The following is a 142,447-nucleotide window of genomic DNA, read 5'->3' on the forward strand; positions in this document are numbered from 1 at the left end:
AGGGAACTACAGAAGGCGTCTTTGCCGAGGAGCGTCTGCGGTCATTTGTCTGTCTCCTCCCTTGCGCTGCTCAGTATAGCAGGGAACTACATTTCCCAGGTGACTTTGCAAGTGGCCTCTAGAGTCAGCCAATGGGAGATACCAGAGGGTGATAGCGGGCAGAAAGAGGGAGAAACCAGTGTATTTCTCCCCACTCTCTTTGCCTTAGGCGGCACCCCCAGCATCAGTTGCTTCTCCCTCATCCTGTGGTTCCAACTCCTGTTAGCTGACTCCAGCTCCCAGGTTCCTATAACACTTTCTCTGCCTTTGTCCCTCCAGCCTGAGGGATGCCAGCAGCTTCCTGCCATTGCTAATCTCTGGGTTGCTAACCTCTGCGTTACCTCACTGTGCCCTGTTTGGCTTTTTGGCTCCTCCAGAACCTATGAAGTCAGTTTCCTCGATTAAATTCGTTATGTTTCAATACCTAGAGAGGTTTCTGTTTTCTTGGCTGGACCCTCACTAATACAGGGTAATTGGATCCAATTTGGCTTCAGAAGGCTTATGTTGGCTGCAGAGGGCCTGATTCGCAGTTTTTGCAGCCTCCCAGGGGAAAGGTGAGGAAGGGGGAGGGAGGCCTGAAGCAGGGCAGCGGCATGAGAATAGACAAAGGGAGACATTCAAAGAGCCCCAGAAGAGATGACACAGCAGGACCTCAGAGGCCTGGGACGTGAGTACCAAAGATGGTGCTGAACTTAGCTCGAGCCCCCGGGGGAATGGCTGGGCCACCAACAGAGACGGGAAGAGCAGGGCAGAGGCTGAACTGCAAAGGAGCTGATGAGCTGGACTCTTCTTTCTGCTTTTTTTCTCTTCTTTATTGCTCTTTTTTTCTTTAATCCCTGCACTTGGCTCTTGGGCTTTCCCTCATTGATTTTGGATTGAAGAGATTGATGGAGGAGAACTCTGCAGGGAGCGAGCACCCGGAGACAGGAGCAGGAGGCAGAGAACACCTTCAGGCCCTAGGACGGGGCACAAAGGGAAGTGGGGCGGGGACACACGGGAGCACAGAGAAGAGCCACAAGGCAGGGAGGGCGGGGGGGGGGGAGGCCTGAGCACCAGGCAGGAGCCAATGGGACGAGGTGGGAGAGCAGGACAGGGCACGCGGGCTACTGGGGCCCGGAGGAAGCAGCATTACGAGCGTGATGATGGTCACAGCGTCGGGGCAGCGAGCACAGAGGGCTGGTGACACACAGCCCAGCAGAGAGAGAGAGGAGGGAAGGCAGGGGGAGGCTTGCTCTGGGACAAGGTAGATCTGTGCCTGTGGGCAAGGGTCCAAAGAAGAGCAAATGCCCCAAGTGCCAGGGTGTGTGCTTTCATTCATTCATTCATTCACTCAACGAGTATTTACCACACACCTCTATGTGCTAAGCACTGTTCTGAGCACCAGGGATGGAACTGTGAATGAAAGCAGTGAAGAGTCCCCACCTGCTTAGGGATCCTATCTGAACAAAGGGAGATAGACAATAAAAAAAAGCCACACTGGATATGTCACACTGCACATGATCGTAATGGCTCTGGCAGTTGGCATGTGTGGGGGACACAACTGTGGGGAGAGGTCGTTGTGACTTTAGTAGGCTGTTTGGGGAAGGCCTGGCTGAAAAGGAGACCTAGAGAGGGGAGGAAGCCAGCTGAGAGGCTATATGGTGGGAGTGCACGCCAGGCAGAGGGAATAGTCAGTGCAAAGGCCCTGAGGTAGATCTGTGCCCAGTGTGTTCCAGAAATGACAGTGAGCCCAGTGTGGCTGGAGTGGGGTCTGGGAGAGGCATGGGTAGCAGGACCTGAGGTCAGGGAGGTAGGGAGGAGGGGCCAGAGCAGGGAGGCCTTGTCAGTCAAAGTACGAACTTGAGCTTCTGTCTGAGGGAAATGAGGAGCCACAGGAGGGCTTTGAGCTAGAGCATGATGTGATCTGACTCAGGGTAGTGACTGGGGAAAGGAGGTGAGAAGGCTGAAGACTGGGAAGCTATTGTGGGGAGCTACCTCCCTGAGGCCCAAATGTACCAGGAGAGGGGTGATAGCCCTGAGAGCCAGTAGTGGGGACAGGGCTAAGGAGAACCTCAGGCCTTTGCCATGACTCAGGCCAGGGTACCTGAGTGCACCGGGATTGGCCGGCACACAGTAGGACCCTCCCACCCTACGGATCACAATTCCACAGGACAAAGTATTTATGAACTTCCTGAAGACCTCTGCCTTCCCCAGAAGCCTTGAGCAGGGATCTTTACTGTTCATCCTTGGTGTCCACGTGCAGGGGTAGGAACCACGAGCCTCTGGTCCTCTGGATTCCTCCGCTCCCAGAACCCCCTCCCCTGAGGCCTGCCCTCACACCCACCCTTTGGGTCCCCAGGCTCCCCAGTGGCCTGTCAGAAGGGCAGCTTGCACACTGGGACAACTTCAATGCACCACCCGCGGCCTGGCCCTGCCCCCGGAGCCATCCTCTTTTCTCCTGCACCCACCCATCAGCATCTGTGGGACTCAGTGGCAAGACCTGTCCCCCCTCACTCCTAAGACGGCCTGCCTCTGGGAAGGCCCTGGTTGTGGCTTCTTCAGACTTCCCATCAGCAATGGAACACACAGAGCCAGGGCAGTCAACCTTGTGATTTGGCTGGCTGTGTTTCATTCTAGAACTTCAGCCTAACCGCTTCACCTCAGTCTTTTTGGGCACCCACAGGAGTATATATCTCTGTGCCCACGAATACAGACCTACTGGACCACTCCATCAGAAGAGCGGCTTCTCACAGCGTGAGATAGCAATTTCCCCTCAGAAATCCGAGAACAACAGCAGTCCCTGGTGGGCAGTCAACAGCACTAGTTGGCAGCCATGTTGGAACTGGTGGCCATGTTGGAATTGGTGGCCATGTTGGAACTGGTGGCCATGTTGGAATTGGTGGCCATGTTGGAACTGGTGGCCATGTTGGAATTGGTGGCCATGTTGGAACTGGTGGCCATGTTGGAATTGGTGGCCATGTTGGAACTGGTGGCCATGTTGGAATTGGTGGCCAAGTTGGCCCGAACTAGTGGCCATGTTGGAACTGGTGGCCATGCTGGGAAGGGTACATCCAAAAACAGGCACTGAGATCTCTTCGCTGCAGACTGCGCTCTTTGTAGAAATGGGGCTGCCATTCTCTGTCCTCACAACCCCAAACTGTCAGTCTGGGGGAGCCCAGGTGTACTCAGCTGGGTATGAAAAGCACCACTTTTAGCTTTAGAGTCTGTTCCTAAATCCTCTGAAACAGCAAAGTTTAGTCTCCCTGCTTGCCTTATGAAAGTTGACACTTTTGTACTCTACATAAAGTTGAACATTAAAAATAATAGCTTTTGTGTTGGAGTCTACATTTTCAATATTCATTTTCCACGCTTCAGGATAAAATATATGACCATTAAGTCACTACAACAAGTTGAAAAACAAGATTACTGCTTTCACATCCCGTGTGAGTTGCTAATAATCTTACCGTTATCCTGACATCGTGGTCAAGAGATATTGCTTTTAAAGTTATTGGGGTGGAAGGTCCTCAACACGATGGGTTTTTTGAAAGGGAAGAGGGAGGAGGGGAGACTGATTTTATGGGGGTGGGTGTGATGTCTTTTTATACCTTTTATTATGGAGAATTTCAAACCTACGCAAAAGCCAAGGAAATCTTACAAGGAACTGCTGGGACCCACGGCCAGCCTCCACAGCCTGTCACCCAAGGTCCGTCATGTCCTGCTTATCCTGACCCCAAGATGCTCTGAAGTGAGCCCCAGAGAGCACACACTTCATTCGCACGATACTGGGTCTTGTTAATAATGAAGAGGATTATTGTCAAGGGGTAGGACCTCTGTCGGCAGCCTTCCCTCTCTACTTGGGTAAAGCTGAGAGATGAACTTCAGCCCAGTCCATCCCCAGGAGGCATGGGACACAAGTCAGTCTCCAGACCTGGGCCGTTTGGACCTTTGCTGCCGCAGGAACAGAAGGTGCGTCTTCAGCTTAATGAGGGGAGTGGGGATGGAGGGCTACATGCAAGGCCTTTCTCAGTTGCTCCCTGGACCCCTGCCCCCGCTGTGGGAAGAATACCCCATCTGTAAGAAATGACTTTTGGAGAAAAGCTCATCTGGGCCCATCATTTTATGTCAGCTTAATTATGCATGGGGTTTTCCACTGCCCTCAAGAGTGAGGCCAGACTGGCCTTGTGTGCTCCAGCTCTGATGGTCTGACCCCCCACACCTCCCCTCTGCCTTCACTTCCTCCCAGCGCCCCACCCCGAGCCCATCACACTGAGCAGGAGGTGCCCTGGCTGGGTCCCGCATGCCAGGTCCCGGCACCTTCACACACCCACACCCACTGATCTCTCCTTCCGGAATATACCAGTCCCTTCCCACCAGCTACACACCTCCTGGTCCTTCAAAGCTCAGCTTTTGTCACCTCCTCCAGGAAGCCTTTACTGTACTCCTCCAAAAAAAGCCAACCTCTGTGCTCACCAAGCACCTTACATGCTTGTCACTGAATCAGTTTTTTGGACAACTATTTACTGAGCTCCTAGTGTACTACGTTTCAGGTACTGTTCTCTCCACTAGTGATAAAAGTGTAAAGAAAAAAATATAAATAAGTGTGTGCTCTCCCGGAACTTCTATTCCAATGGGAGAAGACAGAAAATAGGCTTGTACTAATAAATTAAGATAACTTCAGGTTCTGATAAGTGCTACGAAGAAGATAAAATAGAAAAACATGGTAAAGATGGAACAGGGGGCTACTGATTTAGGTAGCGTGGCCAGGGAAGGAGATTTAACTTGGGTCACAATTTTTTTAAATGGCCACACAAATCTTTAGCATTCTTCCCACAGAGAGGTGAGGTTTGTGTCCTCTCCCCTTGAATCCAGGCACGTTTGTGACTCCTTCCACCAAGAGGGTACCTGAGAAGTGACACCAAGAGAATTCCAAAGCTAGGTGACAAGCGGCCACGGAGCTCCTGCTTGGTTCCCAAGAACACTCACACTGAAGCTCTGAGCCGCCACAAGAGAAGTGTGACTGGCCTGAGGCTGCCATCCTGTGAGGGAGCACAAACAATAAGAGATGCCACATGTCAGAGCTCTGATCAGCTGTCCCAGAGAGACTGAGGGCTAAAGTTTCCCAGCACAGGTGCCAGGAGCCTCCAGGTAAGTCCAGTACCAGCTGCAGGTCACCGTCAGTCTTCATGTCTTCTCACTCATGCTGGGGCAGAAACAAGCCATCTGCTATGTCCTGTCTGAACTCCCGACTCCCAGAACCCACAAACATAATATAATCCCTTTTTTATGCCCTTAAGTTTTACAGTGGTTTGATAAGCAGCAACAGTAACCAAAACACACTGAGTCTTGAATGATGAGAAAAGGCAGACCTGCAAAGAGCTGGGGGTGAAGAGCACAGCAAGTGCAAATGTCCTGAGGCAAGATCAAGCTCGGTCTCTTGAGAAAGTGGTAGGGCCTTATTATAGACCATGTTAAAGAGTGAGGATTTTATTCTAAGTGTTACAGGAAACCATTGGAGGGTTTTGAGCAAGGCAGTGACATGACCTGATTCATGCTTTAAAAAGATCCTTCAACATATCAAGTGTTGACAGTACGTGGAGGAACTGGAACTTTCATCGGCTGCTGATGAGGACACACATTCTCTAAGAAAGGAATGCTATCCCGGGTCAGGTTCAACAGTCCAGTGTCATTCCTCTCACAACGTCCCCAGAGGACACTGGCTTCATCAGCCTCCTGGGGCAGGCTGCCATCCACAGCTCCTTCCTCGTGTCCAAAATTTGTGATCGCCAGCCAAGAGCTGGGGACATTCGAAGGTGCTGGGCTGTGACAGAAGTGGCCCCGGCCGCAGAGGACCAGTTGGCATCTCTGAACACCCTCCCTCCCAGAGCAGAGCTGTTGGCCATACAAGAGGATCACTTTTGAAAAGGTCCAGAAGGTTCTCCTTTTGCTGCCCTTTTAGTGTCACAAAAACATCACATAGTGATGGAAAGCAACTAGGAATTCTGTAAGGCTTGGTAATACGGTGTTTTCCTCATCACACCAGCACTGCAGACATTTGGAAAACAGTCGTATTACCACATGCAAGACAGAATATTTATTCAAGGCTACATATGCAGACTACCCAGCCCAGATATGGATTGGAGGACGCCTTGCTCTAACCAGACAGCCTAGGTATGAGTAACAGAAGTCAGACGCCACAGAATTCCAGGAGCTGAGGGAGAGACAAGGCTCACAGGGTAACAGCTGAGAAAGACAGAGTAGCCATCAGACAGAAGCCAACACTGTGTCAGGAGGCTGCAGCCAGGGCCCAGGGTCCGCGAAAATTTCCTCCAAAAGCCTTCTCAGAAGAGGTGTGAGATCGCACTTAAATCTATCCCAAAAGGTCCAAAACCAAACAATGAGACGGTGGTCTGAGGCATTTTGTAGTCACTTGATTAATGAGCCTCCTCTTCTTAAAGGTGTTCTGTCCTCACCCCACCCTACACACACCCCCACCACACACACACCCCCGCCCCAGACCCTTCACCTTTCAGATCGGTGGAGTGACCGGGGCAAGTCAACTCTTCCAAATTGTGCGATATGAGGCGAAGACTCTGGGAAGGACGGCGTGTCTGCTGCCGCCCCCTTGTCTCTTGGTGCTTTGCAAGCCGGGCTGTCTTTGCTTCCCTTCTCCCTAGATTTGGTCATTCTCAGGGCCCACGGCTCCGACAAGCTTCCATGCTGCAGGGCGCTTCTTCCCCTCTGCTCAGATCAGCTATGGCCAGCCACTGAGCCAGTAAGAGAGAACCAGCTAACCCCGCAGACAGCAAGAAACGGCCGAGCACACAGCCACCAGCCGCCCAGAAGCCCCTTTGCATGTTGCAATGCAGCTGGGTCTCCAGACTCAGCTTCCCTCTGCCTCCCCTCCTCACCCTGGTCCAGGCCTCAGGAGCCTCCTAACAGGTCTCCCAGCTTTCTGTCTTCCTTTTCCAAACTGTCTCCCTGAAGCTATTTTTCACACGTACAATTCATCACCTTACCTCCCTGCTTAAAAACTTTTGGGTGGCATCCCACTGATAAAGCCCTAAACTGCAAAGGGCCCTGAGACCCTGACAGGATAGGATGCGCACTCCAGGGCCCTCCAGCCTGCCTCAGGGCCTTTGCACCACACCTCCATCCTGGAAAGCCCTTCCCATAGTGCTCATTGAGTTAACCCCTTCTTACTCTTTCATTTTCAATTCAAATGTGGGCTTCTGCAGGACAGACTTCTTGGACGCCTCAGACCAAGTCAGGGCCCTTATACCCTCTCAGACACCCCAATGTCATGGCCACGTGGCAGTTGTCAAGTTTATACACTCGTAGGTCACCTGGTAACTGTGTCTCCCTTAGATCTTTCAGTTCCAGGAACCCAGGGATGGGGTCTATTTGCTTCATCTGCTTAGGTCCAGTGGCAATCACAACCCCCTGCCTGGTAGGTGCCCAATACATATTTGTTGAGAGAATAGGTAGAAATAGGTATGTGTTCATTTTCAATTATTCTTTCTTAATTTTAAAAAGTAATACATTCTTTTAGAAAATGTTTGGGAAAATTAAATCAACCATATTTCTAGAGATGAGCACTGATAACAGTCTTCCATCTTTCCTTTCCACCATTTATACTTTCTGTTTTACTAAACGGAGATTCTATTGAATATACAGTACAAAGCGTCATAGAATAATTACTTCTCAAAAAACGTGAATATACCACTCCCTCTATTCTCTTTTCTGTCGCTTTTTGTTCTGATTTAACAATAACTCGTAGTCACCGGAAAAAATTTGGAAATTACCAAAAACATACAAAAACAGAAATGTAAATTACCTGTAATTGCAAGCTAAGGATATTCCGCTGGTAACACAGCCCTGTATTTTCTTTCCATATTTTTCCTATGCATAAATTTCGCTGCATTTATCTCTGAGAAAGAGTCACAACATCACCACATTTCCAGGTGCTCTCCAGCCAGAGAGGGAAAATGTTTCTGGTGAGGTTTTACCAGGGCCCCAGCCCTTCCAATCTGCTTGCAGTTCAGGGTGTCCTCCGGGTGGGCGGGCCCTGTAGGGACTACGGGAGGTGACTGCTTCTGCCTCAGCCCCTCCCCCGCCCTCCCCCAGGCCCCCCACCCAGGGCCTTTTGTGTGCCCCAGGCCTCCTGTGAAGCCAAGGAGTCCTGGTGTGCTTTTGTAACCTGATCACCTTCATCCTTGCGTCCCTGCGGGTTTCCTTAACGAGGCCAAATTTATGTGCCCCCAAGGGAATCCAAGCAGCCGGCCTCCCCTGCCCGGATCCCACCCCCACCACTACCACCCCCAAAAGCCACGGGGCATTTACAAGGAGGTCGGGTGAGCTTTGATAAAACTGAAGCAGTCCCTGGTGTCAGGTCAGAAACTCCACCTCGGAGTTGTGGGGACACCAGACAGGGAGTCATAAACAGGAAGCATTTCCCCCGCGCCTAGGGGGAGGCAGGCGGGACTGCTGGATGGATGCAAGTCTGAGAAAGAAAAGAGGGGCGCTCAAGGCCACCTCAACCAGGGCGCTGTCTCCCCGCAGGGTTCCGGTGGTCGTTGCTATGAGGACTTGGCATCTGGGCGAAGTCGGGGTGCTTATGACGCTCAGTTCAGCTGGAGGTTAGAAGAGGAGGCAGGCAGGTGGGCCCCAGGCCCTGGAACCCGGCCCCTCCATCCCCCGAGCCCCGCCGGCCCAGGGACGTAAGTGGGCAGCACAGACCTCCAGACATGCTGGGAAGGACAGAGGCCCCAGCCTCCAAAGCCCTGACTGAGTCTTTAATGGCAGGAACCTGGCCTCCAGCGTAGAGCTGTGGGGACAGGCCCCATGTCCATGCAGGAGGCCCGTCCCTCACTTGAGCCTCTGGACGATGCCTTCCTGGAGTAACAGAACACAGGAAAAATGAATTTCCCAGCCCGACCATACGGTTCCTAAGAACTATGCCCCTCAGGAAGTAATGCTTCCAGGAGGGTTCTGCTCACCCCCAGCAAAGGTCGGACAGAAGGCCGGTGGGGAGAGGCAGTGAAGGCGAAGAAGAGGGGCATCCTGGGAACAGCTGGTAGGGTCCCCTCCAACTGCGACATCCCCCATGGAGTGTGGTTCCCAAGTACCCCCCTCTAGTCACGCCTTCTGCCACCTTTGGTCAAATCCCACCCACTGGGCTAGATTCAGATTTGCTCTCAGCTCCTTCCTGAAGCCACTCAGAGGGCAGAATCAGGGCATCAGAACAGCAAAAGATTTTAAGCATGGCCACTCAAGTGTTTCCCAAAGTGTGTGCTGTGAAAGCCAGTGGGACCTACAAAGGAGCTCCTCGGTCAGGTGACTTTGGGAAACACCGTGCAGCAGAGTGCCTCCGTGATCCCAATTCTTGACCCCTCCTGAAATCCACGCCCTTGGCCATGGATTCACAGTGGCCTCCCATGGCAGGCAGGTCGCCTGCCCAACCCTTGGCCGGTGGGCCAACAGGATGCTAGCAGAACTGAGGGAAGCAGAGGCCTGCAGTGAGCTGGGGTTTTGCCCTGTTGAGCCTCTGCCATCTCCACGGGAACATGCCCAGGAAGGCTGCTGGAGGACGAGGGACGGGGTGGGGAGGGTACAGAACAGACCTGCCGTTGTCATCCCAACCAGGACCAGCTTAGCTGGCCCTCCAGCCAGCCACCGCCGGACACGTGAGAGTACCCAGCCAACCCCTGGGCCTTCTAGACACTTGAGCAATAAATCTGTATCACTGTGGGCTGCGGCGGTTTTGTAGCACTGTTGATGCAAAAGACAGCGGATGCAACACTGCGTGTTAGTATGTCCCAGAGAGTCCCAACGGGCTCCAGCCGACTAAAGGCCCTGGAAGGTCTGCAGCAGAGGAACCTGCTCAACTTTGCTGAACCCAGCATTGCCCCGACTCACTGGCTCAGGGAGCCCTTGTCTCCCAAGTAACACCTTAAGGAAGTGATGTTTAGAGGAAGGCACAGCAGGGAAGTTTCACCCCTCATTTTATAGAGGAGGAAACCAGACCCAGAAAGGAGGCTCACCTGGCTTCTGGGTCACAATTTCTTCCCTTCGGTGACACTCCCACTTCCTGAGGCGATGGTGGCCTCTCCCTTTTCTGAACTGAGGTCTGAATCACACAATTTCACATTTGACTCTTTGCTGTATGCTGTTTTCTTTCCTTTTTCTTTTTCTTTTTGAAGTACAGTTGATTTACAATGTTGCGTTAGTTTCTGGTGTACAACAGAATATATGTATATTCAGTTATACGTATATATACATATTATTTTTCAGATTCTTTTCCACTATAGGTTATTACAAGATATTGAATATACTTCCCTGTGCTCTACAGTAAATCCTTGGTGCTTATCTTTTCTTCCCTCCCTTAATGCGGGCGCTGGGGATTGAACCCAGGACCTTGTGCGCGCCAAGCACTCGTTCTACCACTGAACTCTACCCCCAACCCTGTTTATCTTATATATAGTAGTGTGCATCTGTTAATCCCAAACTCCTAATTTATCCTTCCTACTTCCCTTTCCCCTTTGGTAACTATAAGTTTGTTTTCTATGTCTCTGAGTCTCTTTTTGTTTTGTAAATAAGTTCATTTGTATCATTTTTTTTCAGATTCCACATATAAGTGGTATCATCTGATATTTGTCTTTCTCTGTCTGACTTACTTCACTTAGTATCATAATTTCCAGTACCTTGTTTTCTAATTCAACAACAACAAAATTTTCTTGAGAACCTACTATGTGCAAAGACCAGTGCTAGGCACCAGGAACCTCAAGAAAAGACAGTCCTTAGCTTCAAGCAGCTCACAGTCCAGTGGAGGAAGAAGGCGAAGAAAAAGAGCCTATGAAGGGGATCATTAGGTGCTCTGGGGGCAGGAAGGATGTAGAAGTGACACACATATCAGGACAAGCTTCATGGAGGAGGTGACATCTGAACTCAGTCTTGAAGAATGAGTAGGAGTTACCTGCATAAGAAATATGAGACGGGGTAGGATGGGATAAGATGGGATGGGATGTGGTGGGGAGGAACTGGAGGCAGTGGCAGTGGACCTGTGAGTGAGTCAGGGGTCAATTAACAGAGAATAGGACCCCCTCCAGCTAATTGCAACAGAATTATTAAGTATTAAGAGCCTGACAGTATTATTGCGAGGGCTAAAAAGACCCACTCAGTGCTGAGCTTCCCAGAGAGTCCCCCAAAGCCACACCACAGACCTGAGCTGGGGTGATCAGGAAGCTATTAAACAATCAGAAGCCACCCCTGCCAGCTTGAGAACCATGTGGCCTCAGTTGCTAACCACATCAGCAAAAAGCGTGTCTCTCTCTCCTTCTTTCACTGAGATCCAAAGTCAAGTTTCCCGCAGGAAGGTCTGATTGGCTGAACCTCACCGTGCCCGGAACCCTAGCTGCAAGGGAGTCTGAGAAATGTGCTGTTTAGCTCTCTAACAGGGGTTGAAAAGGATTCAGTACGTCAATTCACCGTATCTTTCTCCAAAGAGCACTTAAGGAAAGCCAGTTCAGCGTGTATTTAGGGCTTATCTTCCCAGAAAATACTCTCAGCTCACACAGCTTCTTTTTTTCTGTCTCCCTCCTGGCGCCTCCCCCCACTTCTGGGCATGCCATAGGCACTCATTAAAGACCTCCAAAAAGCCTAAGCTGATTAACCGGCCTCCTCACTGCTTGATCTCTGGGGTGGGCAGGTATCAAGATGAATAAAGGCAACCTTTTTTTTTCCCTCCAGTCTTGCCTGGAATAAATTGCTACTTTCTTAAACGCACAGAAGGATGTATTATTATGAAGGTGTTCTGTATTATTACTGAGAACAATTATTCAGAAGCCAGAAGCCTAGAGCTGACGAGGTTATATTCTCTGAGGAGGAATTCCAGAAACCATTAGTCATTAACTTTTTTGCTTGGGAAAAGAATCTCTTCTTTCTCCTGCTTGGGAATGCCGAACAAGTGTGTTTCCAGTGACTTCCATCTGCACAGCCTTCCCTGGCAGGGACAGGTCAGGCAGAACTGTTCTTTTGTCACCATCCGACCAAACCTGAAGATGGGGAAGCCGGGGCCTCTGGAATCCAACATCTGCCCAAACCCCGCAGGAGGCGCGGGCGGCCTCATTAATTCCTGCCTGTGGAACACCTGTGCAGCCTCAGTGAGAGGTGTGGGGCGACCACGAGCCCAATTCACTACCACCATTGATGGAAGCTTCTGGCCCCACCCCTGCTTTCATTTCAGCTGCCTGGCCCTGTCTCGGGGTAAAGGCAGGCCAGTGCTGGTGGGGTTTCTGGGGGGTGGGGGGGGCAACAAACAGGCGACCCAGAGACCCCGGCCGGGGCCTTGGCTCCCCACGCCAGGGCAACAGCAACTCTCACTGGAAGTTTCCTGGATCTCACCATTTTCCTCAGAGAAAATGGCTCGATTCCTCAGAGCGTCTGAGCCTCTTTCTCAGATTATATGCCTTTTGCCTCAGAGCGAGGTACTAGTGCCAAGCTGAGACACTTCCCTCAAGCTCTGGCCTCGGCTTTAAAGCGGACTTGGGTCCCCCAAGAATGTCTTGCAAAGCCCAGCCACTCCAAGGGCCATATTTAAACTCACCACAATCCAATGCAGGGCAGGGAGGGAAAGGACAGATTCTACAGACAAGAGGACAGGGTTCTGTGAAAGCGAAGTGAACACACAATCCTCCACAAATGGAGTGAGGCGGGTGGGGGCTATTTCACATTTGATTCCTCGTTCACTTCGTGGCATAAGAGATCACCAGCTGTTCAATTTTCCAGCTCTAAGGATGGGCTCCCTGGACGTTAAGTTCAAGGCTGCCTTGCCGTTCCTCTGTTCACAGGCCACCAGAGCTAAGCGACCCTGGAGGCTAGCACGGCTGAGACACTGGAGCTGGCGGGGAAGCTGGGGTCTCCACACAGGGTTATGTGACCTGAGTCTGCAAGACTGGGGTCTGCGCGGCCTGGGTTTGCATAGCTCAGGTCTACACGGCCGGGTTCTTTCTGGCCCAGATCTGCATCATCGGAGCCTGTGGGGTCCGGGTCTGCGTGGCACTGACGTTGCCACCCCTTTAACCAGTCTGAGGCCTCCTGACGCAGAAGAGGGAGTCGCTGCTCCGCTTATAACAAAGCTCTCAGGCAGCGGGGGTGGGGGCCACGCTGGGGAGGTGTGGGGCTGTGTCTGAGCGCTCCCCTGGGTGACAGGTCCATCTGGGACGTCTGAGCAGGGAGGCAGTTTCGTCCTCCCTGGGCCCCCGCAGTCCGTTCCACCGGCGGCATCCACCTCCTGCTTTTCCTCTCACCACCAGCTGCTTTCCTGTCGCCAGGGAGGACGAGGAGCCTGGAGCTGTGCACAGCGGCCCAGGCAGGCAATCCTGCCTCCCTGGGTGACAACAGAGGGTTGTTTACCTTACCTCTCTTGACCTCAGAGAGCAGGGGGCTCCAGCCACATTGCTCTGGCAGGGGAAGGGCCTGGGCCTGCTGGCCTTGCAGGCTGGGGAGAGACGTGCTCAGAAACACCACGGCGAGAACTGTCAGCCTTCATTATTAATACCCGGTGTTAATGTTTAATGTCAGAAAACTGCAGCTCCCTTCTCGGCACCGTCACCAAACCTGCTCGGGTCACGCCAACCAGAACTCTTCCATCTCAGTGCCCCTTGAGCTGCGTATCAAGACCAGCAGAGACATTTAGGTTTGCTCAAAAGACTAGGTACCAAATGAATTCTATAAATAAGAAGATTAAAATTAAATAGGACTAAAAAAGGATTGCATTGCTTTTGCAATCAGTCCTGTTCCTTAAGCGTCTCTAATACTCTGTGTTCGTTCAGATGCCAGAAAGTCTAGAAATAGGGTAAAGCAGAAGCATCACCTTTAAGACAGGGAAGTCTGGGGCTCTGCAGAGTATTTTGTGTGTTGTTGATATTCCGGATGTATTTCTTAATCAGCAGTACGGATGCAACCAACAAAATCTGAAGGATCCGATGGACACCCCAAGATGAGTGCAAGGTATTGAATGAACAGGAATATCTAGCACTTAGGTAATCTACTAATTCTTACCTGTCAAAACCAACTCGTTTCTCAACCTGGGACACTCTGTTAGCTCTAGGGGCGGGACAGTCCTTCGTTGCACATGGCTGTCCCACACACTGTCCCTGCCTTTCACCCCATGTGACCATCAAAAACATGTGGACTCATTTCCAACGCCCCATGCCGGGTGGTGGGCAGTGCAGCCCGGGGCTGGGAACCCCTGATCCAGGTGCACTGGAACACCGATGTGGTGTTCGGCCGGCGCACAGCTGTAAATGCAAACTCAGAAATGACCCAGGCACCAGGCCAAGCCAGCAGAGCCGGGCCATGCTCACGCTGAGGCTTTCGGGAAGGCGACAGGGTTAGGGACTGGCCTTCACAAAGGGAGCCCAAGGGAGAAGCTGCCCCCACGCCCACCCCACCCCCACCCCAGGGCAGCGCCTCCGCCCTTCTCCAACCCCCCCCTCCCCCGCCCCCCACTGAGAGGCTGAGAGCGGGCTGCCACCTCCATCTGCGGGCGGGGGAGTGGCCACAGCTTGTAAAGCTTTCATCTTTTCGACTTCAAAGAACAGCCTCACAAAAAAAGCCCAGGGCACAGTTTTCCAGGATCCAGGAAACCAGGTGACTCACCTGTGCTGGCACCAGCCCGGGGTCCCGGCTTGCCTCTCTTGACCTGAACCACACCTACCAGGCCCGAAACCTCACCTCACTGCCAACAGCTAGCAGACATTCTTAAAGGACCAGAGCTGAATCCCTGAATTGGTTGGAAAAGCCACTTTAGAGGGATATAAATAGAAGACGATTTAATTTCCAGAGAATCTTCTTCCTATAAACTTTTTTTATAGTATTTTATTGAGAAATAATTTACATCCAGTAAAACACAGAAATCTTAAGTGTACAACTGGATGAATTTTTACATATGTATGCACTCGTGTGCCTTATAAAGTTTTAAGGAGCATAGAAAAAAATTTAATGAAAACACACACACTAGCTGGAATAGCTAAAATTAAAAAGAATACTAATACCAAATGTTGGCAAGGAGGGAGAGCAAGGAGGAACTCCCGTACGTCTCTGACAGGAGTGGAAAATGGTACAACCACTTTGGAAAATGATTTGGCGGTTTCTTATAAACAGATCCCCGCCACATGACCTAGCCTGGGTATTTGCCCAAGAGCAATGAACATTCAAAGCAGCTTTATTTGTAATAACCCCGAACTGGAAACAACCCAAATATCCACCAGGTGAATGGAAAAACAAAGTGTGCTGTATCCACACGGTGGAATACGAATCATTGATAAAAAGAACAAACCCCTGACACATGCAGCATGGATGAACTTCAAAATAATCATGCTGAGAGAAGCCAGAGAGTACGAACTGCATGATTCCATTTATGTTAAACTGTAGAAAATGCAAACCATTCTACAGTGACGGGAAACAGATCAGTGGTTGCCTGGGGATGGAGGCCGGGGAGAGGCAGGCGGGAGGAATGACAGGGAGTGGGGGGTGGCATGAGGCAACCTTGGGGAGCAATGGATATATTCAGGATCGTGATTATGGTGACGGTTTCACGGGTGGATGCATATGTCAAAACGGATCAGATTGTATAATTTCAATAAGTGCAGTTTATTGTATGTCAATTAGACCTCGATAAAGCTGTAGTTTTTTTTTAAAAGATGTGTGTTTCACCACATGAAAATCAGACTATAATGTTTTTTTAAACACTGGAATTCTCCACCACTCCCTCCTCCCCCCAAAAAAGAAGGAAAAAAAACCCCACGTACAACAAATATGGGCTCTGGAATTCCACATATCTTCTCGTCTTTGGGATCAAGCTAGAGAAATTCTACTTTAAGCCTAAGGCCATGTGACAGAAACGCGGCCACCACACCGCAGCAGAGGCAGGAAGGCAAGTCGACGTGTCTGAGCCGAGGCCTGCCTTCCCGAGACGTGGCTCTGGCTCCTGCTCATATTGTAAACTGAAGGGCACGTTCTAACCAGACGATTATTCCCGGGGTTAGCCACGAATGAGGCATACATTTCCACCTTGTCCCCTCTTTGCTTCTCCCTTCTCGGGTGACTGTTCACGGCTGGGGCACGGCAGGAACTCCACACGAGCACCCAAAATCCTGCACCATGACAACTTCATCTCTTAATTACAGTAAACATTTACATACTGCTCGGGCCCAGCCAGTGCAGAAAGATTCGTTAATGCAGAAACATGCCCTTTAACCATCCCGTTTTATTACACAAAACCCCCGGGGACCTGAGCAGCCCAAGATTTGCAAAAGATGATGGAGAAATTGGCTAAGATATTAAGCCCCTTTCCAGGTGCAATTAAAAGTGGGCTGGAGAAGCTCCCGCTTTCACAGATATGGATTTTTTTTTTCATTCTGAATTCACACTGTAAGGATTCTAGGTACCTAGCTGCCATTAGAATTCTAACATTTGCTGGAGATGGGGTTTTGTTTTCATTCCCATTTTCCCCTCTCCGTTTCTGAATTGACAACCCTGCAGGTTTTGCTGGGAGGTCTAATATTTCCATGGCCGCCCAAGCACAAGGCCAGTTGGAAATAAACCCAGCAGCAAAGACCGCCATGAACATTATGAACATTCCTCTCGCTTCAAGCCTTTGATTCTTTAAAACAGACCCTCTCTGGAGAGACCAACTTTAATCACATTTTCTCTAGCAAAATCCAGCTGGCCTGGGGAGGGACAGCCCACGCCAGGCTCGGAGCCGGTAAGGAAGTGCCAGAGTGCCACGGCAGGCTCCCTACTTTCAGGACAAGGAAAGGTCACTAGAGGAGGAGGAGGAAAGGCTTTGGGAAAAGTCAAACCGGAGCTTCCTCCAACTTCCTGTGCCTCCTCTCCGCTCCTGGCCTCTTCTCGGTTGTATGATCTTAGAAAAGTGACTCCTCTCTGTGCCTCGGTTCCATCATCTTTAAAGCAGGGGTAACGATCCTTCCTCTGCAGGAGTGTCGAGTAAGGGCTTTGGTGAGGTAGCTCTGTGCAGAGTCTCCAGCCAGGGCTAGCAGGTTAGTGCCACCCACGCCATGCTCAATGGCTCATTTTCTTATTGTCACCAGTATTATTGCCATCCTTGTCAAACCTTAGGCAGCCAAAAGGATCCCTTGTGCCACCTTCCCATTAATGAAATTGTGCTCGAGCGCTCTTGCAGCCCCTTTCTCCCCTCGTGACTGAAAAGAAGAGTTCTACACCAAATCAGCTTGCGAAAGCCACCTCCGGGGTTCCCACCCAGATTGGCAGGAAAGGCACTTGGGCTGAGGCTGAGGGTGGAAGGGGCAGTTCTGAGCAGTGAGCAGTCAGGGGGGTGGGCATGACTACCTGGTGGGAGAGCGGCCATATGGAAGCGGGTGGGGTAGGCAGGCTGAGGAGGAGGCCAGCCAGGAATCTAGGGGGAAGCTCAAGGTCCATGAAGAGCAAGATCTAAGGCTAATCCTGGGGAGAGGCAGGCGTCCTCGGCCTCGTGCGTAGACACATGCAATAGCACATACCCTACCTGACGACAACTTTCAGTTATTTAATTTATTTCACAGACATTCATAAAGCATTTGAGTTGTGTTGGGCACTGTTCCAGCACATTACAATCATCACTTCATTTAATCCTCATAACCACCCTATGAGACAGAAACTGAAATGATCCCCATTTTCCAGGGGACGCAACTGAGGCTCAGAGAGGTTCGTTAACTCACTTAAGGTCACAGAGCTAGGAGGTGGCAGAATTGGAATTTAAATCCAGGGAGAGGGGCTGCACAGCCTACACTGTTACCCACTGCAGGTAATACTTGCCCAGGGATTCACAGAAGGAAGGGATTCAGTCGGGCCCAAGCTTGGATTTAAAGGATCAGATCAGGCAGGTGAGGGGAGAGAGGAGAGAGGCAAAGGGCTTTACAAGTAGGGGCAAGAATGTGAATGAAGGCTTAGGGCATGGGGGTGCGAATAGCTCAGTGGTAGAACACATGCTTAGCACGCACAAGGTCCTGGGTTCAATCCCCAACACCTCCATTTAAAAAACAAAAAAAAGACTTAGGGCAGACACGAGTGCCACAGGGCTGGCTGGGAAGAACAGAGAGAAAAGAGTTTGTGTCATCGAGTGGGAGATGGAAAAAGAGGGCATCATGGATACTTCTGACATCAAGTTACAGAAAATCTCAACTCAAACTGGCTTCGACCAGTGGCCTTAGAACACTTTGACCACAATCCACAGTAACAAATATCCTTGCCACGTTGGCTCTGTACACATACATCCATGTCACCAAAGTTTCACAAAGCGCTATGCACGTGATGTACTATATTTTCAATCTGTTCTTCCCTATTCTAACTCATTTTTTACATTGTTGGTTGTGACCGACTTGATTGATTCCATGGCCCACAAATGAGTTCTGATCCACAGTTGGACAAATACTGGCTTAAACACTAAAGGAACTGATGATGGCAGTAACAGGGGTATGCAGAGGCGGAGCTGGCTCCAGGTAGGGGACACTCAGAGAGGACGTGTCAGCCTCATGCTAAGACTAGTTTCTCTGGAGGTCATAAGGAGCTCCTGGCCATCCCAGACGACACATCTAGGCAGATGCAAGTCCAGGGGAAGAAAAAGGCAGGCTACGCTCTGAGTACCTTTCTTAGGAACAAGTCAATATTCCCCAGAAGCCCCCAGCAGACCTCCCTTCATGCCTCATTGGTTAGGACAGAGCCACAAGTCCATTTCTGACCCAATCCCTAGCCAGAGAAATAGACTGACCACCCAGTGGGGTGACAGATACCGGGGTTCGGCCACTGTACCCTCTGCAAGCCCACAGGGGTAGGCCCTCATTATAGATGCCAGCCAAGAGACACAAAATTGATCTCATGGGGTTTGCAGCAGAGGTGACAGGGTTAAATGTGACAAAGGACAGGGATCCAGATTGGCCACCCTGGGGAGGGGGAGCGTGGAATGCTGGGCTGTGGGGGTGGGAGGCATGATGAGAAGGGCTGTAAACCAGGAAGGGCAGGGACCAATGTCCCCCAGGGGCACCCTGATTGGTACACGGAGGTTGGCTCTCAAGAGCAGCCTGAAGGGCGAAGGCTGGTGTACATGTTGGGGGAGGGGGCAGGGGTGCCAGGTTCCAGTCCCACCTCTAGGAAAAGCCACCTCTAGGATACAGGAGACATCTAGTATCAGGCTGTGGAGCCAGGTGTCAGGATGCGGGCAGCTGAGAGCAGGAGCACCGTCCAGAGGGGCGAGGCCTGAACAAGCGAGTGGTAAGAACCAGATGGAGTCTGAAGTGGGGCTCAGTCAGCCAGGGGAAGATAGAAGATGGTTTGGGTGGTTTCCCCGTAGGGGACCTTTAAGACAAGGATCCCGGGACCAGAAGTTCATGTGTGTTTCAGTTATCTATTGCCGGGCAACGAACTACTCCCATACTTGGTGGCTTCAAATAAATAACAATCACTTATTTGCTCACAATTTTGCAATCTGAGCATCAGCTGAATCAGTTCAACGGGTGCTGGAAGACCCCTTACCTAAAGAGACAGCAGGTTGATGCAGGCTACTGCCTGCCGGCTCTGAAATTCCTCATCTCACAGGTCTGCAGGCCAGAAGTCCAAAATCAAGGTGTCAGCGGGGTCGGTCCCTCCTTGGGGGCTCCAAGGGAAAATCTGTTCCAGGCCTCTCTCCTGCCTTCTGGGGCTGGCCGGCCAGCCTTGGTGTTCCTTGTGGTCTGCCAAGGCCCCCTAATTGCCACCTCTGCTGTGACATGGAGTGTCTGTGTCTCTGTGTCTTCGCTCCCTCTTCTTAAAAGGAAACTTGTCATTGGATTTGCGGCCCACCCTCATCTTAACTTCATGACATCTGCAACCACCCTGCTTCTGAACAAGGTCACATTCTCATAGGGACTGGGGGTTGGGATTTCAACAGATCTTCTCGGGGGACACAATTCAATCTGTAACAACACCCTATCTCTTGGTAGGGGGACTGACAAGGGCTTCACAGCCAACTTTAACCCTGCACAATCTGAGTGATGACAACAAGAAGAAAAAATGATGAAGCGAGCCGGAAGGGAAAGAAGTCATGGGGTTGATGTTATCATGGCAGTGGTTACTGTGAGAACAGGTAGGACTTCTTCCCACTGGGGACCTCGGGGAACAGTGTGGAATGAGCCTCAAAGTTTCTCCAGCCGAGGGATGGGATGGCAGAGCATTTACCCACTGATCCCCCCTTGTCGGTGCCCTGAGTGTGCTGCCAGAAAAGGTCCCTAGGGCAGAGTCGGAGGTGTTGGCAGTAAGCAGTCTTCTGAGCTTAGAGGCGAGGGCTACAGGCAGGTGCGTGAGGCACCGAAAGTGTCTGCCATCAAGGGCAGGCCAAGGCAAGCCAGCAGGGGCAGCCGAGCTGGCCGGTGGCAAAATTCCAACCCCACAGGTTTAGCCACTACGAAAGGGCTGAGAGGCACGTGGACTACATAGATGTAACCCAGGGGCCACCCCCTCACCACTCAAAACAGACCAAAGGGATCCAGCCAGGACCTAACATGGGCTCCCTGTGGATGGGCCGCTGGAGGCCAGACTGGGGACACATCTAACCCTGCCACTGGGCAGAAGAGGAGCCTAGGCTGTGGCCTCGGCCAGGAACTGGGGCAGGCTGACAGCTCCAGGCTGAGCCTGGAGGGAGCAGGTTCCGGGCTGGGAAGCCCAGGGGGCAGCGGGGAGAGGGGTCACCACAACCTTGAAGGGCAGTGAGAGTCCCATCTAAGCGTGGCTGGGCCCCAGCCGTCACCCAAGCAGCTTCTCCTGCCCCGGATGGCTGCTCTTCGGACACAGGCCTCAGGAAAAACTGTGAGGGGAGAGGCGAGGCGCAAGCAGCCAGAATGCTTTTCCCTCTCTTGCTTTGCACCTTCCCTACCGGGCGCTCGGGGCCGGCGAAGCCGCCTGCAGAAAGCACGTGGCCGTGAGTTTCTCATGAATGATTTTAAATGATTCTCGTTCTGTCCATGGGGGGAAATCACAGACTGAAAATCCAGCAAAAGCGTAGCCAGCTGAGGGCTGCTCCGGATGGCTGCTAAAAAGCAGACAGCCTGGCCACTGGCATTCAAACAGCAAGGGGTCCTGGGAAAGAAACAGGCTCCCCAGGCCGAGGCCACCAGGAGCCCCGGGCGATGCCCGGTGCAAATCAGGCCACTGTGCACCCACTCTGGGCCTCACACTCATGGCCCCACTTAATCCTCCCGACCTGTCATTCGCTCACTCATTCGTTCATTATGCAACGAATAATCACTAAGCGATTGCTATATGTCACTCGCTATTCTAGGCCCTGGGAAACTGTTGTGAACAAAACAGATTTTTTTTCAAATCCCCGTAGTCATGGAGCTTACACTCTTGTCAGGGAGAAAGGCAGAAAACAAAAAATTAGCAAAACATGCGGTGTGTTTTATGGTGGGAAGTAGGAAGGAGAAAAGTTGGGCAGGGAGGAGAATGGGGAACCCAGGGACCGGGGGTACAGGGAAGGTGGCAGGTTTCAAAAGAGTACGCACGTGCTAAGTGGACACTTCAACAAAGACCTTGAGGAGGCGCCAGAGGGAGCACTGGGGACAATGGAGAAAGAGCAGGCCTGAGAACAGCCAGTGCAAAGGTCCTGAGGTGGGAGCGGTTCGGTGTGTTCCAGGAGCCGCAAAGAGGCCAGAGTGGCTGAAGCGAGAAGGGGGAGCAACAGGCTGGGAGCTCAGAGAAGTAAGGGGGGCGGGTACCAGATCAGACAAGGCCTTCTTAACACCCGCAGCATTCACTCGGGTGCCATAGGAAGGCTCTGGAGGATTCTGTGCCAAAAGGGACAAGATCAGACTGGGGTTTTAGGGGACCCCTCTGGCTGTTGTTTTCAGAGAATTGGAAAAATCTGATACAGATTTCCCATATTTCTCAAAATTCCCTAACTCCCTCTTTCTGCTGCTCCCTCCTTCCATTGGGTAAAACAAAAAATGGATGCAAAGCTCTGTTTCGTCCACCAGTCTTTGGGTTGATGATGTCTGAGCCTTTCTGGGACTTCTCATGCTTCTGGTCTTTTCCTTGGGAGGCAAAGTGGCGTGAGTCTGGGTGGAGGAGCAGGATGGGCTGGGCCGAGCCTGGGCTCTCACATCCCCCCATGGGCAGGGCAGTTCCCAGAAGCACAAATCCGGGCTTTACCTCCTCCTGGGGTAGGTTCCTTACCCCTCCATGGCCCAGACAGTAGCCAGGTCTTGGCATCCTCAGCCTTCAAGCTTTTGTGGGCAGGGCCACAGTGGAGTTGCCAGGCACCCAGGGGCCAGTCCCCCTCCCAGGCTTTTGTCTTCAACTGAAGCCAAAGCTGTGGAAGGATTATATGGGATCAGGCGTTCCCAGAGCCTGTTTTGTATACCGCTGGAGGTACACAGACCCGTATTTTTAAATAATTATGGTTATGTATTTTGATGTGCTAGGAAAAAGAAAACCCACACAGCCGACCCATGACTGCATGAATATTATTGCTCAGGAGAAAGCTAAAACATTTAGGGTGTTTTTTTTTTCTTTTAAGAAAAAAAGATGATTTAAATTAAAAACATTATGTTAATAATGACATAAGTGGTACAAAATACTGCAGATGTCACGGAGGAAGTATAGAATAATGCTGCAGCAGGTTGTTTCGGATGGGGAGGAATGAGGGAAGGGGCTTCCCCCCCATCCCAGTGATCTGAAAGGGTTTTTGTTAAATATCCTCTTATATAACCGAAGAACCAGCAGGCTGTAGAACAGTAGAAAACACGACCACCAGAAACGTTAAATAAAACTCTCACGCTCTCACCTGCTCGACAGCACCGCCATTAACACCCAAGTCCACATCTGTCTTGCTCTACCGCTACGTAGCGAATTACCGCAAATTTAGCAGCTTAAAACACCACCCACTTATTACCCACCACGTCTGCAGCTCAGAAGTCCGAGGGGACTTGGTTCTCTGTTCTGGGTCTCACAAGGCCAAAGTTAAGGTGTCAGCCCAGCTGGGCTTTTATCCGGAGGGTCTCAGGGAGAATTCACTCCCAAGCTCGCTCAGGTTATTAGGAGAATCCAGGTCCTTGCGGCTGTAGGACTGAGGTCCCCGTTCCCTTGCGGGCTGTTCTCTGTTTCTTGTACGTCTTCAAGCCAGGAATAGCACATCTAACCTTTCTCGCGCTTTAAATCTCTCTGACTTCTGCCCATCTCTTGTGCTACAAGTCAGAGAAAACGCTCTGCTTTTAAAGAGCTCGTGTGACTTGTTTAGGCCCGCCCTACTGGATTTCTCACTGCTTGATGGTCACCTGTGCCAGGTAACTTGACACAATCACGTGAGCAAAATCTCATCACATTCACAGTTTCCAAGATTAAGATATGAAACATGTGTTTAGAATCCTGCCCACCACCACACCTTCCTGGATCTTTCTTTGCACAAATATTTATAAAGCCATTTTCGTACTGTAGATACAATAAGCAACCTGCTTTTTTCCTGTCAAAGATCACCACACCTTTCCATTTCAGTAAATATTCATCTCAACCAACACCCAGAACGTATTCGGATTTCCTTAATGGGCCCCGAAATGTCTTTACAAACCAGTATTCAGTCCAGGCCCAATATAGCATCTGGTTCTGTCGCTTACCTAGCCAGATCCTTTTTTCATCGATCCTGCTGTATTCAAGAGGACAGGCGAATCATTCTGCAAAATGTCCCACCTTCTAGATGTATCAGGTGGCTTCCTCGTGACGTCATTAGCTTGTTCCTCCTCCCCCTGCATTCCATCCCAGGCGAAAGTTATACACTGGTGAGGTAGCAGATGTTTAATGCCTGGCTCTCTGGGGGAAAAGCCCAGATCTGGGGTGTTAGTGAATCTCCATGGTGTGACTACTTCCACTCTGGCTGATTTCAAGCCACCACCGAGGGGAGGTAGAGGAGGCTATAAGAAGAAAGACTTGAAGAGCCTCCCCATTCTCATCCCTAAAACGCTATGGAGGAGACAGGATGATACGTGCTCCAGGAGCAGAAGGGCCTGGCACTGTTCCGCCTCCAAGAGGACTGTCTGGGGGTGAAATGACCTGCACAAGCTGTGATCTCAGAAGCCACGGCAAAGTTCCCTGTGGTGCAGCCCAGCCGGGAAGCCAGCATGGTAGTGAAATCCCACAGCAGCCTGGCTCCTTGGGCGGGTCACTCTCCGCTGACCCACCACCCCGGGCAGGCCTGAGCCCCAGCTGCCACAGGAATCACTGGCTTGATGATCATCCCTTTGTTGGTTTCCTTCCCTGCCCTTCCCTGGCTCATCTCTGCACCCCTCTACTGGGGCTTCCTGGGACCACCTCCCAAATAAAGCACCAGCCCCCAATTCCTTGTGTCAGGACCTGCTTCCAGGACCCAAGCGGAGACAGAAGGCAGCAGCGGACAGGGAGCGGCGTGAAGTTGTTTCAGGTTTTATATTGTTTACAAAGGGATGTATTCATGTATTAGTAATGCAATTAATAATCCATTTTATAACACAACATTGCAAATCAACTATACATCAGTAAACATTTTTTAAAAATCCATTTGAAATAAGCCAATTTTCAAATGGAAAAACAACGGCTAGAAACTCCAGAAGATTCACCAAAAGACACCACAGATAAATGCTCCCACTCCCCTCTCTTCTCGCCCTGACCGAGAAGCCACTGTCCCACTGATGCCCACACCTCTCCCCACACCCCAGGACACGACACCAGCAGGTGATCATTTTAAGAGGAGTTGACATTTGTTGAGCAGATACTATGCAGAACGCTTTGTGTAGATTCTCTGTTTTACATACTTCGAGCACATGTACTTATCTCCGCTTCCTCCCAAGCTCCCCCTCATAGGATGGTGAAGGAACAAAAAAGGTACAAACCCACAATAAGGAAGGGGGGCGGGGTGTCAGCAGATGAGGGATTTCAACACATTTCTGGGAGACAGAGCAGAAGGAAGGGTGGTGACAGGTGACGCAGAGCAGAGGGAACCGCAGCTGGAATCCTCCCAGGCGAGCAGGCGCGAGGAAAAGGCTCCAGGCTGAGACCGTGGGGGTCCCTGAGAGCAGGGGTGGGAAATGCGGCCAGAAACGGGGGTTGACTGAGGGTCTGCAGCCAGATAACCACCCCCCTCACCACAAACCCCACCTTTGGGGGTAGAAGAGCCAAGAGCACACTTCTTGGCTTCCTAGAGTTGACACTGGGGTTCGTGCCTGCATTTCTCAACAACTACAACAATGGAAGTGGGGGAAGATTGTTTTCTGAAGAAAGGGAACTCATTTTTCGAGAACTGGAGCAGCTCGTGCGGATATTAGCGCCTTGGAAGAAAGCCCCCCACTCACTGCTGCCGCCGTGATTCATCACTTGGGAGACCTCAGCTCCCCACCTGCTCCCCTAAAATAGAGCTCGCCACCCACCCATCCCCATCACGCACGTGACGCTTATGGTCCACGTCCTTCCACTGCACAGGAAGACACGCCCTCCCTGGTGGTTCGTCTAAAGACAGCCTGCACCATCAGAGAGAAAGACAGAGAAGAGCAACAGAAAAATGGATCCTGGGGAAAAGAGAGATCATTTAGTCAACAGAGGAGAAGAAGAAAGAGGGGGAAGAGAGGGAGGAGGAGGAAGAGGAAAAGGAAGCTTTAGAAGATGCAAGAATCTATTGCAACCATAAAACAAGAAGGTGGCACTAACAAATTACAGAAAGTAAGAGCACTTGCAAATTAAAAATATGGGGACAGACTGAAAGAAATCAATTAAAGGCCTGAAAGAAAAAAGAAATTCGAGACTCTTCCAGGACATCGAGCATGATGAGAGAGACAGAAACATAAGAGAAAAGAGAAGAAACATAGAGAATCAGTCTGGGAGGTCCAACATGTGAGGAATAACAGGATTTTCAGAAAGAAAGACTGGAGAATGCAGAGGGAAAGAACCTGGAAACCACCCCAGCCCCTGTGGCTTTGGACCGCGCTGGGAGGGGGCAGACTCCGTGTGGCTGGGTGGGCCCCCACACTTTGTGAGCCAGGCTGCCATGTTTTGTGTATCCTCTGTCAATTTCCCTTTCGTCCTCCCTTCGAGAAGTCCCAGCTGAGCCAAGAGGAGCCAAGTGGAGGAAGAGTGTATCCATGCAGGACACTCGGGGGTAAAATGGAGAGGGGGCAACACTGGGGACTAGTGTGATGGAATCAGTGGGCCTCAAATTGAGGGTCCCCTGAGGGAAGGGGACTCCGGGAGGGCACAAGGTCAGAGCTGCTCACTTCTCATCCCACTGAGAGATTCTTTTCAGATCTAGATCCTAGTGGCCCTGGGTTTTGTTTGGAAAAGGAGTGGGGTTTTCCCTTACAGCTCATCTTGCGGATATGCGGAAGTCAGCTTCTCCAGGATGTCTTCTAGCCAAAGGACAGGAGATGGGAGCTGATGGGGACGGAAGCTGTAAAAGATTTCTCAGCAGATGTTTTTGATACTGGAATGGGATGCCTGGCAGCGAAGTGAGTCCTCTGTCACTGGAGGTATTTAAGCAGAACCCAGATAAACATCCATCGGGAAAACTGTGAAAGGAATTGAAACCCTAGAACTGGTACATTCACAGAGATAGAAAGTAGAATAAAGGTTACTAGGGGTTGGGGGTGGGGTGATGAGGAGTGGTGCTTAATGGGTACAGAGTTTCTATTTGGGATGATGGAACAGTTCCGAAAACAGATAGAGGTGATGTTTACACAACATTGTCAATGTACTTAATGCCACTTAAAATGGTAGAATTTTATGTTATGTATATTTTACCACAATTTGTAAAGTCAAAACAAAAGAATTTTATGTTATGTATATTTTACCACAATTTGTAAAGTCAAAACAAAAGGGAATTGGAACTCACATACACTGGGGGTGGGGACATACAAAAGTGTGACCACTGTGGAAAACAGTCTGGTAGTCTTTCAACAAAGTTGAACATAGAACTACCATATGACCCAGCAATTCCATTCCTTAGGTATCTACCCAAGAGAAATGAAAAACACCTGGCCACGAATATTCATGGCGGCATAATTCATCATAGCCAAAAGGTGGAAATAGCTCAAATGTCCATCAATAGATGAATGGATAAACGAAATGTCTATCCATACACTGGAATATTATTTGGCAACAAAAAGGAATGGAGTACTGACACCTGCTACACCACGAATGAACCTTGAAAACATTATGTTGAGTGAAGAAGCCAGTCACACAAGACCACAGACTGCATGGCTCCAATTACAGGAAATATCCACAACTGGCAAATCTATAGAAACAGAAAGTAGATCCATGGTCGCCTAGGCTGGGGTGGGGGGCGCTTGGAGGGAAATGGGGGAGTGACGGCTAATGGGTACTGCGTTTCTTTGGGAGATGATAAAAAGTGGTGATGGTTGCATTTCTCTGTGAATGTACTAAAAACCATTGAATTGTACACTTGAAATGGGTGAATTGGATGGTATGTGAATTATATCTCAATAAAGCTGTGGGTTGTTTTCTTTTTTATTTTTTAATAAAAAAGGAACAGAAGCTTCCCACCGAGATGGGAACTGGGGCCAGATGACCTCTTTCCATTCCAAGGTTGGGCGATTTCCATTCCAAAGCTCAGGGATCTTCTGACGCCTCCTCCCATTCAAGTTTTGGGCCCCAGGAGGGCTTTCTCAGCAGCTCCTGGACACACTCCCCAGCCGGTCGGTCGTGGTGCCTGCTAGTGGCTGAGTCAGAAGCTTTGGGCAGCGCCGAGAAGGCACCCCCTGCATCACACTGTCAGCCTGGCCCCCTGGGTTGGTTTGTTTTTCCAGGGCATAAACGTATTTTATGGAGAAATAAAATGCACAATAATAAAAAGGGGGAGGGGAGTGTTTCCACAGGCTCACATTTTATCCAAAGGGGCCGTGATTTGGCATCCCTGGCTCGAATATGAAATTATTACACAAGAATTGACTCTCGGTGTCTCCGATGCTCCCTGGGATGATTGCTTCTATAACTTATGGAGACAGCTGAGCGTTTGCATTCAAGTGATCACATAAATTAATATCCATATGTGGAAATGGTGTGCTGGGAGCCAGCCTGGTTTAAGAATGCATTCCTTGTAATGCCCCTTGCACCTGAAGAAAAATGCCCATCCCCGGCTCCGAGTGCAGGTCTGGGACGTTCTAGTCATGGTTCATAAGGGTTTGAAGTAAAATATGGCAGGCAAAATGCTCCCCCTTTACAGCGTTAAAGAGCTGTGTGCTGTGTTCAGCCGTGATGTCATCAGCGGGAATGAAGGGAGCTGCTTTTTGGAGGAAAATTTTTTTTAAATAAATCAATCAAAAAGCATGTGCCTTAAAATGAAATGTTTTGCTCCTCAGGGATGGGTTTAGCCCAAAGTTCTAATTATACGTGTGGCAGTAAAGGCCTCCCAGGCTTCGTGCTTGCCAAAAGCTTTTATTTTGCTACGTGACAGGAGACAAAATTATCCCTTTCTCCTTCAGAGATTGCCAACACCGTGCCAAAGGGGCGACGGGGGCGGCGGCAGCAGCAGCAGGAATTAATGATGGGCTTTGTGTGGGCCAGGCAGGGGATGGGGAGCTAGAAAACCCAGACCCTGCCCTCAGATCGTGGATCAAGTGGCTGAAGCCACAAGCCACAACCGGGCAATGCTGAGTCTTGGGGACACAGCGCCCTGCATGAGTTGGGTTCTCAAAACATATCTGCTGAATGAAAATACAGAAGGAAAGGAGCAAAGACAAAAAACCAAAAAACAAAAAAAAAACCTATTCCCACTTTCAATCACTCATTCATTCATTCATTCACTCATTCATTCAGTAAATGTTTCATCAGCTCTCAAAGCCCTCTACATCCGAGGCGAGACGCCGGGGAGCCTGCCAGCCGAGCCCTCTCACGTGGCGCACGTTTAATTCCGTTCAATTCATTCCGGGGCTTTTCAACACTGGGTAGATTTATAACCTTTCCAGGTGATGGATGACAGGCGTGCGCTCTAGAAAAAAGGCTAGATATGGGCGGCCCCGGCAGATTCGGCCACTTCCTCCCATCCTTCCCACCACGGGCCCTCCTCTGTCCAGGTGGCGGCCCATCAGCTTCACGCAGGACTGGCTGAATTTAAAAATAAAATGTTTGAAGGTTTCTGTTCTATATTAAGAGCTGAACAAACATGGGAGAGTACAACTCCTTCATTTCTACACCCCCCCACCCCCCACACACACACACATCCCGATTCCACTGTATCCACCCCCACCCACCAATCTCACAAACTTTCCTTTTGCCTTTACAAGGACAGACTTCTGAGAAATCTTGAGAAAGACCCTTCTAAGGTTCAGTGGCCTGGACTTTTCCTCATCAGGAGCGATATGCTGGTAAATGTTTAACAACTGGCTCTCCAGGAAAAAAAAAAAAAAAAACTGTTTGCAGTGTTTGCCGATTTCTGTAGTGTAAATACTTTCACCCTGCCTGATTTCAAGCTACCAACATGACATCACTGACTGCAGAGTTGGGAAGAGATGTGTAGAATCTGTCCTCTCCGGCTGGGGAGCACCAGCTCCTGCATGACCTGCAGAAGCGAGGCTGCAACACATGCACTGCGCTAAGTGAAGGGGAGTGTGGGAGCGTGTCCATCAGCCGTCAGGGGGCAAGTCGGTGGGAACACACGGGGTCACCTTGCTGCCCCTCCTAGAATCTGTTCCTGTGAGAAGCAGTGAGAACCTGGAAACATTCCAGCAAAACCTCAGCTCTTCCCCCTCATCCAGAGAAGATTCCTGGCTTCTCTCTCTTCTGGCTTTGGAAGGACTCAAACGGCAGACACCTGAGACAAAAGATGCCCCGTTCCAGAAGCTTAATTGTGATTTCTCTGAAAAGGTTGTGCCTTCCCATGTTCCAATATTTCATCATAAGAAAATGGGAATCCAAATTCTTCCCCACTAAGGTTGATCGGTGGAATGGGAGATGGAGAAATCACTGAGGGGAAGAAATTGATTTGCAATGTCCACAGCAGATTCAGTGTCCTTACGTGCACCTGGATGAGTCCTCCCCTCTTGCCAGACTGGATTTTTTCAGAGGGGGATGCAGTTTGACTGCGAGCACTTTACATGCGAGCTGTAAAGGACAGGTCCTGGTACCAGACTCCAGCGCCCCATCACTGAGGACCTGGTGACCGCCCCTACCTAGTACCACTTCCTTCTGGATCTCCTTGTGTGGTTCCAAGCGGCTCAGTTCCACCCCTCCAGCTTTCGGCCTTTGCTCATGAACCATGCACACTGCAAGACTGTAGCATTGCTCAGCAAACGTTCACACCCCCTCCCCACTCCAACTGCTCCACGCACCCCTTCCAGGACAGGCATGTACTTCCGGGCCCCACCGATGTCGGTTCGGCCACGTGACTCTCAGTTCAGCCACGTGACTCACTGTGGTCAATGGCATATAAGTAAATGTGATACAATCAGAGGTTTTAAATATGCTGGCTTGGTTTGGCCTGAAAGCCCGGAATGAAAGATGCATGGAACTGACCTAAATCCAACCCTTAGCCTGGAGCAGAGAAGCCACAACCATCCATGGGTGAAAAATAAGTGTTTGTGGTAAGCCACTGGGATTTGGGGGCCGTTTGTTATGCAGCTGGGTTGTAGTGATAGTTACAACATTCACTGCAGGTTATGTTTAAATAGAGAGCCCTTCTCACCTTGTTTCTGCAGAAGACTTGGTGTCCCACCAATATGGTGTCACGGACCTCCCTGCAAATCAACTTCCAAGTATTCCAGTACTTAAAGGATGCAGGCGTACTTCTGGCCACCTGTGACTCCATACACCGATGCCTTCCTGAATTAGCAGTGGAGTTTGGCTTGCTCCTTCTCTCTGACAACACAAGGAATCATCTGCTAAGTACCTATCTGTATACCAGCCACTGTGTGTCAGGTCTCTGGAACCCAGAATCAAGAAGGCTACAGTTACATCGGGGAAGGTGAAGACATAAAAAGATAATGAATGACACAGATAATAAGCGCTGGGAACTCAAGAGGGAAAGAACAATCGCCTCTAGGACTGGAGGGAGGAGCAGGGGGAACTCAGAAGGTTTTCACAGAAAAGGAAGAAACGGAGGTACATCTGCAAGGAAGAGTTGGTCTCAGATGCAAGCTAGGGCCAAACATTCCAGGCAGGCAACGATGAGTTCAAGTGCGCTCGGATGTGTAAGGGACAGTGCACAGAACAGACCCATTAGAGGGAACGGTACACTGAGTCAACCCATAGAGGTTTTCAAGGTCAAAAGGCTCAAGCTCTCACTCCACCTGATATGAAGGCTTTTACTATGCAGCTACCAGCATCAGGACGGTGCGGACTGATGGGGGACCAGACGCAGACATCAAAGGGAAAAATATAGAACCCAAAATAGACCCACACTTTTATGGTGCCAAAGTTTTCTTTATTCTTACATTGAAACATAGCATCTTGTCCTTGTCATTTTTTATGAAGTCTACTTTACCCCCCTGTAGATGTTATAAATATGCTTTTATTTTCTTCCAGGGTTTTTTGTTGTTGTTATGTTGTTTACATCTTTGTTTTGTTTTTCTATTTAATTCTAACCCATCCTGAAATTTTGGGGGTAAGGAGTAGGGTCTGGTGGGAGATACAAATCCAAGTTGGTTCTTCTCTATACCAATTACTCATGCTAATGGCATTTCTTAAATAATTGTTAAATATTAAATAACATAATTTGGTTGCTTTGTTGGTCATGGATTAAATAAGTTCGCATGATGTTTTAAATCTCCTAGAATCTTTCCTGTTCAGTTGATCAGTTCTCTGTTTCAGAGCCAATTACATAGGAGCTTAGTTATCATAGCAGTATATTCACCTCTTGACATTTGTATGGAATTAAAAAAAAAACCCTCAAGATTCTATTTTGTGGCTAAGAAGAACCATTAGCAATTTTCTAGCATAACAAAGCAGTTTTCCTACATTTTGGGTTAATCAGGAGGTAGTGTGTGAAATGTAGAAAGTGAAGCAACAGGCAAACAGCAAGGATTCACTGTCTAGCACAGGGAACTATATTCAATATCTTGTAACAAACTATAATGGAAAAGAATTGAAAGAAAAGAATATAGATATAAACTTATATATATATATGTATGTATAATCAAATCACTTTGCTGTACACCTGAAACTAACACAATATTGTAAATCAACTGTACTTCAATAAAAAAGAAAAAGAAAGTGAAGCAGACCTGGAAGTCAGGAGACGGGGTGGCAGTCTGAGATAAGGCCTAAACACAGGCAGAGACGAAAGAAAAAGACACAAAGCTACATTCATCAAACCAGAACAGGTCAGTTATAAAAAAAAAAAAATCTAAAGCATATGCCCACAAATATTCATTCCACAAATGAGAAAACAGAGGCCCAGAGAGGTGAAGTCACTTTCCCAAGACCACACAGTGCATTAGAGCAGAGCTGGGAACAGAGCCCGGGTATATCAAGTAAGAATGCTGTAAGTAACAGAAATCCTGACAGTGGCTTGAGTAAGGGGTTTAATCTTTCTCTTGTAAGAGAAGTCTAGAGGAACGTACAGAATCTGCTCAGGTTATCAGGTTTCAACCTCATGGCCCCAAGATGGCTGCTGCACCTTCCAGTACTGGATCCCAGTTCCAGACAGGAAGACAGAAGTGTTAAAACCCTTCCCAGCAATTTCGGCTTACCTCTCCTTGACCAGAACTGAGTCACATGGCCACCACCAGCTCTAAAGCAGCCTGGCGATTCGAGAAGTTCACTATCTAGCCTCTATGGTAGAGAATGAGAAAGCGGAAGAGAGTTCGAATGGCTGTGAGTGCAACTAACTAGAGTATGTGCCTGACACCAGGTCTCTTCTTATCTCTTGGTATTTTACACTGTGACAGGGTGGGGATAGGGAGGAAAGGGGGCCACACATGTTTATCCAGGCTGGAGCCAGGGAAGATGGCCACCTCTTTCTCAGATATTGATAAGGTTTCCTGAAAGACTTGGGGCCCTAGGAACTGCTCAAAAGAAAGGAGACAAAGTATCAATGTCTGGTGGAGGAGGGAAAAAGAAGCCGTGTAATTCACGCCACTAACAATTACCAGGCACTGACTACTACGTGCTAAGCACTGTTTCCAGACCCAGGCCTGGGAAGTGTCTTTAAATTAGAGTATAGAAGATCAGATGAAGGGAATGGATGCGAGTCAAGAAAATGTCCTTGGAATGAGGGCAAGAAAACAAAACAGAAAACCAAAAGAAAGGAAGTTAATCTTGGGAGGACAGCTCAGGAGAGGGTTTGAGAGCAAAGCGTGAAATCCTGGATAGGCTCCGTCAGAAATAAAAGCAAACATTCTCCCCTGGCACCAACCATGACAAAGATGCCCCATCACACTAGGTTCACTTCTGGGTGGCTCCTTTGGAAAGATGTAAAGGGGCCAGAAAGAAGAAAATTACCATGATGATAAAGCTCCTTGGGCCAAGCACTGTGGTGGAAAAGAGAGATCTGAGTTCCCATGCTGGTTCCATACCACCTGGATATCACTTTTCTGAATCTGTCTGACTTATATGCTTCTCCAGGGTAACAGATATATTAAGACTTTCTCAGCTGCAAGTGACAGACAACCCAGATCAAAGTGGTTCAAGCAAAGACAGGGAATTTCTCGGCACACATAACTGAAATATCCTGGGGCAATGCTGGCTTCAGGTTCAACGGTATCCAGGGGCTCAAACAATGAAGACTGTCACCTGGCTCTGCTCTGCCTTTGTTGGCTCCTTTCTCAGGCTGCTTATAGCCTATCTTTCTGGTAACCCCAGTAGAAAGCGTGGTTCTCTTTTCCACTAGAAACAGCAAGTTCTGAAACTGTCTCTCTGGGACCCACTCAGGTCACATACCCACCTCTGAACCAATCACCATGGCCGAAGTGAGGTGAGTTCAAATGCTCCATTCATCCCATGTCTGCAGCCAGGAGACGGAGTCAATCCCCTCCCACAAAGCACTCAGACTGAGTCAGAGCGTGGTGGTTCCCCCAGATAAAGTGTGGGTTCTGAATCTAGAAAGGGGAGCAAATGTCGAGCAGGCAAAGCCAAAGCTACTACCACATCTGAGGCGCTGCCAATAAGGCCACAAACACCAAAACCTCCCAATCGATCGAAAACTGCCTTTTCCCTGTATCCTGTCTTGAGGATGTGAACCCTAGCTCCCAGCTTTGTCAAAGACATTGCCAGAATGTCTGAGCTGAAAAGGCCCTTTGAAATCATCTCCCCCACCACCACCACCACCACCAGGGCGCAAAAGGAGCAAAACCTGCCTAAGCATGTAAGGCTAGATCAGCTGCAGAACAGACTAGAAAAGACCTACAAAAATTCAGCCAAGCATCCTCTCACTTCCTCCTGCAGCCTCTCTAGGAATGGTGTATAAAGGCTGAAACAAAACCCAGGAAAATGTCACCAGAAATGGGAACAGGTCTGGCTGGCGTGCAGTGATAGCTCAATGCAGATTTTCTTGTGGGGGTGGGGAATCCCCACGGACTGAAGGCAGCGAGGCCATATAAAGGGCCAGGATGTCTGCAGCCCTCTGGCCTGGATCAGGGACAGCGTGGCTAGGGACATAGGGGGTGATATGGCACTTTTCCATGACAAGCTGAGTTGGGGGGCAGGGGGCAGGTCCAGGGCTGAAGGACCCCTTAGGGACAATCATGCAACAGACACCCATGAAAAAAGTTGGCTGAAGGTGCTCCGAGAAACCACACACCTTTCTGATTCCAACAGCGCGTGTCTTATCAGCAACACCTCAAACTCTGACCTGCTCCCCACAGTGAGATAGGCTTCCCCCAGCTCCCCAAGGAGGTCAAGTATCTCCTTTATGTTTTCACCAAAAGGGAAACTATGCCCCCCTCACCTGGCTCCCCTTTGATCTTTCCTTTCACCGCCAACATCCAGGCCTGGCAGTACCATTTCTCAGAAACCTGGGGACACACTTAGGAAGCTTATCTGGGCAACAGAGCCATGTCAGGCGGGGAAGTTTTCAGATGGATACGTTGCAACGCTCTTTATTATAGGCTGCCTTTTTCTCTCCTTGTCTTTTTTTTTTTTTTAAACAGGACTCAAGTGGGAACACCAAATGGCCTCAGACCCCTAAGGAATTTGAAAGGATTATCATGATTACTTAAGCAAGGGTTTTCTGAAACTCCCAGCCAAGCTGGGAAAGAGAATGAAACCTCTAAAGTTATACCCTTTCAGTGATTGCTTAGATAAGCGCAGGCTGGAGCAAACAGACAAACCAGGAACATTTCTCCCATTAACTCTTTCAAGACCTAGAAAACATACCAGGGAGGCCCCACATGTCCCTCCAGGCCCTGGCACTCTGTAATTTACCAAGACAAGCCTTGGTTCCTTAAGTAAAAGCTCAGGATCCAATCCTTCTTTTACTTTGACTCCTCCCAGCCCCCCCCCCCCCCGCCAAAACACTTCAGTTCCAGCCATGTCGGGCCATCACATTCTTCCAAGTGGAAAGCAGACCCTTAGGGAAGAAAGCCTTCATTTCCCAGGAGCGCCCAGCCTTACCTCGCTCTTTTCTCAGTCGCCGCAGTGCTGGGCAGAGCCTGTCAGAGAGGCCTCACGTCTCTCATGGCACAAAGGCATCCCACCTGCCGGTCACCCTGGTCGCAGAATCAGATGGAAGGATTGGCCTCGCAGTCATTCTTCGCAGCCTCTCAGAGATGGCGTTACATGCCTCACCTGGGTCTGAGGAGCACCTGAGAGGGAGCCTCAGGCCACAGACATCATCAGAAGCTTTTGCTGGAGAAAGAAAATGTCAGGAAACCAATCTCCCTAGCTCTGCAGACATCAGCAGGGACCAGGAGTGCTGAGGTGGCTACTGGCCTGTGTACAGGCATGCTGGCACTGAGCAGGGAGCCCCAGTGGCAGAGCATAAAGGCAGAGAGTCTCTACTGTCAATTTCCCCTAAATTTGCAAAAAAAGAAAAAGAAAAAGAAAAGAATCCTACAAAAAGTGAGTCGAATCATTATAAACCCGAGGGTTCAGGATCCAGATTCCAGGCCTGCCTGGGTCTAGGGACCCCTGGCTGCTTCAAGGGATAGGTGGATAAATGAAGGGAAATGGGTTAAAAAAAATAACAATAATAACCTTAAAAAATAGATGCTTTTGAATTCTGGAAACAACCCCTACAAAGCAGGAGCGCATCAGGACAGGAAGCAGAAGTAAGTTTCCCAGAAATTGGCAACCCCTGTGGGCCTTTCCAATCCCGGACCGTGGAAAGGGCGAAAGAGTTTAATCAGCCCTTCTGCAGGTTTCCTTTGAATGGGCCCACCCAAAGTCAGCCTTCAGCCGCCACAGACCACCTCTTACCCTGCGAGAGCCACGAGGGTCCTCAAGTCCCACCACCCGGAGCCCCCGCAACCCACCCTCCGCCCCCGCGCCATTTCCAGTCCTACGGGCGAGGGGGGTCAATGTCGTTCAAGTAATTTCTCTGCGAACACAAGATGGCAGCCTTAAATAAATGCAACCCTGCGCAGCTTTTAATCTTACACATCATTAAATTCCTAATTTACACATTATGTTTTCGTGGGCCAACCCATAACTCATTAGTGTTGAACTCACGAGGTATAAAGACCAACGCACGACGGGAGCCGGGGCGCCGTCACCTGCCTGGGTTAACAGTCTGCCTGGGCGGGGGGCAGGGAGGAAGACGCGAGAGGGGCGCCAGGGCGCCCGCGGGGCCGAGGCTGGGGCGCGGGCGAGCCCTGAGTGTCAGGCCTCGCGCTGCACAGCGCAATCGCAGCACTGCCGCCGAGAAAGTACTGGGGCCGGCTCCCTGCCGCCTCTCCCGGGTCTCCCGCACGCGCGCGCGCGCGCACACACACACACACACACACCCGCACACCCGGGTGGCCGCGCGGGGCTCGAGCCGCGAAGGCCTCCTTGGCAGACGTCTTCCTGTGGGAGGATTTCAAACGAGCCGTGAAAGCCAGAAACTACACGGGTTACAAACTCCGGAATCCCCGGCCGGCCCGGGGCCCCTCCTCCACCTCCGACCCGGCCCCCTCTGCTCGGCACGGGGCCAGGAACCCACCAAAGGGCAAGGCGCACCCGCCGACGGCGCGGGGAGTTCCGGGAGATCGCAGGAAGTGCCCAAAGTCCCGTCTACCCTCTGACTCGGGGACAGTGTGCTTAGCCCAGCTGCGGTGGCCCAGGGCGATTCTCGAAGCGCGCGGGCTTCGGGGCCCGCCCGGGCCGAGGGTGGAGTGGAGGGTTTGGTGAGTGACCCGCCATCCGAGGCTGGCCGCCGCGCCCCCTCAATGCCGCTCTCCAGGGAACGATATCACCCGGGTGCGCCTGACTACCCCAGACCCTGGCCGGGCGCACCCTAAGAGGGAGGCGGGTGCCTGGAAGGGCCTGGGGGGGGCGCAAAGGAAGTGGCCTGCACGCAGGAGGAAGGCCCCGGCCGGGAGCGCCGAGGACCGCTGTCCAGGTGGCGAGGGCTAGCACCCGCCTCGCCCTGCGCCGAGCCAGCCAGGCCCTCGGGGTGCTCCGCGCCTTCCCAGTCAAAAGCCAGCTCCGCGCCGGCGGCGGAGTGGGAGGGAGGAGGCTGGGCGCGCGCCCCGCCCTCGCCGCCCGCGGTCACAGGGGCAATTACACTCCTCGCTGCAGACGGTTACCAGCTCGCCCGCGCATCCCTCTCCCCCTCCCCGCGCCTCCCCTCCCCTCCTCCGCGGAACTGCTGGCTCCATCTTAGCGAGCGTGCCCGGGAAGCGCGGCCGAGGCCAAATGCCTCTGGGGACCTCCCGAGACTTCTCGCACGCTGCGCGCCCCCCAGGTCACCGAGGCGAGCCCTCCGCAACGCGCAACGTCCCACGCGCGCCATAGCCCCGGAAGTGGCTGTCGCGGTCCCTTCAGGACCCCTCTCCACGCTCTGCAAGACCCCTGCAGCCGCGCTTTGTCCCACAACCCTGCCCCCAGCTAGTGCAGCCACCCTAGCGCTCCAAATCCCAGGCGCGCCTCGGTTTTCCAGGCCACTCCCCCGTCCGGCCGGTGTGCTTTCCAAATGCCTACTCGACGCCTAGACCACTCCGAGGCCTTTGCGCTGCTAGGCGTCTGCTGCGGCACGCAAACCGCCCCACTCTTGCCCCCTAAGGTTTATACTATTCTGGAAGATGTCTTTGAACTGTAATTGAAACTCAGGTTTTGAATTAAGGGCTTCATTTACAACTAACTGCGTGATTTGAAGCAAGTTTCTTAACCTCAGTTTCCTTATCGGCAAAATGGGAGAAATGTTACCCATACAAATGCGTGACAGCGAGGTTTAAAGAAGATGCATGTATGTATAAGTTGCTTGGCACAAAGTCCTGGTGGTTAGCATTATTATTACCATATGGCCAGGACTGTAGCCGCACTAAAAGTGAGGTGGCCTTTTTCCGACCAGGAGTGAACCCCCTGCGGGGCCCAGGGCCACAACTCACAAATAGTGGTGAGCCCAGGCCACCGGCTAGGCCTGAAGGGAAGACAGAGGAGTCGAGGGGCAGCCAAGCGAGCGAATCGCTCAGCCTTCCGTCTTTGCAAATGAATAGGGCTCTGTCTACGGCTTCCGCCATTCCTGCGCCAGGTCTGCAACGCCTAAGGCTTAAACCTGGCGCGGCGGTAAATTTAGCCTGAAGGCAGCGCCTCCTAAGGGGCGGGGATGACTCCTTGGAGGAAGGAAAGGGAACTGGATAAGAAAATGGAGTTGCCTTTAGGAAGAAGAACCAGGGAGAGGAAACCTTCGGGGCCGCTGGCTGACCACTGACAAAAAGAAATCGGACGCAAAAAAAAAAGGCTCCCCAGAAATTGGGCCACCGTGGGAGCTGCGAGACAGACTTCCCATCTGGGAAGGGCTGCCTACGGGTAATTGGGTTTGCTCGAGTTGCCTCTATAATTAATAAGTGATTTGACTTGGAGATTGGAAATAGTCGTTGAAAGGAAGCCGCGGGCGTAGGGGTGCGAGGCCCGCGAGCCTCCCTCCGAAATCCAGTGACCACGGAGGAGGACGGTTTAAGGAACACGAGGAATGTGATAATATTGGCATCTAACCTTCCAGTGTTTGAGTAATTCGTTGCTTAGCTACTTTGGATAGGCCATTATTTTGCAAACTGGAAACATTTGCAAGTGGTGATATTTTGCTCCTGCCTGACGCAGGGGCTGCAAACCTACCCCGGCTCTGCTGAACTCTTCGAAATATATATGCATAAATTGTTCCTAATGAGACCATCTGTTTTTTATGGCCCCTCTGGAAGCAGGAGGAACCCGAAGACTGCTCTGTCTTGCAGAAATCTGTGGCCAGGCAGGCCCGGGAAATAAATAGGGAAGATTAGAAGGGTGTGCGTGATTTAACAATATGCAGACAGGGGGGTTCGGTTGTCGAGGGGGTTCCCTTTTAGGGGAACTCTGGGCTGCTAGGGGCATGAGGGTTCCAGCCACTGGGCCTCCTAGAAGGCCCAGGGATTGTGCAGGATTTCACAGCACACACGAACCTCGCTCTTCCATGCCTGGAACATCGCCAGAGCCACCACGCAAAACTACGAGCCTACTGCTGCTCCGGAGGCCCAGTACATGTACCCTGCGGTGGGTGGCCCCCGGCGTCGCCCTCTAGCCAGGACCTCCCCACCTGCAGAGGGGCACAGAGCCTGAGAACTAGCCTCACTCCACCCCACCCCCGGGCGGGAGCGCGGCGTTCACCCGGGGCCTGTCCCAGAGGCTGAGCTCTCTGCCCGGCGCGCGTCTGGCAGGCCCAGCGGCGCGGCCTGAGCCGGCACCGAGGGTGGCAGGGCAAACACTTTTTACATTACCCGGTGGCTGTTAATTGGGGCAGTGCAAAAGACGCCGAGCCTACCCCTTTTGTGGCGGGGGGGTCAGGAGTGGGCAGTGGGGGCTGCTTAATAATAGAGGGGCTGCCCTGGGGAGCCTCAGATATCGGTAACCCCCATGATTAATTCATAACTCTCCACTGCGCCTGGCACCGTCTCGGGTCTTTAATCGGTTCTGAATGTCAGCGAGGCTTCCCCGACAGGCTGAGCGCAGCCTTTTGAATGTGTTGAAAGTCGCTGCGCGCACACCAGGAGACAAAGTTGCCATCTGCTCCGGGGACCACAGCAACTGGGCGCTGGGAGGGGCCTTCCTCCCGCGGCTCCGGCTGCCCCGGGCGGCCTCCTCTTCCCGGCCGGCCCCAATCCAGCCCCAAAGCCAACATCCCCGCCCCCGCCCCCGCCCAGGGCGCTCGCCTGGTGGAAAACTCGGGCTCGCTGCGAAGTACAGCGCTGCGCCGGGGCGCGCGGGGAACGTCGTGATCACCCAGACCCAGGCCTATGCTAATGAGATTATGAACCGGGGTTGTTTGTGTGCGCGGACGTGGAAGGGGGGGCAGATAAAATGCGCAGACGGGGATGACTTAGAGGGGGGAGGGGAAGCCCCGGGAGAACAAAGTTCCCGGCCGTCGGCCTCCAAAGAGTCGCTGAAGTGACCGCCACTAGCTCGTGCACAGGCGGAAGCCGGGGGGGGGGGGGGCGGGAGTGAGGCCGGGCCTAAAGTGCCCTCACGGGTTTGGAGAACGTGGAGATGACAAGGCAGCGGGGAGGCTGATCCCGTAGCTAAATGTTTGGCCCTTCGGCTATTTTTTGAGGAAATGGATCTCTAGAAGGGGAAAGGAGGGTATCGCGCCCGGGAGAGGTAGGCGGGAGAAGCCCTGTCCCCCTTCTCCCCCTCCCCCTCATCAGCAGAGGGTGTGTGGTGACCGACCTTCCCGCTCCGGACCGAGAAGGGAACGGAGCCGCAGGGGACGGACCGCAGGCCCGAGCTGGCCGGGGCGTCTCGCCGCTGCGGGCCTGGGCTTCCGCACTCCCCGGCTCTGCGCGTCGCCGCTCGCGGCAGCGCCTCTCCTTCCAAATGTAATTCCACACTCCCGCGAGCGCTGGGGCTGCGGAATCATTTGAGGGAGTTGGAACTGCATCAGATGAGCACGCCGGGAGGTGAGATCGGGTAGAAAATAGGCGAAACTTTGAGTTGTGCGCCGCTGAGCCCCCCCCAACACACACACCCACACACACATAATTTCCCCTCCTCCTTCCCAGCCGCCACCTCCCCCACCCTCTCGATTCTTCAAGGTTTGCAGCCCAGCCCTGTCATATGGTTTTGTTTCTGTGCTGCTGCTTTTTTTCAGACACGAAAATTGGACACGTGGAGAATTAGCCCGGCTGGAGAAGCGCTGGGTGCAGACTCAAACAATGGTTTCCAGCAGCGAAGCAAAGGCAGCACCTTCCCCACCTCATCCCCAAATGGCAATGGCCTCGATGTCCAGTGGGCACAGCCCAGCACTGCCCACTCCCTCCCCCCACAGCCTGGGAAGGGACCAGCGGGGGCTGCATTTTCTGCAGCCCCTTCCGCAGATGCACACCCTAGGGTGGGCCTGGACTGCTGGCTCTGAGATCGTTGTGCCTGGGGTCTTTGGGGACTTCCAAGTAAAGGGCCTGCTGTTTTTCCCTGGGTAGGTGCAGTCTCAAAGATGCCACCCCAAATATTAATGTTTAAAGACCCAACAGAGGATAACAGCTTAGTGGTAGAGCCCGTGCTTAGCATGCACGAGGTCCTGGGTTCAATCCCTCCGTTTAAAAAAAAAAAGCAAGCTCCAGGCTCTCTATCCTTTGGCAATTCGGGCCTCGCAAAGCTGGTTTCCTCTTACAGGCTCCCGTCAGAGCTGCTGGGGCTGTGGCAACGCCTGCAGCTCCCTGTGCAGCCCTGGGTCTCCCCGCAACACTGGGAGCTGTGAATCTGCCTTCTCTTCCCTTCCTGCAAAGGTCAAGCCATCTCCTTCTCTCGCACAGCCACAGTTCCATTCTGGCCTGCAGAGCTGATACACTGCAGCTGGGATATGGGGATGGGGTGGGCAGCCATGCAGGCCAGAAGTCAGCCCCCCAAATGAGGGGGAAAGGGACCAAAGGGTGTGGGATTCGAGAAGAGAAACACTGCAGGCAAACCCCAGAGAGCAGTCGAGGATTTGTAGCCAGAGAAAGACTCAAGAGAGGGAGAGAAAACCAGGCAGAGGCTGTTAGGCTGTTAGGGGAAGAGTGGGCCTTTCTTCCCCCAAGGACCGTGCTAGGGGCCGGCCAGGAAAAGAGGCCCCGGGGGTCTGTCTTGTGTCCTGTGCACTTCCTAGGGCCCAAGCACCTCGGGTTAGGCTGTGATTCACTCTAAGGGGGAGTCAGAAGCAAGCAAACAGGCTAAGACTTCGAATTCGGTGGCCACAGGAGATCGAGTCAGCTGTGGCCCCCCAAAGTACCCCAGAGAGGCCTTTCTGCCACCCCAACCCCAGAGAGGCTACTGAGTTCTGTAAGCAGCAGGGGAGGTGACCGCAACACCTCACTGTGGAGAAAAATGAGAGGAAATGCCATTAAACCTACTTCCTCTAAAGAGCGCCACCCCCAGTTTTCTCTGTACTGCACCTAAAAAGTCAGGAGAGAGAACTCGTTAACTTTGGTTTGGTTTAACATTGCCAGCTTCAAGTCAACCGTAGCCCCCCTACCCCAAAGGTTTTGTGAAATATTTCACCTAGCTCAGACAATTTCCTGCAGTCCCTAACTGGACCACCCCACTTACTAAGGAGCTGCCAAAAACCAAGCTTGACTATAGGCTAGCAACCAGAGGCCTTCCAGCCGCCTGGCTGGCCTGTACCCTCCACTCAGGAGTCTGGACAAGGCCCTTCACAGAATCCAGACAAACCAAGACCTGGATAACCCGGAAAGTCCAAAACCCTAAGGAGGGAGCCCAGAAAAAGGAGTTAAAGAGGCTTTTCTCACGAAACTGGTGTTTGTGTGAATTTCTGTCCTGTCCCCCGCCCCGTCCTCCATGAAATCTGTACAATGGGCATGCGGATGTCTCACCTTCCCGAGGTGCTATACATTTTGAGGAGCGGCGCTACGGGAGAGAATGACCCCCTGTGTGACCCCTAGTGTCCTCCACTTCCACCCGCCCCCTTCCCTGTTTCCCTCTGCATCATCTCACTAGGGAACATAGCAAACGGGAGTGGGATCCTTCGACTGCGCTGAGCCTCAGCCCCTTCCAAACGTGAGGCTCACGGGGAGAACTGCTCTGCCCAGTTTCCACTCCCGCCTCCAGAATAACGAGCCGAAAACATGTGTACTGTAAATAAAGCCTGTCTAAATAAAGCACTCGGGTGAAGGCTGCCGAGAAAACACTCGGCATCGCTCTGTGTTCAGAGCGTGAGTCAGCTTCCCAGCTCCCGGGAACAATGGGGACCTTGCCAAGGGTCCCCTTCTGTCGACCCCTGACGGCCCCCAGGCCCATTTAGGTGGCAGAGGCGCCGGCCTATTGGGACTTTAGGCCTCGAAGTTCGGGAGGGGGAGGGGCGCTGGCAGCAGGAGGTTGGGGTCCAGCCCCCGGATTAGCGCCGCCGGGAATCCCTCTACCCGCAGCTGCCGCGGAGGGGTTGAGGGTTAAACAAACACGGAGCAGAGGAGCGAGCCTGGGGCGCTGTGGGGCTGCGGTCTGCGCGGCACGGAGACGGGAAGGGAGGGGATGCTGGGGGTGCTCGCTACGGAGCCTCCCGGAGGAGAGACGCCCCCTCCCCGTTCCCAAGCCAGGCTCTCGCCCACTCCGCCGGCCGCCTCTCCTCCGCGGCCTCCCAAGTCTCAGCGGAAACGAACGTAGCAGCTGCCAGAGTCACCCCACTGCTTTTGGAGTCCCCATAGGCCCAAACACGTACACGACCCCACACGCACACGTGTGCTGGGGACTCCAGGAAGCCAGGCCCCAGAGTTCCCAGTGCGGGCGCCAAGGCCGAGAGAAACGGCGCCCCTTCGGTGGAGGGCCGTGTGGGGACCCGTGGTGGCCCCCACGCTAGTCTTATGTCTCGTCCTCTGGGCTCCGCTGCGGAGCGGCGCAGCCCCCAGCAGGGTTCCGACCGGAGCGCTGGCCTCAGCTCTGGCGTGGGCGGGTGGTTTCCCCGCGCCGCGTGACCTTGAGGGTCAGCGATCCACCCGGCAGGCCCGCGGTTTCCGGAGTGGCGCGGCCAGCCCTTCCTCCTCGCCTCTCCGGCCAAGGCCGCCCCCGACCGCCCAGCCTCGTCGCGCTCAGCCGGCCGGCTCCCGGCCCCGGGCGGGGGAGCTGGGCTGAAAGCATCGAGGGCCTCACCCACACCCTGCGGACACGCGCCCCGCCGGGGCCGGTGTTGGCGCTCCAGCAGCCTGACATTGCCAAATCGTCGCTGGGCAGGGTTGGGGGCGAGGCTTTGGGAACCGGGTTTGAGCTCGAGAAGGCGAGGAAAACAAGTGAAACGGGAGGGGCGGGGTGGGGTGACGGCTCATAAATCACCCAGCCCCACCCTCCGGCCACTCCGCAGAGGCGCCCCAACCCCGCTGGGGATAGAGGGTCACTCGGCCACTCCTGGCCGACCTCTGAGCTCTCCCGGAGCCAGCGCCCCACCCTGGGCTCAGGCCGCGCTAGGACCAGCTCCCAGCCCCGATCGTAAACCACCCGCCCGATTCGGCGGGAAGCCACCCTTGGACGCAGCGCGCATCCGCCCAAGGGGAAGTTTATTTATAGCTTGTAAACGTAAAGGAAACCAGACCGCGCTGGCTCGCCGCGCTCGGGCTCCTACGCTCCCCACCTGCCCACCAGGGAGGGCGCGGCGGGAGGCGAGTGGGGCGTCTCGTTTCTTTCCCTCCTCCCCATCCCTACCCCCGCTCCGCTCCCGAGGGAGAAAGGGTAGGGTTCTAAGGGGCTGGCAAGCCTTAAATTCCTCTCGAGGCGCCTATCCAGTGCCGTGAAGGCCGGAGATGGGGGAGGACAGGGCTCAGGCACCGGCCTAGAGCGGGTGGGGGCGGCCGAGCTGTCCCACTTGGCACGCACCGGCGGGCAGGCCCGTCAGTGCGGAGCGGGATTCCGCAGCTCCTGCTCTGTGCCCGGGGAAGTCCTGGAGAGCCCGGGATGGGGGCGCTCCGGGAGCCTCTCCTTGGAAGGCGGGACGCTTCCCCGGTTCCTCCTGAGCACGTGTCCTCAGCAGAGCAGGCAAGCGCTGCGCGCCTGGGGCTGCGATCCGCGGGTGACAGCGGCTGAGAGCGCTCCCTCCCCAACCCCCGCCGTCGCCGTCGCCGCCTCTCGTGGGGAGCTCCAGGCTCCCGGGTGCGCTCGGGGCAGGCCCGAGGAGCCGGAGAAAAGGAAAAGTGCCGGGGAGGAGATTAGGGAGAAAAGACATTAAAAAGCCCAGCCCTGAATAGACAAGCAGCCGAGCTGAAAAAGACGCCTGCCAGCCCCTCTCCCCCTAACCCCCGACTCCCAGCCCTAGCGGCCTCTACCAGTCGCGGCGGTGCGCACCCACTCACTCCCGGCCTCAGCCCGGGAGAATTCCTGTGTGTGTGTCTGTGTGTGTTTGTGCGTGTGTGTATATGTGTGTGTCTGTGTGCGCGCGCGCGAGCGCCGGGCGGGCAGTTGCGAAACGGGCTCTTGGCTGCAGCGCGGCATAATGGAGGTGGCTGGAACAATGCGCGCTTTGTGCGCGCAGGGAGTTGTTTTCCACCCGCCTCGCCCCCCTCGCTCGGGCCGTATGGCACTTTAATCCCCACCACGGCTCGGCACAAATGCACTTGTGTCCTGCGGGTCACCGGGGGCCGTGCGGCTGGAGCCGACCCCCTCCATCAGCGGACCCCATCGCCGGCTGTCCCGTCTTTCTTCTTTTGCACCGACCCCCCCCAACCCCGACTGCCACTACTTCAATTCCCGGCGTGGGCCAGTGAGCCGGCTTGGAAGCTTCCGGGCGCGCGAACCACTTTTTTTTTTCCGTGGAGACGGCGCATCCCTCCCCCCACTTCGCGAGCTCACACAAACACACCCGGGCCGACCGCAGGCCCCACACTCGCCGCCCTCCCTCTCCCTGTCTCGGCCCGCCCGCCCCCGCCCCGTGCTCCGGACTCCTGCGAACAATAGTAAATGTCAACAGATTCCGCGCGGCGAGTGTCTGACTCGGCCGAGATAAGGGTGCGCGGTTGGCCCCGCGCTCCGTGCCGCCGCGGGGGGAGCCCGCCCTGACCCCAGCAGGAAAGAACCGGCTGTGACGAAACCCGTGCCGGAGCAGGGGTGGATAGGAGGGGAGGCCACCAGTCCCAGCCCGGGGTGGGGGGGTGTCTAGCCGGGAGCCCAGGCCCCGCCCCGCCCCCACCCGGCTGAACTCGCTGCTAATGCCGGGCCGGTGGGCACGGGGAAAGCGGCCGGGTCGACGTGGCGCTCCGGCCTGCTTTCAGATCACGATTCCAATGCCCTGCGGTTGTCGGAAAAACGCTGATCCGGGTCAGGATGCAGGCAGTTTTCCACCTACTGGGAGCCGGTACCCGAAAAACGCGAAAGATTCGATTGCTTGTCTCCGGAAGCTCATTAAAATATTTTTTAAGCGCGCACACACTCTCACAGATCCTCCTCCTGGACCGTCCGCAACCCACCACCCAACTGAGTTAAAATTCACAAATTGATTCTCACGCGTTGGTATTAATGGGTTGTTCCTCTTAAATTGTTGCCAACTTTGCTAATGGATTATTATTTAAATGATTTCTTTTTTATAAAGTACGTGTTGTTTTATAGATGCGTATTTACTTAAAGAAATCAACTGCATCTATTAACATATTAAAGAGAGAATAAAGCATCGGGGCCGGTGTAATGTACTGTTCAGCCTTACTTTGGGTGCTTACGAAGATAGGAAAATCTTATTTGTTTAATAATAAGTCATCATGAATATGCAAATGACATCGGTGCAGTACCTCACTTCTGTCACTATTAATGAGTTGCAAATTAATGTGACAACAAAAGGAAAATCTATTTAGTGGAGGAACTCGGGTTCCTACCTGGGGAGATCACAAGCAAGCTCCGGAAAGGACAGGAATGGGGATGGACACTTCCTCATCGAGTCTTTTCCTGGAGGCCACTATTGTTTGGTCTCAGGGACCTGCTTTGTCAGGAGCCCCTTAAAATTCCTGCTCCAGGCCTAAGGAAGAAAGGCTGTTCCAGGGTAATTAGGGCCAAGTGTGATTAATGGAAATCAGCCCACAGTTTGAAGTAAAGCAGTTGGTGAAGCAGATTTGGGGGGGGGGTCTCCCCCAGCCAGCTTAAAGATTCCCCAAAGCCTTTTTGGCCTCTGTTGCCTTGAACAGAGTTAGGACTGTAAGTACCCAATCAGGCCTCACTGGCCTGACCACAGGTATTAAGACAGCACCCTATGCGCTTTGCATTTTACGAGGTGACTCGGCTGATGGGAGGTTTAAGAACAGATCAGCTCACTTTCCTGCCGACCTACTTCCCAGAGGTTACAGACTGAAATCTGGTTGTCTTCCATTGGAGACTTTGCTCTTTTCTGGCCTACACATCAGAGCCTGGTTTTATTCCATCAATGGATGCTGAAGAGAATGTTTCTAATCCAGTTAAGTTTGGAAATGTCTCTGAGAAAAAAATAAACGCTGAGCTGCCCAGAACCATGGGCTAACAGTTCAGGTGCCTGGGTAGTATTTCAAGAAGCTGTTTGACTAGGGAAGCTTCTGGGCAGATGCAAATATTCTATATTTAACCTGATTGATGGCTATGTGGTTATTTACAAATGTAAAAATTCATCAGGCTGTACATTTAAGATTTGTATGCTTTATTATGTGTGAGTTATATCTTGTTCTGTGTGCCTATTACTGTGTAAAGCCACCTCAAAGCTTGGTGGTGTAAACAACAATAATCATTTATTTCGCTCAAGAATCTGCTATCTGGGCAGAGCTTGGCAGAAACGGCTCACCTCTGCTCCACACTGCATCAGCTGGGGCAACTCAACTGAGATTCAAGGATCCATTTTGAAGACAGCTCACACACATGGTTGGCAAGTTGGGGCTGGCTCTGATTCTTCTCCATGTGGGCCTCTCCAGAGGCTGGCTTGGGCTTCCTCACAGCATGGTGGCTGGGTGCCAAGAGTGAGCACCCAAGAGAGCGAGGGAACGGAAACTGCTAGTTACTTAAGGAGACTAAGCCTGGAAACAAGCAGTATCAGTTCCGCCATATTCTGTTGGTCAAGCAGTTACAGAGCCCAGATTCAAGGGGGAAGAGGACATCAACCCCTCCCTCTTATCTCTCAATGGGAAGTGTGTCAAAGAATCTTGGAGCTCTGTTTTAAAACTGCCATATACTCTTTCTCTTCCGGTCCCAGGCGATTCAGGATCTCCCCGGTCCAGTGCAGACATGGCCAAGTCGAAGAACCACACCACACACAACCAGTCCTGAAAATGGCACAGAAACAGCATCAAAAAGCCCCGATCAGATCACAGCGATATGATCTCTTAAGAGGGTGGACCCCAAGTTCCTGAGCTACATGCGCTTTGCCAAGAAGCACAAGAAGGGCCTGAAGAAGATGCAGGCCAACAACGCCAAGGCCACGAGTGCACGTGCCGAGGCTGTCACGGCTCTCATAAAGCCCAAGGAGGTCGAGCCCAAGATCCCAACGGGCAACCAACAGCTGCAGGCTCAGTCGACTTGCCTACATTGCTCACCCCAAGCTCGGGAAACGTGCTGGTGCCCGCATCACCAAGGGTCTCAGGCTCTGCCAGCCAAAGGACAAGGACAAGGACAAGGCTCAGACCAAGGCCACAGTTTCAGCTGCAGCTCCCGCTCTGGCTCTGGCTCAGGCTCCCAAAGGTGCCCAGGCCCCCACAAAGGCTCCAGAGTAGAGACCTTCATCTGTTGATGTGAGGATAGAAGGACTGGTGTGACCCCTGGGCTGCTGTCTGCATGGGGCTCATGTCCTCCTGTGCTGTTTGTACAAATAAACCTGAGGCAGGATCTATCAGTCAAAAAAAAAAAAAACCTGCCATCTATCTCATTTTAAATGAAAATCGAACACATGACATCATTTTTTGCTTCATGTCCTCCCCCTCCTTTGCCGCCTTCTACATCTCTTTCCTCCAGACCATCAGTGGGAATTATTTGATATCCCAGTAAATTCATGTGGCTGTATATAGAAAAGACCATTAAAACTGGGGTTTTAGTTACTATTGATTTATTTAAGTTCCAGATTTTTTACATTTAGAGTTTCACAAGGCTTTCACTTCCATTTATTAACCTTGTTTTTTAAGTTGGAATCATAAAGCTAATCTGCCAAATTCTTTACTACCCCCAAGTTTTCATAAACACTACAAATTAAATCACAGGCATAGATTGTTCCTGAACTTAACACCAAAATATCACTACAGTATGCTTGATTGATTTCATCTTCTCCGTATTCAATTCTCAACCTTCCCAAGGTTAAGAGGACACCCTCTGAGGAGGGTGTTTTGCCAACTCAAGAGAGTTGAGGTTATTTGATACAAGAGAAAGTTTAAGGCTTTGGAATAAGCATAAGAGATTACTGGCTATTCTTTCGATGGAATGCTGGAGCCTGAGGGTGGGGGTATCTTCCGAACCTACCGCGATATGAACCATTGTCTTTGCCAGGCTATTTTACAACTCTATAAGATGCTGAGAACTCGTAGCACTGTGAGGACTTCTTGCCTATAGATAAGCAAATAACTTCTCTCTGGGGAAGTGACAACCCCTACCCCCACCCCAAAAGCCAGTTTGGGGTCCATTTGCAAATTTATTTCAATGTTCCCCTTCTACAAATGTTTCTGTTCTTGGGATTCTCCTTTGAACCAGTTATATCTCACCCGTTCCCTCATTTAATTAATGACCTATATACAACCTTTGACATGTGTTCACTTTGTATTTGTATGAGAGTCATGATTTTGCCTTCTTTTGAGGTTGATCCTTTGACGTTGATCAACGGTTCATCACACTATTCAGATTAACATTTGTGGCTGGGTAGAAATTGTTTTTTGTTTTGTTTTGTTTTGTTTAATGAAGGTACGGGGGATTGAACCCAGGACCTCATGCATGCTAAGCATGCACTCTACCCACCCCCACCCCCACCACTGGGTAGGAATTGGAGGCCAGGACATGGGCCCTACAGAACTCCAGGGAGAATTTGCTTACATCCCGGACGGACCACCAGAGCCCTTCTTAATCCTGTTTATAGTTGCTATGACAACTGACGATCCAAGGCCATACCCTTCAAGTAGAATTTTTTTTCTTAATCTCAGGTTCCCAGTTCAAGGTAAATCCTACCCTGATTCTTTTCTAACCTCTGGTCTCTCTGCCCTGTCATCTGAAGGAGAGGGAAATATGTTCAGGCTACCACCCATGTTGCCTCAACACTTGATTGGATTCAATTAACCTATTTACCACCTGTGGTGGTTTTTAAATATGTCCACAAATTCTTCGAGTCTCCTCCCTTCAAAAGGTGGAGCCTGATTTTCCTTCCCTTGGTTGTGGGTGGTGCTTAGTGACACCTCTAATGAATAGAATGTGACCGTATGTGACATCCATGATTAGGGTAGAAAAGGCATTGTGGCTTCCTCACTGCTATCTGGGGAAGCCAGCTGCCATGTTGTGGGTATCTTGCAACCCTATAGGGTAAGCCAAGTGTTGAAGAACTGAGATCTCCTGCCAACAGCCATGTGAATGAGCCGTATTAGAAAGAGATCTTGTAGCCCCAGTGGACCCTTCAGACCCGTATCTTGACTACAACCTCATGAGGGTCCCTGACTCCTGAATTCCTGACTTACAGAAACTGTGAGATAATAAATGTTTTGTTACAGAAATAGGTTACAGACATAGTAAACAATCTTATGGTTACTGGGGAAAGGGGGTAGAAAGGGATAAATTTGGGAGTTTGAGATTTGCAAATGTTAGCTACTATATATAAAAACAGATTAAAAAACAAATTTCTTCTGTATACCACAGGGAACTATATTCAATATCTTGCAATAACCTTTAATGAAAAAGAGTATGAAAATGAATATATGTATGTATATGCATGACTGGGACATTGTGCTGTACACCAGAAATTGACACATTGTAACTGACTGTACTTCAGTAAAAAAATAATATATTTCAAAAAATGTTTTGTCGTTGCAAGCCACTAAATTGTGGGGTGATTTGTTACACAGCAATAGATAACCAGTACATGAATCAACCTTGCGTTTGGCATAGCTCTAAACCATTCTAATAACACAAAACACATTTCTCTTTTACCTAGGTGGTAGATGTGCCTCTTTCAACTCCCAAAGCAAGATACCCACCCAACTCTCAACCTTAAGAACCACGTTCTAAAAACCATGAAGAATAACCTAAATCACATTTCAGAGACTGAGAGAAAAGAGTGAATTAAATATATGGCAAATTAATGTTTCCAGCAATAACAGTGATGATAAACTAACAGAAGCAGTCAAACCGTTTGAAAGAGTTCTTTTGATCACTTTGCTGTTGAAAGTCATCTTTGTAAGAATTCATTATCATTTTAACTTACAGAGAGGAACCATTCTTGGAGACGGTGTCAAAACGAAACAAAACTCACACTCATACCCAACAAGAAGCCACCAAAAGTGTGAAAAGCTAAACTGAGGTGATTCAGTTCTGGAGGAGTGAATCTCCTATAGGTATGCCCCGAAGTGCTACTTCAAGATAAAATAACTTCCTTTCTCTGTGCACGGTATTTTTCAACAACTAAAAAGATAAAACATTTGGAGTGTGACCCAAATGACTCAGACAGCTTCCTGTCCCAGGAACAGGGACTTCCTAGTGTAGCTAAGACTCCTCCTAGAAAAGAGTATATAGACCATCACATAGTCAAATTACTTAGTCCCGTGGTTTTCCAAGAGTTTCGATGGGAAAAAGGAAGCTGTGTGTGTCTGTATCTGTGTCTGTGTGTCTGTCTAACATTATTCCAGAAAGGCTTTGGTAAATTTTTAATAAAAATGTAATAAAGTGATAGAAAAATATAAATAGTAAGTAAGAGAATGTGGGAGAATCTCAGAAGGATGAGATAATACAAAGGCCACAGGAGAAATATTTCTCTTCTAGCAATTCGTCCACATTCAGTATTCACTCATTGGAATAATATTTCTTGAATGGCTACTGTAAGCTAGATGATGGTGATAGTGAAATATGTAAGACACAGCTCACTGGTAAAGATGCTTACAGTCTAATAGAGGGAAATAGATAGATACAAATTATAGTGATTTGCTGTAAAATGTTGCAGGTGTTTTAACATGTCTTTGTAGGTTACTAGGAGTATATTCCACCAGAATTGTGTACCCATGTTCATCAAAAGACAGGGGTCACTGCAGTGCTGTTGGTAATGACCCCCAACTGAAAACTACACAAATGCCCATCAACAGCAGAATGGGGAATGAAACTGTGGTGTCGTGACACAATAGAATACTATACAGCAGTGAAAACAAACAATCTACAATTGCACATAACAATATGGAGTGATCTCATAAACATAATATTGAGTGGGAGAAGCCAGACATAAAAAAAAAAACTGTGTTGGGGGAGGGTATAGCTTAGCAGTAGAGCACATGCTTAGCATGCACAAGGTCTTGGGTTCAATCCCCAGTACCTCCATTAAATAAATAAATAAACCTAATTACCTCCACCCCCCCAAAAAAAAGAGTTAAAATAAAAAAGAAAGTAGATTAAAAAAAACTGTGTGATTCCACAGATCTGAAGTTTAAAAGCCACGCTAGCCTTTGTAGTGACAAGTCTGGACAATAGTTACCCTCTGGGAGGAGGCACAGGGGGACAGCTAGGGGACTGGGAAAGTCCTGTTCCTTATTTGGTGCTGCTTACCCACAAGTGCAACAAGTTGCGTCAGTCTGTGAAAATTCATTGAGCAATACATTTATGGTACAAGCACTTTTCTGTATGTGTGCAGTCCTTCAATAAACTGTAAGAAAAAAAACCCACCCTTTGAGAGAGTGCGTGTGTGGGCCAATGAGGAAGGCGTGGTTAGTTAATATTAGGGTTAATCTTAGGGTGGGGAGCTTAGGAAAACTTCCTGGAGGAGGTGATGCTGGCCCTGTCTTCACAGGTAAATCCACCTTAGCCTTGGGGATGAATTCAGGGCAGTATCAGGAGAGGGCAGAAATGCAAAAGCAAAACACAGAGAGAAAAAAGAACCTCCTACACTGTTGGTGGGAATGTAAATTGGTGCAGCCACTATGGAGGACAGTATGGAGTTTCCCTAAAAAACTAAAAATAGAGTTACCATATAACCCAGGAATCCCACTCCTGAGCATATACCTGGAGAAAACTCTAATTCAAAAAGACACCTGCACCCCAATGTTCATAGGAGCACTATTTACAATAGCCAAGACATGGAGACAGCCTATATGTCCATCAACAGATGACTGGATAAGAACGATGTGGTATATTTATACAATGGAATACTACTCAGCCATAAAAAGAATAAAATAATGCATTTGCAGCAACATGGATGGACCTAGAAATTATCATACTAAGTGAAGTCAGAGAAAGACAAATATCATATGCTGTCACTTATGTGTAGAATCTAAAAAAAGATACAAATTTTATTTACAAACCAGAAATAGACTCACAGACATAGAAAACAAACTAAGCTTACCAAAGGGGAAAGGGCAAAGGGATGGACAAATTAAGAGTTCGAGATTAATAGATACAAGCTACTATATATAAAATAGATAAACAGCAAGGTCCTACTGTATAGCACAGGGAACTATATTCAATATCTTGTAATAACCTATAATGGAAATGAATCTGAAAAGTAATATGTATGTATATATAACTGAATCACTTTGTTGCACACCTGAAACTAACATTATAAATCAACTACACTTCAATAAAAAATAAAATTAAAAAAATACAAATAAATAAAAAACCCAGAGTGGCTGGAACCAGCCTGAGCGCTGGGTGACGTTAAGAGAAATGTCGCAAATAACAGTGGCCAGGAGAGAGGGGCCTGCTTCTGGCATGTCTTTGAGAAGCTTTTATCCCCCTCACTTACCAGTGCAGGCTTGGGAGCTGGAGCCGGAAAGGACAGGATTACATTTATGTTCTAGAAAACTGTCTCAGGCAGCAGCGCAGTGGATGGGTGGCACCGGGCAGGACGGAGAGAATTGGCTGCGTGGTCCAGGCCAGGGGTATGGGCTCCCGAGCCGCTGGGTTCTGGAGACGGAGAGGAACAGAGAACACTAGGAGACAGCGAGAGATGCTGTAGGAGAAAAATGAGAAAGAACATCAGAGAGCGAGGAGAAGAATGAAAGGAGGGGTATTTTTAAAGCTTCCGGTAAAACACATTTAAAAATACAGTCTGCTCAGCTGTCTATAAAAGCTGTTTCACTGAATTCTTAAGAAGGACAGAATCAGTCATCAAACCGATGCCCCGATTTCTCTCTAAAATAGGGCTTCTTAAATTGGGTTCAGCAGATAGAATTGTCAGGACTTGTGAACTTGGATGGGAAATCTTTTTATTTTTCTTTTCATTAACCTGTAACTGAAATTTAGCATTTCCTCCAGCCCTGTGCGTAGGCGACCATCATCGTTGTGTTAGCGGTACATGTGACTTGGTTGCTAATCACAGGTCTTTCCGTATCATAGTACAGTGCCTGTCAATAGCTCAATGTATTGATCACACTCATCACTGTTTTGAAATTATGGTATTTGTTAAGCCCTCTGTTAGGTCTTATTATTTAATTCATAATTAAATAGTCCCATCCATTAGTGTTCTGGTAATCTATGCTATATAGCCAATTGCCTCAAAAGGTAATGGCTGAAAACAGCAACAATCATTTCTTTTGCTCTTGAACCTACAATCTGGGCAGGGCTGGGCGGGCTGTCCCTGCTTCCGGCAATGTCAGAGGCCTCGGATTGGATGATCCCAATGACTGGGAGCTCCTTTGGGCATCTCTGTCTCTCTGTCCCTCTGTTAAGTGGGCTGCCTCTGGGTAGTGAGACTTCTTACGTGGTGTCCCACAGCTCCCGAAAGACTGCTCCGGGGAATAAGGGAGGAGCTTGCCAGGCAGCTTCAGATCCAGCCTTAGGAATTCCAGGATGTCAAGTGGACAAAATGAGTGAACGGGATCAAAAGGTACAGACTTCCAGTTATAACATAAATAAGCTCTGGGGCTCTAAGGTACAGCATGGTGACTATAGTTAATAACACTGTATTGCACATTTGCAAGTTGCTAGGAAAGTAAATCTTAAAAGTTTTCATCACAAGAAAAAGAAATGTTGTAACTCTGTATGGTGATGGAGGGTAACTAGACTTAGTGTGGTGATGATTTTGCAATATATACTAGTACCGAATCATTACGTTGTACGCCTGAAACTAATGTTGTATGTTCATCATACATCAATGAGAAAAAGGAAGTTCCAGAATGTCGCTTCTGCCACGTTTTACTGGTCAAGCAAATCTCGTATTAAGGTCAGGCTAGGTACAAGGGGAGGGGACATAGACCCCACCTCTCAACAGGGTAAGTGTCAAAACATTTGTGGCCACAATGACTTTATCACAAATTTGTGGGGTTTTGGTATTTTGATAGCGTATTTCAACATACAGAGCATGCTAAGCATGTGCTCTACCACTGAGCTATTCCCACCCCCAGGATGTATTTTTAAAACCATCATAGTTACCTTTATTATTTAGAAGAATTTATTATTAAAATAACATATGAGTTGAAATTGTATCGCCTTTCCCACTGTCATAGTCCAAAGCTACTTTATTAAACTTCCCACAAATCTTTGACATTAGTGATTTCACTTGCACTACTCACTGAGTAGTGCAACCCTGCCTTTTCTGTGTGGAAATTTCATCCAAAGTTACAAGCACACATTGTGCAACCAGTAGGCTCTCTCTTTTATGCCTTCTTTCTGTGTGCATTTGTGGCCTCCACAACGAACCACTGACTGTATTGTATTTGAAAGCAGGCATTCAAGGGCTTGACCACAACAACGCCCACTATTTGTGTTGTAACCAGGAATAATGACTAAATCTTGATTAACTTTCTTTGCCTCTGCAATGAGCTGAATGTTCGTGTCCCCCCAAAATGTGTTATGTTGAATCCTAACCCCCCAAGGTAATAGCATCAGGAGATAGGGTTTGGGGGAGGTGATTAGGTCATGAGGGTGGAGCCCTCATGAATGGGATTAGTGCCCTTATAAAAGGGACCCCGGAGAGCTTGCCAATCCTTTCCACCATGTGAGGGCACAGCAAGAAGGCAACGGTCTATGAACCAACAACTGGGTTCGCACCAGACAAATCTGCCAGCACCTTAATCTTGGATTTCCCAGCCTCCAGAACTGTGAGAAATAAATGTGTGTTGTTTATAAGCCACCCAGTGTGCAGTAGTCTGCCATAGCATCCTGAACAGCCCCTCCTTTTCTTTCTTCTTCCTTCCTTGCTTCCTTTTTTTTTTTTTTTTAAATAAGCCAATTCTGTTAGGTGACCTCTCTTAAGCTTTGCAAACCAACATTGATTGAAGCCATTTCGGGTTAATGGGTCTTCCCCAAACACTACTCTGTTGTTCAAAATAAAGTCATTGAGAGTGTCCTCCAAAGCAAGAGCTTTTTCTGGAACTCAACTGTAAGGCAACTGTCACCAGTCAAATGGATCAATGCATCGTGATGGGTCTGTATGTTGTGGGAAATTCACAGAATGAAGCACCACATAGCAGTGAGAGTGAATGGACTACAACCACACGTAACCACATGGATGAATCTAACAAATTCAGTGTTGAGAAAGAGAAACCAAACACAAAAGAAAAGGCACAGTAGGATCTGGTTTATATAACATATAGACAGGCTTGGGCTTACCCTTGGTGGGGAGGTGAATGGAGGGAGTCATTGGGGGGCCTTCTGGGGTGTTAGTCATGTTCTGTTTTATCTGGGTGCTGCTTACATGAGTATGTTCAGTTTTTGAAAATTCATGTATTTATCAAGATGTATATTTATGATTTGTATACTTTTTTGTATATTACATTTCCATAAAAGTTTCTATGAAAAAGTTTCCCATTTTCTGAGGGAAAGTTTGGTTGCAAGAGTACTTTTATTTTCCTACCACTCCTAGTTGCTGGACAAGACAGATGCTTATTTCTCTTTCATTGAAAGGCATACAGGACTGGTACGGCACTCCATTTCAGGGAACTGGTCTCCTTCTATTTTGTCAATCTCAACATCCTAGGTACAAGATGGCTACACAAGCTCCAGCCATCACACTTGCATTCCCACCAGCAGAAAGGAGGCAAAAGAAACTCTATTGCTCCATCTCTGTCTCTTTCCCCTTGCCCTCAAACCCAGTGTCTTCTTGGATCTGCTCTACCACTAGACTGAGAGCACCAAGAAGTTGGAAATTGTCTGTCATTTTACCCCAGGTCCTGATATGGTGCCTGACCCATAGTAAGTGCTCAATAAATAATTCTTGAATATAGTGATTCTCAGGGTCCAATTTGGTGATTTGTATTACACTCCTATTTCTGTCTCTTATCTGCTGCCTCTGCTCCCAGGCTCTGCTTCTGAAATGCCACTGTCCTTCAAGACCCAGGCATTTTGTCACCTCTTCTAGAATACATCTGTTATGAGTTGAATTGTGTGTCTTCCCCCCACCCAAATTTGTCTGTTGAAGTTCCAGCTCACAGTACCTCAGAATGCGACCATTTTTGGAAATAGGGTCCTTGCGGATGTAATTCATATTTGGAGTAAGGTGGGCCCTACTCCAGCATGACCAGAGTCCTTATAAGAGGACAAGTATGGAGACAGATGCACAAAGGGAGCGCGCCATGCGAGGATGAAGGCGGAGATGGAGGGGATGCTTGTACAAGCCAAGGGACGCCAAAGACGGCCAGCAAACCACCGGAAGCTGGGGGAGGGGCCAGGAACAGATTCTCCCTCACACTCTCAGGAGGAACCAATCCTAGTGACATCTTCATCTCAGACTTCCGCCCTCTAGAAACGTGAGACCTTAACAAAGTAGCACAGATACAGCCCTTTGTTATGGCAACCCTAGGAAACTAACACAGCACCTCCCACCAAGCAGTTGCTCGGGTCTCTGAGTTCCCTGGGGGCCCTTTCACACTCTCTGGAGGAGGCTGTGAAATTCACTCTGGACAGGGGCCTACCTACCTCCCCTACCTACCTGTGAGTGAGTCCCCGGGGAAGAAGCACCGTGGGTCCTACAGAGTGTAGTGACCCTTACCCGATACCCGGTAATTCACAGATATTTGTGAATTTGGCAGGGCCACAAAAGTACCCAGAGCCCCAAGAGTTAGGCTCCGTTTGAGGTGGTAGTGTGATTCAGTCAGATTTTTTCTTTCCTGTACTTTAAAATATATAAGGAAAATCCTCCAGGGCAAGAGGAGTAGTACCTTTTTAGCTGTGTTACAACCAAGCAGTAAAATCCAAGAAAACTGGGGATTTCTGGTTTGGTTTGGTTTGGTTTGTTTGGTTGTTTGGTTCTGGCGGTGCTGCACCTTTCAAGAAAAGACCTGTCAGCTTTGCGGGATTCCCAATTCAAATGATAGGAAACAGGGAACAAGAGAAAATTGGGGGAGCACACAGAAGGGCAGGAGGGGGGCGGCTGTCTGAAGACAATGTAGCGTGAGGCTTAGAAGGTTGAAGGCTTGGTGTGCGGGTGGCCTCAGTTCTGAAATTGCCGGGCCTCTTGTGTCCAGAAAGATGCTGGATAATTTAATTAATTAACAAACAAATAAACAAATAAGCAAAAGCATAGGCCTCTCTGCTTGAGGCTTCCCTGAAGGAACACGGACTCCTGGGTCGGGCCATTTCTCTTTGCTGATGGGGAAGGAGGTAGAATCCGGGACATTCAGGCAGGGCCTGACTGGCCTGGGTTCTGGCCTTGGGCCTGGGGGAAGAAGGGGAGACATCTGAGCGACACTGAAGCCAAATGCGGGTTGATTTGGGGAAGGACCTGGAGGTCCTCAGAGAAGAAGGGGCTCTGAAGACGAGCTGAGAAGTGAGCCTCAGCCAGGGAGAGGCTGGAGCTTGAAGTGGGAGCATGGTCTGAAACTGGGCCTAGTCTGTGGAAAATGGCATTTTTTCCAGTCTCCGGAGAGTTCCTCGAGGTGAGGCTGAGTGTCTTACCTCAGGGCTCCTGGGTGTCCAGTCTGCTCATAATATCTGCCTCCACCCTCTCTCCCCTCAAGGAAGGCAAGTCAAGAGGACAGGACCAGTTCTGGAGATTCTAGGGGACAGTTAGGGACTTGTAGAGTCCAGAGACGAGGAGAGCGGAAGTCAGGAAAGAAGGAATTTGAGGGAGGGCAGAAGTTTCTAAACGAAGACCCAATGACAGCAAACATTTCATCAGGCCTAAGGGGCCAAAAGTGAGTCTACATTTTTTTTAGCCTGTTTCAAAGTTTATTTTATTCATTACATTTCTATTCCTTTCAAGATAAGAGTCTTTAAAAAAGCAAAAAAAAAAAAAAAAAAAAAGGCCAGTCTTGGGAATATATCCAAAGAAGACAAAAACACTAATTCAAAAAGATACATGCACTCCAATGTTCACAGGAGCATTGGATGACTGGATAAAGAAGATGTGGTATGTGTATACAATGGAATGCTACTCAGCCATAAAAAAGAATGAAATAATGCCATTTGCAGCAACACGGATAGGCCTGGAAGGTATTATGCTAGTGAAATAAGTCAGACAGAGATAGACAGATATTGGATGCTATCGCTTATATGCAGAATCTAAGGGGCTACTTTTTAAAAGGGGACTTTGGGGGACATGTGAACTTTCAGGCCTCACATGTCCTTGGCCTCCATTCCAGTTTGTGGCCATGTCTGTTCTTTATCCCACCTGCTCGGTCTAAGAAATGTTCCTCTTGAGTCATGGGAAGTGTCAGAGTGGTGGTAGTGGGCAACCGTGGGAACAGGATCCAGGACTCAGGGGACTGACCCCTTATAATAATGTGAGAAGGGGAATTTAAGACAAAGCACACGTGTGTTGAAGAAGCCGGGTCATCTGTCCCGAGAGCATTCCATAGTCTGACTCTTGCTGACGGCATGCATCCTCCATAGTATTGTTTCCAGGTTCCACTGATCCCTGTATCTCACAAACTGGTATTTAGAGCAAGAGGCTTTATCGGTTTGGATTGGAGTGTTCTTTTTCTTTCTTTTTTGGCAAGACCATGTCACAGATGATGTTATGTTCCATCGGGCCGCTGTCTCTCTTTCTGTGATGCTGGTGATCTTTGATGACCGCTATAGATTCTAGTTCATCAGGGGCTGCCAAATGGTGATGTTACAATTCTATCACTTATTCTTCATATGTGTTAGCTAGGATCCTTCTAGAAAGTAAAAAGTCAACTGGTCTGTTATCCTAAAGATAGGAAAAATAAATGCTTGATTCTTTCCTTTTATTAACCAGTCTTCAGAATAATATTGGCTCCCAGGTATCCTGCAAAGGGACCAATGGGGTCTCTCTCTCTCTTTCCAGTATCATCATGAACCTATGAAATTGAACATACGGAACGTGTTTCAATCCATGGCAGTTACTCTTCTTGATGTTCACATTGTTCTGTCTTTCACTGGTGGCTCCTAAGCCTTTTTAACCAAGCCCATGTCAAACTTCGAAAATTTCCTTGCTTTGTGGTATAGTATGTTCCAGGCTCACAGCTTCTGCTTTTCCTGCCCCAGATCTGGAATCAGCCAGTTCTCCAAAAAGCCCTGGTTCTTTTCAGTGGAAAATGGTATTTTGAGGCTACAATTTGGGCACTAAGATTTCTAAAGGGACACAGTCCACCTGGAGTCAAATCTGCGTTGTCCAGCTTCCCTTGCAGCTAGCTATGACCACATGACTAAGTGATGGTTGACACAAAGGCAGACCTCAGAGAGATTGTGGGTTTGGTTCCAGATCAGCACAACAAAGTAAAATGAGTCACACGAATCTTTTGCCTTCCCAGTGCATGTGAAAGTTATGTTTACACTAGACTGTAGTCCATTAAGTGTGTGATAGCACTAGGTCTAAAAAACCAACAGACACACCTTAACTAAAAACTACTTTATTGCTAAAAAATGCAAACCATCACCTGAGTCTTCAGCAAGTCATTATCTTTTTGCTGGTGGAGGATCTTGCCTCGATGTGGATGGCTGCTGACTGATCACGGTGGTGGTTGCTGAGGGTGGGGGTGGCTGTGGCCACTTCTTAAAATATGACCACAATAAAGTTTGCCCCATGGATGGACTCTTCCTTTCACTTGAACAAACATTCAGAGGCCACTGTAGGGTTATTAATAGGCCTTATTTCAAAATTATTGTGTCTCAGAGAATAGGGAGGCCTGAGGAAAGAGAGAGAGATGAGGGAAAGGCCAGCCAGTGGAGCAGTCAGAACACACGCATTTATCGAGTAAGTTCACCGTTATATATGGGCTTGGCTCGTGGCGCCCCAAAACAAATTAAAGTGGTAACAATAAGATCACTTATCACAGATCACCATAATAAATATAATAATAATGAAAACGTTTTGAGAATCACCAAAATGTGACACAGAGACACAAAGTGAGAAAATGCTGTTGGAAAAAAATGCCTCAACACAGGGCTGCTACAAACCTTCAATTTGTAAAAAATGTATGATCTGCGAAGTGCAAAAAAGCGAGGTCTGCCTGTGAATGGAGCTGTTGGAGATGACTTCTGGGAAAAACCTTAAAGGAAGAAGCTGTGCCTTTTTGGTCTCCCTCTCCTCCCTGCTATCTGGAATGTAGATACAATGGCTGGCACTCCAGTAGCTTCACTGAACCATGAGGTGAAAGCCGTGCATTGAGAGAGGCAGAGCCAAGAGATGGTAGGTGAGCAGGGCACTGTTCATGTCTGGGCTTCCCTGATATGAATGAGATTTCAACTTCTATCTTATTTAAGCCACTATTGGTTTATCCATGTGTTGTTATCATTCACTTTTTTGGTTTTGGCCCTCAAATCCAAAGCTATTCCTAACTGGTCCTGCAGGGTGTTGATTAAATAAATCTGAGGATAGTAAAATATGTTAATCATCAAAAATAATAACAGAGAAGTGTACTTATTCACGTTGTAAGATGTCACAATATGTTCAGTTTAAAAAGCTACTGATAAAACACCTGTACGATATGAAAAGACAAGGTAACAGATATATGAACAGAAAAAGAAAGTTGAAAGGATAGTCACCAAAACCTTGCCTCCCACCCACCCATGTGCTTGCAGTCCATATAATAAAAAATTTTTAATGTTTAAATTAAAGAATTTTTAAAGCTCATGCTCCAATAAGTTGGATTCACTTATTTATTTACCAGCAAATTAACCAAGACCCAAGGCTCAGTGGCCTCATGATGCTGCTTCTCTAGGGGACATTTGAGGCCGAGGCTCTCAAAATTGTCTCTTGTCCCTCCCCAGGGGGTGAATCATCCAGAGCATGCGCAGTTCTGGAAATTTGTATTCCTTATTTCCGTGTAAATGAAAAATACCTACCTCCCCAGATCAGAATTTGGCAACTGGTGGGCCTGGGGATGGGCTGGTTTGGCTTGGTCTACACAGTGTTTTACGAATGTCATGACTGGGGGAGTACACGTAAAAATCCAGATTACTGGCTTCTTTTCTGAAAGGTCAGAAGACCCGGCAACCCAGGGTCCCCTCTCAGTGACAGCTGTCCCAAAGCCACACTGCACCCTCAGACAGGGCGTTTGTGGTTCCCACAGCCCCAGCCGCTCTCTGGGGTAACCCTAAGTCAGGTCCCTGTGAGCCTTTGGCCCAAACTACTCCTTTACACATGGCTCTGTGAAATGTAAATCCCTCTGCAGGCATTTCAGTGGGATTCCTTGGTTCACACTCCCTGAATGGTTTCCCTTCCGTAAAGATTTGGTGCAAAGGGTGCGTGATGCCTTTAAAATATGCCTCCAAATTCTTTGACCTTCTTCCCACAAAAGACGGAATCTAATCCAGCTCTTCTTGAAAACAGGCTGGCCTCATTTACTCAATTCTCACAAATAGAAGGTGGGGAGAGTGACGGTATGACTTTTAGAGGAAGTCATCAAAGGAAAGACAGATTGGAAGTGGTCCCCGCTTTTAAGGGATCCTTGGCCTTGGAACCCAGCCCCCATGCAGGGAGGTGCCCCAGGCCACACACAGAGTGTAGGTGCTGCAGCTGACAGCCTCTGCTGGAGTCCCAGCCAACAGCCAGCTTCAATCGCCAGACATGTGAGAGAAAGCAAGTGCCTCTAGAAGATTCCAGCCCCAGACTTTGAGCCACCCCAGCGGACACCAAGTGGAGGATAGGTGAGCTGTCCCCGAGGAGGCCTGCTCAAGTGCCAGATTCACGAGCAAAATAAATGTCATTGTTTGGAAGCAAGAAGTTTCTTTTTGACATCTTTATTGAAATATAATTCACATACCATAAATTTGACTCAATTCAGTGGTTTCTGTACATTCACAGAGTCGCACAACCATCACCAGAATCCATTTTAGAATATTTTCATCACCTCCTAAAAAAATCTCATGCTCCTTCCACCTTCCCCCAGCCCCTGGCAACTACTAACCTGCTTCTGTCTCTATGGATTTGCCTTTTCTGGACATTTCTTATAAATGGAATCGTATAATATGTGGTCTCGTGTTTCTGGCTTCTTTCACTCAGCATAATGTTTTCAAGGTTCATCCATGTGCTAGCAGGTGTCAGTACTCCATTCCTTTTTATTGAAAAGTAATATTCCTCTGTATGGCTAGACTACACTTTCACATTTATCCATTCATCGAATGATGGACATTTGGCTTCTATCCACTTTTTTGGCTCTTATGAATAAAGCTGCTATGATAGTCACATACAAGATTTTCTGTGGATGTATGTTTTCGTATCTCTTGGGGACACACCTAGGAGTGGAATTGCTGGGGCATATGGAAAATTCTCAATTTAACATTTTAAAGTATTGCCAAACTGTTTTCTAAAGTGGCTGCAGCATTTCACAGTCCCACCAGCAACGTACAAGGGTTCTAGTTTCTCCACATCCTCACCAACACTTGTTATTATCTGTCTTTTGATTAAAACCATCCTAATGGGTGCGAAGTGTTATCTCATTGTGTTTTTTTCTCCTTTTTTTTTTCTTTCTTTCTTTTTTTAATGGAGATACTGGGAATTGAACCCAGGACCTCATGCATGTTAAGCACCTGCTCTACCACTGAGCTATTTCCCTCCCCCTCCCATCATGGTTTTGATTTGCATTTCCCTGATGGCTAATGATCTTGAACTTTTTTTTGTGTACCTTTTGGCCATTTATATATCTTCTTTGGAGAAATGTCTATTCAAATCTTTTACATATTTTTAATTGGGTAATTTTTGCTTTTTTTTTTTTTTTTTGATGGAGGTACTGGGGATTGAACCCAGGACCTCATGCCTGCTAAGCACCTGCTCCACCATTGAGCTATTAACCTCTCCATTGGGTAACTTAATTTATCTCTTTATTATTGAGTTGTAAGGGTTCTTTATATATTCTGGATACGAGTCCATTAACAGATATAAGATTTACAAATATTTTCTCCCAGCCAGTGGGTATCATTCATAGCACAAAAGTCTATAATCCTGAAAAAGCCCAATTTACTTTTTTTTGGTTGTTTGTGCTTTTGATGTCATATCTTAAAAAACATTGCCCAACCAAGAGTTGCTCCTATGTTTTCTCCTAAGAGTTTTATAGTTTTAGTGTTTACATGTAGGTCATTGCTCCATTTTGAGTTCGTTTTGGGGTACAGTGTGAGGTCCAACTTGACTCTTTCCAGTTTTTCTAGCATCTTTTGCTAAAAAGATTGTCCTTTCCGCACTGAACAGTCCTGGCACCCTTGTCGAAAGTCAGTCGACCATCTACATGAAGGTTTGTTTCTGGGCTCGCTTCTATTTTATCCCATTGGTCTATACGTCTGCCCTTCCGCCAGCAGAAACCACAAAGTTTGGGAGTGACTTTTAGGTGGCCATCATAACCAGAACAGGGAGGTAACAGGGTGGGTGGGGAGTGGACAGAAAAGATCAACCTCCCTCCTTTCCTTCCTTCTTTCTTCTTCCTCCTCCTTCTCCTCCTCTTCCCCTCCCTACCCCTGCCTCCTTCTGGTAACCATTTCTTCCTCCATTGCCCCTGCCCCCACCCAGAGGTAACAGGTATCCTGAATTAAGGATGTATCATTCTTCTTGTTTCTATATCTTTGCTAACTACTCAGAAACCCATCAAGAATATAACATGGTATTTTGCCTATTTATAAATGTTATATAAATGTGTCATGCTGTACACATTGTTCTGTGATCTGCCTTCTATTTTGGTCAGTATATATATAAGTTTGTGACATGTGTCTTGGTTGATGTCACTGGGGTCTAGTAGCTCGTGGGTGGACCGTGAGCCAACATACCGATCCACTCACCTGCTCAAACGCCACCTCCCCAGACAAGCCTTCTCTGTCCCGAACGGTCATCTAAAGCTGACTTTTTCTTGCTTCCTTGTCCTCTGCTTTCTTTGAATAGAAACACACTGAGGATAAAAAGCAGTTTCCAGAATCAAATTGGGCCTCCGCTCACTCTGGTCCTAGTCCTCTTTCACAGTACGAGGGGCAGAGGGAAAGTGGGTGCGTTTGGGTCAGCCAAGGCGGAGAGGCCGAGCTGGGATAAGACAGGGAAGCCAGTCATTGGGGAGGAAGCAGGAAAAGTCAAGGAGAGCCTTTGGACCTCGATCAGGTCCAACACTTGAGAAAGGAGAGGAGAAGGAAGGAGGAAGGGGTAGGGAGACTGTCATACTGCAGTGTGGTTCCAGAAAGCTTGAGCTAAAGTCACCCCTTGGAGGTGTCCCGCATCTTGCCAGAACGAGCGGCCCCAGTACTGCTGTGGCATCCAGTCACTGGCTGGGAACAGCCCCCAGGAAGTACGGCCTCGGCCTGAACGTGGTGGTGGATCCGGAGGAGAAAGACAGCTGGGCTCTCCCGTGATACAGGCTCCCCAGGCGGGGCAGGCCTGAGCAGTGCGCTCTCGTGCCCCGCACAGCGACTCACCCCAGCAGCGTGGTTCCGGCTGCCCGCCTGCACTGACTTAATGAGGACCTCCCCACTCGGACTGAGACTTGGCTATAAACCCTCCCATCTAGGGGAGGGGAGGGTAAACAGCTTAAGTGGTAGAGGGCATGCTTAGCATGCATGAGGTCCTGGGTTCAATTCCCCATACCTCCTCTAAAACTAAATAAAGAAATAAACCCAATTACCTCCCTCTACCCACCTCCCCCCCAAAAAACCTCTCCCATTTGGCCAGGCAGAGGGCTCTGGGGAGGAGGGTGTGGTGGACTGAATGTTGGCATCCCCCCAAATTTCATACATTTAAATCTTAATCCCCAATGTGCTGGTATTTGGGAGGTGGGGCCTTGGGGTCATGGTTGGGTCACGAGGGTGGAGCTCTCTTGAACGGCATTAGTGCCCTTATAAGAAGAGGCCAGAGAGCTAGTTTGCCGCTTTTCTGCCACGTGAGGGTAGAAGGAGAAGTCGGCAATCTGCAACCCTGAAGAGGGCCTTCCCCAGAACCCAACCCAACCACGCAGATACTCTGATCTTGAACTCCTAGCCTCCAGGACTGTGAGAAAGAAATTTCTGTCGTTTATAAGCCCTCAGTTTACACCATTCTGTTATAGCAGCTTGAACAGACTAAGAGAGGGGGTGACTTCAGCGTGAGGGGGAGAGACACCCCCTCCCCCAAACCAGACCCAAATCCAAACCCCAAACTCTGAACCTGGGCTTTGGGAGAGGACTTAGTGGGGAGGGGCTACAAAACCTTTTGGGCCTTCTGTTTTTGACAGAATCCTAAGACCTTTCAGAAGAGGGAGAAGAGTGACAAGGTAATAAATGTTTTAACCTGTCTTTATTTCATCTTTCTCTACAGAAGCAGTTATGAGAGGCATTGAAAAAAGTCTGAGATGAAAATTACAATTTTTTTCTTTTTTTCTCCCCTCAACTTATTGTTTTGAAAAATTTCAAACGTTATAGAAAAGTTGAAAGAACAGTTTAATATACCCTTTGCCGAGATTCATCACTTATTATTTTGCCATGCTGTTGTTATCTGTGTGTGTATATGCTTTTTGCTGAACCATTTGAAAATAAATTACAGACATCATGATAATTCACCCCTCAACAGCCCAGCATACATCTCCCAAGAATAAGAACACTTTCCTGCATAACCACAACACCATTATCACTCCTAAGAAAATTTATAATACCCTCTAATTTATAGTCTTTATTTCAATTTCCCCATTGACTCTATATAGTGAGAGAAACCACATCAGTGATTGCCTGGGGTGAGGGGAATGTTGGAAACAAAGAGGCATAGGGGAAATTTGGGGGGTGATGGAAATGTTAGGTTCTTGATTGGGGGTGGTGGTTACATGGGTGTAAAATTGCCAAAACTCATAGAACTGTGCATTTAAAATAGGTGTCTTTTATTGTATGTAAATGATACCTCAATGAGATTGATTTAAAAAAATTTCCTCAGTAATCTCAAAAGTGTTTTATAGCTAGCTATTTTCCCCCTAATCTAGGATACTATCAAGGTTCATGCATTGGGTCGTGTATGTTTTGTCTCTTGAATCTTCTTGAGTCTAGAACATTCCCCCTGCTTTTGTTTTTCATGGCAGTGCTTAAAAAATAAAAATGAAAGTAAGCCAGTCCAGTTGTCTTGCAGAATGTCCCACATTCTGGATTTATCTGTTTCCTCATGATTGGATTTAAAAGATTCCATGTTTTGGAAAAGAACACTGCAGAGGTGATGCTGTGTCCTTCTTATTCATCACAGAGAGGCACATGGCTCCAGTCTGTTCCTCTACTGGCGAGGCTGGCCTTGTACATTCCCTGAGTCGGCCATTTCTTCAAGCAATGCCTGGTTCTTGATAGTGGAGAATGGTATTTAGAAACCAAGAACTTGGTGCTGGATGTGCTCATTGCTACTGGAGTATCAATGTTTTCTTAGGTCCTTTTAGTGGGCAGCAGAGCTTGGAAATCTGCATTGTATTTGTTTAAATATTGAGTTGACAATTGAAATCCAACATCACTGGTTTCTTTCTCCCTTTTGCATTCTACATTCATATCTCCCTTCTGACACAGAGGTTCCTAACCCTACCGATATATTTATCGCTGGTTCCAGCTTACAATGCTTATAAAATACTTTCAACAAAGTACAATTTCAATACAAATATCACTACAGGAGATCTGCTGAGTGAAGTTCAAGGTATCTTTGCGGTGATTTTTGTCCTTAGAATACATTCCACTAAGGATGTACAATCTGTGTGCTGTGTCTAAAAGTGACTTAGCCTAATTCTTTTCTCTGTGTGGTAATGTAATCGATGAGATACAATGTTTCATTTGTTCCTGTTTATATTCAAATTCAGTATTTGCCCTTATTCAGCTATTTTCATTTTGGGGTTTTGAATATTTACACCGTTAAAAACTACATAATAGGCGTACACAGAGTCTTGCCCCATCCCTGCCTCTCTGGGTTTTTGCCATAGCTTCTCTCTCTGCCAGTTTTCCCATTGAACAGGTCACCACCAGACGGTAGAGATAAGGAAACCGAATCTAATCTGCAGGAACTTGCAAATTGTGTGTGAAGAGACAGGATCACCTCAGGGTTTTGTTGTGTGTGTGCGTGTGTGTGTGTGTTTTAAGAATTTATTTATTTATTTATTTATAAACACAACTTTTTAAAAAGAGGAATCTAAGCATTTATCTAGTGCCTACTACCTGTTGCGCACCGTGCTTGGTGCTTTTCTCATCCTCATAACAACTCTGAAAGACAGGTTTTGACGCCCATTTAAAAACCACAGCAACAACGACAAAAACCTCTTTTATTGTAGAAAAGTTCATATATACCCAGAAGTAGAGAGGAGTCTAGTGCAAATAAATCCCCTGTACCAATCACTCCTTCCCCTTCCTCCTGGGTGATTATGATGCAGAAATCGCCGATATCCTATCATTTCATCCGTAAATTTTTGAGCATATATTGCTAAAAGATAAGGACTCCCCCCTCCACGCCCCAAAATACTCTGTTCCTATTTCCCCTGGTTTTCACAAATATTTTGTTTTTTTGCTTATCTGTCCAAATCGTACTCTAAGATCCATATTTTGCAATTTTGGGTGTTTCTAAGTCTCTTTGAGTCGATAGGTTCCCCACTCCATCTATTTTTCTCCACTTACCATTTATTTGAAGAAACCGAATCACGTGCCTTATAGAACCCTTATAGTTCGGCTTTTGCTGAATACATATCCATAGTGTCCTAACATGCTCTCCTGTCCCCTGTGTTTCCTGTAAATTGTAAATAGTTCTAAACCTGCACTGTCCAGTATGGTAGCCACTTGCCACAAAGCTACTGAGCACTTAAAATGTGGCCAGTCCAAACTGTAAAGGGCTGTAAGTGTATACATCAGATTTCTTTCAAAGTTTTAGTGGAAAAAAACCCAAGTGAAATATTTCAGTAATAATGATTTTTCTATTGATTGCATGTTGAAATGGTAGTACTTTGGATATACTGAGTTAACATCTAAAAATTAGTTCCATGGTTTCTTTTCACTTTTTAAAATGTAGCCACTAGAATATTCTAAATTGCATGTGTGACGTGTTTCTATTGGGCAGCACAGTTCTGGAGGCTCATCAGTTTTGGGTTCCATTTTTTGACAAGACTCCTTCATAGGAGGTGAAGCGTTTGCCTACCAGGAGCCTCAGAGTGCCTGCTTGTTCCTTTTCGTGTTTTCTATTTTTGGTAATGTTGGCATTCGTGAATGGTCATTGCCTAGATCCACTATTTCATTAACGGTTGTGAAATGGTAACATTCTATCATTTCTTCTTGTATTGGCTGGAATACTGTTGTAAAGCAAAACGTTTCCTTTCATACAGGAAAGGCAGGGAAATGCTTCATTTTACCCCTTTATTTGCCAGTTTTCAAATGATGAGGTTTTCCATGACATCCCTCCAAAGAGATCAATGGGTTTGCTGTTTTATATACCATTATAAACTCATAGATTTGAACGTATTTCATGTTTCCAGTAGTCCCTCCTTATCAGTGGGGGATATGCTCTAAGACCCCCCCCCAACAGATGCCTGAAACTGCAGACAGTACCAAACACTATATCCAGGGGCTGCGATACAGTGACAGTTGATCTAATAACCCCATCAGCTATTAAATGACTAACGGGCAGGGAGCATATACAACGTGGATATGCTGGACAAAGGGATGATTCACGTCCTGGGCAGGACTGAGCAGGACTGAGCGAGATTTCATCATGCTACTCAGAACAGCACACAATTTATAACTTATGAATTGTTTCTGGAATTTTCCAATTTTTTTCAGACCCTGGGTAACTGAAACCTTAGAAAGCGAAACTGTAGGTAAGGGCAGGGACTACCCTATATTCATTGCAGTTATCTCATTGATGCTAAAAGTGGCCCAAATTCATCCAGTAGGGGCCCCTCCACGTTGGCTGTTAAGTCTTTCTGATCCAGCCCCATCAGCTTACTGTGTACATCCACACACCCTGTCAACCTTTACTGGAATCAACCATTTCTCAAAGGAGCCTCAATTCTCTTGGTAGGAAAAGGTATTTAGAAACCAGAGTCCGGGAGCTAGTGGTGCTCATTTCTATTGGTCATTGTTTCTAGGCATTTTCGGTGGACAGAGCTAGGAGACTTTTTTTTTTTTTAAATAAAATTCATCATGAGCTCAGTGATACTTCTAATTCAAGACCAAGACTACACAACTTTGCATCTCCTTTCTCCCATGCTGAAAATCCCAGTTCTCTACAATTGCAAATACTTTTTGCTTTCTCTCACAACACAAACAGGAGATAGGACTTGTGAAAACAATCTCACATGTTGCTGCACTTTCTAGTCCTTAGGGTGAGGGATTATATAATCACTTTATTGTGTTTTAGTCACTTGAAATAGTTAGTCTACCAACTCATAATTAGGTTTGCTTCATTTACTTTTTGATTTGCCGTTTCTTTTGGTTCATACTCATGTAAACTCTAAAGTCCAATTAGTATTTGAAAAACATTCAGAGAAGTGAAGCTTCCATCCCTTTCCCACGCAGCTTGGTCTTCTTTCCCCAGAGGTAATCATTTTTTCAAAGATGTCTATATTTTCATTTTTTTTTTAAATAAAACACCGATGTGTATATGAGTAATTTCCCCATCCCCTTCTTAAATGGTAGGAAATGTGCATACTTTTCTTCACTTTGTTTCCTCATTTAATGACATACCCTGAAGGACACTAAAGCAATTTTTAGAGAGCTGGTCCTCAGCTCCTCGTACACTTGCATAGTACCCACCGTGAGGATGTACCACTGTTAACGTTAAACAGGGCCTGCCCGATGGAGATTTGGGTGTTTTCAGTCTTTTGCTGTTACCCTATCGGGCCAGTATGACAAAGCTGAAAGAGGCACATGTCCAAGTGCACACAGATAGTAAGCACATGAAGATTAGATTTGACAGGAGTAACAGGAAAACTCAAAATACCAATGGTTTCAACAGAATTGTTTATTTTTCTCAATAAATCGGAGCAGGGCAGGGCGGGGCATGGTAGCTCTGTCCCACTAGGTCCTCAGGGACCCAGGCTCCTCCAAATGCATGGAGTACTTGACTTCCACGCTTCATGGTCCAGGGTGGCTGTTGTGGCTATAGCTGTCACAGCCACATCGCAGCCAGGACGGAGGACAGGACAGAGGGCATGCCCTTGACCTTTAGAGACACCTTCAGAAGTTGAATGAACCATACTTGCCTCCAATGTGGTGAGCAGGATGGGTGACTCTATAACCCGGCATCCCCCTGTAGTCAGCGCGTTCTCATTCACTCACCACGGAGAGCTCTCCTACATCGGGGGATGTGGTCTCTACCTGGGCTCCCTCTACCCTCATGGGGGGTTCGGGGGTGCTTATACACCCATGGTACCTCCTCTTTACCCACAGGGAGTTCCCTGACAGCCTAACCTTTATAGGTCATGGTCAGCTCATCTATACCCTGGGTCAGTTCTTTAGTTCTTTTTGGTCCATGTTTTCAAACACCCTGATGGATCTTACAATAAGTGGTCTAATCTGCCGATAGCTCCTCCAACTGTATGAACCACAACCTTAAATGTCTCCTACACCAAGCTCATTATTTCCTCTGTTCCCCTTAAACCTGTGTCTCCCACCTGTTTTCTTGGCTTAATTAATACAATGACCTTCATTCAGGACAGAACCTTGGTTGGCCTCGGGGCCCTCCCTTTACCTCCAGCTCGAATGCAAATACAAAGAGCCAAGTGCCCTGGAGTTATTCTTTGCTTTAATTTGGACTCTCGGGAGCCCCTTGTTGGCTACAGGAGCTCAGGCTCACCGGTGCTGTTTTGCTTAAATCATTTCTGCAGGTCTGTTTTACTGGTCTTGCAATTTGCTTTTTCTTGATCCATTCCCATCTGCCGCTTGAGATGACTTCCTGAGAAACAAAAATTCAGCCAACTATTAACACTGGTTTGAATCCTGGAGTGGGGAAGGGGAGGAGGAAGGGTTGGCTTGGGATGATAAGAACCTCTATTTCTGAAATGCTTGGATTTTTTTAAACAATAAAAAGCATTTTTTTTTAATAATCAAAAAAATAAATCAAGCACATTTGTTGGCTCCCTTTTGCCTTCAGGGTGCACCCCAAACTTCATTTGGTACTCCAAGTCTTTGCCAATATTGGGCTCTCTCTCTCTCATTCCACATCTGTCAGTGCTGGATTTTCCTGTTCCCACCTGCCAGGCCACAGTCTGCAGGCCCTCTCCCTCCACGTACTTCAAGACCCCACTCAAGTACATCATCTCTTCAGCCTCTTCTCTGATCCCAGAGGACCCTTCCGTCTGCTCTGCCTAAGGGTTCTCAGGGTTTAATGCAAGACTGAAAAGCACTAAGGACATTCTGAGCTCAAATGGATTTGATACAAGGAATCAGATGCTTATAAAATCTTTGGGAGGGCTGGAGAAATGTGAGTCAGGGACGACACTGGAACCACTGGGTTTAAGAATAATCTGCTGAGATTGTCATCCAGGAAACAGAAAGCTGCCACCACAATCATTACTGCTTCTCATTGCCACAAAGCGGGAGAGCCAGTGTTGGAAGGCTGGTCTAGTCACTCCAATTGGCCAATATGTCCCTGGTCTTTCTTATCAGCAGCCAGTAGAGCAGGAAGATGCCTCTACCTCACTCTGCCTTCCAAACCGAACAACCAGTCAGAATCCTAGCTGCAAGGGAGTCCAGAATTCTAGCCTCTGTAATACAGGAAGGAATGAAAAGGATGTAGGATGGAAATTGAATGCCAAGTGACAGTACCCAGCAGGGACACTGCTGCAAGAAGTAAGAGCAGTGGAGGAGCAAAGGGGTCAAAGTCACAAGCCTCAACTATTGGGCCAAGCAGATCTGACTTTGAAGCTAAAAGGTAACAGAAACACATGAGGTCTAGAGGGAGAAGTGACACAACGAAAGCCCTGATTCTAGAAAAGGTACTCCTAAAGATAGAGGCATCCAAATACATGTCCAGAAATTGAGCTTTCAGGATAGGATTTGACATTGTATTCCGAGTGTAACTCCCCTGAAATCCTCCAGTCTGCTTCGATTTATAGACACTATAAATTGCCCTAACGTTATCTCTAGAGGACTGACCATCAACACCACTTTAGAAAAACTTGTGACAACACTAATGTTTTAGGAACACATAGAACACAAGGTACTTCAGTTTTCTCCTTTCCTCAACAGGTTTATTGCCTTTTAAGAAAATTTTTGTAAAATATAAATACAAAGGCAGAGAATTTACTTACAAAGTTAAAACACAGATTTCAAACATAAACACACAATTCAGAAAATTTTAGTTTTATGTACAATTTCAAGCAACCTCAACATATTATGTTAGTTTTCAATATTTTACAGGGTACAGAAAAAAATAGCTCAAAGTCTTCTTTAAATAAGAGCATAAAATGTTTAAACATATAAACAATCCGGTTTGATGCGTGAAAACTACTTTCACAGCTTTTAAATTAGGATATAAAAGTTTCATACAATTAGTTGTTGTGTGTGGATACGGTTTGAGTTTAAAATTATATTAGACACTACTGGATCACATCCAATAGCATTGACCTGGCCCGAGCAGGTACTCTGTAAACAAAACATAAAGTTACAATATCGCCAAGTGCCTTCACCAAACTCCCCCCAAACCAACCACACGGTTCTGCCTATGTTACGGCCTCTGTCATCGGAGCTTTGTATGAAATTAAGTCAAAGCGTGGAGCTCCTTTTCCTCATTTGTTTTTCCTTAAAAAAAGAAAAGAAAGAAATGTTCCAAGTAAAAACAAACATATCCCAAAGCATGTGTGCATTGAAAAGTAAAGAAACGTTGTAACAACTTCATAAAAACTGACTTAAAAGTTTAAAAAGAAAAAAACATGTTTCTAAGTCCTTCCGACTGGAGTCATTTCTCTTATATAAAGAAGAGATATTTTCATATGTAATAGTGTCCTTTCTTTACAGAAATAGTCGTATTATGACACATATGCACAAGGATTAACACTATGACACACTGTACACCGTGGGCCCGGCGAGCTCACCAGTAGTCGTCCGAGCCCATGTCGCTGGGGTGGAGCCACTCCATGGATGAGCCCAGCAGAGTCTGGAGCTCGTTAGTGAACTCCACCAGATCTAAGAGCTCCTTGCTTTCAGGGTTAAAGGCTTCCAGGTCTTTGGGGCAAGAGAATAAGAGACTTGCTGACACCTGCCGGTAAAACTCCGCCTCCGCGATGGTGACAATTTCCACATTCGGGAAATTGCAGCGGAATATGCGGGAGGACATTTTCAGTTTCTTTAGCACGTCTGAAAGCAACAGCCAGTTTCGAGGCCTGCACAGAGAGGAAGGACAGTGGTTCAAGTTCATGGCAAAATTAAAAGCTCTCCTAACTGGTAACTACCAGTCCCTAGCTTAAACAAGGGACTGTTACTTCTGCTTTGATAATGGCGCCACTCCCCCCGCCCCCTGCCATTTCTCACCGTACCCAGGAGAGATCTACTTCTGGGGGGGACTCTTTGACTCATCAGGATGTGCTAAGTGACCATCTAGGGAGGATCAACCGACTTAGACAAGAGCGGGAGCGGCACCCCTCCCCCAGGCTGCTTCGGTGCCGCGGGTGCCAATGGAGATGGACGAGTGAAGACTTGTTCAGTCGGTTCTGGCCACAACTCAGGCCACCCCTCTTCCAAGGGACTGCCCTGCTGTCATCACTGGGGAAAACCTGTCTGTCTGCCGACCTGAGAGAGGTCACAACCCCTTGGACCCTCGGGGAGAAAGCACTGGAAACACTCAAGGGCAGCTGGCTTTCCTTTCCTTGCCCACCCCTCAATGCTGTGGGGAGTGATGCTTTTGAGAAAGAAGGTAGTACGTCCATTCCATGCACCCTACCCAACTCGGCAATCTCAGGTCTTCAGAGACCGTCCCTGCAAAGGGAGACACACGTTCATAGCCTCAGAGCCCAAGGAGAACGCCACTCAGTAAGCACTGGGGTCAACACACAGCAGAACACAGTCTCCTGACATGTCCACTCCAAGGGACTGGTCACAGGCGTACGGTGGCCCGACCATGGGGGCAAGACTGGATCTACCAAATGTGATGACACAGCTGCCATGTAATGCTTTTCCTAATCTCACACGAGAAGAGGGTGTCTATCAGTGTTGTCCTCAAGTGCCCTGGAAGGCTCTATGGTGGCCTCCTGGGGAGGATCCCTTCCCCAAGAGTTTAGTGACTGAAACTGTGCAATTCCAGGCACTGACTTCCACGTCCTTGGGGCTCTGCGGGTGTGTTCCGATGAGGGCAGTTATGCCGTACTGGGAGCCCGCCTCCACCCCCAACCCACACCCACCTTTCCTGCAATACGTGATGTGGGCGGACACCTGCTGAGGAATTTACCCCCCCCATCCTCATCTGCTAACTCCCATCACCCCAAGAGCTGCTTGGCTGGCTCTCAGCTACACGACAGCCATACTCACCCCTGAGCGACAGACACTTGGACGTTGTAACACGGTAAGAGGGGGCTTTCTGAGAATTCAAATTCAAACACGTCGCTGTAGGCCTCATCGTCATCATCCTGGTCCTCCGGGCCTGGGGGGTTGGCTAAAACATCATATCCACTTTCATCATCTGGTTCTAACGGAGGGTAGACGAGAGAGAGGACTCAGTAAACCACAGCACGATTTCAGCCGTTATCAAAAAAGGACCCTTGAACAATTCTTTCCCAACTGAGCCCTGCTTACAGCACCCCTCGGCCCACCTCCACGGCTACCCCTCCCCCCCCAAGAGAGAAAGGTTCTGTAACTCATTCACGTGCCGCTGAACTAAAAACAACGTTGCTCACCACACACAGAGCTGCCGTAGAAGTCCCAAAAACCATTGGGGTCATCGTCACTGCGACCCTGCAGGTCATTTAAATAATCTGGAGAGAGAGAGAAAGAAACAAGATAACACCCGCTGGCGAGAACCAAATGTTGGCAGAGTTCGGGGACATCTCACGTTGGGGCTGGCACGGGGCTTCCCTGACAGCTCTCCCTCTGCACATTTCTCCAACTGTCTCACGAAAACCCGCTGACCTGTTGGCCCGGCAGCCCGAGGGACAGCCGCCCTCGCTGCCCCAGCCCTCGAAACAAAAGCTAGCCTGGCAAGCTAAGAATTTTTCAGCCCTCAGAGGCAAAACTCCAGTTTGGACCTCTTCTTGGAGACCAACTTTACACTGCTCTTCCCAGTATGTGTAACGCAGAGTAAACAAGGCGGGGCTGGGTGAAATGGTGGAAAGTCACCATCTAGACGCTTGAATAAGTGCACATTTCTTGAACTTTGTCATACCTGTTAAGAACTTCTCCATAAGTTCGCTGTGGGTCATTTTCATGATGGTTCTACCTGAGTACGTAGCCAAAGTGGGGTCAGCACCATAGGAGAGCAGCAAACGGACGATTTCCAAGTGATCGTTCTCGACGGCATCATGGAGAGGCCTAGGGGAGGCGCGGGGGAGGGGGGTCAGACTTGTGGACACGATGCTCGCCTCCGACGGCAGAAGGCAAAATCGGGCGTATGTATGTGCCCAGCCTGGTAGGCGTGATACTTCATCAAGGTGTGCGGATGGTCGGGGAAACTGAGGCACGGAGACTGGCCCACAGTCGGGAGACAAATTACTGTTTTCTATACTTAACCCTTTATAGGGCAGGTAAAGGGACTATTTCAGGCCTAATTCTCAAATGCAGCTCTATCTTTAACCCAGGGCCTAAGGAGGAACTCATGCTATGATGAAAATGTTTTCAATGAACTTAAATAGTGGCAGACTGTAAGAAGAAAGCTTACAGAGTGAAAAAAAGTCCCAGCATCATGGAAGCTGATTTTTTTAAAAGAGACACTAGCGGTAAAGTGGAACTTCTCCTGAAAGCAACTTGGAGATTAAGGATCAACCCTCTGGCCCAGAAGCAGTCACCAGAGCGAATTCTCAGGAGGGTACGGAATCCTCCCACCCGTGACCTCTGGGGTCGAGATCGCTGCCCACAGTCCCATCCTGAGAGAATGGAAACCACGAAACACCAAATACATTTCAGTTTTGCTAATTTTATGACTGTGAGGAAAGCCCTAGTGCCCGGCCCTCCTGGTAGCATCCAAGGCATACAACCAGGAAGATGCCGGGACTGACTCAGCCCTGGGCCTCTGACCAATAAACCGAGGTTAAGGACAGGGTGGAACCAGACCCGGGAATGTGGGTGTGTGCGACAGGCCCTACCAAGCCAGTGGCTGCTGGCCCTGTCTGTACTCCTGGGACTTCCCACTCACGTGTATTTCAAATACTGTGATTTAACGGATGCTGATGAAGAGTCCAGGGTCTTAAAAGACAACACCTCCGCGCCTCTGGGGCTTCCTGCACACCCTGAGGACCACTGCCTATGCCCCAGCAGGGCCAGGCTGACAGTGAGACCGGTCACTGACCTGGTTCCATCCTGGGCGCTGCAGTTGACATCGGCGCCATATTCCAGGAGGTGGCGGACAATGTTGAGCCACCCCCGGGCACAAGCCTCATGTAGGGCACAGTAACCCGCGTTGTCGCGATGGTTCACGTCACAGATCTTGTTCTCCAGGCAGTACAAGACCACTTCCTGTGGGGAGAGGAGACGGGACGCCATGAGACCACCAAGCAGTGAACTTCGTAAAGGGGACCTTGCCAGAGCTTGGCAGTGCCTACTTTCAAAGGCATACATCCTTCGGTCCAAGAGCCCCACTACGGCAGGGAGAGGCGGTGGGCGTCTTGGTGAAGGGGCAAGAGTGAAGAAAGGCTTGGTGATGCAGACAGCATCTTCTAGGGCCCTGCTGCCCCAGTGGCCTGGTCCTGGGCAAGTTGCCCGTAACTTCTCTCCAGGCCTCCATATGGCGGCTGAGAAGACACATTCAGAGAGCAATGGAAGCCCTCAGCCCAGGGGCTCGCCTGGCTAGTACAGAGGCATCCCGGCTGCTAACATCTTAGATGACACATTGCCAAGTGCAGAGCAGTCTCACTTGATGAGCCCATTCGGGAGGTGTCAGGGATGACAACACAAGTTTAGGTACGAGTATGGATGATGGATGCTTAAAGAGAGATTAAATCAGCCGGAGAACATTCCTCAACTTAGAATAGGGATGCCCAGGTTAGCCAGGTCCTTGGGCCCTCGTCAAGACCCCGAATCTGAGCCTGGGCTGCAAATGCTCCTGTTTGTTGTTAAGTTGCTTTAAAGAGAGGCTCTCTTTCTCCATCCTTAAGAAGGACATGAAATGCTTTGAACAACCCCGCCCTCTGTTTTACCTCACTCCACCCCACTCGGGCCAGAATCAATCTAATATTTTCATATTTACTGAAGTTAATGACAGGGATCTGATATAGCATATACCGCAACCTACACATTTCCAGACCCAAATAAAACAAGTCTAGCCTTCCTCCTCCTCAGAAGGTGTTCCGTGTGTCAACAGTTTGCATTAAAATCACTGTTATTAATCTTGCTTCTTTGGCGTGTTAAAATATTAATACAAACTGCTCCCAGTAAGCAGAGCAGTAATTTATTCAATGTTTTATTACCTTGATTAAGAAAGTTTTCAAACACAAAGAACAGCATTTGCCGCCAGAAAACACATTATACTGTTTTCCTCCGAGTCTGCAGGTGGCCTAACACGTGGTCCACTCGGTAAGGGGGGACAGGATGGGGTCAGGCTTCCTTGTGACAACTCTTAAGTAACTCATCTCTTAAACCTAAAATGGGATTCATTCCAGCCACCCGTAGACATGAAATGGGCTCTGTCAAACCTTTTATGGCCTTTGGAAGACATGCCAATCAAAGGTGACTGCTCATTTGGGAGCGACCTAGAACGTCCCATGTGCTCACCTTGGGAACCTAACATGGCGTGCTGGTAGACCTGGCCATCTTCAGCTCCCTTCCAAAACAAGAGGACGGAGAGAGAAGGCACGTCTACAAATGCATTTCTTCGTTCAGATCCTAACCTGCCAGAAAGCCCACAATCCTCTGGGCTCCCAGGCCACCTGCCCCAAGCCCTTGTATCCACGATACCGCATGAAGCTGCTGCTCTTTTAGCAGGCCCTCACTGGCCAGACTCGAGTGGACGGTGGCAAGCTAACGAGTTGTCTGCCCCAGCCAGGGAGAGGCCCTGTCACGTGGCTTGGGGATCAGGCCTGACCGCCACCAACTGCTGTGCACAGATCAATTTATCCAGGCCCACGGCCTGCCTGATGTTCTATCAACTCAGGGTTTATTTGCTCTGGCAATGAGGGCCTTCACCTGGAAACCCTTATCGCTACGAGGGCTGATTTGAGGGTACCAGAAATGAAAGGACACCCAAGCTGATGGGTAAGTCAACCCTCTTCTCCTGGAAGATGGCAGCAAAGGCGGGAGGAGCCCAGCGGCCAGGTTAGACTTTCTGTCATGGGCTGTCCTAACTCAGCCGTGTTACCGCTACCTACATGGTGCTTCACAGTGCTGCTCCTCCCCCTGGATGAGTGTGTCCTCTGTCATCCCACAGGAACCCAGGAGATATCAGGAAGGAAGGTAATACTGTTCACACTCAACACTGGGGGAAATTGAGGCCCAGAGAGGTGAAGCCCCAAGTTCAATTAACACGAAGTACTAGACCTCTACACCTCAGGTCTTTTGGTACGTGGTCAGCTGGGAAGATTCAAAAGGCCCAAGAGGGACTCAGCTTGAGGGATACAATCTAGCTGCGTGAGCATCCTGCTGGCCCTGTCTGTTGGGGTCAAGTGGCTAGCTACACTCTCCTAGCCAGGAGGACGATGGCCTCTAAACGGACGGCAACCTCTGTCACCAAGTTAGAGAGAATGGTTAAGAGGCCGGGCAAGTCTGTCTACCCAACCCATTTCTTGGTTTATTTTCTCCGCTAGAAATGGGAGTGTTTGAAGGGCAGCCCACCCGTTTCCAAACAAAATCAAACTGTTTTTGTTGGACAATTCTCTGTTAAGCGGCTATAAGCCGAATGTCATTAACCGCAAAATGTAACCATAAAGGCCATAAACCCGACATTGTTAATTAATTAAATGCCTCATTAACTTTTTTAAAAACATGATTTATTCAATTCATAGAAAATTTAACCATCACCACTAAACGCACAAGCATGTGGTTGCACATTGGCATTTTAGCCCAAGAAACAGAAGCCTTTTTACCAGGAGGGAAAGGTTTGAGGTCTCTGGCCATGCAAGTGATCTGTTTAACGCAGATCTGAAGCCAGAGTGTGTTTCTAAACTTCAAGAACCACATTAACATGACGTAGAGCTCAGGCAGCCTTTTTCCTGTACATGGTATCTTTGTGTTTAGCTAAGCAGAGAATGGCAAAGACAAAAGTTCAGGAAAACCCTCCCAAACTGTGCGTTCAAACCACACCTTTATCGGGTTAAGCAAACTGTCCTTCAATTTGAAACAATTTAAACTGCCACTTTTCCTGACTGGGCCATCATCCCAACATTTAAAATTCTGCCTGCCTAAATCCCAGAAAGTTGGATACAAAGTTGAAAGTGTTCATCTGGTATTCAAAACATCCAGCATCAAAACTGGTCATCTGTGCAATTTACATTTGAAGACTAAAAAGTTGTCTGACCATAAACATTCCCCAGGTTTCCGGTGCTGTCAGAGGCCAGGTAGCCTAAAAAAAAAGTATGGATCAACTAACTGCCCCTGGGTCCAAGCCTCAGACCCACCAAACCCAAATGGAAACTTTCTTAGAGGACCAACGAGGCTCTCTTGAGGTCTCTGGTCCCAAAGGGAGACTGGTAGAAATGATGCTGACTTCAAAGGTGGGGCTAGGAGCCCTGTCCTCCACGGCGGGTGCAGCAGGCTGCCCTCCTGCCCTCCCCTGCTCTCATCTCCCACATTTGCTGGAAGCAGGAGTCTATTTTCTCAACCACGACGTGTCACGAGCTGATGCTTGGCATGTGGGGTCTAGCTCGGTGCCACGTGCAACATCTATCCTGTCCTCCTAGGTGCTGCTGCTCTCAGCTCTTGGGAAACCAGCTGGGTGCCCCTCGGATTTCATCTTCAAGTAACTGTGCTAACTACCAGAAAGTTCTCTCCAGCTAATCGAGAGGTCTCCAAGAGACATGTTGATAGAAACAACAAATGTGCAAACAGCACACTCAAACAACCACCAAAAACACCCCCCCAAACCAGGCAAAGGACCAGTGCTTCCAACTTCCCACCTATGCAATCATGCTTGGAGGGTGAGCTCACGGTGGGGGTAGTCACACCTCAAAGGGCTCAAGGCACAGGGGACAGGGGCACAGAGCTGGCCAAGGTGTGGGAACCAGAGCTCTGGGTTAGCATGGGTCCTGCCACACCAGTGCTCATCCACACCTCCACACTTAGCCTGCTGAGCCGCATTTTACTGTCACCATTCAACTCCCAGAGGGCTGATGCCAGCATAAAAAAAATGCCTTTGCCCTGTGGGCTATTACATCACAATTTCAACTGACAAGTGCGGTGGGGGAGCTGCGCAGGGCAGAGGGAGTAATCTATCTCACAGAGGTTTTGAACTGTAAGGAGAGCAATTCTGACGCAAGCCAGCCTCTGCGAGTGAGGTGGGGGAGGGGTGGGCTTTGCAGCCAGATGGCCAGATTGCTACCTGCAAAAGTATCATTTAAACCCTCAGAGGCTGTTTCCTCATCTAAAACTAACACTATTATTACCACATGAAGATGTTAAAAAGGGTGAAAGGAGTTACTACGGATCACATGGTCTTAGAAAGATATAAGCTATCTTTCTATCTATATTGCTCTGGCAAGACAGGCTATTGTTGTTATTGGCCAGGATGGGTCAGGATATGGTGGTGTGGACAGTGAGTTCTGAACAAGGCTCAATCCCCTCGCCCCTCCCTCCGCATCAGCCCTTGGTTCCTTTGCCCACTCAGGTCTGCCCCACCCCCACGCTGCACAGACCTTTCCCGGCTGCTGTCCCACAGGGGCACCACTCTGCCCCAAACAGCACAGAGCAACCCAAAACAGAGCTAGTAACTTCTCTCCCCGTTGCTAATCAGAATCCAAAAGGGCTCATTAAAATTCCCGCAGTCGCCAAGCCCTGGGTTATCTCAGATTTTATATCAGAGATAAGTGAGCGAGACTGGAGGATCCCGAAGCAGCCTACCTGCCTGAACACGAACTGAACATCAGAGGCCTTTCTTTTCACACCGCGACTGAACAAGCCACCAAAGAGCCGGCGGTGGAGTGGGGGGTGGAGTGGGGCTAACGCAAACATCCTGCTGGAACACCCAGCCCAGCCCCTCATGTTGCGGGGGCTGGGCTGAGCACCGCCCCCGCCCCCGGCTCCAGCCCCAGCCCCAGCCAGGGTGCCCTCACCCTCAACCTCAAGGAGCAGCAGCTGGTGGATCCTGAATCCAGGGCGCCCACAGGGATGCTCACCTCGTAGCCTAGCCGGGCAGCCCGCTGCAGGAGGGTCTCGCCGGCATTCTTATTGACAATAAGTCTCCGCGCTTCAGGTGGCATCGGGCGCGACTGGGTGGTCTCTGGAGGGGAGCTTGAGCGTGGCAGCTGCGAGGACTGGGAAGCTGGGAGCAACTGTTGCAAACGGTCGAAGGGCTTCTGGTCCTGCTTGGCTGGTGACAGATCATAGTCGGAACTGGGCTCGGGCCGCTTTCTGAATCTCCGGACGGTCACCTATCACATAACCAGGCAGTGCACACATTTTCAGGCCGTCTTTCCTCCACCCGCCTCTTCCCCTCCTCCCCGAGTCACAAACCTGAGCGGAGGAAAGCACTTTTTCCTTTGCTTTTCTTTGGGGAGGAAGGGGTTGCATTCTCACTAGTTGGAAACTTCACCACCACCCAGGAGCCAGGTCCCCGAGGACGGGGCAGTGCCTTTGGCGCGGGGTGGGGGAGTGGGGGGGGGGGAGAAGAGTTCAGGAAAAGGAAAGCTTTGTCCCCAGAAGCAGAGGAGCAGGCAGGCAGGATGTGCTTGCACAGGCCCAGGGGGGAGAGCAAGGGGCAAGAGTTACCTTGCCATCTGCATTCTCCACGTAGTAGTCCCCTGTCAGCGACAAGCCCCGCCTGGGCTCCTGAGGGATCAAATGCTTGGTTTTACACAGTCGCTTCCCGGATGGTTTCTCGCTGTTGTCGGTGTATTTCTGCAGCAAGGAGGTAGCCTGGCAATCCTCTTCTTCGTCTCTGCACAGCACATCTGTCTTCTGGCTTTCTTTAATTTTCTGCTGTTTGGCAGGCAGCCTTGAGGCTGGCGTGCAGCTTGGCTGAGCCTGCTTTTTGCCGCTTGCATTGGTGGATGAAAGGCTCTTCATGGGCGGAGAGCCGGAGAACACAGGCAAGCCTAAATCCAGAGGGGAGGGGGTGGGAGGGCGGGAGGCAGGGGGAGAAGAAGCAGGCGTTACACAGTTGTAGCCAGTGAGGAAAGAAAAGCCCATTGTTAGCACTGATCACTGGAGCGGCTTCAGTTTTTAAAGATATACCAATTATGTTTTCAAAGCATTAATATTTTAATTATCCCACATTCAACTGGCAAATAGGTTAACCCACGGAATGCCAAGTGGCAAGTTGCTTCAAAGGGCCGGGACAAGAGGGCAGAAGCCAGCCCTTCCCTCTCAACCAGGCCCACTTCTAAGGGTCTGGGTTCCGGGGACCGGGCACAGCCTGAGGCTGTCACCCCAGACTTTCCTTCCTGCCTAGCCACGGGCGGGCTTGGTGGGGAGCAGCCCAGAAGTCAAGCTCTCTCCTCAAAGTACACATTCCAGAAGGAAGTGTGGAGGCCAGAAGGACCTTATGAGAGAGAACTCCCTGCCTGCCACGTGCTAGGTGGCCCTTAGGTCCCCTCCGGGCCCTTTCTCACAGAGTGCAGGTGACCCTGTGGCCCCGCATACCTTGTTCATTGTCACTGGATTTGAGGGACTCCTCCGACCAGCTTCTGTTGCCTTTGGCCTCGGTCCTTTTCCTGCCAGCTTTCTCTTCAGAGATGTTATTGCCCTGGGCTGTGACCTCAGGCTGCACGGCCTGGGTCACTTCCTTCCTGCCCTGGCGGCCAGGTTTGCTCTCTGCTGCAGACACCTGCTGCTCCCACCGTTCTCTAAGGTGCAGCAAGTGGCGTTGTTTTTTGGGATGGAGCCCTGTTAATTCAATGCACACCTTCAGGTTGGTCAGCTCACTATAATGTGGGTCTTCTAAGTGGTTAGAGGAACTGTTTGTCATTTCCCTCTCAGGCCAGTCATCTAATGGAGAAATAACTACAAATTAATCAAAAAGCCCCCTGGGGGGGGAACAAACTGTCTTACACATCACTAATGGGGGTGGGGGAGGGGAGGGTGTGGTCACTGTCTCGGCTGGAGCTGGTCACCCAGTCTTGGGAAAGGGCCTATTTCTCTTTGGCCATCTTTGGGCTGGAGCTCCTGCACCTGGCTTGGGGGTGGGGAGGTGTGAGCGGCTTCCCCCGGGGCTCCAGGGCGAGACTGGAACCCTCTATTGCTCCACCCCAGGACTTCCCCCACCGTGCCCTGCGGCCCCGAAGCCACCCCGAGCTCACCTTTGGAGACCCGCCTCCGCTTGGCTTTCAGCAGAGGGTCTTCCGGCAGCTCTTCCACAGTGGTCTCGGTGTGGCTGCTGTCACCTGAGACCTTGCGCTTTCTGTCCAGCCGGAGTGTGGGGCTGGGTGGCATGTCTGGGGCCGTCTGGTCGGCGGGGGGCTCGCTCCCGGGCGGCCTGTCCACGAAGTACTTCTCCACGGGGAGGTCTTTGTCCTCGGGGGCTTCGAAGGGGTCATGTTTGTTTCCAGCACTATACTCGCCTGGGAGGGGAGACAACCCGGAAAGGAAGGAACAAAGGTCACGAAGAGCAGGCAGGGCTAGGGGAGCAGGTAGGATCCCCCCACAGGCCCAAGGTAATCTGCTCCCAACGGACCCTCCTTGGGAGAACAGGGGCCTCACACGTTGGAAGCACAGAACCCTCAGAAAGACAGTGACCCAAAGGAAGGGAAGCTGGAGAGTGAGGCGTGAGGCACACTCACGGCTTCCCTTTTGCCATCTCATAGTTGGGGCAGGAGAGAAGCAAGACGAGGCATCAACATCATCTGTCTGGATGGATGTATGAGAGAACTCCCCGCCTGCCACCTCCCAGCGGGTCAACTTTGATGGCACCCACGCCCCCTTCCCACAGGGGACGGGTGACCCTGAAGCAAGAGTCAGCCAAGCTAAGGCTGAACTCAAAGTCTCTATGGAAACAGTTGCTGAGGTCACTGTTTTGAAATAAAAGGAATCTGATGTAATAGAAAGCAGATATCCCCCAAATGTTCTCTACCTGAGGGACAGCACCAACGTTCTCTTGGGTCAGTGGGGGAGAGGGTGAAATGAGAGTCGGGAAAGAATGGTGGGAGGCAGGGAAGCTGGGAGGACAAGGGAAGACAAGCCTGGCAAAGCCAAAGGCCAAGATGTCCTGGTGTGCACACAAGGGTCCAGAGCAATGTCAATCAAACTCAGCCCAATGGCTACCAGTCCTTCTGTCCTCTTCCCACACCTGTGGGGGAGGAAGCATTTATCACTGCTCCTACTTCCTGTCTAGGAAGAAGGCCCTGGGTGATACCAGGCACACCCACGGGGATGCTGGTCATCCCACCTGGCACTCCTCCGTGCGTGCCTTCCTCCACACGCAAGCATCTAAAGACACTCCAAAGACAAGACACAGCCCCCTTCGCCAGGCGCTAACTGCTCTCACTCCAGCTCTACCTGTGCTGTGTCTGCTCCCTCCACTCAACCCAGCATCGACTTGGGGCTTTTCCTCCAATCATTCCAGCCTAAAATCACTCTCCCCTTTCGCTTTAGCCTAAGAAATAGCTTGACTGCTTTGCTGGTTGCATATTTTTCTAACACACAATGACTCTGTAATGATCACTGTGATGTTAAGGTGCGCCCCTAAGAAGATCCTGCCCATCACCGGAGGGTATGAGTTTGGTATTTCGGTAACACCGGAGCTTAGCTCCCCACAGCCGTTTTGCTAGATGAAAACATGAACACGCCCCTCACATGCTGCTCCCATCCTTCCTCCTCTCCCTAGTCAACTTCAAACACCACTCCCACTTGTGCCCAGCCCACTGGCCACCTGATCAGCCTTCTCTTGGGGGGCATTCCCAGTACTGAGTAGCAGTCAGTTGTGGGGAGGAGCTTCACCCTGGCCTTGGCTAGCCTGTGCTCTCAATGGTGGAAAGAACCCAGCCACCTCTTCTCCAAGGGCATCCTAAGGCGGGACAGATCCCCATCTACCCTTGCCAACGAATAATGGAGTCACCCCAACCACATGGGTCTTCTATCATGGCAGCGGGAGAAACCCCACAGCTTGCCCGAACCCCTGGCCTGTGCTTCCCGGCGATGCAGCCCAGACCACCGCAAGCCCAACGAAGAGGGTGAACTCTCACTCTGGCTGCTCTGTGACCCTCTTAACTGCTCTGGCAGTAACAGCGCCACTTTACAACTCGGCCCCCTTCAGTTGTAAAGTGGGAATGTTACTACAAACCGCCTCCCAGAGGTGGGCTTCATAAACACGGGCGGGCTCAGCACAGGGACCAGCTGGAGAAATCACTTTAACCAAATGACGATAAGCCTTTCAGACCAGCTTAAATTTTTGCCCCAAACACCATTTGACTTCTCCAGTGCGATCAGCCTTCCCTGAAAGCCCCGTCTTTGGGAGGGGACCAGCGTGGAAATGTAAGGGCTATCTTAAGAACCCCCATGTCCCATTTTAAAGTTAATTTTAAAATGTGTTCTCCCTCCTCCACTTTAGGTAGCAAAGATGGTTCCATTCCAACCTGGTGATTTGAAAGCAGTGGTGACTGGGTGATGTCAGCAATGCCTTCCAGGGTCCCCATTAGGGCACAGATTAACCAGCATGTGGCCCCACCCAGAATGAGCTGCCACCTCTGCCCACATCTGATGTCTTCAACCACATTAAGAATCTGTCAACCCCCAGTGTTTCTGATTCCACTTCCAGAGATTACATATTAACCCTGTATCTGTTAACAGTTCCAAACCATCTAAAGAGGCATCTTACTCTGGGAGGAGGTTTTCTACCTAAGTTTTCACCCTCACTGCAAACTTCCTACCAAACAGTGAAACTAGTTTATATCTCACCCACCGCACCTTATGCCACAAAAGGCTGGCATCCCTTGCCCATGGAAAACCACCTAGAAGACTTGAGATGACTTTATTGCTCAGGTGTTGGCAGGCAATGACTGACTGGGGAACCTCTTCCCTCTGCTCCTAAGAGCAGAAGCACCCCTACAGGACAGACCCTTCCAGCTGTCTCCTCCTGGCTTCCCATGTGCTGAAAGCTGCCTGGGTGTGGAAGGCGCCTCTTCACCAGCCAAGACAGAGTGTGCTGCATATGGGCCCAACATTCCCGATAGCCCCCTCCTGCCTTGTCCCCGGGGACCCCCATGGTGTGATGTCTGTGGTTCCTCATCCTGAACTATTATCAGGAATGCTCCATGGCTGAAGTCGGGGCTCACTGAAATCACCCATAGTTTAGTTGCTTTGTTCCACGTAATGGAAGAGGACCTCGTCTGAAACTAGGTCTGTCCACCCTTTCCCCAACCCCCGAGCCTTTCAGGGCAAAGATTCCCCTCAGTAAAGGCCTCTCAAGACCTCACGTGACTTTACTCAGGCTGGTCATAACCCTGAAGAGCACCCACCCTGACTGCCCAAGATACACACAGCCACCAGCCACAGGGGAGAGGCTCCGCGTCACTTGGAGCTTCTCAATGACTCTGTTCTAACCACGACCCACAGGATTACCCTTGAGGGCAAAGGAGATGGGGAGACAAATAGATACACGGGGATTCTAACCATCAGGCTTCGCCATCGCCACTACTTTTGGCCCTTCTAAAAGCAGGAAAGCCATGTGCTCTTGGTCACCCTGTCTAAGCAGATGTGAACGTGGCTGTTGTTTGAGGTTTAACACTTGCTCCCTGCAGCATGGTCATATGACTCACAGCATATATATCCCGTAATTTATCATGGTTGCGCCATAGCCTCACCTTCAGAAGCATCACCATGGCAACATTTACAAGTCACTGTGGCAACAAAGCACCCTCACCACTGTTGAGCCATGCCCATGTTTAGGTGAGGCCTAAACAAGGTGGGAGGGTTTTTAGATGTTGGAAGGTTCCCCAGGATCAAAACTCCCTTCTCTGCAGGTTAATCATAGCACCTCCAGTAAAGGCTAACCTTGTTAAAACTTACGCCCTCTACAGAAGCAGCCCAGGGAATTTCTGTCCCAAGTTAAAAGTCATTTACAAACATGCAGGTGGCTCAGCTGGAAGAGAAGTTTTCTGAAGCCCCTTGACTGAGGTTTCTTCCAGGTCCTGGTGGGCACTGCCACCAAGCAGGTCCTAGGTCTGTCCTAGCCAACTGGTTGGCGAGGGAGACGGTCACTCTAAGTTTGAGAAGTAAGGTACCAATGCCTCCTTGTCCCTCCCCATCTTCAAATGCCCCCAAAGGATCCTAGTAATGAACTCCCAAGTTCAAGGAGCCTCCTAACACTCTTGTTGAACTTCTAAAATAAAAATTTAACTCAGTCACCCCTATGATCATAAAGAGTAAGTAAAAATCCAGACCACTGTGTTTTCAAAGTTAATTCACTTTTCTTAAGCAAATCCCTCAACAAGATGCACCCACATCAGGGCCACTGAGGCCATGCAAGCAGCACCCACCACCTTAGAAGCTCCTGGTGTCTCCAGGGGTAGAGGGCTGCCTCAGAAGTGGGGAGGCATCTTGAAGGTGTCCTGTACCCTCTAATGTGACCCCTGCCCACCCCAACTCCTCACCCCAGCTCCCACAAGCTCACAGCTTGGCTCTCAGCCACACTGACATCCATGAGAAGGACCTGAGCCCATGTGGGCTCATAACATGATGGCCCAAGAACAAGGAGGCCTGTTAATTTCCAGCTGAATGGACTGAACAACCGCCACACCCTGATCAGGAGGTGGCAGTAAGGACACTGGTTCTTTTAAGTTACCCTTCTTGACCAACTACAAACCACAAGTCCCCAAAACACTGGGGATGGTGACCCACCTCCTTGATGGCCCTGATCTTTCAAAAGGAGCCCCTCACCTTCCCCAGCCCTTCTCCTGCCCTTCCTCGGGGGCCAATAATGGCTCGCTGGGCCATGTCCCGTGTGCTCTGGGAACAGACCCGTGAGTCTGAGCTTGGAGAGACACAAGGAAGAGGAGCACTGGGGGAGGGCTTTCTGAATCATCTGGGGCTCAGGCCCTGCTCCCCATCAGCCACACTGATTTCTCATCTCAAGGTTCAGCAGGAAAGTTGGGAAGGACACAAACTTCCCTGGGAAGAAGGCCGACGTGAGGCCGCTGAGATGTGAAGGGCAGCGGCCACCCTGGGTCTGGCCAGGTCACAGGACAAAGGGCAGGAAGACGGAGACCGGCTCCCTTCCCACCCTCCTCCTCCCATCATCCACCTGGAACAAAGAGGGACTCTCCTTCACAGGCGGATCTTCCTCCTCAGAGAAGTGCCTTCCCAGGAACCTGGCCTTTCCCACTCCTACCAGGCCTCTGAGAAGCTTTCCCAAGAGCTGGTGTTATGAAGCAACTCAGGAAGAAGGGGAGGGCTGTGTGTCGCTCGTGAACGTCAGCAAGCAGAAAGGCTTTCTTGCTGCCTTTTTAACTTAAGAGCAGTCTGGACCCCTCACTTTCCCATTCCAATCCCTTCATGGGGAAGAGTTCCGAAACGTTTACTTCAGGCCCATCAAGGGTCCCCGCTCCTCGGGTAAGGGTGCCACTGACTGGCCACAGAAACCCCCTCCGGCAGGAGCAACATAGAACCAAGCCGTCCCAGCGGGGTTCACCCAGAACCCGAGCCACAGACCTCTGTCTGACGCCGAAGATGAGCTGGAGGTGAGGAGGGGTCCTGTGCTCTAAGCAGTGAGAAGCATGCTATTCCTGGCCACGAATTTTCCTGGACTCCATGCACCTACGACCTAAGTGTCCTGGGGGTACACCAAACCTACAACGTCCAAGGGCATAGAGCTCTCAAGCGCACCCACCGTCCCTGACTGTCCTGTGTCAGGAGGATTTCGCGCCCACCCTCTCCTTGACGTTCACCTAGACGCCTTAATTCACCATCACCGACGAGGTTTCTGGGGTCTGCAGCAGGCCACAAGTACGCACGTTTAAGGAAGCAGGAGCAAGACCTCCCCGACACATCTCATTAGCCCGAGATGTCTTGAGAACAAATCCCAAAGTCGACCACAGCAGGGGAGCAGCTGTGGAGGGGACCGTGGAGGGGACCGCGAGGAAAGCACTTCACATTTTGCCTCCAAAACCTAATACACCCTCTGTGTAGTGGGAAGAACGCCCTCGTTTATCCCACGCTCTAGGAGTATGTTGTCAACTCCTAATGATGGCAGACAAACCCGCCACAGAAAACAATTATGACTATCTTCCTGGTGCCTTCATCAGCCCTCAGCCCATTTTAACAAAACGTCTGCCTTCGGGGGGAGAATACGAGTACTCTCCATTCCGGACCACAGGAGACTGACTGGCACCACGGAGGGCCTGGTTCCGGCTGGACGGATCGTTCCACAGCTACCAAAAATCCACCTCCGTGCCTGCCACGAACAGAACACAGACATGCTACACTTTAAGTCCTGCACTGTCTTTCCTCTGCTCTATTGGATTAGACTGCTACACTAACTACAGGACCAGCATTTCTCTGGAAAAGGAGATGTTCCCCAAGAAATCATCTTTCGTAGGTGCCTCATTCCTGGATGCCACAACGGTCAAAAGGACAATCAGCCCTGCACTCTGTGGCTGGCAAAGATGACAAGAGTGGCCTGCTTCTCCGAGCAGCAACCACCCGGATGCCAGGTGGTTGAAAGCTTCCTCACGTCCGTCCCTCAGCTCCGGGAGCATTGCCCCGTTCCAAGCGACGCGGGAGCTCGCGCGAGCCACCTGGGTTCACTTACATCTCTCACTGTCGTTCTGGTCGGCAATGGCCTCCTCCAGGGCGACCGACTTTGGCTTTTTGTCCTGACTTCCTTTCAGCCTTTCCCAGTCGGCGGGGCTGAATTTGCACACCTCGGAGTCTTTGGTTGCGGGGTGGCCGCCTTCTCGCTCTTTCATCTCCAACTCTGAGAAGCGCATCATTGCACGCTAGAAAGAGAACGGAGACGGAAAAAAAAAAAAAACACACACCTTACCATCAAAGCTATTTCACTAGCCTTACCTTAAAGGAAAGTATTCTCAAAGAAAAGTTTGCCCAAAACCAACCACAATTTATGATACAACTGAGATATTTTAAAACTTAACGATAAAAAATGTGAGTGTCTATATGTAAGTAGTCACACACTCTTTATTCATAAAGCCATAACGTATATAGAGATATACACGGTGTGTATGTACAACCGTACATACACTGTGGCAGAGAGACAGACATTCTCTTTTGAAGGTAAATAAACAAAACAAAAACACAACGCAAAGAAAGCAAAACAAAAACACAACAGAAAAGAAAACAAATGCACAATGAATAAAGACGACCATGGCCCACAAACTTCCCTTTGTATATTTGGAAATGAAATTTAACTCAAAAGGTTTATGGAAGATTCTAGTAATAAAAATTTGAAGAACTGACCTCACAGTAAGCAGCGGGTAGACATAAAATACTGTCCTCTTGTAATCCTTCCATCTATGTAATTAAAATGGGCACTCAATGGATCATTTAGATAACTTCATCCATTTTTATAAGCATAAACCAATTTTTTTCTTAACATTGCAAAACAATTTGGCTTTATTTATCTTTTAATTAAAAGTAAAATATCTTAAGGAAATTCCTATACAACATCTATCATTCACTAGCAAGTTAAATACATACTCTATCCCTTTAAGCGAGTTTTTTTTTTTTTGGTGGAAAAAAAAAAATCGCATGAATCCCAGACATGCGGCTGCTACACACCTCCACCAAGTATCAACGTAAGGCATTCTAAGCAGCGCTTTTAGGTATATTTGTTAACGTACAGTAATGGCAGAGAAATCAAAGCAATTGATAGGTAAATGTCATGCAGTCTTTAGACATCCTTCGCAATAATTAAAACTTCCATTATCAGCATTTGAGTGGAGTTTACTTTAAAAAATCTACAGAATAACTTGAAATATCCACTCATATCCCCTTACTGGACACATTTCATACATTTAAATTACCATAAGCTTCATTAACCAAAACCTGCCCAGTGTCCTGCCCTACCATACCCCCCCAAAGTCCTCTTCACACATTAAAAAAAAAAAAAAACAACTGACAACTGGTCAAGTTCCTGAAATTTCGGGTCGGGGGGCTCACCTGCAAAGCCCGCTGCTCCCGGCTGAGCTGACTGGAATCTGCATACAGTTCGGTAGTGACGCACTTGAACCGGTCACCCACGTAACCAGCGGAGTTGGCGATTCTCTTTGCCAGCTTAGATGGCTTTGGCTTCAGAACTTTGCCATCGTTTGACTCTGACTCGTCAGCTCCCTCTTTGGTATAGGTGGGGGTGACGTCCACACTCGGGGGAGCACTGCCCACACAAAATGGTTTGGGATCCTCTTGGGTTTTCCCAAAAGTGACAGCAGGACCATCGCTCCCCAGGGTTGGCTCCAGGAACGGAGTGGAGACTGGAATTGCCAGGTTCTCCTTGTTGGTTCCCGCTGGAACATTCTCCTTGCTTAAGCTGAAGACTGACTGGCTCGGAGCCTGTTTGAAGGTATAGGCTTCGTGGAAGTCACTGATGCGTCCCAACTCCTCTCTCAGGGCGATGAAATCCCGGTGGGGCTGCAGGGCTGGGTCGGTCGGGGGTTTGGTGGGCTCAGCGCTCTGGCCGACACTCTCAGTTGCGAAGCCGGGTTTGGACACGTTAGGGTCGGTTTTTGTATCTGGCTCCTCTCGGAGAAGGTCTACGTAGACAAGCTTGTCGCTCTTGACGACAGTTTTCCCTTGATTCCAGCTGGGGCTGGGCTTTAGGTTCTTGTCCGCTGGGACTTCCGGATGCAACTTGGTGCTGCTAGCCTCCAGCACCTCGGAAAACCGGTTCCGGAGGGTTGGGTCCTCGTAGCGGGCCCTCTCGTGGGACCGGGACCTCCTCTCCGGTTTCTCCTCTTTAGCGATCTCTATGGGCGTGTGAGGTATCAACATGGGGTGCACCATGCCCAACCCCAGCGCGTCTTGGTAGGTCACGAACTCCGGCCGGCCCGTGGGCAGCCCGTAGGGCAGTCCAGGCTTTGGGGCAAGGTGCCCAGGAAAGAGACTGCCATTGGGCAACAACACTGGGTGAGGGTAGACAGGGCCTTTGCCGTGTAAGGAGAGGGGACTTATAGCAATGCCCTCGGGCGCTGGGTAAGGGAGGTAACTCCTGGGGTAGGGGATTGGTGGGGACCTGAACGCCTCGTTTGGAGACAGAAATATTGAGCTTGGCGGGAGGCCATTCTCATTTGCTTTGAAGCTCGGCTCTGGGTTGCTGGCTTTGGCGCCCTTGCTGCTGGTGCTGCCACTGTGCTTGGCAGGCGTGGTCGGGGGCTGGCCCACGTGCTGGATGACGGACGGCGTGGTGTCCACGGAGCTCCTGCTGGTCTTGCTGCCATCTGCGTTGGCATTTGGGGCCGGCGACGCGGAGGCCGGACGGCCGGCGCTCGACACCGACCCTGAAACGTTAGCGACCACGGCATCTGCGGCGCCCATGCGGGGACACGAAGAGCTGCGCTGCTGCGGGAGGGCCCAGTCCAAGGCCTTGTTTTTCAGGGGCAGGCCTTTGCCGTTGTTCTCTTCGTTGGGACTCGGCCCGGGCACCACCCAGGACGAGGGAGCCGTGCTAATGATCTCAGACCTATAGATAGCACAGCCGTTTCCTGGAGGAGATAGAGTTTCTTTCGGAATTTCACTTCCGGAGAGCACTAAGCCACTTCCAGCTCTGCTGTGCACCAGGACTGTGGGGGCCATCTTTTTCACGTGCTCAGCTTTGGAAGCATCTACACCCACCACTTTCGAAGACAAATCTAGCGGCTTATCGGTGACGTCTTTGGTAACCGTCTGCTTCTCCAACAGAGGAGGTGAGCTGCCATCTTTTCTGTCTTGACCCGCTGCTTTCCGGGTGTGCCCAGGAACTGGCTGGGCACTTTCGGCTCCTTCGGGAGCTTTCGGATACTTGCCGCTGCAGAGCCTGGCTGCGGGGAACTCGCTGCTGACCGTCATGTATGGCTTCGACAGGGTGACGGAGGGCGAGGTGGAGACCCTGGCGTAGTGCTTGTGGAATTCGGAGTAGGTGTCCGCAGCAGGCTGGGAGGGAAGGTGGACGCGGGGTGAAGGCCTAGGTGAGGGGGGCAACAGGAGAGCTGTATCCCCAGGCAGGCCGCTGGTGACCGCCTTGGCAGAGGGCACCCTAGGCTGCTTACTGTTCTGGATGTGGGGATATGCATGGGAGTCAACCGGGTTCCCAGGGCTGACGCCCATCTTCCAGGGCAGGCTTTTGTCTGTGCAATGGACCAGAGGTGGGATGGCTGGGGAGGCCGAAGGTGTCGAGAGCCTCATGGGCGAAGCCAGGGACGACGGGATGTGGGGACTGACGTAGTGAGGCGGCGGCAGGTAGAGAAATCGCTCCCCATTGGTGCAGACCGGAGAATACAGCGGCTGGGCCAAGCTGTAGGACTGCTGAGGTAGCAAAGCCTTGTACATGTTCAGGGAATACTTATTTGGCGAGTCAAGGAAAGGGTAGATGGCTGGCGTGGCACCTTCCATGTAAGGATTGACCCAGGGCAGCCGCAGGTAACTAGCACCATTGATGTTGAGAGGGCTCTGTTTGTCACTGGCAGGCCTGTCCAAGCCCAGTGTTTCTGCCGTGGGGACAGCACTTTTTTGTATCCCGGGTGGCGTTTTGTATATAGCACTGAAGCCATTTGGGGGTTTTCCAGAGACAGCGGAGGCCTCCACTGTCTCAGGCGTATTCGGTTTGAACTGCATCTCTGGGTTTCTTTCAGAAAACCCCAGACCACCTAGAGTGGTCGTGGCAGCCTCCCGACCTTTCTCTGAGCCCAGTCCACACAAGCTAGAATAGACGATGTTTCCGGGGACACGCAACCCCTCCCGGATCAGGCCGGTGCGGTCCATGCTCAGTGCGGCCAGGCCATCGATCCGATGGGCCGCAGTTGCATCCACCTTCACAGAAGAAGAACATGGGTGTTACGGAGGACATGCCTTCAAAGCAGCCCATCCCAGAGACACCGCAGAAACTAGGCTCAACGTGACTGACATCAGCCCCAACGTCTGAGCAGAAAGGGTTAAAAAAGGATTCACAAGGTCTGTGGCCCCCTCCCTCTTTATCCAGAACCCTCTGCTGCCTGCCTTCTCACCTTTGTTCAACTAGTATCCTCAACGCACAGAAAACGTTGATCCCTTTAGACTTGAGGCCCCTGCATTCATTCAGTCATCTATTAACTCTGGAAAATCCACCTTCGCAGCAAAAATTCTTGGCTACAACTGAGGTGACACCAACTGCACTGTTCTCAGCACCACCCTCGTGGGGTAACCGGGGTGAGCTGGGTGGGGGCGGGGCGATGTGCACTGTGCTTTTGCGGGTGTAGAGAGGCATTATTTAACATAACAAAAAACAATCTTCAGGGGCTCAGCAAGGAACGGAGGACTTGAGCTGTCTCATTTCTACATCAATAAAGAGGCCATGGGTCAAACTGTAGTTGCGTCTTTTGACTTTTCCTCCCTGGTGTCTCAAGACAGCTCTCATTTGATATTTTACTGGGAAGGTAAACCCTAAGGGTCTACTTGGAGGCTGGAAATTTATCCGGCTAGGAGCACTGATGTGGCACGTAGCTTACCGAAGAAAAGGCAGCAAGTATCGCACCAGTCACTAGAGGACGCAGACAGAAATGGCGGGCCAGGAGGAAATTGGGGGAGGCCTCGTCCTGGAGCCTAGGCTTTCTACTCAGCCCTGCCTTGAAACACCGCCCCCGGCCCCTCAAAGGCCCTTTAATGGTATGCAGATGAATGCACGATTGATTACAGATCACTGATATTCAGATAGCACATCAACAGAAGCTATTAATCTCTTACCACGTTGTGGTTCAAGGGATTTTCTTCCCTTAGTTCCAGTCTGGCCTTTGAAGCGTCACCATCATTTACGGGAATTTTCCTATTTAAAAGGACACACCAACTTCACGAAAGCATTCTTCACTTAATCCATCTTTCAGACTGCCCCAGAACAGACCAGTTTCTAATAATTCCATTTTTCCAACTGCCCTTAAAAAAAAAAAATTCCTCCCCCATGGCCCATATTAAAAGTTGTCCCCAAATGGCAATCCTAGTGGACTGGGAAAAACAAAGCAAAGGCAGGGCAATGGGGATGTGGAATCACAAATGTCCCTGAGTTGGGTGGGCAAGACAGAAAATCAGGCACAAACACCTGTCCCTCACAATCTTCTCTCTAGAGAAGCTGAGCAGGCTAGTCTGGGCTCGGCTGTCCAAGCCAACCCTTATAAGCTCTACCTAAGAACAGACATTAAGCAGTACAACGGCCAAAGCCAGGGGGAGGACCTCACGGCTAAAGTCTATGGGCTGGCCACATCAATCACTTCTGTGTTACCCATGAGGACAGGCTTTCAAAACTTTCCCCCAAAGTTAAAGACCATGTCCTATGAAACTGGTTTCCATGGTGATAATGAAGCCATATTTGACTGCCTTTATCAAAATGCTGGGGGATACACACTAGTATCATACGCATGTCAGCTGCTCCAGGCTCCAGAGGAAGCCGCACATCTGTGCCAGGCTGCTGCGGCTGCCCTGGGACTTGTTATCAGAGAGCATCGATAAAGAAAGTGCTTGGTGCCAACTTCCAAATCCCCAGGATAAAATCGCTGACAAGCGGCGGAGGAAAGTTTCATCATTACCCCAAAGAGCAGCTTCAATTATCTACTGCTTAGCTGCCTCTACCCCACACTCCAAAATTACTGATTAGGAAGCATAACAGAGCTGTTGGGTGACTGAAACCAGGAGCCAATGGCCTCGCCGAACAGGCAGCAGAGGACAGGGAGAAACCCTGGGCTTAAACGAAGTGAAGGGTGGCGATCTCCCCATTTATTACTGAGCAAACTATTTGTTTTAAAAGCACATTGAATGCCGATCCACCTGGGCCCACACTTCTGACATTTAGAGTTAAAGCAGCATATAGACTGGGATTAATTCTCCTTCATAAATATGAAATAATAAATTAAGGACGAAAGTGCACTGAAAGGCCGCTTTAGGGGCTAATCTCTTAAAGGGCGGCAATGCTTCGCTGAGCCGGGTTGCCTGTTAAAACTGTAAATCAAGGGCCGCCAGCTAGGCGGGAGAGCTCTCTCCCCCACCCCCTTTGGGCTCACTCTGGCTGTGAGGTGAGGGGGCTCTGCTCAGGAGCAGGGGGGGGACGCGTGGGGGTGGGGAGGACCCGCTCTCTCTCCATGCCGCAGCCGGACAGGCGCATTCACCTGTCTTCGCTGATCCCACACATGCGGACCCTCTCGCTGTTCATCCAGCTGTGAACGTTCCCATACAGGGGGGTTGCTGAAAGCATGTCGTCTTCTTGGATGGCAGCTTCTCTTCAAGCGTCTAGTCTGTTTAAAAAAAAAAAAATCCCAGGCGGTTGAATAAAGAAGAGCCAAACAGGGAAGGAGAGAAACTCTTTCTAGGCAATTCGTACAGAATGTAGACTCGGGAAGGCAGATCCTGCTCGATGTTCTACAGATGTCCCAGAGCACAGGAACACACCTGACCCAGAGCGGGGGTGGGGGATGTAACTTCCCTGGCAGGAGGTGCTGGAGACAGGGAGAGGGTTCAAGCACCATGGGCCACACCAGCCAAGGTACCGTACCTATTGCCCCCCACCTGCCATCCTCCCTTCCCCATCCCCAGCCTTTGGCGAACACACTTGGATTGGAAGCAAGCGGAAGGTGCCAGATCCCAGGGAATCCCACACTGATTCTTCATGGGGCTGAAAGGATGGGGATGGGGGGGGTGGGGATACGGCATAAAAGGCACAACAGTCCGGTGTGGCGGCCCAAACTGCAATTCATTTTCAGGGCTGGATTCCCAGGGCTGTGGTGTGTCCAACTTCCAGAGCAAGGGTTAAACAGAGTCAGTGGGCTGGTGAGCCACCCCACCCAAGCCCTAGATTAGATTAAGCCCCCAACCGGGGTGGTTTTGCCTGGGTGGTTTGGCCTGGGAGCTGCAGGGGGAGGCAGCTGAGTAATTCAATGACGCCCGCTCGCTGGGGACAAGAAATCATTAGCGAGCGCAGAAGTCTTAGCAGCCCAGGCTGCCGGGCTGCGAGCCGCTGGCACGCGGGGAGCAGGCAAAAGCCACCCATTTTCTCCCCAACGAGAGGGGGGGTGGGGAAGGCTGCCAAGGCAGAGGGAAGAGCACCTCTCCCCGATTGCCCTCCTTACCTTCTTTGCCCCCCACCCCCACCCACATCACATTCTAGTTTGCTGCATGAGTGAAGGGTCAGGACAAGCTGCATTTTATTAACAGGATTATCACGGCGCGTGATTTATCCTCGTGCAGGATTTTAATTGCTCTTTGGAGGTTGAGCCGTTTCTTTTGACTGCGCTTCAGCCCATATCCTGCTGTTAAATGCTGGGTTAATAAGTAGGGGAGCCTTTAATGCCTGGGACCGATGGCCCTCAGCAATTCCCCCGCTCACCCAACTCCCTTGTCCCAGGGCCCCTGACCACGGCCTCTTTACACAGGGACCCAAACCCGAGTGTGAAATCACTGGTGTGCAGATCAGATCATCGGGGGAACTTTTCTTTCTCCTCCCTCACACACCCACCCACACAGTTTCCGAAAGCCCAAATGTTCCCTAAGTCGACACATTTCCTTTGTTAGCAGGAAAAAATATGCAAATGCTTGCTTTTACACTTTAGCGCATGGAGATGACTGCCAGGTCGGTTGGGTGGGAGCCACCAGGTCCGGGGACTCTGGGGACTCTTTTTGCGAGAGCGACTAGGGGTGGGGGTGGGGGAGCACCCAAGACCCGAATCCCAAGGCCAGGCTATCTTTCCGCATTTCTTTGTCCTAACTCAGGCTTTTGTCCACCAGCATCCCTCATCGGCCCCTATACATAGAACACCGTCTGTTAATCAAGAGCCACGCGCGCAGACACACGGCGCACAGTTCGAGCTCAACAATGAAGCTGGGGGAGAGGCAGAGGCAGAAATCTCCCAGCTGGGTCAGGTCTGCTGGACTTCTGAAGAAGCTGTTTCACTAGGAAGCGTCCCTGTCCTCAGACACATGGGCATTTCCAGTGGGCCGGCCAGAGCGCCCTGAAAAGATGGACTCGGGTGTCGAGGGAGGTTCTGCTGGGGCCTGGGGGCCGTTCTTCCCTGTCCCGAATACACAGATCAAGCTGGGGGAAGGACACCACTGGCCCAGGGCTGACAACAAGGCACATTTAACAGGGTCCCCTCTCTAACCGCTGCCACCCCTTCTAACAGAAGGAAGACACTCAGGGAGGCCTCATCTAGAAGGGTGAGCAACATTCCTGGGCCCAAGTGTCCTGGGCATGGGTGCAGAGCTAGGACTGCACCAGGCCACCCCCTCTCAGGGGGGAAATAAGGACATGATGAAATATGGACATTACGCCAGAAGCCAAGGATCACTCCATCAAACCTCTAAGACAGGGATAAGGGAAGACAAGATGTGTGTGCCCATGAAGCCCCAATCTTCTGATGCCCCAATCTTCAAATCTTAAAACAAGCTGCCTCCTACACGCCTCCTTTAGTTGTCAGTTTGGGACAAGGACCTCTGAGCACCTGACTAAGGAAATAGGAAGGCTGCTGCCTCAATCACCCCACTGAGCCTCCCTCTCCCACAAAGGGCTTTTTTTAAGAAAGGGCGGCCTGAACTTAGCTGAGAGGTGAATGCAGTTTAGAGACGCTTGGGAGCACAGGGTGCTTTGAAAGCCTCTCCCCTCTTTCCAGGGCTGGCCCAGTGGGGTTTTCAATATTAATGCCGCACAGATAAATGACACCCAGTGCCAGAATGAAGTATTCTTACATGCACAGGGTCAGATGGAGGGTTGAGGCCCGGAGTGTGGTCCAGTGTCATGGGGGTGGGGGCAAGGGACCGGGCTAGCCAGGAAGAAGCAAGGGGAGGAGGGACGAGGCACAGTGTCGGACGGATCCTGCTGACTTACACCTACACCTACACACACACACACACACACACACTCTTACAATCTTTAGCTGCCCCATGAACTTTTTGTGAACTGTTTAAAAGTGGAGGTCTGTTGAACAAACAGCGGCGCCACTGCCAGCCATAATTTCATTGCAACAAGCTAAAGACTTTTAACTCTTCAAGCTCCTGGTCAAAGATGGAGCTGACTAGAAAGGGCCAATGAGCAAGGGCCCTGGCTGGTGGGAGGCCATCCTCCAGAGTGACAGCCCAAATCAGCAGGAACACCCTCATCCCGCACAAAGGCCAGACTGCTTACACCCCGCTACCACTGAAGAATGGGGACCCCTCCCTCCATCTATCTGGGATATAGAATGAACTAAGGGGGTCTTGGGGGTAAGTAAGGGACACAGAGACTGAGAGGCAGAGACCCAGCCGTGCTCACTTCGCTTCACTTCTAGAAGCGGCTGTTGAAATAGTTGGAATCTTTTTTTTTTTTTAACCTCTGAGGGAAAGTTCTTCAAAAGTGACTCTCTGACCCTTGGCTGTGGGTCACGGTGAGGAGGGCAAATGATGTGATTTAGATGACAAACAGAGCGGGCGCTTTGCTGCTATATAAGAGGCTGCCCTTATTTCTCAACCATCCCCCCCCTTTTCTTCCACACGCAGGCTATGCTTCTGGAAGTGCCAAGAAGTGTGAAATCAGTCATGAAAAGCACTTTACAAGCACCAACCTGTTTCCAGGGTGAGCTGCTAAGCTACACCTTGGCTCTGGGTTTTAACCCTTTTCCCCAGTAGTGGAGAGAAGGGGGCAAGGATGTGGGACAGGGATGAACAGGGAAGATGGCTGAGAGACGAGTGTCAGCCGAGGAGACGGAGTGTCTGAAGAACAGAGAGGAACTGTAGTGGCTGCCCTCTGAACACCCAGTTCCGGAGAGAGACTCAGCTCGCAAAATGCCAACATCTCGAGTGGTCTCCAGCTTCCGGTCTGGCCGTAACTGCAAGCACAGGAGAGCTTGGGTCTCCCTTGACAGACCCGGGCAGTCATCTGCTCTGGAAGCCAAGAGTTATGATTAGCATCCGAGCTTGGCCTGGACACTGGGGAGAAGAGCCTGATTGGCAGAAAGAGGTCAGAGGGATCAAGATTAGGAGCTGTCACCTCAACCTTGGCATCCCTGAGAGGGGGCCCTTTGGCCCTCTGTGAAAAGACACAAGGGGGGCACACGGGCCCCCGAGCTGTACCCACCACCACTGCTCTGTCGATTCCTGCCATGAGGACACCATCGTGGACCAAGGAAAGGGAGGGCGTTTGTCTTTTTTCTTTCAAGGAGATGTCCCTGGGCAGACAAGGAACAGCAGGTTGAAAAGGAAGGCGCAGTGGCTGTGAGAGGCTGGCGGGAGTGGAGCAAGGGGAGGTAGCACCAGGCCACTCTTGGCACTCCTCCTTCTCTCCACCCCGGCTCCTCCTGGCACCAGGCCACTTTCCGCTGCCTCCACCCTGGAGGCAGCCGATCGGTTCAAATCTGCACATCGCGCTTGTCAAGCGGCACCAACAAAATGGAAAGCATCGCCACTGAACCATCCCAACTTCACACAACGCACAAATCTGATCCGTGCTCCTTCCTAGAGCCTCGCTCGCTAGGCACTCCTTGCCCCATCAGGCAGTTATCTAGCTAGTGGCCAAGAAGCTCCTGGCTCAGAATGCCGGGCGGACATCAGGGATCGTGGCCATTGTGCCATGTACTGGGGTCCTCTGGAGGCTGGCGACCTCCCTCACTGCACAGCTGGCTCTCCTTGGAGACCATGTGAGAACGTGGTCACCCCAGCCTCCCAGCTCCCACCCTCACCCACAGCATGTCTCTGGGCAGGTGGCCGAACCCTTTCAACTTTGGTCTCTTCATCTATAAATATTTGGCAATGTGTTTCCCAGAGGATTAAACCGCACTATGGACTTGAGCTCTGCCTGGCAATAGCTGGTGCAGGCCACGTTTAACCCCTTTAAACCGCATCTGACTCCACAAAGTCTACTGTGTAACAAACAGATCCCAGAATCTGCTGCATAGTTTCTTTGTGGCAACAGGAAGGTTGAGGCAAGGACACAGAGGGGGCCAGGGAGGGGTGGACTTTGGCAGAGTGAGTCTTTCATGGAAGCCCAAAGCTCACTAAGCAGAGACCCTTTCTAAGGCGGCTCCAAGCACAGACTGAGTTGCCCACCAGCACTTCTCTACTGATGTGAAGGAAGAGAGTGGTGAAGAAGTTCCTAGTTTAGGATGGGGGTGCTGCATGGGGGTAGATGAGAAAAAAGCAGTCTAGAATGTGCAGCATTGGGGCAGATCCTCCTGGAATGCTTTCCCTAGTGTGTGCAGCAGTGGGGAGAGGGGGACCCCAAGGCTGCCCGCAGGTCTGGACAGGGCCACAGGCTTCCTGGGGTATGGCTGAGGGAGGTAACTAGATGGGTGCTGAAATGGGTTGGGGGGTTGGGAGGAGCGATCCAGCCTGCCCAGGCACTGTCTCTTGGCACACTCCAAGTCACAGCCATAACCTCTGGGGGCATCCCCACCCATGTTCCTAGCTTTGCTGCAGAGCTGCAGTGGGGTGGGGGTGGAGGGGTAAGAGAAGCGGACGAGAAACGGGAAACTCGAGGGCAACCAGAACCTTTCCTGCCTCTGGCCTCCTCCCAGGGAGCCTGGATGAAGCAGAGCTACTCAGGTCAGGAGTGAACTTGGCCCCGCAGCGGCAGTGGGCGGTGGCGAGTGGGGGAGGGGCACCCCTCCCCCGCCTCAGCCCTGAGCCTGATCAAAACAAAGGGATTTTTCTCTCCCACCACGTACACCCGTGCAGCTCCTAGCCCCTCCTCGCCCTCCTCGCTGGGGTCGCGCCCCCGCACACACCCGCGCGCTCTCGCTCCCGCCCGACCTTCCAGGAACTCCAGCTCTCTCCGCCATCCTCCAACCCTAGTTCACCCTTCCCGCGCCGCTCTTCTGTGCTCCCCCTTCCCAAGCGCCGGCCACTGAATCTCTAGCAAAAAAACAACTTCCAGGTGGGCGCACGGAGAACCTGAGATATGCAGCCGAGCCCACCCAGGGAATAGGCACTTGCAGACCCCTCCCAGCCATTGTCCTGGGCTCCTTTCGGCGGGACTCGACTTGGTGCTGCTCTCTGCGGCCCTCGCCCTCCCCGGAAAGATGCAAGCCAAGTGTAGCCAACTGTAAAACGGGGGGAGGGGACTCGGGGGAAGGGAGAGCCGCTGCCCAACCCGGGCTGCTCGCCAGGCACCCCCTTTCCCACAGGCAGAGCCACGGCCCGAGGTCAGCTCATGGACCAACCCCAGACACTTCTCCTCCCGACTCCATGCCTGGGCTTTTATTCCCTTCACTTTCTTTCACGGTTATGCCACACACAACCACGTGTGTATCCAAGAGGGGGCCTCATTTGGAAGCTGGTGTCCCTCAGCAGGAGGCAGCCCAGGCCAGGAAACCTAGGTTGAGTGCAATTAATCACCCTTACTCCTCTCCTCCCTACCCCACCCCCAGCAACACCCCCTCCGGTCTGGTCCCCTACAGGGCTGGGTTCCCACTTGGAGTCTACACAACCTGGGGGCAAATCCAGAATAAACGGTTCATATACCACAACTTTAGAGGGGGTGTCACTGCACTGCAGTTTCCAACTGGGCTCTGGAAATCACGCTCACTGCACCCCACCCCCACCCCCGGCCAGGAACAAGCTATACCATAAGGCTATTAACAACAGCTATCATTAGTACACACAGGAAGCACAAAGGAACTTTTTACAAATAAAAGATGCATAAGACACAGGGTCCTGAGATCTGCACCCGGGTTCCTGGCTGATTGTGTGCCGCCTGGGAGTCCTGGGAAGACTGGAGATGAGGGTCAGGGGAGGACAGGGGCGCCCACTTTCTTCACAAGGAACAATAGGAACCCCATGTCTGCTACTCAATCTTGGAACTCAGAACACCCCAAACAAAGCTGTGGGAAAACTGCGGTAGAGATGGGGGCCCATGAATTTTTGTAGCTGTTCAGAGCTTAATTACTCCTCCTTGATCCGTGGGACTAGACACGACACCGCCAAGGTTAAAATGCCCCGAACAGCGCCGAGCAGATGTGAGCGAGCTGGCAGACGCGCAAATGAGGCCTGCCTCGGAGCACGATAACAAGTGACTAATACATTGCATATCGTTGAAAGAAAATTATTTTTCTCTAATTTGCATTTGCTTGGGGAAAAAAAAAAGCCAACCAGAGTCCCTCCTCACAAGCAAGAGTCTAATCCTGGAAATACAGCCCGGCTGCTTTAAGAGAGCTGGAAGGAGGGAAAGACTGCCAGTGTTTTGGCAGTTGCAGGCTTGTTTATCTTTCCGCCTTTCCTCCAAGGCGAAACTCGTTTTGCAAGCAACATTCCTACAGAAAATGGCACACGTCATAAAAAGAGACCAATTTATAGAACTGGCACCGAAGTTCATGTATCATTCCAGAAGCATCTCCCAGCTCCCCACTAGGGAACCCAACTAGATGTAGAAGTCCACATTAAAACTCAGAGAGGGCAGACCTGGGGGCGGTGCAGGGAGATGAACTGCAGATATCCTGCAGACTGTCCGCCCAAGGGCCAGAGTCACACAGAAGAACAGGCTATAGAATTAAGTCAGCTCTAAAGGATCCTCTAAAGCCCCGGGGCCAGGGCTGCAAAGGCTTCAAACTTGAGATTGGGGGTGAGCTGCTTTTTTTTTTTTCACACCCAGCTTGCCCCAGGATAGCCCAGGGGCAGGCCCATCTTCCTGGACATCCCAAGCCCCGGCCAGGCATGCATCTCCAGGGCCGGCCAAGCGGGGGACTGCCGCCACCCACCAACTGTTCTCCCTCCCACCCCGGCGCCTCCCTGCAGTGCCTGGCAGAGGACCAGGAACTCAGAGAAGGCCTGTGGCTGTGGGCATATAGTTGATTAAGTCACCGAGTGGGTGGTGCTGTGGGCAGACCTCAAGACAGCACCGTTGGTCCTGCAGCTGAAGGCAAGTGCGCTCTTGGAAACGGGAAGGCAAAGGGAGGTGGGTAACCAAAAGTCGACCTGCACCACTCCCCTCCCAACACCTCCCCCCCACTTCGGGTCCTGAACCTACACACTTGTGTTTCCAATCCAGGAAACAGGGCAGAGTGCGTAGAACACAGCGCCCGCCTGTCTCTCGAACTTGTCTGAATAACAGGGCCATTTCAGAGGAAGAACAACGGCCTTCAGAGCGTCTGCAATTTCCAGAAAGCCTTCAGTTAATAATACATTCTTTCCAACAAGCTTGCTTTAGGGCTGAAAGTTATTTTCCCAAATCTTAACAACCCAGTCGCAAGCCGCTGGGGCTCCAGGTCCACAGATCCCAGCCAAACCCCTCCAGACAGTTGACACTCATGACCCCGCAGGCCTTCTCCTGCCTCCTCCCCCTGCCCCCCACTTCCCCAGCCTAACAAGTTCCCCAAACCACAACACACAAACCGGGGCACGTCCACCCCAAGCCCGAGAGCCATAAAGACGTGTGCTGGGGGGATCGGGGTCAGGGTGTGGGGCTGCTAAGAGCTTTCTTGAATCTGAGGACGCCCTGGTGAGGACACCCTGGCCAGAGAGTGGCGGCCACCTCTGCAGTTCTCCGCGGGCCTGCATAGTGCGCGCTTTGTGTGAGTGCCGAGGAGGCACAGCGCTGCTCGCGCACCAACAGCTGTCACATTATTTGCACTCGCTGTAAACAGCCTTCACATTCCCCCCTTACCACATAGTTAAAGCCAGACTAACAATCCACAGTTAGAGATCAAACCAACAACAGCAGCATTGTGTCTGCCTTCGCACCAAGCCCAGCAGCTGGCAGGTTTCTCCGGAACAAGGGACCCCCCCCCCCCCGGCCCCTTCAGGCTCCAGCCAAGGCTAGCCAAGGCAGCAGCGCGTTTGTCGCCGCTGATTGTTAAAGAACACAGCCACTTCGCACAGACAGAGTTCGGGGTGATTCGTCGGCCCTCTCCCAGAGATTCTTCCTCCTAGTAGTAACTCAAGGCAGGCCCCCCCCGCCCATTTCCTCAACTGTGAATAGAGGGTGTTCAGACTCCCAGGGTCGGTTTCTCGGCAAAGCGTGGGCCAGCCTGTCCAGGTCATGCCAGGGGTCCTGGAGCTCCCTCTGCCCTGTCCCCAAGGCCAGGCAGCTTGGGAGCTTGGCCCAACGCCTAGTGTGTTCCAGAAAATTGTCCACCTCCCTGAATCCTAACTGGTCGCCCCACTGATCAAAATGTCTCCTTTATGATTTTTGGTTAAGTCGAACATTTCCATAATCGTCATTATTAGCGCAAATTACACGCCTAATCGGTCCTTAAATAGATTTTAATTAAATAATCATACAAGGCTCATTTTATGACTTAAGAAAGGCATTACTTTTCGTTATAAAGTTTCCACCAGGATACAGAATAACGACAGCAGACAAATACTTAATTCTTTGAAAAAGTACCAACAGCCGATGGGCAGAGCATCATGAAAGCAGACACCCGTTTCACACCTTCTGGAATCGAAGTGGAGGCTGGACAGACCACAGCTGCACAACTTTCCTCCTGAGAAGGGAGAGGGGGTTTCTACTTCCAAAGCATTATTTCTGTCTTCTCTTTGGGGCCAGGGGAGAGAAGCCCCAAATGCTCCTTTCCCTTGCCCGTCTGAAGAGATTTCTCCAGCCAGAAGTCTCTTCTAGAGACCACTCCTCCCCACCCCCATCTGTTTTCCACCTCTTAGTCTGCTAAGAGCCATGGTGCAAAGCAGGCAGGCTGTGCTTGTTAAATGCTGTGTAAAATGCTGTTAATAAAATAATAAATACAAAGGATGGAGGCTGCTGGTTCCATGGGTGTTTTGACTGGAAATGCCTTGGCACTTGTCATGTGTTTATGGGAGGGCAGACAACTCTAGGATTTACATAGTTTGGACATTTCTGTACTTCATTTATTCTTTCCTAAATGACGTAGGCCTAGAGCTATTTCAAGTTTGCATTTGTACAGAACTGTTAAATGCCTAAGAGTTTCTCCAATTAGACCAAGTTTTAAATCAGACCCAAGGCTGGAACGTACTCTCTGACTCGCCCCACTCCACCCCTCAGCCTCAGTTGCTGGAGAAAACAAACAGACCCTCAACAACAATTCGGTCCTTGCTCTCCCCACCTTCGCTCCCCCACCCCGTGGGGCACCTAGGGCAAAGGTTAAGGTGTCTTCAGATTACAGTCAGGGCCCTGGCGACACACACACTGGAAAGCACTGCAGTTAGGTGCATCCTGGCCATCCTCTAACCTCTAAAATAGTGAGCTAAGATGGGGGGGGGGAACTGCTGGCCTGGTAAAACCCACTGTTCACAAAACAATGTCAGCAAAGGCTGGAAGGCATTCTTTAGAGAGGGACCAGGGATTCGTGCCTACTGAAGCTCTTTCAGCACAAAGGCTTTTAGGGGAAGAAGGGAAAAAGAGGGAGGGGGGAGAGGAGAGAAAGGGAGGGCTCCTGTTTCAGAGCCGGCATCCCCAGAGAGTCAAGAACCAAGTGTAGCTTCAATCAAATGCTGACTTCCCCTCTGGGAGTCGAGTAGGAAACCTGATCACAGTAGCTTACTACCGGCCTGGATCCATACAGGTCTGGTTTTCTTCTCCTGCTAGTAATTTCTTTAAATACATATCAATATAAAAGAAGCAATCCCTGGCAGACTTTATTGAAAACCACACTGAGACCTCATAACATCCGGACTTAATCCCTATCAAACAAACCACAGCACCTCTGGCCTCTGCAGCAGGCCAGACCCTCTCACCTCTTCCCACCAGGTCTCTCCCCTCCAGCCGCGGCTGTTCCCTCCCACACCCCACCCCCACCCCAAGAATGATGGGAGGACTTGCCAAAGAGCACCTAGATACTGGTTCTGGAATCAATTCCTAACCATATAAATGATCCCACTTAGGGGGAGGGAAAAAAATCCAAGACCTTTCATATGGAATCCTTTAAAACCCAGAATGCAAAGAACTGTAACAAAGGGAAAGAACCCACAGAGGCAGACCCAGAGGAATACACTCAGAGGGGAACTTCACCTGCAGGTTGGTCCCCAGACACTGGCCTAAGCAGGTCTCAGGGGGTCTCAGAGGGCCTCAGGGGCGACAGGCAACGAAGAGCAACCGATAGGAACCTGACCAGTCATTCAAAGCAATTACTAATCCTCGGGGCCTACTATGTGCCAAGTCTTCTTCTTTGATCCTAAAGGTGGATAATTATTCCCAGTCTTACAAATGAAGAAACTTACTGAGGCTCAGAGGCCATAAATAACTTGCCCCCAAGGTCACACAGCTAGTAAAAATGGGCCACGGTCAAACTCAGTCCTGGAGTTGCGGAGAGGAGCCAATTATTGGTCTAATTGTGCCATTTGAAATCCCCAAGAAGTTTGGAAGGCTTCCTGAGCCCTTGTACTCATATACAGGGTGAAAGAATAGCGCTTAACACCTATGTAACTCAGTCCATGGGGAGCCTGGAACCCAGTTTCTCCTACACCCAGTAAACTCTTGGTCCATATGTAGTATTTCGCAATTTCCCCCGACATCCTACAAATCTCCCAACACTGGAACACCCTGGTGTGAGGCCAGGGATCCCAATAAGGCTGCATTTCCCCTCTTCCAGGAGCCCAGAACAGGCAGGGGTAGGTGGGTGCTACTCTTAGGGTCTCTGCAGAAAGTGCTGACTCCTGCTACTAGAACTAGGCTTCCCATTCTAGTTTTGCCACATAAAGCAGTAAGTCAAATTATCTAGACAGAGCAAAAGCCCTTTGGAAAGAGTGCCTACACCTACCTTTCCTAGGATTTTAACCAAAAACCTAGGGACCAAAGTGGGCTGGGAATGGGAATTGAGAGGGAAGTGGCTTGCAAGATGCCAGACACCCGGGGGGGGGGGAGCGTGAAAAGCCAAGTCCCAAGAGAAGCTGGGAGCTGGGGTATCTCTCCTTTCCCCAACTTCTTGTCCCAGCAGAGCTGGGTCAGCGCCCAACATCCCCTCCTCACCCCATCTCCAATTTCCTGGTCTACCCCAGGCTTTCAGATGCTCTGGGAACTATCCACACCTGAAGCCACAGGCTCCACACCCGAAGGCCGTCTCCAGCTCGGCTCAGAGGAAAAGGGGAACCGGCAGACTCTGCCGCCCCTGCGGGCTTCCCGGTCCCGGGCGGGTGGCCCGTCCAGAGGCCGAAGCTCCGAATGTGCGAAATGGCTCCAGGAGCGCCTGGGGCGGGCAAGGGCCTCCGCAGCGGGAGGGATCGAGGCGATGGCGGCGCCGGGTCCTCACCCCGCTAGCCAGCCGAACACGCCCCGGCGGCCCGGCCGCCCCTGGCTCCCGGCCAGTGGCTTTCTCTCTTTTTTAAACTTTCCGGCCTTGGCGATCACCGCCGATCGGAGCAGGGTTTCCCGCCCCCACCCCCAGCTCGGGGCAGGCCCTTCCAACCTCCGGGGAGGTGACCCCCGCCCCCGGGCACCGCTAGTCGTTGGCCCCAGGAGACCCCCGCCACCGCCACTTGGGCCACCTGGAGAGAGCCGCTTCCCGAAGCGATCAGCGTCCGGCCGAATCTGGGACTGCTGCGCCCGCAACCAACAACGGTCCGGGCCTGCCCGCGGCGCGCATGCAGTAACGCCCCCTGCTCGCGCTCCCTCGGAAAGGCCTGACGCTAGGGGAGGGGGAGGGGGGGAAGGGTTATAGGCTGCTTTTTTTTTTTTAATTTAACTCTTCAGATGCAAGTTTTGGGTGTCCTTGTTATGATAGCGAGCGCTAGGGTAGAACAATAGAAATGGGGGGTGCCGGAAATGGTGCAGGAAGACCCCTATAACCCTATAAACCTCTCCTCCCCTTCCCAGTTACTATTAGCATTAAAAGACCCCAGCGCCTTCATTGCAATAGTGCCTGTTTATAACTTTTTCCCGCTGGGTCCCCATACCTTAAACGAGCCCCCTCCTCCCGTTTCGAAATCACCAGGGCAAAGATCGCTCCCAAATTTGTGACCTCCCAAAGCTCTTGCACTTTACCTGCTCTACCCCAGGCACCCTGACCTGACTCACCCCCCCCCATCCTCCCAGTAGTTCCTCTGGTTTGCACCTAGACAATAAATTTAGTTTAATTTAGCTTCCGGTCTTTAATTTTAGCAGGTCTCCTTTTTGCATGCAAATCAATATGGCAATTACCATCTAAAAGCTCGCCCAGCCCCGGGTCAATGTAAATTGATCATTGTCCGCCTTCCACAAAATAACACCGGGAGTCTGTGGTGCATAATGAGATTATACTGGAAACTGTCTTTTAGATCACAAATTATATTTTATGCTGTCAGGATCTTCTCCTAGCGGACTTCCCTGCTAAGTCTAATCACGGGGTACCAAGCCCCTGGGTGCTGAGGGGTGATGGTTGGCCGGGGAAACATGGCTCTAAAAAATAACCAAGGGTTGACACCCCCATTTCCGAGACCCTCGACTGGCGGCAGGCGGAGATGAGCTTGCGCTGGGAAAGGGGGCCTTCTACAGAAACGTCGCAGAAAAGCATCGTTCATTAATTTTCATCCATCGGAAGGTCAGCTATCACTTTCCGAGAAACACATTGGGGGCAAACAGCGAGAGCCGTCGGGCCGGGCTGGAGGTTGGTGGACGTCCGGGGCCAAGTGCTCCAGACGCAGGAGGCCTGGCCACCCCGGGGGCGGCCTGAGGAGGCCTTCCACTCCTGCCTCTGCTGCTTCTCAACCCGGCCGCGGCCACCTAAGCCCCGGTGGCGCAGCCAGACTTGCAAACCAGACGGAATCCTGCGGGCCGTACACACAAGCAAAGCAGCCGGGGCCGGCCTCGGTCTCCCCTCCCCAGACTGGGAGAGGCCCCGCCGGCCAAACCGTGTGAGCAGGCGGTGAGGCCTCCAAGCCCGGAGAAGGTCCTTTCTCGCCGACAGCACGGCTCTCCCGCCCCCTCCGCGGCCCCCAGGGCACGGGTGTGACCCTGGAGCCTAACAAAGAGCCTTCAGAGCTCCTTTCGGCCTCTGGCTGGCGGGGGAGGGGTGGGGCCCGCGGGGGGAGGGAGGAGGCGCCGCGGCCCAAGTGGACCCGCGAGGTCCCCCGCCCCGCTGCGCCTGGCTGCGCCGGCCGGGCCCGGCGCCCTCGAGGAAACCACCAAGGTGGCATTGTCGGGGCCGCCGGGCGCTCCTGAGGACCGTCCTGGCTGTCCTGGGATTTGGGCGGCCGGCGAGCCTCCCGCCCAGCCCCGCGGTCCTGCCCCGCCCCGCCCGACCCGGCGCGGGCTCCACCCGAGTGCGGTCTTCCCAATAAAAGCTGGAATTCCCGGCTGGGCTCAGACAAAGAGGGACCGCGGCAAATCGACGCCGCGGGCAAACCAAACCCTAGCCTAGTTTACGTGCGCGTCTGGGGTCACAGAGGCGCCTGCTAATCCACCCTACGCAGGCCGTCCCCGCATGGTCTCCTCCAGGAAAAGATTAAAAAAAGAAAGACTATCTCCCCTCCATTCCACCGAGAGGCCGAACTTCGCACTTCTTTTGGTTCAGTTTTTATCAGTGCACTAGGCCCTGCAGCACCTTAGCAAGCAGGACTTAGAGCAGCGCAACATCTCTTCCTCCTGACCCAGAGTGGAAAGCTACTCCTCCTTCCTCCACCATCCATCCTGTCAAGGTCAAGAGCTCAAAATCTTTTAGACATCATCCTACCTGCTCAAGACATATCCTCTTCCTCGTTCTAGACGGGAAGAAACTATCACCAGAAGTAATCCTAGTAACTGAGGGCCCTCCACCCTTAGCTAGGTCCCTTTGCCCTCAGTTTCCCTCTAGCCAAAGACACATGATTTCCCTGTGAATGAGTGTGCGAATGTGGTTGTGTGGCCCACACTTCCGTGCCCCTGTCGGTCTCACTGGGCAGGAAAGTCTCCATCAGGCATTGAGGAGTTTTTGTCATTCAGCCTGTGTGTCTAAGCATGGATGTATGCATATGAATGCTTTTTGTGTTTCCAAGTGACCCTCTTCACACCTTTTAATGGGCTTTTGTCTCTGGAACGAACTTACAGAAATTCTGCCCCAGTTTCCAGCTCAACAAAGTCTGGGATTTTCTCCTAGAATATGGCTCTAGGTCTCAGTATTTGCATATCCATGTTTACATTCCTCTCGGCCAATTCTTTATCTCTTCTGTATCTCTTGTTCCATGTGGGCATCAGAGCCAAAGTGTCTTGATTTGTCTCAGCACATGTCATTCAGGCGTACATCTTAATCTGTGCACTCCTGTCTAACACGTACACCTCCCTACGATTTACACTCTTGCGTTGCCTATAACACTGGCTCATTCCCAGGCCAGACCAATATGGGTTTGCAGCTTAAATGGAACTAGAGGATCACCCTGAGACTACAAACCCTAAAAGGAAGAGGACTGGGAAGGAGAGGAGTGTTACTAAGGATTTATTTATATATGGGGTAACCCATCCACCAATTTCAACCTCTGTAAAGAGCTAGACCAATGTCTGCAGAGCTGTACTAAATTTTTAGACCAATTCAATGTTGGCCCCCATGTATGTGTATACAAATGATCGATCCTGTACACATCACTATCCAACTCCTGTTTGGAGACTGTCTCCCTGAACATATCTGATTTGAACTCTCCACAAGTTCATGGTTAAAAGTGTGTCTATTTACACAGACAACTCAAGGACCCCTTTTCTCTCTCTGATTCATACCTATACACATTGGTCTGGCATTTCAGACTCGGGTCTTTGGTCTGCAGTAGTCTTGGTCAGAGGCCCCACCCGACTAAAGCTTTGAGCAGACCTTCCTCTACTGGATCGCTGGGAGGAATTCTGAGAACATTGAGGTCTACCTCTGCATCTCCCAAACTCAGTTCCTTAAGTGAGGGTGCCCAGTGTATATGTTCACACCTCCCCCAGTTAGAAGTACCAGGTCAAATTAGATCACCCACCAGCCACGTTAGGTTTGTCGAAGAATCGAGCTCAATGCACCAGGATGCGAGTGTGCAGACACAGAAGAGAAAGGAAAACCCTAGGCCCAGACTCCCACCCCCACCTCCACCCGGGGGGGCTACATTGCCTCCAGGAATTTTTACTAGGCCCCTGCCCTCCCCCTCCCCTTACACTCTCCCCATCGCCTTTAAAGGGTTAAGAGAAACCTTCGCAGCCTTCCCTCAACCCTGGTCTCGGGGCCCGCAGGCTTGCTCGCTCACTCGCGGCTCACGGGAGTCTGCCGCCGCCTCCGCGGCCCGCCCCCCTCTCCCGTCCTTCAGCCGGGAGGGAGCCTGCATGCCTGTCTAGACCGATCTATCACAGGCACACCAACAACACCCGCGAGAGCGCGGAGACCCTGCCCAGGTTCCCCTGCCCGCACGGTTCCCGGCGGACGGAACCCTGGAGCGTGACCGCGCCTGCGGGGCGGGGATGGGGGTGGGAGCCTACGGGCGCTGGCCGCCCCGAGCGCATGGCAGGTCCTCCCCGGCCCCGGCCCCCAGCGCTCCCGCCAGCCCGGCTGCCGGGGCACAGTCACAGCTCTGCGCGCTGGGCAGTCCTATTTTTATCTTGTCTAATCCCAAACTGGGCGGGGAGCACAGGCGTCGTGCTTAGAGAACAAGAGATAGGCGAGGGAGGCGGGGAGGAGCAGCCAGGCAGCGACGCGAGCGGGAGCGAGTTAAAGACACAGTCGAGGCGACCGAGAGCAGGAAGAAAGAGCGGGCTGCGCGGGCCTCGAGGCGCCGCACGCAACGCGACGCCCGGCGAAGTTACACTCGCCTCCCCGCCGCCCCTCGCCGCCGGTCCCTCCCCACTTCCCAGAGGCGCTCTCCGCAGCCCGGACCGCGGGGCCCGTTCTGTGTGGGAGGCAGAGACCCGGCCGGCCCTGCAAAGGGCTGGAGAGAATCGCTAATGAGCTGTGCGGCCCATTGATCCGGAGAACACTTCCTAATTAACTCTCAGTCACCTACTGGTGACAGCGCCTCAAAGGACAGCGCTGAGGCCGTCCGAGCCCCAGCCCTGACCTGCCCGCCGAGCGCCTGGTGCCCGAACCCCGCGCGCTCCCCTTGCTACCCCAGGCAATCCCGGTGAGTGGCGGCGTAAACCCGCACACTTCAGGCCAGCCTCATATTAAACCCGGACGGCATATTAATCACCGCCATCTCCCCGCCTTCCTCCACGCGGTGAAATCATGCCCCAAATAAACAGGAAAATCCACACTGCAAAGCCCAGACCAGATAGCAGGTCGGGGGTGGAGAGGGAAGGGTCCAGAAACAGACGTATTCTCCAAGTGTCCACGTACAGGAGTCTCGGAGGCTGACAATTAAAATGCCTTCCACACAAGCAATTCTGTTGGCAAAACCGAATTCAACACCTCGTAAGGATTGATTTCGGCCCGCGGTGTCCGTTTCCAGTGCCACAGGAAGTGTCAGATGGCTAGAAATACCCAAGTCTGTCTGCGTTCACCACCCACCACCTTCTGGGGTGGGACATTTCCTCCTCGTTTTTATTCCCAGGCCATTTTAAGGATTTTTCTCCAAGAGGCTATCCCTAGAAGCAAATACCACTACCCCTCCTCTGGCCTTCTCTCAAAAAAAGAAAAAAAAACCAGCTAAAACCCTGAACTGTCTAGTCTAGACACCGGAGGCTGTAAGAATACCTATTTGAAGCGCGCTAGTTTCTTTTTAAGGTTTGTTTTTAAATACACATAACCCTCCCCCTTCCTTCGCTCTTCCATTGCCCCAACCCCCACCCTTCAGGCGCCGGCGGCGCGCGCCCTCGCGCGCGGGCACTCACAGCCTCTAGCTGGAGATCGCAGACTTTCTGGAAAAGATTCATTAACAGCAAATTAAGCCTCGCCCGTCCTCGGCCTACACGCGGCCAGACTCAGCCGTCTCAGAGACCCGGGGACGTGCCCACTCGAGAGTGCAGGCGGCGGGAAGCCCGCCGGGACCACGCGTGTCTCGAGCCGTCCTACTCCGCACACACAGGGCTTGCTTGGTAAACAGTAGGCGCAAGTCGCCGCCGCCCCGAGCCCCGGAGTTGGCGGAAGCTCTGCAGCGCAGCCGCCCACCCGCTCCGAGCGCGGGTCCCGCAGCGCGGCGGCGCCTCGCCCTCCCCGACACGGCCGAGGATCGCGCCGGGGTGCGCAAGTTCCTCTTCGCCCTCAGCCTCTGCGCCGCACGCCCCCCGAGTGGGACCAACTTCCTCCGGCCGCAGACTCGCACACGCCCAACAGGGCTTCCCACCAGGCTCCCCGCTGCCCAGTGCAGGACCCAGGTCTCGCCCCCCCCGCCCCTACCCGCCCTCCCCCTCCGCCGCCCCCGCACGATTTACCCCCACCCCTGGGGGTTCACAACTCAAAACCAATTCCGCGATGTAGCGGGGAGGGTGGGGGTGGGCAGGGGTAGTGGATTAAAATTTTAAAAGAACATTTACAAAACAAAGCGTCTGACCTGGCGGGCGGGCGGACGAGCCGAGTTGGAACCCCTCGCTCTGCTTGATTTCCTAGTAGTTTTTTTTTTAATCCACGTGATTCGCGCTTTGGGGCAAGCCAAAAAAAAAAAAAAACCGGGACTCCCCTCCCGAGTTGCGCGGTGGCGGCAGGTCGAGCTCGGCTCGGCCCGGGGCGCCCGCCACACACACCCTCGCGCACGCACACACCGTCGTTCCACTAGCAGGAACGAGCGGCCCCCGGAGAGGCGAGACGAGGCGGCGGCGGCGGCGGCTGGGGGTTTTTACAGTTCTTTCCCGAGTCGAAAAAGAAAGCAGACGGGAACCCGCCGCCCTCCCCTTCCTGCTCGCGAGCTAACGCCGAGCCGAGCTTCCCAGCTTCCAGCCCAGCGCCCCCCCCCCCCCCCGCGCCCGATTCGCGGCGCTCAGAGACGACCGCGCTCCCGCGCACACAGGAACACACTAGCTGCAAACTTCCACTCCGCGAACTCCCCGCTCTCCTCCCAGCCCCCCAGGGAGGCGGCAGGCCCCCCCCCGCCGCGCCCCTCCCTCCCCGGAGCCCACGCGGGGCCGCTTAGGTTGGCTGCATTTTTAATAACTTATAGCTATGAAATAAAAACGAAAGCGAGCAAAGCCGCCAAAGGGAAGCGCGAGGCGCAAGCTTCGCGGGGTACGCGAGAGAGTCGGAGGAGCCACCCGCCGCGGGCGGGGGCCTCGAGGGAGGGGGCGGACTGCAGCCCGCGGCGCTCCCGCCCGCCAGCCCGCACGGCCTCCCCAAGGAAAGGTGGTCCGGGCACTGACCTGAAATCCCCGGCCGAGGAGTAAGCAGGGAGCCTGCAATCCGGCGCTTTGAAGTTTTTCCCCGGAGCAGAGTCGAGGCGGCGAGGAGAAGCGAGGGGCGGCGGGGTGGGTCGGGAGAGGTATGCGGGGTTGGAGGAAAGTGGGGTGGCGACGTTGGCGACAGGAGAAGGAGCCGGGCGGGGAAGCGCGGCGAGCAGCAAAGTTTGCCGTCCCCGGCTGCCCGCAGCCCGCTCGCGGCGCCGCGCTCGCTCGCCTCCCTCGCCGTCTGCTGCCAGCCGGCTGCCCTCGGGGTCGGCCCCGCCGAGGGGTGGGCTCTGGGCCGGGTGGGGGCGGGGCGGGGCGGGGCGGGCTCAAAGCCTCCGGGCAGGTGGCGACAGCCCCGCGCGATCCTCCGGGCTCCGGCGGCTGGGCCGGGCTCGGCCGGGCTCAGCAGCTCCCGCGCCGCCGCTGCTGCCGCCCGCGCTCGGGCAGGAGCCCCAGCGCCATGTTGACGGATCGCCGCGAGCGCCCGCTCGGGCTGGGTGTGTGAGTGTGTGTGTGTGTGTGTGTGTGTGCGTGCGTGAGTGTGTGTGAGTGTGTTGGCCAAGTCGTCCCTGCGCGGCGACAGCGCGGCTTGGGCTCCCCGCCCGGCGGCTCGCGGGCTCCCCCTCCGCCGCCGCCCGCCTCGCTCCCGCTCTCGGTCGCGGTCTGGGCTCCGGCGCGTCTCCCCCGCAGCCGCCGAGCTCGGCCCGCGTTCAGCGAGGAGCGTAGCTCTGCCTCACCTTGCCGCTGGGAGCCCGGGCTCCGTCTGCCGCCGCACGCCGCGATCCCAACGCGTCCCCCCTCCCAGGTTCCCTCCTCTTCCTCCTCCCCCTCCCTCCGCCCTCCCGCCCGCCCTCCCTCCCTCCCAGCAGCCGCCTCCCCTCCCCCCGTAGGCGCAGCGCTCGGGCGACAGCCGCCCGCCCGCCGCCGCCTCCAGCTCTCGCAAGTTTGAGCTCCCCCAGCCTCCGCTCACCCTCCGCTGCGGAGCCTCGGCGGTGGGGGTTCGGAGGGGTGATTCCCCAGGAAAGGTTTGCCCGAGTTTCCCCAGCCGTCACCGATTCCCGGCGCGTTTCGCCTCTCTGGGTCCGAACCCCGGACCACTTGGGTGGCGCCCCCCTCGCCCCTTGCCCTCCCCTCCCCCGCTCGGACCGAGTTGGCTGCGCACACCCGTCCCCGGGCGCGCGTCCTGGGCGAGCCAGAGATCGACTCCGGAGGCGGCGGCGGCGCGAGCGGCCCACTGATCCCGAGCCGAGGGGATGGGGGGCGGCGGGGGTGGCTCTCTCAGCCGCGCGCCGAGACTCCCCTCGCTACCCAGAAGGCCAGTGGAGGACCGCAATTACCATAAAGCGCCTCGCACTCCTCTCAACCAAAGCTGTCAAACCCCAGCGGCAGTCGCCGCTGCCTCCTCTCACCACCAGCGCTGCGCTCTCCCGGTTGCGCGTCCCCTCCGAGACCCAGCAGAGCCTGGCGAGTGCGCGTTGGAGCCCACCCCCACCCCGAGTCTCCCCTTCCTCCCGGAGGAACCCTGTCCCGTTTTGGTGTCAAGAGCTACCCGAAAACACCACCCTGGGCAACAGTGGCCATTCCGCCCGAACTCCGCGCCCGAGTTCCCCGGACGTTTCAATTGTGTGGGAATTGTTTGGAGAGGCGGGGGATGGAGGAGACAGCCCGTGGGGCGCAAGGAGGCGGGGGTGGGGGCGGTAGGGGAGCGGAGATGGGCCAGAATTTCTCCCCAGTCGAGGGCATTTCATAGTCTGCATCTCAGATGGTTGGAGGGTCTGTCCTGGCCCCTCGCCCCGGCCTCGGGAGATTATCTCCCGCGTTTTATTTTCCTTGGCAGGGAGCAACTTTTGGCTTACACCGTTCGCCCCATAAATTTCCACTCGGTAACGTCGTGCTGATCGCTGCTCGGCGGCGGCGTACAGCCTGCGCCCGCAGCAGTTCAATTCAATTGACACGTATTGAGCTTCTCCAGCGCACCCGGCGCGGCGCTGGGCGCGGAGGGGGGGAGGGCGGGGGCGGGCGGGAGGGGGAAGCGGAGAGGCGAGGTTCCGGCCTCCCCGGAGCGCAGGGCCTCTAGGGCGAGCCGAGAAACCCCAGTTCGTGAAGCGGGCGGGAAGGGGTGGGAGTGGGGGAGTGGTGTTCCGGCCTAACCGCACCCAGACCGCGGGCCCGAACATCGCGGCAAAAGGTGACCCCAAGTCGGTTGCCGGATGGGGTCTTTTTATGCTGACGGTGGGGGAGTCTCTTTCTGCCTAAGGACAAGATGGTGCAGGCTCGATGAGAACATCAATCCGAAATGGAGGTAGCTTGTAAATCCACACGGAAAGTTTTAAAATATCCTGGAGTGTCTCCATGCCAAAAATAATCAAAAGCATCTCAAGTTGATAACTAAGTCAAGGTCAAGGCCAAAATCAGCTCTAGCTAGCAGATCCCTTTTAAAAAATTAGACTTAATACTGACTGCGGGACTGGTGTTAGGTGCGACTTTATTTATTCTTTTTTAGTTCTCAGTACATAGTTGTAAAAAACAGCCCTTTTCAAAGCAGAAGTGAAACATCTCTACCGTTTGAAACCCGAAACTTCGGGCAGAATTCAATCTTCATGCTCCAGAGCTGCTTATAACAACTGATGCAAAAGACAGGCGGGCAAGTGCCCCTGCCAGCAGTCCCCTGCCCTGCTGAGCCGCCACCGCTTCCAGGACCCGCGCCTGCATAATGGAATGTACGCCTTTTTCTTCCCAGTCTTTCTGGAGGTGGATGTCTCTGAAAGCTAACCCACACATTTTTTTAATCTCCGGTAACAAGCAGAAAGACACCTGGACTATTATGCTGTAAAGCTATTTTTTATAAAGACATTTTAGGGCCAGACATTAAAAGTTATTAGACTGAACGCATGCGAGTTACAAACACAGCTGGAGAAAAGGCCTCTGGTTGTGTGTTGTAGCAACATTTCTTTTTGAAGCGATTCCTTTTACTCAAAACAAGTCTAAAATAACCGGGAAGGCTGAAGTTGGGTATTTGTGGGGAAACTCTCTGAACGCCGTTCCAGGCAAGGAGGCCGCTGTGCCACCGTGGGCCGCGCGGGAGAGCTGGCCTGGGCGGGTGCGGAGCCGTGCCAGGCTCTTCCGGCTCAGTTAGGCCGCCACAGAGACCCTGGCCCCATGCCCGGCCACCTTCTCTCTCCTTCCCTTACGTCCCCAACTCTCCCCCAAGGCACAGGCTTTTCCCGGAGTTAAGAGTCGCATGTAACCGTCCAGAACTTTTGGAAAATCCAGGAACCAAGTGAAAGCATGGAGCCCGCTGCCTCTCCGAGTCCTGTGGCCTCCCGGGGCTGCTGACAAAGGGGCCTGTTTGTCTAACTTTAAAAGTCCTAGAGTTAAAATGAATTGGGGAGGGGGGTGGCGCTGTAAATGTGAAGGGGCCTACAGGAGGGCTGACTGTGGGAGAAATTTGATGCTGGAGACAAACAGACCAGTAAATTCGCCTTTGACGTAATTTGCAGCATTCACACACACACACACACACACACACACACCCGTTTTTTAAGGAGTCTTGCCTCCGAGATATCCTCCTCTCGTGCAGGCTGGTGGGATTAAAGGGTTTCTCCACCATCTCCGAGGGATACATTTTCCAACTCTGGGATTTTTAAAATATCTTATTAAGGGAGTCCTCAGAGACATGAATGTGTGTGAGTGGGGGAGGGGTTCATGACTCCCTGGGAATTAACATGTGAGATCTTTCCCGAGGTGCTTTAAAGCAGAGGAGGGGTGGTGAGTTTACACCTATTGGCCTGGTTAGTTGCAATTGTTCCAAGGAGGAGAAGCAGAAAGCTCACGAATGGCATTCCGATCTTGTGTCCCCACTCGGGAAGGGGCTCCGGGAGCTGAGGACACCACAGAGCCTGCAGTGTGTGCGGGCCTTCTCCTGCTCCCTCCTCCCCTGCCCTCCCACGAGTCCCTCAGGAGCTGACCTGGGGGTCAGGCTGTTACACTCGGCCCTCAGCAAGGGGAGGATTTCAATGAAAGCAGAGGAGGAGGCAGCAGAGAGAGCCAGTGAGTGAGCTCAAGGGAGGGGAGGCCGCACAGGCAGCAGAGGAAAGGAATAAAGAAATAGGCACAGAAAGCAAGGTCGTTCCAGCAGAGATGCAGGGCTACCCCTCTTCCACCTGCCTCTTGTCCCCTCGGAAGGGTCACCCGGTTATAAGCTATGGCCCTCGGGTACGCTTCCGCCGTGGACTCTACCCAGCCTCTGCAACTGGACAGACAGGTTAACGCTTCAGGGAGCAGGCCTGGAGCCTGATCCCCCTTTCCTGGCCAGGCTGACTGTATAAGGCCTGCCAGGCCCTCTTCCACACCTTCAACCTCCACCTAGGCCTAGGGGAACTGTCATGCATCCTGGGGTGAGGTTCTTACCCAGTGTTTGGGGGATCCTGGGACCCCAACATCGTGTGTGGGGTTCATTTGTAACATATGTGCGGGCACTAAATCACAAAGCTCTGTAGTCCCTCGATGGCCCTCTTCAGAGGATGTTCTCACGTCTATGATGCTGGTTATTGGAATAGGTGGGATATAGGTAATTACTGATAATGCATTTTCACTTGGCATAGTGTGAGCTAGTCCGTTAATGTTAACTATTTTGAAACACACACAAATAACCACACTAATAGTCTTCCCTGGTCACTTTGTAAAAGAACTCTGGGCTTACCCAGTGACGCTTAGAAGATCCACTGGCCCATCCCCCAAGCACGAGGCATCCTTGCCTCAGGGATTTCAGTTATCTGGAAACATCTAAAGGTAGCTAGCTGCCTCCCCTGGCCAGAGTCTGCTAGACTTAGGGATTGTCAGGTTGAAGATGGCTGCTCTTTCTGCCTAGTCTTTGAAGGGTTTGGGGGCATTTGCGAGAGGAGGGTCTAGAAGGCAGGTCCAGCGTCTGGGCTGGATTTTAAGCTCTGACCAGGCACCGGTGGATGAACTGCCCGTTACACCAAGGGGCTTGCTGCTTAGATGGGTGTCAGTCGAATGAGCATAAATACTGGTGCCTTGGGGAGGCCGGGTCTTGCTCTCCACCTGGCTCCAGTTTAAGAGCCCTCGAAGCTGCGGCACTGGGTCGGGTGCTCCTGTAGACAAACTCGGATGCCGAATCCCGCCCTGGGTGCTTATTTAGCGAGGTCCCTTCAGCTCGTATTTTACCCGGCCAGGGGCAGTGAGTGGGAACCGCAGGGAGAGGGCGCGGAGAACACCAACTCCTCGCCCGCCGACCCAGCAGGCCGGCCTTCCGCCCCAGCCATTTTGTATACAGCTTCCCTCCTCCGAGGCCGCGGGACCCCTGCAGACAAGCACCACCCCGAGCCCCTTGGCAGAGACTGGAGGGATCTGGAAGGATCCACCAGCCCCTAGCTCGGGGCAGGAAGGGAGTACGGCCCAGCGGATGGAAATGCGGTGCTGATCTGTCCCTAAATACCTCTGAGGCCCCCACGAAGTCAGGCGCAGAGGTGAAAGGCGCTAGGTGGTTGCCTCGGGAAGGTCAGCCAGGAGCAAAGCTTGGGGCTAGCGCAGGGCTGGGGATTCCAAACAGCCAAATCCGTGGCACTCTCTCCCACCCCCTCCTCCGGGTCCACTCTGCTCTGCCTTGATGCTCCCCCACATCCCGGCACCTCCAGCACGTTAGCAGCGGAGCAGCCCCCAGCCAGGGGTGTGGATTGGGGGGTGGGGGGCGGGGGACGCAGGGTGGTTTGTGTTGGGAGGGCTGACAGAACCTTCTGTGTGCGGCGAAGGAAGGAGGCTAATGCATAATGCACAGCGCCTGGAAGCCCGGCCATTAGCGGCCTGTCGGTGACACAGACAAACGACTGAGAGGGAGGAGATCCAGCTCGCTCTAGAGTTTAAATATACCAGCGTGGAGGGGAAACGCCATGATTTAAAAGTGTGTGTTTGCAGACACTCGCATATATTTTAATGATTTCCAGCAGGCCATGCGTCCCAGCTTTGCATCCCCCTCCCCAAAAGGGGGATGTGTATAGAAGGGAAGGGGGGCATGAAGGCAGAGTGTGAGGCCTCGACCCGAGACCCACCGGTAGCTTTTGAGGGATGAAATGCAGCAGGGAGAAAGCCAGGCCTAGGGAAGCCACACGACCCAAGGCCATCCCCAGATTTTTTTTTTTCAATCTGGCCATCAGGCTTCCACTCGGGACTGGACCTTCTACGTTGTACTAGAAAGGCCTGGGGGAAGGAATAAACCCTGCTACCTTGGCTTTCCCCAGGCGCCCACATTTCTGAATCTTCCCTTTCCACTGACAATCCAGAGACCTCCTTCCTCCCCGTTTAACACACCAGTGTTTTTTAGCAATTAAGGCGAGAAGGGGGTGGGGATAAAGATAAGCCAATTTTTTTTTCCGCCATGCAAGTGTGAAAGATAAGATAACGCTAAGCTGAGGCAAAGCGGCTGCTTACAACCTCCCCTCAGCGATTTTGATCGGTCACTTCTTATCTCGGAAAAATGCTCCTTTCGAAAACTGCATCAAAAAAAAGAAAAAGAAAAAGAAAAAGGCTGAAGGAAAGCATTTTCATTTGGAAGTGACATTTAAAACCCACCTCCTCTACACCAGCACCCCCCTCTCCATCCACGGGGCTCCCCAGGAAAAGTCGCACCTCTACTACGGGGTTTCAGGCTTTCTCGTGGGGGGCAGGATTACTAGTGTAATTAGGCTGAATAAAACCAGGGATGCGTGATGAGGATTTATCCTGCATCCAACCCCAAGCTCGCAGCCGGGTTTTCCTTCTCTGAGTTACTGATCGGCGTTTGTGTTTCACCATCGCGCTCGTGTGTTGAAACTAAACAGGTAGTTATATTTGGGAGGGTCATATAACTATGTCAACACGAAGTGGTTGTTAATGCGAAATACTAAGAAACTCTGCTGATTTTTACAGGCCCCTGTAAAGGAAGGAAAAGGCGTCCTGCGGCCCGGAACCCGAGAACTCTCGGCCGAACCGGACTCTCGGGGAGTCTTATAAAATCCTTTTCTCCGCACAAAAATCTCACGAAGGGGTTTCCGGAGACTTTGTATTTGTTGAGGGAGGTTTCGGTATTGAACTCCAGGCCCTCAGGGCGGCCTGTGAATTCCCCCCCGCCCAGGTGCTGGCCCCAGATCGCAAACATCAAGGCAGGCGCCCCAGGCCGAGTTGATGAGCCTCTGCGCCCACCTCCGGCTTGGAGCTCCCCAGCTCCCACCTCTTCACCCCCCATCCCGGGTTCGCACCTCGGCGCTGGGCGCACACTGAGTCTGCTCCCTCTGGGCGAGCCTGCACGACCTAAAGCCCGGGGCCAGCCGCGGCCGGATAGTCCCTGGGGAGCCGAAACCGCCGAGCGGGGAAACCCCTCCTCTCGCCCTTCCCCGAAAAGCCTGGCCGCGGCGTAGGCGCCGAGCAAGCGGGCATCCGCTGACAGCCGGGCCTCACGTAAGGCCCACACGCGTCCCATTAGTCAGCCTGAGTTCCCCTCGGGCGAGCCGTCTGGCGCTGCCCCAAGGCCGGGCGCGGGCGGGGAGGGGGTGCGGGGCCGCGGCGAGCTGGGAGCGGGGCGGGGGCACGGGCTCTGCGGGGCCCGGCCAGGCTCGGTTCCGCGTTCCTGGGCCCGCGGGTAAGCTGAGCCGGCGGGGCAGGCCGCTCCCAGGCTGGCGCCGAGGCGCCGAGCTGCGCTTCACGTGCCCGCCATATCAGCGGCGGCGGCGGCGAGGAGCGGGGGCAGGGAGGCGCGCCGCAGCTCCCGCGGGGTCTCCGGCCCCCGCCTCCCCCGCCCCGCGGGGGTGCTGGGTCGGGACCACCCCGCAGCCCCCATCCCCGCGCCAGCCGAGAGTGGCGCTGCCAGACGCCGAGAGGCTCCTAGGGCGCCGCTCCGAAAGCTACGCGGCGGCGGCAGCAACCAGGGGAGGGTGCTCCTCGCAGCCGCCCCGGGAACTTCCCAGCCACCCCGCCGCCGCCGCCGCCGCCGCCGCAGTAACCGGGACCGGAAGCCTTTGCGCCGCCCGGAGCGGCCTCCTCAGGCCCCCAGGGCTGTTCCAGACGGGGGCTGGCCGCGCGTCACCCTGGATCCCTCCCGGCCCCAGGCGGCCGCCCTCGCCCTGGGGCATCCCCATTTAAGACCGGAGGACCCTTCTCGCGGTCCAGTGAGACCTCCCTCTGTTACCGCCATCAGCGCGACTCCCCCCGCAGCTGGGACGGGAGGGGCGCGGAGCCGCCACTCCGGCCGGGCAGGAACACCTGCTCCCGGGCCCTGCAGCTGGGCGCGTGGTGCCGGGAGAGGCTGCCTACTGTTGTGTGCAGAGATCGCAGAGGAGAAAATGGGGCTCCGAAGCTAAGGGCCAAGCGCAGCAGCGCCTCGGCCGCCCCCATCTCCCACCGTTTCTGTGCGATCAAGCCCGAAGCTTGGGGACTCGAGTCCCTCTGAGGGTCGAAGGTCCGCCACCCCTGGGATCCAGCTTCTGGCCTTAAGAGGTCGTTCGCGAGACAAATGGGGCAAAACCTGTTTTGGGAGCCTTCCCAGTGTCCGCCCCCGCTCTCCAAACCAGACACACTCATCGCCCCTCGGCCCCTACTCTAGCCTCCGGCGAGGGACGTGAGTAGGTCATGGCGGCACTGGTACCAGGTTCGGACTTTGCCACTCCATGTGGGGAGGGCAGATGGACCCTCCCCATATCTGTGCCCCGAGGAGATCGAGCGGCCGAGATGACCCGCGCTGCTTGTCCTGCCTCACCACCCCCTCTTGCCTCCCCCGTCCCGCCCTCCCCGGCGCTCCTGGCCCAGGGCCCGGCCGGGGAAGGCGTTGTTTTGCCAGCGGGAGCCGAGCGAGTGCGCAGAGAAAAGCCTCCCTGCTCTAATGAGAGTGCACACAGCGCTGCAGCGAGGAGGATGATTACCCGGCGGGCGGGGGGGCGCGGGCCCGGGCCGCGGGCGGCGTGTGCGGCGGCCCCGCGGGCCCGGAGTCCCCGCCTGTCTGGCTGCTAATCGCACTCTTTCTGCTGTTACGGAGGCAGGCGGGAGCCGGCGGCCGAGCCCAGCGCCGGCGACTCGGCGGGTGACACGGAAACATGGCGCAGCGCCCCTCCCCCGCCCGCCCTCCCCGCGCTCCCGCCTCCCGCCTCGCACTTCCTCCCGCCCGCGCGGCTTTTGCAGTTCTAATGCTCTGCTGTCGGCCCGGCACCATTAAGCTAGCAGCCGCTTCTCGGCCGCCCCGCGCGTCTCTTTCCCCTTTGTTTTCGGGGTCTATAGAAATCGTTTGCTTTTGTCCCGAGTTCTCGTTAAACCAAACTTGTGGTGGCAACGGAAGGCGATGCGGGCGGGGAGGGGCCCGGGGATTTTTGGCAGCAGCCGACCAGAGCGTGGTGGAAACTTCTCTCGCTGGGTTCCCCGCCACCCCGCCTTCCCCCCTTCCCCCTCCCCTCACACACACAGGCCAGTCGGCCTGCGGACGCTTCCCCCTTCTCCCCCGAGAGGCCTCAGCGCTCCAGGAAGGAGGTCTGGGCTAGAGGGACTGTGACCAGGGGAGAAGAGCCTAGGGTGCATGTCTTTGGGCCCGAGTTTTTGGCACTCGGTGACCTCGCTCCTTGAAGCCCTGACTTGCCTCTCTCTCGCTTTGGTCATTGGGGCTTTGTATCAGCCGGTGGAGAAGGAAGGGGAGGGAAGAGAAGAAAGTGGTTCACGTGTGTGGTTTTTATATTAAGGGTTTGTTGGAATCTCTCACCTCCAACTGTACAGCCGCTTTTATAGGATCTCGAGTGAGAAGGGGGAACGTGGGCCCCACAGGGGAAAGGGTCAGAAACCTAGGCCTGGGAGCTGGATCGTACTCTACTGGTCGGCTCAGCTACACTCGGTCCGCACGCGGGGTGGGGCGACCCTGCAGAGTGGAGGACGGACGGGAGGGCCCGGTCCCTCGATCCAGGAGACGCCAAATCTCCCTCCCTCCCCACGCCCGCCGCCCCCGCGAGAGCGCAGGTCCCCCTGGCGCGCTCCCCAGCCCAGAGCGCACGCCGTGGCTCCGCACCGGAGCTGCTCAGGCGGCAATTTTTTAAGCCTGCAATTAAGCGAGGCGTCGCCGTGTCCTCTGCTAGTGTCGATCCTGTCAGTCGCACATGGCCTTGGTGCTCCGGTCCGAGGCCCCGCGATTAGTCACAGGCTCGCTTCGCTCCTTCCCTAATCCGCCTCTGCAGGCAGCCTGGGGACGCGGCCGACTTGGCGGCGCTGGCAGGGAGCCACTGCGCGCGGGGCGGGACGCCCGGCCAGTACCAGCCCCGCTGCGCCCGAGCCAGCGCGGGCCCCGGGGTGCGGGCTTGGGACTCCCTCCCCCCTTCACAGCCCCCAGGCTGGGGCGGCGGCGCCCCTCCTCCTCTCGCCCCACTCCCGGGCCTGCGAGATCTATTTGTGTGGTGTCATTTGCATAAAAATAGGACAAGTGTTTCAGTGCGTTCGAACGCGGGAGGCGAAATCCTTATTGATGTGTCTGTGTGGAGCCCTCGGTTGTCGGAGCGGTTTGATTTAGGGTGTTTGTGTTGCCTTCTGCGAGAAATGAGAGGAAATCCTGCGCAACGCCTTCGGCGGCCCGGGCCCCCCAGAGCATCCCCTCTGCACGGCCCGTAACCGTCCACCGCCTGGACCCTGGCGCGCCAAGTCCACAGCGAGCAGGTTGAGGGCCAAGCAGGCGACCCATTATGACTTATAAAACCGGGCGGCCTAATCACCAGCTGCCAACCCGTTTACGTGTGGCGCTTCCCAATGCTCCCTTCGCCTGGCCCGGGCCTCCAGCAGGTTTGCCCCGGACACGGCTAGAGCCGCTCAGTGGGGGCTAATCAAGTGGCCGCTCGTTCCCGTCGGCGGCGCGGCTTCCCTTCCCGGGCGACCCCCGCTCTCCCGGCCTTTGCGCTGCTAGCCAGCAACTCCTCAGCTTGGACAAATAGCTGGGAGGGCGCCGGCCGCGCGGAGCCAGTAAATCAATCATTAACTCCCCGGCGAGGCCTGGCCAGGGGAGGGAGCGGCGGCCAGAGCCGAGTCCGTGGGGCGAGGCCCCCACCCTGTGTTGGGAGCCGTCCACGCGCCAGCAGACAAGGTGCGTGAAAGTGGGTCCCCCCAGGGCCTCCCAACCCCCTCCAAGAGCCTCCGCCTGCAGGGCCTTGCAAGCCCGCACCTCGCCTCGCTGGGCAGGTCGGGTTACTGTGCGGCCCCCGGGCGGGCTGGAACATTAACAAGCCGCCCCGGGCCTTGCGGCCTGCTCTCCCCAGGAGAGCCTGCCGCGCTTGGTCAGGCTCCTCGGATCCGGTCGGGCTCTTCCAGACACCGGCTTGCCAAACCAAACCGATCGCCCCCGTGTCGACCAGGTTCCCTGCGGCGCCCTCCCCCACGGAGCCCACCGTGGGGCGGCACACAGTGGGTTAAAAGCTCCGGTTCGCCCTGGCTCTTCGGCGGCGCGGAGGAAACGCTGATCAAAGTGCTCACGGGGAAGGAAACACACATGCACACTCGGGCCTGGGTCGAAGAAGGCCGACTGGAGAGACGGCTCGGGAGCCGCCTGCCTCGACCCGCTTCCCACACTCCCGGGGACGCGGTGGCAGCCCGCGCGATTCTTTCCGCGGAGCTCGGCGCGGCGGGGCCGGGAGGACGGCGGGGAGGGGGAGGAACGAGGGGGCGGGAGGCGAGCCCGGGCTGCGCGCCAAGAGGCCCGGAGCCGCAGATTAGTCACCGCTCGGCTGGGCGCTCACGGGTGCGCCGGGGAACCGGGAGGGCAGGCGTCGGCCCCGCTCCGCCAGGCTCCCGGGGCCTCGGCGCCGCGGCGCGGGTGTCCCCGCCCCCACCCCCACCCCCGCGCGCGCCCGGCGCGGCTGGAGGGACTCTCGGGGGCTCGCGCTGCCGAGATCCACTTGTCAGTTCAAGGGCAGGACAGAAACTCTGCAAGCGGAGTCTTGCGAACAGGAAATTTCTCATTGACAAGGTGCTGCCCCTCCCCCACGCCCGGCTTCAAAACAAAACAAAAACCCGGCGCGAGCGGCCAACGCACGCAGCCTGGGCCCGCCGTGGCCTGCGCCCCTCCGCCGCTTCGGCGACCCCCACTGCGCGGCCCCGGCCCGGGGAGTGGAGAGCTCGCCGAGCCCCGGGCCCCGAGCGCAGGCGGCCGCCGACAAACAGGCCCGGCGGGCAGGTTGGACTCGGGCCCCGCCGAGGGCGCCGGGCTGCCACCCTCCGGGGCCCGGGCAGGGTCGGGCGGGGGCGCGGAGCCCGGGAGGCTCTGCGCCTTCTCGGGTTATGAACCCGGCGGAGCGGCCGTGCAGAGCTGGAGGCCACCGGGTCAGCGGCTCCCGGGAGGCGTGGGGGGCGGGGAGGCCGCGCGGCGCCGCCGACTCGGTGAATCCCTCTGCGGGGACCCGGGAGGGCGGCGAGCTCGGCCTGGCAAAGTTCCTGTGGAAACTCCATGTTTAGAAACTCCAGCGGCGTTGCGGGAGGTGAGGGAGAGGAGGGCGCGCGGGGGCGGCCGGCACCCGCCTCCCTCTCCGGGGGAGGGGGCCCCGCGCGCCCCCCAGCCCGAGGCGAAGTCTGGAGGGCGGGGACGGCCGGGTCCCTGGGTCGATTCTTTTGTGTCTGCCCCTCTCTTTCCTCCACACTCTAAAGGAGATGTCTAAACCCGTTTCGTTTATTGAATTCAGCCAGAAGAGGAAGGCTGCCTTTTTAGGGACCCGATATTCAGAGTAATTTCGTATTTGACACATGTAAATACTTAGTACTCTCAGGTAAGGTCAAATTATTTATCATCTTAATTTATATTTCAATAGGCCTACAATTTAGAGGCGCGAAATGCCTCCTTATGAATCATTATGGTCTATTAGGGGAAGTAATGTATAAACAGCACTATTTGGGAGGGAATCACTTATGTTGACATTTAAATGGCTCTTCAATAGTTAAAAAAAAAGAGAGAGAGAGACATTCGAGTGCCTTTGATTAAATATACAATTTACACGACCATCAGCAAAGCCATCAGGAATATAAATTCTTCTTGGGATTTTTATTTATTTATTTCCGATTTTTTAAAAGCCTTCCAGGGCGTGCATGTCATTTAATTCCTATGGGAAAATCCACAAATTTCAGGCAAAATATTCTCTCCCCCAGCTAATGGCTTATCAGAAACCCAGGGAATCACCGGAAATGTGGGCAAACTCCACCAGCAGGCACCCCAGTGGGATATTGGTAGGTCTTTGTACCTCAGTAACAGCATCAACCACTCTATAACAATATTGCAACGGATTTATGAAACATCGTAGCTTCCCTGCTGGAGTGGAACCTTCCTGAAGGCCTGTGTCCATCCGTCCAACCCGCCACTTCTGCAGCACTCAGCACAGGGCCTCATACCATTTTAAGTCATCCTCCTACACCTGCTAAAATATCACAGGCAGAGGCTCTTCCTGGCTGCCTCCCTCCCCCACCCCATGCACTCTTTATTGAATTACCTTGTTGTATTCATTCCCTTGAAGCATCTCCCATCTTTAGAATGCCCTTCCTTGACCCCACATCTCCTTCCCCGGCTCCCTATTTATCTGTTCCCCTGCACAGCTGTACTTCTCAAAAGAGGTGTCTACATCCATGTGGTATTTCCATTTCCTTACCTTGTGTGCACTCGAAAAATCAGCTCGTTTTGAAGTTATTCTGAGATATTGGGATAAATGCAGCTTTGTTTGCAACAGTATAAGATTAGAAACAACCTAAATGCCCAGCAATGACATTGATGGTTCATGCATACCACAGAATACTCTGTAGCTATTTAAAAAAAATAAAAAAGATCTGCCCTGTAGTATCAATAGGAATGACCCCTAAGGTCTATTGTTAGAGGAAAAACATAATGTGCAGAAAGGGTATGTATAGTATGTTGCAATTTGAGTATATTACAGTTTGTACAAAAAGCAACAGGATACAGAGATATTTATAGATAAGTGCATTAAACATCTTCACCTCTGCTGGGGAGCACCCCACCACCACTGTCTTCATTTTCAGAAATGGGAACACAGCACACAAGCTGTTCCCTACCTCACCTAAGACACTTATCACTACATCTTACAGATCATTTTCTCTTAGAGATGAGCCTTGTCTGTGCCAAGGCTCGTGGAATTTCACTGTATAGATACATCATTTATCACTCTTCAACCACCACCCTCCCTGTCGATTCTGCAGAAAGTGTTCAAGTTCACTGGTCACTTCCCTGTTGCTTTGGGGTGGGGGGTATGTGGTTCAGGACTTCCTTGGCCTTGGAAACACTCAACACCCCTGACCGCTCCCCGCTTGAACTGCTCTTGGCTTCCCAGATGCCACACACACATGGTTTTCATTCTACCTCTGAGTCTCTTTCAGTCTTTTTCTGGACTCTTCTCTATGCTCTATTTCTCTATGCTCAATGCCTTGGGCCTGGAGCCTCCCTTCCCCCTCCCCAGTCTCATCCAGGCCCCTGTCTTTAAATACCACCTTCTTGCTGATGACCCTTCAATTTGTTTTTCCAGTTCCAGACCCCCGTATCAAACGGCAGCCCTGATATCTCAATTTGGCAATCTACAACCCGCTTACTGCTAACAATAGCTAACATTTGCAGTGCTGGCAACACTCTTCCAAACGCTTTATAGAAATGAACTATTAATCCTTACAACTACCCTCTGAAACAGGTAGAATTATTATGCACATTTTACAGATGAGGTCACTAAGACAGAGAGGTCACAGAACGTTCCCAAAGCGACTCGGAACATGGTGGAGTTAAGATTCAAATCTAGGCCGAAAAAACAAAATCAATTAATCTACAAATATTTGGGAGTATTTACTAAATGCCAAGCCCTGCAACAGGTCCTGGAGTAAGTGTGGTAAGCAGGACAAATTATCCCTTAAAAAGGGACGAGCTCTTCCCCTGGAACTTGTCCTTTGTCCCAACTGCCTTCCCTATCAGAGAAAATGTCTCAGCCACTTAGGTGCTTAAAGCAGAATCCTGAAGATGGGAGGGAAGGATCCTTCTTGACCTGTCTCCTTCCTCAAGTCCACTGGCAAGACTCAGATTCTGCTTCGAGATTTTCTATCCAGTAAGCCCACTTCTTCCCATTCTCCCAAGTCCGCCTTGACCAGGGTAGCATCTCCTTGCCTGGATTAGCATACAGGATTATTATTCCCACTGGTCTCCAGGCTGCCACTCTCACCTCCCTCCATCCCATCCTCCACATGGCAGCTACAAAGGTCTTTTGGGGGAAAAAAAAAAAAAACATGTCACATGTCGCTACCCGACTAGTTCCCACTGCACTTGGAAGAAAACCTAAACTCCTTAACAAGGCTTACAATCCCTGTCACCTTGTGGCTTGCCACTGTCCACCCTACCCACTGAGGGCCTGTAGTCAGCTCCTTCATAGGCTCTGAGTCTTCCTCCCTGGGCTGTCATCTCCCCAACAAGACTGTACACTCCATAAGGACAAGGCGCACCATCACTGTGGACTAAGTTTGTGTCAATATCCAGCAACAAACGTGTATAAACGTAATGTTCTCATAAGTTTGCAGCACATTCATGGCATAGTCCCTGGCACAAATAGATGCTTAAAAAAATACTCGATAAAGAGTAAATGAATCATGGAATGCTTAATACGTTTTTGCTAACTGTAATCAATATTCTGTATTGTGGCCAGAGAAGAAACCAAGTTCAAGAGAGCAAGACAATTGTGGGCATGTGCTTCGGGAAAAGCACGGTGCCGGGTTTGCAGGGAGTGGCTCTGTAGTTCTGGTGAGAACTGAGACCCAAGAAATTAGGAGAGTAAAGCATGAGGCCAGAGGAGTCATTATTGCCTGGAGAGGCCCGTGGGCTGCAAGCGTACAGGTTTTTGTCAAAGGAGCCAGGGTTCCTGGGTGTGCACGCTGGGGGCAGGCCTTGGACGTCCTATCCTTGCTAAATGCCATAGACTATCAGCCCCAGGAGATGAGAGAGGGGCCTCCTAGTCAAGACAGAGCAAAACAGAGCCCAAACCAGAACCTCCTTAGAGTACTTTGCCTGTTGCCCACCTCTTGGTCCTTACTTGGTGGTAAGAGATCGAGACCATCTTTCTTATCGAGATCCTCAGAAACCAGAAGAGTGGGTTCTGGTCACAGGTGACCTCGGGCAGTTGGAGTTCTCCTCTCAATTCTACGCCATTCAACTTTGAACCGTAACTGTGTCATTACGATGCATTTGATGGCAAAGCAAGTCTTTTTTAAGGATGAATAATTCCTCCGTGATAAAAATAGCTACTGTTTATTGAGGGCCTTCGCTCTTTCCAGTTACTTTATTAGGTACATTTCCAAGTTACCTCACGTAAGCCCCCAAAATAACCCTCTGGGCGGGATATTATGATTCATATTTTACAGCTGAGGAAACTGAAACTCACAATTGCCCTCGCAAAATATATAGCTAATCTGGCCGACTTTGGTGACAGGGATTCGATCTGACTCCAAAGCTGAGCTCTCTCCAGTGGAGTATATTGTCTCCCACACATACGTGCTGTTCCCCCAAACCTTAAACTATGTCTGGGATCAAATCCTACATAGCTTCTCCAATCATGTCCTTCTGAGGTCGTCTTGACAACTTGCCAACTACAGTAAATATCAGAAAAGGAGTCTGTTTCTTTCTGGGATCAGCAGGTCTCGGCTGATCTGTTGTGTTCACCATGGGAACCTAAGAATTTATCATCTGAATGAAAAGTTGCCTTCCTCCCAGGTAAGCTTTGAAAAAGTATGGGACCAAGTTCAAGGGAAGGACTTCCTCCTCAGAACAAGTAGATTCTCTAGCTCTGTTTGAAAAGTTTCTCCACTTCCACCAATGCTAAATTGGGGCTCAGGGTTTGGGGAGATTATAAGCCGCCTTGCCCTTTCATACTTTTGGGCAAGGGTTTTCCCGGCTCTGGGCTTCGATAAAGATTATTCTGCTCTTGCCACAGAGAGAGCTGAAGCAGGGAAGAGATATATCAGAAGAACCCACTACCCAGCCCTTCAGAAGCTCTTGAGCTTGGGGATGAGGAGGGCAACTAGCCTTTTTCAGCTCTTTGGAGAACAATAGCTAGGATTTATTAAGGGCTCACTATCCGCCAGGCACAGTTCTAAACATCTTATGTGCATTCATGATCTCATTTCATATAGAAAACTACACTATAATAAAGGTACTATTATTATCCCCATTTCACAGATGAGGAAACTGAGGCTTGGAGGATCATTAACTTGCCTGCCTGCCTGGACACTCATTGCCCAATTCCTAGAGCCTCAACTTTGATCCATGCAAGTCTTCCGACTTTCCAGGCACCTGTGGTCAACATCATTACTCTGCCAATTCCACAGGCTCGTCACGATTGGGTGCTTTATTCGGATCTAAAGGAAATGGTCTTCACTCCATCCTGGCACGCCAGCGATGTCCCCTGAGGACATGACAGCAGTGCATTTGTCCCGAAGGTCCCTCTAAGATGCCTCCTGTGTTCTGTGGCTTTCCCAGATACAGCCCATTCTGGGCGAGCGGAAGCTCCGGGTTGATCCCCGTGACCGAGTGTGGTCATCCCTGGCCTGCTGTCTTTGACAAAGCACGCTGGTCAGGGGGTGGATGCCCTTGCCGGTTCAATACCAGTGGCTGCGCCGGGACCTTCCTGACCTGCTGGCTGGCACAGGGAGCGTGGAGGAGGGAAGATCAATCTCCAAGATAATTTAGGTTCTGTCTTTCTTCAAACCAGCCTCTGTCCTCTGCTCTAGGTCTGGCGGCTATGATTAATGCGCCACTGAGTATTTCCTCTCTTCAGCTTCTCCCTGGCTTTGGGGTTTATTTTACAGCCGTTGCCAGAGTTTCTCCTCAGCAGAGAGTAAATACTCAGAGATTGGAGCCCAGCCCTTGGTGTTACTCAGACAGCGTCCCGGGCGGCGGGTGGCACTGGGCCATTCCTGAAGTAGGTGATGCTGTTGCTCAGGGTTCAGCGCTCACCCACCACCTCCACCAATGGAAGCCTAATCTTTTAAATTATTCTGGAAATACCAAAACTAAGGATTGCAGGGAAGGCAATTAATAGGATTCATACGGTCTCATCCTCATTTGTAATTATATATTATTATTTTTCTCCCTACTTTGTTCCAATAATGATTTAAGGCTGCTTCCAAAGATACACAAAGCCCAGCAAAGATAAATAGAAGGAGTGGGACATGAATTATAATGTCATGCCCGCTCACAACCTCTGTGCCCCATTCCACATAATAGAACTGAATTCATAACGCCTGTCAAACATGAGGTAATTCTGCTTTTTTGGTGACAACACTAGGCTCTTTGTAAAGCAAGGGGTTGGTACACAGTAATGAAAGGACCGGGGAAGGCACAAGAGATCCCATTTCTCATGCTGGCTCCCTCAGATATGACCTTGGACAAGTCACTCATCCTCTCTGGACTTTGGGTTCTGAAATTCTCAAATGTCTCTGCCCATCTCTGAGGCCCCTCCTCCCTCCCTCCCACACCCATCATCACCATCACTCAGGCAGAAGTCGGCACTGCCCATCTGGCATGAGGCCCCCTAGGAATTACTATTAGAGAGATGGGTTCTCAGGAAGCTTGCTCGTTCGCGCTCTCTCTCTCTCTCTCTCTCTCTCTCTCACACACACACACAGAGAAAAATCTTCCCGGACACTGAAACAATGCAACTTGAATTGTCTCTTCCCCTAAGGCAAGGACTCCCAATCTTTAGCTAAAGAGAGACTTCCAGGAGCTGGGCTAGCATGGAGAACATCCTTCTGGGATGCAGGGACTTACGGCCCTCCAGACCTTCTCTCTCTCCCTCCCTCAGGCGTGAGCTACTTTCCTTCCTCCTCTTGCAGTTCAAGACCTCAGAACCTGGCCTGACTCGCTAGATGCAGTCACAGCTGGCCTTCACTCCCTCCTAACCACATCTTCCACTTTGTTTATCCCTTGCAGCACCTGACACGATGCTTTGCATATTATTTGCATAAAACACCCAGTGTACTCCCCTCCCCCACCCAAAGTCACCATCACCCCTCTACTGCCTCTATGAGGGCTCCTCCAAGTTTTTCTTGAAGGATTCTGCAGGCCAGAGGAGCTCCCGAGGCTCAGCTCTCATCATTTGCCTCAAGTGGGAGGCCACTGGGAAAGACCGTTTTTTAAAAATACAAGCCCGCCTGGAAAGCACACACACAGTAGGATTCCATTTACATCAAGTTTTAAAGTGGCCAAAACCAATCTAAGGTGTCAGAAGTCAGCGTAGGGGCGACCATGGAGGAAGGGGGACAAAGAGGAGGGGCATACCCCTTGGGAGGGGGCACAACAGGGGCTTCGGGGGGGGGCTGGGCACACTCTGCACCTCCATCTGGATGCTGGCCACATGGTGTGCTCAGCTTGTAAAGATTCATCAAACTGTACACTTAGGATTTATACACTTTTCTGTCCGTGTGCCACACTTCAGTAGAATGTTAACAAAATTAAAAATACAATAAATTAAAAATATATATAAATAAACAAACTGGAGAAGAAAAGGGCTTATAATTGCACACGGGCTCTGGGCAAGAGACCTGGCACCAGAGAAGGGAACACGCTGGGTGGAGTGGGGGTGGGAGGGGAGGGCAGTGAGGATGCTCTAGAGACAGCCAGGAAGCGTGGTTTAAAATCACAGGAACAGAAGCAAACTTTCTGCTCCATGATAGAGGCAAGTCATTGAGAGGGATGTACCAGGCAGCTGTGCCACATTCAGGGTGAGGACTCCCAGTGTGGCTTCGCAGCTGTCCTGCCCATGGCCCAGGACTCCAGAGAGAGAGAGAGCAGAAAGCCGGTGGCGTTAGCTGATGGCGAAGCCCCCTGATCCTGCCTTTTCTCCCATCTTCCTCTCCTCTGCAGGCACTTCCTTCCACGCCAGCCAAACTGGACTTTTCATTCTCCCCTGAACAGGCAGAGCCTTCCCCCATCACTGCCCATGAATGTTTCCCTCCAGGAACTCCTTTCCCCCTTCTTTCCTCTAACCCTGCTCCTTCTCCCTGGTTCGCGCCAGCCACCTGGTCATGACACCCAGTTCCACAGAAAATGCAGTCCAGGGACCTGTGAGTCACCTCTGACCTCTCCGACCATCTCGCGCCTTCAACTTGACCCATCTCCAAATCCCGTTTTCTTTCCTCTGCACAGCTGTCCAAGTATCCATTCTCTTTGCATCCAGCACCTGCCCAGCACATTCTCTTGCCTAAGCCCTGACAATGACCTCCTGACAGGTCCCCGTCATCAGCTCCTGCCCCTCTGCCATCCATTTCTGGCACAGCAGCCAACAGTGATGACCATCCCCACAAATGTTGGCCACTGCTGGATACCAGATGCCCTTGCCGGGCACTCAGCACACCCTGGGGAGCAAAATGGATGCCTGTCCTTGAGGTGCTTATATTCCAGCAAGAGAGAGATGGATGATAAAAAAATAAAGGTAATAGGTCATAAAATTACCTTGGATGGTAGACAATGATACGCATCATGGAAAGAAAGGCGGGAGCAGGTAAGGACCGGAGGACAGTGGGTGGGGAGAAGGTTGTAAGATTCAGGGGTGGTTAGGGGAGCCCTCTTTGAGAAGGTGAGATGTGAGTGAAGACTCCCAACAAGGTGAGAGAGTAAGCTAAGAGAATTTCTGGAGGAAGAGGGTTGCAGGCAGAGGCATAGCCACTGCAAAGGCCCTGTGGTGGGAGAGCGAGCGCCTGCAGTGTATAAGGAAGAATCAGGATTCCTATGTGGCCAGAGTGTAAAGCAGGAAGATGGATCAGACAGGTAATAGAGACCAGTTCCTGGAGCCAAAGCAATGATACTCCCACAGCTTTCACTATTGAGATGAAGATGAAAACCCTCAGCCAGCCCACCAGGCCCTGTCCTTCAGACCTTGGCTCTTGGCTTGTTTCCAGCCCCTTCCCATACCTGGGCCATCCCAGGAGCCTGCTAAGATCCGTCTTCCCTCCACCCACTTTGCCTAGTCATTCAGAGCTCTATCCAAACAGCATTTCCTCTAAGACACGTTCCCCGAACCAGGTTAGTCCCCCAGCTTCACCCTCTCAAACCGCCTGGCCCTTCCCTGCACCACAGGCCTCACCAGTTCACGGCAATCCATCATTAAGTGTATAATTAGTTCATTTAGTTCAGCGCATCTCTGACAGGTGTTTACTCTGTGCCAAGCACTGTCCTGGGTGCCAGGGCACCGAGGAGAACAGGACTGACAAGGTCCCTGTCCTGAGGGAGACAGACCATAAACACAGAGCAAATAGAGAGGATAACTTCAGATGATGACACGCGCTACCAAGAAGATGAACTGGGCCAGTGCGGCTGGGGGGGGCGAGGATGGCAAGGAAAGTCTCATCTCTGGCATGACTTCTGAGCTGAGAGGAGGCCAGCTGTATGGAGATGGGGGAAAGAGAGCTCCAGGCAGCTGAAGGGCAAGTGTGCAGGTCCTGATGTATGACTGCCCTTGAACTATTTGAGCAAGAGGACGGCTGGTGTAGCTGGAGCTAGAAGGGCAGTCCCACGAGACCCAAGACCCTCCGTGGCTCCATCTTCTGTGCTTGCTCCCAGCTGCCACTCACAGCGTTTGTTGAATGAAGGAGTAGATATTTCACTTTTCCTTCATTCCCACTTTGTCCAAGAACTCTGCCCAGCCCCCTCCAGAACTCCAAGAACACTTCCTCCCCTAAACCAAAACCTTGGAACCTTCGCTTGAGATCCTTGGATGGTCAGCTTGGGGCTCGGCACCCCCTTGAAGTGGTGCAAAAATGGGGGCCTTGGTACCTGTGTCCATTCTTCTAGGGGCATGTGCATCAAGTCCAGAGAGAACTGAATCTCAAAAACATTTATGAAACAGTGACCTAAACCCCTGGCTTTCAAGATACAGTAACTGAGGTCTAGAGGATGGACCGCGTATCCCAGGCTCCCCATCAGGCCATGAGATCCATTCCATCTTGCTGCAAGAAGCCAGGGTGGGCTCTCTCGTTGGTACTTGCAGCCTCACAGCCTCATGTGTGGTGGCTTGCCACGGGGTCCTTCAGGATGGTTGTCCTTGCTTGAATCTGTAACACACCCTAACTCTCTTGCGACAGGTCGCTGTCCTCTCTCCTCTGATTATGCATTCCTGGAGGGCAGGACAGGCGTGTTGGATTTTTAAAACGTTACTTGACCTTACTCTGTCCCTCTGTGTCCACACACTTCTGACTGAGGGACTTGAGCACTGGCTGCTCAGTAAGCTCGTTTCTCCCACCCCTGAAGGACCACGGCAGCCGCCACTCGGGGCATTCACCGGCTTGTAGTCAGGCCTGTGGCCAAATATTCTTAGCAGCCTTCAGCTGACCATCCCGAGCATCTCAACTCTCCTGTCACCAGGGCTTAGATCCTTCACCGCCAGGGCTGAGATGCTCTCTATTTCCAAGCAGACAACTCAGAGCCTAGAGTAAAGGGAAGTGCGCTTGTTTTAAAGGCCTGCAGCCTAGCGTCACACTTAGCCAGCTGCTGTCCACTGCCGCCCGGGCCAGACTGTTGGGAGCACGCGTTGTGACTTAGCAGACCTGCTCGGCAGGAACGCTCGGCCACAGCAGGGCGGTGAGCACGGCTGACCTCTTTCCCGGGCCCCAGGGCAGCTCTGAGGTTGGGGACATCTCAGACCCTGGCTGACCTTCCTTTCTATGGGTCAAAGGCATCCACTGCGAGTCAAGCAACAACTTAAAAAAAAAAAAAAGGTCCTGGGGATCAAAATCCCGATTTTGGCCCTTTCCTGAAATCCCTGGGTGAATTCCCCTTCGGGATGAACCTGCTTCTCCCACTCCGGAGGGGACGTCACATTTGGCCTGCCACCAAGATGTACGTGCAGTGGTGGGGGTGGGGATAAGGGTTGAGAGAGGGCCTTGGGGACCCTCCAGCAGGGCACTGTGGGTGGGGAGGGCGGTGTAGAGTCAGTAAGGGAGCTCCAGTCAGTTACACATGTTTGGGGGTGAAGGTTTCCGCACACTCGCCATCTGCCCACAATGGTGTTCGGAGGCAGGACACGTCCAAGAGCCCTGCAGAGCTGCAGCCCTGGCAGTGGGTGTTGGCTTTGTCAGCCTCTTCTGTTGGGCTGCCACCACCGCCATGTCCCTGCACTGCCAGCCCATCAGAGCCGCACGTAATATGTCCCTTGACCTCCCCGGACTCCATGCCTTTTCTTCTGGTTTCCTTCCAATACTTTCTCATTTCCCTCGGGGTGGCTGGACCTGCAGCTGTGTCTTACTTTCCTCTGTCCATTAGGCTCTGGAAGTGCAGGGACATAGCCTGGGAGGAGATGTGGGCTGGAGCGCAGGTCAGCTCCCTGGTAGGGGTGTGTGTGGAAAGGGGTTCCCTCTCCCTCCGAGCATCACTGTTCCACCAATCCACAGTCAGGTTCAATGTCAAAACCCTGCGTCTTTGAAGGTGCCACGCGGTGAGGAAAGGCAGCTGTGGAATGGATCCGAGGAAGGGGCAGGGGTCTCGGGAGGGGGGACAAATAAGCACCAGAGAAGCTGTGATAGGAGAAACCTTCTGAACCGCCCCCCCTACATTGCGCTATTTTGGGATTTGAGGACTGGGGGGGAAGTGCTGAGCCAGGGGATTAAGGGGACCACTCTGAAATCAATTCTATTCTACAAACGCTTATTAAAGACCCTCTATGGATAAGTCAGGTGTTATGGGAACTACACTGCCCTGAGAAAGACACCCCAGGGAACCTCGGGGGAAGTGCCAGGCCAGAAGGAAGATGAAGGGGTTTGTGTAGGGGGTGGGCCGTGGGGGTGATAAAGACAGGTGGGGCCCACCTGGCTTGTCCTGTTCTGGGAGGCTGTCCACATAGTCCGCTCAAAGCCGGGTGAGCCGGTGGCACACGCAGGTGAGGTCCCGGCCGCCTGCTGTGCACCCAGCAGGGATGTGCTGGGGCAGCAGCCTTGGGGGAGGTATGTGTTTGCTGGAGAGAGTGAGTCTGGAGGGTTTAAGGGAGCCTAGAGTTGGCGTTTTTCCTCACTAACCTCACAACGGGCAGGTAATAAAAGAGCAGAAATAGTAATACCAGCAGCTGGCACGTCTGAGCATTTGCTACGGTCGGGCACTGCATGGGCTTCTGTCCTAGATTACAGATGGCCGAGATTTCTTCGTAGCTCCTCCCACCAAAGGGGTGTGTTCTGGACTGAAATGTGTCGTCCCACCCCCCCGCCCAAAATCTCTGTTTTGGAGTCCTGACTCCTCCTGGTTCAGAATGTGACTGTATTTGGAGTTAGGGTCTTTGAAGAGGTAATTAAGTTAAAACGTGGTCATCAAAAGTGAGGTCACATAGATGGGCCCTAATCCAATCTGACTGGGGTCCTGATAAACCAAGGAAATACAGACACAGACACACGCAGAGTGCAGACCATGTGAGGACACAGACAGAAGGTGGCCATCTACAAGTCTCCTCAGGTGCAGGCTCCATTCCCTCCCCTAGAAGCTGGGCTGGCCTGGTGACTTGCTCTGACTGACAGAACGCGGCAGAAGCGATAACTGTGTGACTTCTGAGACAAGGCTTTAAGAGACCTCGCGGCAACCTCCTTCACCCGCTCAGGCAGTTCTGAAAATGCCACATAAGGAAGCCAGTCTTGTGTATTAGAGGATTTGAGGTGACAGGGTAGAGAGCCACCGTTCACCCTAGCTGGGATCTGGCACTAACTACCAGACTGTGCGTGAGGCCATCTTAGGCCTCCTCTGAGGTGAGTGACTTGCATGAATGAGCCCTGCCAACCCACCCAACAAATCATTGTCATTTTATTATTATTACTATTATTGTTTTTTGGGAGGAGGTAATTAGGTTTATTTATTTATTTTAATGGAGATACTGGGGATTGAACCCAGGACCTCATACATGCTAAGAACATACTCTGCCACTAAGCTCTACCTTCCCCCTGAAATTGTCATTGTTTTAAGCCATGATGTTTCAGAGTGTTTTGTTACACAGCAATGGCAAACTAATGTATCTCGTTGAAACATACTGTCGAAAGGTTACCATCCAAAAGTTTTAGAAGAAAGTTTATGTTTTCCTGACTATTGGGCAAAGCCCTCTATTAAATGGGAAAAACCTTTACCTAGAACTATTTCATCCTTCAGCTACCTCTGGCTTGACCCCGCACTATGTCTGCGCCTGCAGTTTCCAATTCTGGGGCACAGCATGGGGTACCTCTCAAGAGGTAAAGGGGGCAGGGAGTGCTCTCCCTGAATCATCAAGGGAGAAGAAGACCACCATTTCTTTACCCGCCAACAAGCGGCTGCCTAGGCCAGTCAAATCCCTGGAGGTCTCAAGTCCCCAGATATCATTTAATCAGGCACCTTTTGGATACACAGCAGTAGAATCATTATGGAGATAGCCACCATTACTTTAGCTTCTACTAAGTACTAGGTGCATAGTCAATGCATTCTCTTATTTAATCTTCGTGGAAGGATGGTCAAAACAAGTC

At 51.7% G+C, this 142,447-nt stretch overlaps 1 protein-coding gene and 1 pseudogene across 8 annotated transcripts; one reads left to right on the plus strand and one right to left on the minus strand.

Annotated features, from left to right (window-relative positions):
- Window positions 1-48,279: 48,279 nt before the first annotated feature.
- On the plus strand, window positions 48,280-48,764 carry LOC102538101 (large ribosomal subunit protein eL29 pseudogene; annotated as a pseudogene).
- Window positions 48,765-72,216: 23,452 nt separating this feature from the next.
- Window positions 72,217-117,763, minus strand: BCOR (BCL6 corepressor). 8 transcript variants are annotated; one of them, XM_072955688.1, is made up of 16 exons: window positions 117,703-117,763; window positions 97,989-98,114; window positions 96,580-96,658; window positions 92,830-95,670; window positions 92,128-92,181; window positions 91,463-91,649; window positions 85,020-85,280; window positions 84,364-84,708; window positions 83,491-83,816; window positions 82,899-83,153; window positions 77,927-78,093; window positions 76,808-76,953; window positions 76,323-76,400; window positions 75,958-76,114; window positions 74,529-74,816; window positions 72,217-72,388 (listed from the first exon to the last, which is right to left on the minus strand). In XM_072955688.1, the coding sequence occupies exons 2-16, from the start codon at window positions 98,072-98,074 to the stop codon at window positions 72,328-72,330; spliced, it is 5,331 nt and encodes a 1,776-aa protein (XP_072811789.1). In that variant the 5' UTR covers window positions 98,075-98,114; window positions 117,703-117,763; the 3' UTR covers window positions 72,217-72,327. The 8 variants fall into 8 exon arrangements, with proteins under 8 accessions (XP_072811789.1, XP_072811793.1, XP_072811788.1 ...); XM_072955692.1 differs by lacking the exon at window positions 117,703-117,763 and adding an exon at window positions 116,942-117,248 and having other exon boundaries at window positions 84,364-84,606; XM_072955687.1 differs by lacking the exon at window positions 117,703-117,763 and adding an exon at window positions 116,942-117,248.
- Window positions 117,764-142,447: the final 24,684 nt, after the last annotated feature.

Source organism: Vicugna pacos, chromosome X (assembly GCF_048564905.1).
Source record: "Vicugna pacos chromosome X, VicPac4, whole genome shotgun sequence".
Lineage (NCBI taxonomy): Eukaryota > Metazoa > Chordata > Mammalia > Artiodactyla > Camelidae > Vicugna > Vicugna pacos.

What these genes read in the sequence shown, in the direction of transcription:
- BCOR (XM_072955688.1), bottom strand. Translation starts at nt 98,074, where the DNA reads ATGCTTTCAGCAACCCCCCTGTATGGGAACGTTCACAGCTGGATGAAC. An exon ending in ATCCAGTGACAATGAACAAG is followed by an intron (nt 83,817 to 84,363) that starts GTATGCGGGGCC and finishes CTCTGGATTTAG; the next exon opens with GCTTGCCTGTGTTCTCCGGC. An exon ending in TATGGAGAAGTTCTTAACAG is followed by an intron (nt 76,401 to 76,807) that starts GTATGACAAAGT and finishes CTCTCTCTCCAG; the next exon opens with ATTATTTAAATGACCTGCAG.